The 104,950-nt window shown below is 35.7% G+C and overlaps 1 protein-coding gene across 4 annotated transcripts; it reads right to left on the bottom strand.

Moving 5' to 3' along the window:
• Nucleotides 1-12,565: 12,565 nt before the first annotated feature.
• On the bottom strand, nucleotides 12,566-104,070 carry LOC128855302 (uncharacterized). 4 transcript variants are annotated; one of them, XM_054090087.1, is made up of 15 exons: nucleotides 103,717-104,070; nucleotides 74,390-75,963; nucleotides 66,071-66,218; nucleotides 59,197-59,447; nucleotides 26,070-26,183; nucleotides 24,573-24,710; nucleotides 24,331-24,468; nucleotides 22,105-22,193; nucleotides 21,918-22,045; nucleotides 21,508-21,627; nucleotides 21,284-21,429; nucleotides 19,854-20,058; nucleotides 19,348-19,778; nucleotides 14,385-14,582; nucleotides 12,566-14,297 (listed from the first exon to the last, which is right to left on the bottom strand). In XM_054090087.1, exons 2-15 carry the CDS (start codon nucleotides 75,885-75,887, stop codon nucleotides 14,167-14,169), a joined length of 3,735 nt encoding a protein of 1,244 aa, XP_053946062.1. In that variant the 5' UTR covers nucleotides 75,888-75,963; nucleotides 103,717-104,070; the 3' UTR covers nucleotides 12,566-14,166. The 4 variants fall into 4 exon arrangements, with proteins under 4 accessions (XP_053946062.1, XP_053946060.1, XP_053946061.1 ...); XM_054090085.1 differs by having other exon boundaries at nucleotides 26,070-26,193; nucleotides 59,198-59,447; XM_054090086.1 differs by lacking the exon at nucleotides 103,717-104,070 and adding an exon at nucleotides 85,040-85,209 and having other exon boundaries at nucleotides 26,070-26,193; nucleotides 59,198-59,447.
• Between the last annotated feature and the right edge of the window lie 880 nt (nucleotides 104,071-104,950).

Genomic DNA, 104,950 nt, shown 5'->3' with positions numbered 1-104,950 from the left:
AAGTAAAAAGATGTGTGTACATGCGCATATTTAGGACATATATATATTTATGTATAAGTAATATAATATACTTGTTTCACATGATCAAAATTGAGGAATGGGCACCTGCAATGAAAGGGCGATGCACCTTAGATCAACCATTTCCAAAACGAAAGCTTTATGTAACTTCCAAAAATAAAAACTCATGGCATCGAAATGAGCTTATTGATGACGATCGAATGTACATCACCTGTAAACAACTCCACGGAATTGGCGAAGTGAAAGCATTTGTCAGGGCTCTCCATTACCCGACAGATGCAGACTCTAACGGCATGAAGTCTCATAATTTTATCGCATCCTGCATCGAATGGAACTTGCGATAAAAAATTGGTTATTTAGATAGGATCATGCGAACACATGGGCATCTAGGAAAGTCTTAGAGAAAGAATCAAAGTCATCTAGTTACTGTGCAGAATCTATTGTAAGAAACCCCTATTGGATTACAGCCCTTCACTGAACCAGGTAGGATTAAGGAATCTGACCGAAGTTTAGAGAGAAGAAGAGAAGCAGGGACATGATTGTGAGATTTTTTCTTTTCTGTACTGTAGGACACGCTTTTGTGGTGACTTTTTAGGACAGGTCGTCCAACATAATTGATAGACAGATTTTATTTTTAACATAAAATCAAATACCTCATTTTGTGATCTGAGACCATCACTTGCCCCTACCATTCAAATTAATTTTTAAAGACAAAAAATTGTTTTTGAAGTGATACTTCTTAGGCCTCGATGGACGAGCGAGAATGGAGAGTAAAATTTCAAGGCCATGCAATGTTTTGGACCTTTTTGTTCCGCGAGAGAGAAAAAAAATATAACGTAGAGGAAAAGGGGAGAGAGAGCTATACCTCATATATATCTTAGATACACTTTAGGCTATTTTTCCTGAGTTTTTCGTTGTGGTTGCTAATTTCTAGTGAGAAATAACACTGCCTACTTTAGTCGCGTTTTTGTTAGTGCAAAGTTGTAGGAAATATATTTTTGGTGCTTACTTTTTGGCGTTATATTTCCTTGGTGCCTAGTGTTTGGGGCGTTTTTTTTTTTTGTGTGTTTTTTTGGTGCCTACTTTTTGGCGCTTATTCCCTTTTCCTATAAAGTGCTATCCATTCCGGCGTCGGATTTATTGGTATTACCTTGCGGTAATTTGTGCCGTTACAAAAGGTGGTCATATCGAGCAAAAGTAAATTTATTCTTAATTTTATATTATTTTCACCTCTTTTTTTACTTTAAATTGAATGAAAATAATTTTCCAAACTAAATTTATGGCCTTATACCTGTAAAATTTCGAAAAAAAAAATTTTTTTTCATAAAACGTTAATATAATCCTTGAAGAATATGTTAAAAAAAGTTTTAGAAAGTATATTTAAGTATTTCTTATAAGACGACTCTATTCTTTGCGATCGAGCGCTGGGAGAGGTATAGTTACGTTGTATTCAAACTTTAGACGCCTTTTTCTCAAAACTATATTTTTCGAATTGGCGTACACGATAGATAACTCGAAAAGTTATTGATCGATCTCCCTAAAATCTTTTTTATGATATGATTTTCTATGTAAATACAAGTTTTCGAAATATTTTCGAAAAAATTATTTTTTCGAAGCAAAAATAGTAGATCACTGACGCCGATACTACAATGCCCGCCGATTGAGTGTACATCCGCCATTTGAAATGATTAAAATTCAAAAAGAAATGTATATTATTTTAATTTACAAATAAACTGTATGCCAATATAACAAATATATTGACTTCTTCATTTTAAATAATTTTATTGAAAATCAGGGAAAATATGGCCATTTACAGGTATCTGTCACCTTAAGGCCACCCGGTGGTCTAGAATTTTCAAAAAATCAATTTTTCAAAAACTATTCAACCGAATCACTTGAAAGTTGGATATGTTGTTCACAATATATATCGCTATCGTCGGAACTAGAATCATCATTTTATTTAAATAATTTCCTATTTTTAAACTAGTGAAAAAACCCCGATTTTACGAACTTTTTTTTCAAAAGTGCGCCATTTTGTCAATTTTTCATTTTTTCGATTTGTTCTAGTTTCGACCATAACTGCACTCTTTCTGATTAAGAATCTTCTTGAATTTTGTGTTTCAGATGAGTAGAAGTCTCGAAATCATCTACGCCGTCCGAGTTAGATTTTTCGAGAGGGTCATCTTCAGCGGCATTTTTATAATAATAAATATTGTTTCAAAAGTAAACAAAGAAATTTTTTGTATGCTCAATAAACGTACTAATAAGGCCGAAAAGTTGAAACATCGTTTTTAAATTTTTAATGGCAAAAAAAAAAAACGTGAAAATAGGTGAAATTTTCGTGCCCTAGACCACCGGGTACCCTTAATTGGTTGCACTTCGAGTGCCGGACCCTGTACTTTATAAATTGTATCTTAAATATATTTACTTACAAACATTTACTTACAAACACCATTTGAATCACAATTTTTATTTAAATTTAGAACTTTGACTCAATTCGCAAATTTGAATCTGTATTTATTTTTACTTTGCGATCGGTTGTTTTTCCTTCTTGTAAATTCTTGCAAGTAAACATTTATCGAGTAAAATCTTGCAGCTTCCCCTCAAAATGATATATAATTTTGCTCTCTCACTTTCCCCTACTTTGCAAGTTTTTTGTATACATGAACAGCAAAACTTGATAATTTGTAACAATTTTTGTATGGCCGGTATGAAAAATTGCATGCTCAAACAAATTTGTACCTTTGGCATCATTAGTAAATAACGATAATATTGTAAATTTGCGTGATTTTCCGTTTCTACTACTAAAACGTCACCAAAGGAAATATCTAAAGTTGAACTTCATTAATAAAACTAAATAAAAAATAAAAGCTGCGAAAGAGCAAAAGTATGAAATCGAAACTAACACAACGAAAATTGAAGTCTATCCTCCGGGGCGATTACAATCGTTAGATTTTATTTGCTTCATGAACAGTGCTAATGTAAAACGAAAGACTTTTTGCATTTTTTTAAGTGATTTCAGTTTTCTTTATTTTCTTCATCGATGTTTAATATGTACACACGTATGTACATACGTACGAGAATGTGTGTGTCAAATCATGTTTTCTAAAAAAACAGAAAAAAAAAGAAAAAACTATGTGCATACATACCAACCTTTGTTTTTTAAATGTGCTTACAAGCGTACATACATATATGTTATACTAAACCCTATTTTTAAGCGATATTTTCTTTAATTATACATAATCTCTAGTCCTATATCACCGCACAATTGTCTTAAACTTGTAAATTGTATCATATAACTATGCTTATACACTTGTGCATACACAATATGCATACATATGTATGTGTACGTATAGGTATGTATGTTAGTGCTTACATGTATGCAAGTATGCGTTCTGATATTCCTCTCATCATACAATGCTTGGCATGTTCTCCCACCCGCTCAAAACCTCGTTTTTTGCAAATTCCATGCCATACACACATACATGCATACATATGTTCATAGTTAATAGTTGAAATAAAAGATGTCACTCACCATTCAAAACCACATTAGTTGATTTTGTGCACAACTTTTCTTTTTTGAGTTTTTCTTTATCGTTTTTTTTTTTTTTTTTTTTTTCTTTTGCATTTCACATTTCACACTTTGCAAGTTCTATTTTAACTTCACTTTACATTCTTGTAAAAGTATTTTTTTATTATGTAATATTCTAAAGTTAATTATTTGTAACTTAATTTCCATCTATGGGCTACATCTTTATATAGTATGCGTAAGTGTGTATGTTGTATGTACAGTTGTGTACATGTGTGTGTGTGTAATAGCATGTATTAACCACACTACGATTAATATTCTTTTATAACTATACATATACAATATTCTTATGAAACCAATGGAATTTTGTGTTACTTTTTATTTCACTTTCAACTTATGCGCTTACGTCTGCCGTTTATGCGATTTTCTTCTTTCTTTTTCTTGCTTTTATTTTTTTACTTGTATTATTTATGAAAAAGTGAAATTAGGCGCACAATTGTAAGTTTTTTCTTTAAAATTTGCATCTGTACATAAAAATAAACATAAAACCTGTTTTTCTTGCACAGTAAATCAATACATTTTATGCACGTTCTTATATTCCAGTAATAATATTTACAATTCGCATACATTTTCACAGGTTGATGTGCTTCTTTATGCCAAACCATGCAAAATACTTACATTTGTATGTATGCCCGTTTTTATATTTTGGCCGGTGTGAAAAAATGTCATACTCAAAGTAAATATGTCCTTTTGACATTAGTCAGTAACGATAATGAATCTAAGTGTTTTTCGGTTTCTACCACAGAAAACCTCTCAAAACGAGATATCAAAAGTTACATGGAGATTGAATTTCATGAATAAAAGTAAATAAAAATGGAAATAAAAGAATAAGCAAAAATGTAAAGCCGAATTTGGCACAGCAAAAAATTTAAGTCTATTCTCAGGGGCGATAACTTAATTTACAAAGTTCACTAATATTTTTTCTGAGTGCATGAATACACGTATAACTCTTTTAATTTTTATAAATTTTCCTTTATAACTAGTTTATGTATATACATATATATATATATATATATAATTGGCGCTTACACCCTTCTTGGGTATTTAACCAAACTCCTCCACTTATTTGTGGCGTGCGTCTAGCAGCATTAAGCCGACTACGAACTGCATATGTTATTTATAAGGAGCTTTTTCTTGGCAGAGTTTATAGTTTGAATATCGTTAATTTCGAAGTTTCATTTTCAAAAAATTATATTTAAATTAAGTAATTACCCGAGGTTGACAAAAAAACAAAAGCAGGAAGTCAAACCAAACTAACCACTTCAGTTGCAGTGGTGTCGCTTTTTTTAATTGAGAGAGATTGTTAGTGAAATATCTGGTAACGAATCCTTACGATAGACAGAATCTAATTAAATACAAAAATTTAAAAATGTCTCCAAACAAACAAAAAAAAACTTTAAGCGAAAATGCAAGAACAAAAAAAAAATTACTACCTCTACTAAATTCAGCACTGCACTTTAATTAATTAAGAGCCCATTCACAACCACATTCCAAACTTCTAGTTTAAAAAAAATGAACTGCCACTGAGCTACTGGCTTTAGCTGAGTTAGATGCTATCATTGATTTGGTTTTTCTATATTTGGAAATAACTTCCTTAATAGTTTGCTTATGTTCAAAGTTTTTTTTTGGTCATTCCCATAGCAGCCAGATCTACGTTTCACCCGACCAAGGGCTGCCGTTCCAGTCTAGTCTGGTGCATCGTACCTTACCCTTCGGAGCAGCTCTGTGCAGTACAGGTCTACTAGTTCAAAAAATTCTTCTCGGGACTGGCATTGAGCCCAACTATAATTCTTGTGGGCTTGCCAAAAACCGCTCTACCCTAATTTAACATCGTTTAGATGCAACCAGTGGGAGGACGAATGGTGTCATCTTAAGGCGCACATTAAGTGGTCCATGCGGTATGTGGCCACGTGTTGCTGCCTTCATTTGGCGCATTCAGCCTCTACGGCTAAAAAAAAAATGTTATTACATAAATTGTTATTTATGTTGCTACAACAGCAACAGCAATGCTAATTTGCTCGAAGTTAAACAACTATAAATTTCGGTAATTATAAAACCTTTCAATGAAGTCCTGCTTAATGAAAACTGATGATACGAGCACTGGAATCATATCATAACACATCATACAAGGCGGGTTCCATGAAAGAAATTTTAGAAAAAGAGAAGAATATGAAGCAAAAGCCAAAGCTCTCTTTGAGTACGTGAACCTTGCCCATTCCCACTTCAAAACAAAATTGAAGCCTATCCGCAGGAGCTACAAGTGAATTTGCAGACTTTGACAGCTTGGGGCTTTTGGTGTGAAATAGTGAAATAATTTCCAATATTTCCCACTAATAATTTAATTCAAAGATGCCATCTTTTTTAGTACTGTTCATAAATACCATTCCTATGACTTTGTAAGTTTCAGTCACCCATAATTTGCTCACTTTTTGGGATTATATTCCAAGTATTTATACAATACAGTTCACTTAAATCTTATGACTGAAAATGATGCTGAATTTTAACATTCAATGTTAGAAGATTTTATCGAAAACGTATTTAAACTTAAGAACAAGAATGAGAGGTACACTCCTCTCTTCAGCAAAATAGCGATTCTCATTTCAGCAAAAAATTAAAACCTGCCGCAAAACGTTGCCTCCGCTCTTAACAAATTCCTATATTTCGCTTAAATTTTTAATATAATATATTAAGGCTTTCACATATTTTCAGTTCATATCAAATAGTGAATCAACGTGGAAAGATTTGCATACGCATTCCATGCATGAATTTAATGAACAATAAATTCAATGAATTTTAAAAAAATTCCAAAACATAAAAAACCAAAATTTTAATTAAAGAGTTATTTACATAATTTTATTGTAATTTTTGTGTCATAGTTTATTGAGGAATAATTTGACTTTGGCGATGATGAGCATCGCTCTATAATTTACGGATTTTCTCTCTGAACTAAGTTTGGCTTAGAGTTTTCAATGAAATATTCTCCCAGTATTAGTCATTTTGATATACACATGTACCCACATACATATATAAGTATGTGTAGTATAGGGAAAATACAAATTGGTATGTCTTTCACTAGAAGTAAAGGCAAATCTCTGAGAGTATTTCTGCCATGAAAAAGCTACTCGTAAAAAACCATCTGCCGTTCGGAGGCGGAGAGACATTAAACTGTAACTCTCTATTTGTGGAAATATATCAAAACGCACATCGCAAATAGGAAGGGGAGTCCGACCAGACACCCAATAAAGGGTACCTGCGCCAATTATGGATATGTAAGTATATACATATGTATAGCGGGTATAGTCGGCAGCATTTTGGCTTCTTCTCCTTTACACAATGGAATAGTAATAATTCGTAAATCTTAATAACACAGTGCTATAAAAAAGATTGAAGTAAAATACCTGTGAAGTGATGTTATTTTTCTTGTAAGTGTTGCCAATTAATACAAGAATCGAAATCTAAAATTAACGTGACTTACAGTTGAAAAATGAGTTTCCGTACTTTTCATGAGAACAATACTTAAAAATTTCAAAATTTCAAAAACTCAATTTGTGACTATTCAACTCAAAAATGCTTACTTGACCGTTGTCATGAAGGCTAAATCATAGCTGGTAGCCCAGATGTAGGAGTGGACATGTATGTATGGCCATGCGGAAAAATATGCAGGATGCCAGCTACAAGCTCAAATGATTTTTAATACAGTAGTATTAAAAAAATCATTTTTTACTTAATAAATAATGAGTATGGTTCACCTGGTGATACGAGCCATATTAATGAATTCATATTTGGGATCTTTTGATGAAACTAAATATTTAAATAATTTAGCAGGGCTTACACAAAAGTTATTAATTAAAGAAATAATAATATTTTTTATTATTACTTATTATTTAACTATATCAAAAACAACTATAACAAAAGCACTTATACCTGAATTAAAAAAAGGAGTAGCAACTGTCAAGGCTACACATATGGGACCGCTAAATATATTTATTCAAACTCGCTTAAAATTGATACCTCAACTAAAACTACGAACAATAAATTTATAAGTTTTAAAATGGATTTAAAACTCAGCAAATTAGTGCTTAAATGATGGAAATTACAAAGCCAATTTGGTTTATAATAAATCCACAGATATATAAAACACATCAGCGAATTGATTCAAACGACCGGGAGACATGCGATTTTTGTTGCATAAAAAAAATATATTTAGACATACACTTTTGTTAGGTGTTTGGCCGAGCTCCTCCTCCTATTTGTGTCATGCTTCTTGGTATTGTTCCACAAATGGAGGGATCTACAGTTTTAAGCCGACTCTGAACGGCAGATATATTTTTCTTTATGACGAGCTTTTTGATGTCAGAAATACACTCGGAGGGTTGCCATTGCCTGCCGAGAGGCGACCGAGAAAAAACTGTTTCTCCATTTCGGTGTTTCACGGAGACTCGAACCTACGTTCTCTCTCTAAAATTCGTATGGTAGTCACGCACTAATCCATTCGACTACGCATAAGCTCTTGCCAAAAGTGAACTAACGCTTCCCTTCCTAAATTCCCTTCTACATATTTATTTAAATGTTTCCCCACTTTGTGCGTTTCCAGAATTCCATAGTAAAATTTCAGAATTCATAGTCATCGTCGGGCACAAAAGGCCTTGAGGTCGAAGTGCAAACCTCGAAATAATCTATCTAGCCATAGTCAGGTTATAGTACAATAGTTGGTGAGAAAATGCATTTCCAGTGATACCAAAGAAGTCCAAATCGGTTAAGGTTTAGCTGATTTATTGTTATCCCTAAACTTATCGTCCAAAAAGCAGTAAAAAATATCATTATTTTGATTATATTGATAAAGTTTTTAAACGTTTTTATGCTGGTCTTTTAAGCTTAAACTCTAATATTAACCTGGTTATTTTTTGAAAATTTTTTTTTTTCGATTTTTGGAAGTATTTTCAAAACAGCCCAATTAAATCTCAAAATGTTTCCAAAATCTTAAAGTATAATAGATTTTATAATTCTGGAGAAAAAACAGCAACTTTTTTTGGTAAGACACCCTAATGCTTATGCGTCCAGTGAAGTAAGTGGGCAATATTCCCGAAAATCCCTTCAAAGCAGCAACATCTCCGGGGGCGTATTGCACACTTTCACCAACATAACTTAGATAAAGGCAAAAAATTTACATACTATATGCCTCGTGTAGTGTGAAGAGAAAAGAATTACGTCATTTATTTCGAGTACTTCAAAAATAGAAATTCCACATAATTCCGAAAGAAACCCCTTCCTTATGACCTTAAATGTTCACAGCCATAATAATTGAAAAACATTCAAATCTCTCAATATTAAGGTGAGAAAGAATCAGTTGTCGCTAATGCACACGGAAGAGCAGATTTAAGCGGGGCTCACACTCACCAACGTAAAAAGTGAGCACCATAAACTGAGTGCCGATAGATGTGCGGAAATTACAGAGAAAACTCGTTTATTTTGAATGCCGAGAGTTATTCTACACTAAGTGCAAGCACAAATGCTAGTAAATGATATATTTTACACAAACAACATATCCACATTCTCTCCTGATATCAAATACTCGTATATATAAATATAAGGAAAAGTTTGGGCAAAAGATTATGTTTCATGTTGCTGCTTCTGATTTAGGAATTTCGGCCGTTCTCACGACAGTCGGTTCTCTGTTACCGGACCGACCCCCACTTTTATCCGGCTGAAGACATCAGCAGCTTTCCCCGTACATCTATGGGTGATGAGATGCTGATAAAGGGCCATTTCTTGAATTTCATTGAGCTTTAATCAGTTATAAGGTAATTTAACGAAAAAATATACATATAAAAAATAAAACAACAACATAATATGTATTGAAATTTTCAATTTGTGCAGCTTTTTGTTATAAACTAAAAAAAATTAGTTCGCCCCATAAATGCACCTTTATTTTTAACAATCTAAAATTTTAATTTATGTAGAATGAATGAGATTATTGCAAGTAAAACGGACAAACTACATTGTAGATGTGCTTCAAGCAAGTGGAATGTGCAGAGAAAATTAAACAAAAAAGTATTTTATTATATTTCAATTTCCAATTCAGCATGATATTTCTCTTTATACGTACAAAAACAAATATGTATAAGTTTTAAGGTTAAATTAGAGATGACATAATTATAAGCACATAAATCTGCTGATCGAACCAATCTATGGGCAACACTGTAATCGATTAGAGGTGACATATCATTATAGGTCTGTTCGTGAAGCAAATAATTTGTAACAAGTTTTCGAGTTCATGTATACAAGAACCTTGCCAAGTAGGGGAAAGTTGGAGAGTGAGAGAGTAAAATGGTATTTAATTTTGAGGGGAAGTTACAAGTTTTATTGGATAAACTTTTACTTACACAAATTTGCAAGTGAGAAAAACAGCTGATCGCAAAGTAAAAATAAACACAGAACACTAAATTTAAATAAAAATTGTGATTAAAATGGGGAATGCAAGTAAATATATTTTACATAAAATTTATATAGTGTATTTGGAGTCATATATTAAATAGGAATCCGCCAGTGATATAGAGGTATGTACTTCTGAACCACAGTCTCCAATCACCGTTGCCGCAGCTTCCTAAATATAAATCGAAAGCATATATCTTGTGCTTTATCCTTGTACTGCTTGGTTAGTAACTATTTTGGTAATATATAATATACCCTGCGATCAAAAAGTACCGGGAAGGCCCAAATTGTACTGGATTATTCGACCAAACACCAAGTAAATACCATGATGCAAGCACCGTATTCATGATATGTCCCCGTGCGACTTTTTTTGTTTCCCAAGTTGAAGTTACCACTTCGTGGAAGGAGATTTCAGTCGATAGAGGAGATCAAAGAAAATGCGACGAAGGAGCTGAAAGCCATCGCTTCGTCGGACTACAAAGGGTGCATGGAGGACTAGATTAAACGTTGGTACATGTGTGTTGCTTTAGACGGGTCATATTTTGAAGGAGATAAAATAAATTTGCCTGAAATTTAACTCTGATTTGGTTAATTTAAACATTCCCGGCACTTTCTGATCATAGGGTACACCTACAGGCATAGACGGAAACAAGGAGAATATGAAAAAAGCTGTGATTGCCACAACAATGCAATCGCTAATGGAATGTTCTTCATCAATTATTGTGAACAAAATAAAATCATGTGATGCTTCGCTCTTTATTTTGCATTTAATTGGTTTTTTTTTTAATTTAACACTAGGTAGCTCAACTGGACAAATTTTTACTTTTTGTAATTTTTCCGGCACCAAAATTAAACAGCTGTTCGCGAAACTTGCAAATTGTTACTGGTTTTTTGATATTTTTCTCTTTGCGAGCGAATTCTCGGAAATTAAGTTACTGTCAAGTCAAGGCGAGTATCTCAGGTGGTGCGATTAAAACCCAGTTACTTAATTTTTCGGGATTTTGACAATTCTGGCGTCAGCTCAGTTCGCAATATAAAACAAACGAACAAAAGTAGAAGAAATTCAGTTTGTTTGCGTTTTTATGCGGAAGACGCTGTGGCAAGAAAGTATGTGTATGTGTATAATTTCTTGTGTTTGATTGTTTCCATTGCTTTCGCGTACTCTTTTTCGTCACAAACAAATAATACCCTTTCCTTTTGCTTGTTTATTCATCCGCTCTTACGACTTGGCGCATTGGCAAGGCGCAATTGTGTATTCTATCATTCTTGCTGGCAAGTTACTGTATAATTTTACATGAACAGATCTAATGTGAGGGTGCAAAATAACAGATCATTGCTTAACAGGTATTGGCAATGTGACTTGAAATATTTCATAACATAAATCGCCAAATTCATTCTATTTGCTGTCTCGATTGGCCATTTCATTGAAATTGACCATTGAAAGCAATCACAAATTTAGTGTCCAGATACCTACTAAAGAATAAATTACTAATTTCCACGTCACTGCGGGGTAGTTATCTTTTTTTTCAGTTGCTGCACTTTCGAAATGAACAAATAAATGGCAATTTATGTAAATATCAGGGTATATGTAGAGTATAGACGTTCCAACTGTGGTATAAACATGGGCATGTTGGATAAACGGTTGTATGTATGGTTGTACAACCGATTTCGATGTTGGTCCAATGGTTGCATGAAAATTGAAATGTTTCAATTTTTGGTGGCCCGAGTTAGCACAACCAACTTTGTTAACATTTTTCTTTTTAGTTACTATATTTACACAGAGAATAAATTTAAGAAAAATAAAAGAAATATTAACGAGACTTAATTGCTGTTAAACATCGCTGCTAAATATAAAAATTCTGTTGAAATTGTTTCAGACAGTCAACATCACTTGACTAACATAAAATTTTATGTTAACAGTGATAGTCTCCTATTATGTTAGCAGTTAGAAACAGGCATGCAAATATTTTTCAGAATGCTCTCAGGCGCAACCAGAGCAATAAATATAAAGACAACAAGGGATCGCTAATTATGAAATATTTTTTTAATAAAAAAAATAATAAAAAAATATTTTTTTATTAAAAAAATTAAAAACAATAATAAAAAAGATTTTAAAAAATTTAAAACAATATAAAAAAATTTAAAATTAAATTGGAGTGAGTATACTCGATATTATGCTTCATACCACGGTTAAGTTTATGACGTTATGGTATGGTACCTCTAATTTAACCTTTATATCGACTATTTTGCCTTGAGTATCAACTTGTTTAGGCCTAAACAATAGTTTTCAGTGCATTTTTGAGTAAAAAAATGTTTGAGATAAAACCACTCTGACGGCATTGAAATTAAAACTTTAAATTAATTTTATTTTTAAATTAAAAAAATTAGAACGTTTTCACATTTATTGTTACATTTAGTTGCCATGGCGTCAGCGTGGTCTTACCCCTTAAGCCATTTTCCACCTTTTCACACCATTTGAGATGTATTAAATCAATTTTCTTACTTTGTTTTTATAGAAATACCAAAACTTATGGTTTAATTTTATTTTCGTGTCTTTAGCAAATTTCGTACAAATCAGAGATAAATAAAAATTATTTATGTGCATTTATCAATACATATACAATTAAAAAGAAAAAAGGTTTCATACATTACACAAATAATATTTGTTAGAAGTGTTGCACATATATATGTATATATGTATATATACATACATACAAGCGTATGTATGTAAGTAGTTAAAAATTGCATACAAAATTTCTTTTATTTATTATTATTATTATTTTTAATACACAAGCTTTAAGCTTACATTCGTATATATGTGCTTATCAATCAACTTTTTTATTATTTAAGAAACAATTAATTATAATTACAATAAATACAAATTAATAGTACATTGTTAAATACATACAAATATTTTTACGCATTTACAAGTTTCTACATTTATATAAAATTAAATTTTTTTAATTGTTTGTATGTATGCATGTAATTATTATTACGCTCTATAACAAGTCGCCATCAAACATACTCAATTTTATATATACATACGCATACACAAGTAGTAAATTTAATGGGCAACCAACCAAGCACGCAGCCATCTAAAAGCTGCATACACTGCAATCACATTATCAGGGCATAACATTCGTACCTAGCACATACACATTATACATGGGTGTGTGCGTGTGTATGTATTTGTTTATCATTTATGCTGCTTTAACGTTGTACACATTTACTTTTTATTTACTCTCTTCCTTTACTTTCTCTCTTTATTTCCACATCTTCCCCATCTTCCACTGCCAATTTGTAGCACAGACGCACACCCGGAACTAAGGCTCTATTGCAAACCATTTATGTATTTATCTAAATCTACGCATAGTTCTGTTGACTTAAATTTACGATTCCTTACAATAGTTACACTTGAAAGTAATGTCGTTACATATTTACAAATTCGATTTTATTTTCTTATATATTAACTGAGACATACATACGCATACTATTCGCCATATATGTATATGTATATGAATACTTATCCATATACTAGTGTATACTTATATATATATACATGTATGTATATACCGTCTGTGTGCGAGTTTTAACGCTTACGCATAAGCGTTTCAATCGTTTTTTATGTTTTAATTCTTTTGTAATAAGTGTAGGCGTCACTACAAATGCTAAGTCTTATTCAAAGGTATACATTATTCCAACACCCAATACCCGATAGATTTTGTAGGCTGTCTCTTATCACGTTTTCAATTGCAAGCAATTGAGTCTTTTCTCTGTACTTCGGCTCATGCTTAACAATATTTTATGTCTTCTTATGCTTACACAGATCGGCAGACGTTTGCTTCGTTCGCATTTCGTACAATATTTCTAATATTTCTGCATATCTGCAAATGTACGTGCATACATACATACATGTGTATGTAAAAATGTAATCACCTTCCCTCCTATTGACATATTGTATTTATCTACTTGTATGTATGTATGTATATCTAGAGATTTCGGTAATATTTGTCACTTAAATTGAAGTGCTTGATTCAGCCTAAACGGAAGAGCCGCCGCCACCACCACTAGATCTATCCAAGCTTTTAATTGTCTTTCGTTGATCTGGGATTGTAGGCATGAATTCATCATCTTTGATTTTTCACATAATTAACTAATTTCATCGTTAGCAACACCACATAGATAGCCACGCCCCATTGCAATAACTCAGCACTTGGGCGCATTTGCATTGCCGCAGAACCAGTTTCTCCACATTTTCCTGCAGTAAATGAAAAATAAATATAAGTTAACGCGTTCTCATGCTCTTCATTGCATTTACGTATGTATGTGTGTTAGGTATATTTACCAAAAACAGTTAGATTAGCCACCAAATGATGATCGGGTGGCTTTTGTATGCCACGATAGCACGCATCTCCGATTACCAATTTAGCTGCTGTATTCTCGGTCGGCCGATAGCTAAGACACACACCGTGTTTGGTGCCTTTGTGTCGAGCTATAATATATACGGTGCCATTTTCCGACCATGAGCCATGACAGGAGAACTCTATAAGGAAATTGGATAAATAAATTATTAGAAACGAGAGCACATTTTTAGTGGTATGCCATAATTATTCATACAGCAAGGCTAGTTTTTAAATTTGTCGTGACAGCTGGAGAAATAATCTACAAGATGGCGCAAAATTAATCGTAATTATTTTGAGTGCTGAAAATCTTTATTTTGACCTGCACGCGCTCCATTGTTTTTATGTTTCTATACTGCAGCTGCTTAGTTCATAAGTGTCAAATGTGATTGATATGCAACGCCATATGCAAAAGTTATAAATCTTCCGATAATTTTGCGACATCTTGTACAAAAGCATCTTTCTTATAACTATAGACCTATAAACGCATTGCATTTGTATGAAACGAGTAGCTAAGCAACGAAATATAAGGATGGCTTCAAAATGCAAGGGTGTCTATAGAGCCAATCTGATTCTCAAAAAAAAAAATTGACTATACAGTTGAGATAAGAGCTGGACATGACGAGAGAGACTCTACAAGGTTCACATCATGCGCGTCCTAAGGTATGGCGCAGAAGCGTGGACGATGACAACATCCGATGAAGCGGCGTTTGAAGTGTTTGAGAGAAAGATTATGCGCAAGATTTTTGGACCTTTGCACGTTGGAATCGGTGAAGAGGCGATGGAACAATGAGCTGTATGAGCTTTACGACGTCATAGGCATAGCGCAGCGAGTTAAGATCTAGCGGCTACGCTGGCTGGGGCATGTCGTCCGAATAGATGCAAACGTTCCGGCTCTGAAAGTATTGGATGCGGTACCAGCTGGTGGTATCAGAGGAAGAGGAAGGTCTCCTCTGCGTTGGAAAGATCAGGTGGAAAAGGACTTGGCTTTACTTGGTGTGTCCAACTGGCGCCCGTTAGCACGATAAAGAAACGACTGGCGCGCTTTGTTAAATTCGACCAAAATCGCGTAAGCGGTTATCGCGCCAATTAAGAAGAAGAAGAAGTACAGTTGAGATGGAGGACATAATATAAGTATAAGTTAACTTTATAAGAAATGTTATTTTAAAATTCAATAAAGTTTATTTAGAGTTTGTGTGGAAAAATCTACGACCAGTGGAACCAAATTCATAATCGTCATCGGTTGCTGTTTCTAACACTGTAGCATAGGACCTCAGTAAAACACCTCCATCTGATTCTATTTTTTGCAAGCCGCTTGATTTCGTTCCAAGTTTTTCCTGACTTTTCAACTTCCTTCCGGACAGTTAATTTTGGACGAAGAACCTTGCAAGCGCCTGGTGGATTCCAATCCAGTGCTTGACAACACACTTCATTTGCGTCCTTGGGAAGCGTATGCCCAATCCGCCTCCATTTTCGTAGTTTTATCATGTTAGCTACCGCTTGGATTTTGCAACTCTCGTACAGATCGTCGTTACTTATGGTGTTGGGGCACCAGATCTTCAATATCCTGCGCAAACATCTGTTCACACAGCTTTGAATTTGGTTTTCGATCCAATTATTTGTGAGCCCGGTCCATACAAGAGTGCTGATAGTATATTGGTTTTAAATATCCGTAATTTTGTATATACGCTGAGGATGCACGAAAACCAGATAGCTCGGTACCCCGTTCACTTTATTTATTCTGGCGATAACATCTAGTTTCACATTGTCTTTAGCGGCAATGATACTACCCATTTAGGTAAAGGAGTCAGTGTTCTCAATTTGATCACCATTTAAGAGGAACGGGCGGCTCCTTGTGGATCGAATTTTCATGGCTTTCGTTTTCTCGTGATTTATTTTTAGCCCTGCATTCAATGAGGTTGAGAACAGATCGTCAATTTTGTTCTGCATATCGGTGTGTTTGACGGAGAGAAGGCATATATCATCAGAGTAGGCAAGGTAGAAATTCCAATAAATACCTCTTCTTTTCCCCTCAATACAGCTTTTTCGTATATCATCAATAACAATTGCAAAATAATAAAGGAGGCAGCAAGCAGCCTTGCCGGACGCCAGCACTGTGATCAACCAAATAGTGATCAGGTTTTGATTGGGATTTCCTAGATGACCAAATTTAAATCAGTGTTACTCTGTTACCAATCATTCGTCTCACAGACTAGAAATTAAAAACAAGTCTATTTTTATATTTCCTTTTTGTTTTTTGTCGGGACAGACTAGCAAGTGCAACACTCAGACACAATTAAGTCCATTGTACTACACTCGGCTTCCCTTTTTAATATTCTTTAAATCTACTCGACCTCCGAAGAAATCTGAGTAGATCTTGTGGTGCCAAGGAGTCAAGGTGGTCGCTTCGTAACACATCAGTGCCAAACAAAGACCTCAAGCCCGATTCGAGCGAAGGCGGTGCAGATGCACTGAAAGTGGTCCGTCGTATCATCCTCCTCTCCACATGCTGGGCAAAGTGCACTGTCTGAGATACCCACCTGGTCCATGTGCTTTGCCCATAGAAAGTGTCAGTCCAACCAGCCTCCTACAGTCCCCTCTGATTAGTGGCAGGCGGAACATGACAAGTAACATCAGTTTTATTTTAGCCGCGTCTCTCAGCCTGCCAAGCTCACTTGTGGGTTAGAGTAACCCGTTTGCTAAACGTGGCTTTCATGGCTGCAGAAGGGAGTGGCAGAACAGGCTCCGACCTAAAAAAGTTGACCTCAGAGCCCAGTCTGGCTAAAAAGTCACGCGATACCCACGTGTTAGCATCAGACTACTACGTCTACCGACATAGTTCAGCCTGGATTTACAGGTCTCCACCACCCTTGAAGTGGTTGGACACATATAGATCTGCCTCTCCATCTGTTTTCCACAACAAAGGCTGTCAGTGCATTGGATGTCTTTGTTTCAATGTGTGATTTCCAGAGGAGCTTACTATCGACGATTACTTCAAGATATTTAATTTCCTTGGATAGCTGGATTGTGACTGCTTTTAGCTTGGGCAGAACGAGTCCATCAAGTTTCCTCCTTCTGGTGAAGAGGAAAATACCAGTCTTGGTGGGATTTGCCGATAGCAAATTCGCACAGCACCAAGTGTCAATCATATCCAGAGTTTTCTGCACTTTCCTGCTGATGTACATAAGCGAAGGGCCTGTTACCAAACAGGCAACATCGTCCGCATATGCTTGAGCGTAGACTCCCGAGTTGTTTAAGATGGTGAGCAGAGAATCGATCACCATACGCCAGAGCAATGGAGACAGCGCACCGCCTTGGGGGCAACCTCTACTAACCCCGGATGACACCAGCAGATCTTTCTCTGCTCGTACCGAGACGATTCTTTGGGCCAGCATCGAACGAATCCAATTCATTAGCACCCTGTCTACGCCGTGCCTACTAGCAGAGCTACGAGTACACATACTGTCAAAAATGGCATTATCAAATCTAAAAAGATGCCCATAGCGTAGTACCTCCTGTTGATGCCCAGCTCTACCCTAGCAACAAGGTTTTGCAGTGCCGACTCGCAGGATTTTCCACTTTGATAGGCGTGCTGAAATGGCAACAGAATTGCTCAGGACCCGTCACAGTGAGATGGGATGATACTATAAGACCTATCCATCCTAGATCTACCCGAACTCCTGTCATAGAATAACGTGGCGCCTTTCAACGTACTTAAGCCACAGAGGTGGCCCCTAAAGATGTGGGGTAATGTATGCAGCTGGATAAGCCTTCTACTTAGTAGTGCGGTAGCGGCTTTGGAATGCTGCAAGTTATATTTCCTTACAAATGAGTGTAAAATAAGAGAAGTATTATATTTTTTCTGGTGGCCGCCGTAGCCGAATGGGTTGGTGGGTGTTACCATTCGGAATTCACAGAGAGATCGTTGGTTCGAATCTCGGTGAAAGCAAAATTAATAAAAACATTTTTCTAATAGCGGTCGCCCCTCGGCAGGCAATGGCAAACCTCCGAGTGTATTTCTGCCATGAAAAAGCTCCTCATAAAAATATCTGCCGTTCGGAGTCGGCTTAAAACTGTAGGTCCCTCCATTTGTGAAACAACATCAACAACACCACAAATAGGAGGAGGAGCTCGGCCAAGCACCTTACAGAAGTGTACGCGCCAATTATTTATTTTTTTTTTTATTATATTTTTTCTACTTAATTATTTATGAAAGTTCTGTAAGTGAGGTGGTGTGACGGGAATATGTCGAATTCGAACTAAGCGAATTTTTAGTGATCCAGAATCAAAGATAATTTTGAATTGAAGACGAAATCGGTTATTTGGGGCAAAATTTTGGATAAAAATACTATAATTCTACAGATCACGAACTAGAAACTTTACTGAAAATTTTTACAAAAAAAATTACCATACGTTATTTTATAAATTCTCGTCTTTTCTGTTAAGTTTTCCATTTTATCGTAACTGTCTATAAATTGCAAATTTTAATTGGTTAAGTTAAGTTAAGTTAACTATTACAAATTTTGTATTATGGAACACAACTATTATCTATCACGAACACATATGATCTGTAAGGAAGTGATTGAATTTTTTGTAAAAAAAAAAGATCTTATTTTTTGTGGTATACTGTCTTTTGTGCACTTCTGCTTGCTGTTGGGCTTGCTCCGGCGCGCAATTTTCAGATTTTAGTTGGAAAGCTAAATATTCACAAATTCGGCTTTTGGCAGGTAAAAAATCTTCATTACATATTTATGTATGTAGATGTATACGGATTAGCTGGATATTACGGATATTTTTCTTATTTTCAATTGCCTCGTACTCGTAACATGTTCTTAACATGATTTTATGACCTTTCCCCATTAGAAAAAAGGGAATTATCGCACTGAAATTTCACATATTTTCACCCACCTTCATCACCATCATCGTTGCACAGCGGTCTCACATCGATTACATCTGGTTCAGTGCAGCCCACCCATAGCCGTCGCTGCGCTTTGTAATTTGTTATACAACCTGGTGCATCTCTCCGATTACGTTGACGCTGCCAATCATTATCCATTGCAGTTGAAGGATGAAGGAAGTCAACCGTTTTCAGTGGCACCGTTTCCCGTCCATGCAACTCGTATTCGTCACGTTTTGCTGAATTATTTTGTTGCTGTAGTTTGCTCTCCAGTATATTCAAGTGCTCCAAAGTCGCGGCGCTACCACTACTAACATTGGCGGAACTATTGTTAACAGTTGAGGAGGTAGCACGTCTGCTTCGTCCAGGCAAACCACGAGTACTCCCATGCCAAGAACTTTTTTCAGTTTTCTCAGTATTTCGGAAGCTAAGTGTTGCATGTCTAAACCAAAAAGTAGCATGTACGTTTGATGAAAAAATTAGAACTCGAACAGATTTAGACGTTTTCAGTACGTACCTTTTATACTCATGACCATTGCTCTCACCACCGCTACCAGGTGCCGCATTACCTAACTCGCTCTGTATGTGATGATGTCCGTGGGAAGAATGTATTTTGTTGTTGTGATTACGCTTATGACGCGTGGTCAAATAAGGTGGTCCAATAGCGCCGCGCAAATTGTATAAGCCCTCCATCGGACAAATTTGTGGATCTGGGTTGCTAGCTGTAAATGATCGAGAAAATATAAATACTCGTAAGAGGAACATCAAATTTTGAAAATGTCAACGTAATTGCGACGGGGTTAGATAAATACATAGATAAATTACAGGGTCTGGCACTGGAAGTGTGCTGTCTGTTAGTTGATTAAATAACAGTCCAGAGTATTGTTTAAAAGCGCGCGGAAGCATTTTTCCGAGAGTAAACGCGAAAAAAGAAAATCAGTAATGGATTTTAAGCGTAACAGTGTGATGGCATTATATTTGGCTGGAAAATCGCAACCAGCGACTGCTCGTGAGCTCGAGCATCTTAAAGTAAATAAAGTTTTTACTTATCGCACCATTATTCGTTACAATGATACTGATACCATCGCGAAATGCCATGGAGGTGGTTATCAAAAGACTGCAACGTCACATGAAATGCTTCAAAAAGTGAAGAAGCGACTTGAGCGAAATCCCGACGAAGTGCCAATCAAATGGCGAAAGAATTGAAAATATCTGACCGTAGTATCCGCCGCATACTGAAAAATGATCTCAAAGTCAAGCCTTACACGATCCAAAAGGCACATGATCTCACACCAAAGCAGCAACAAGTCAGACTTGAGAGAGTGAAGGAGTTGATTCGCTTGGCCGAAAATTGTCAATTTCGGAACTTTGTGTTTTCTGACGAGACAATTTTTTTTAAATTGAGCAATTCGTAAGCACCCAAAACGATAGGGTTTATTTGACTGGCCGTTCATACGAGAATTTGAGTTATCGATTGGCTACCAGGAGACAACACCCGCCACAGGTAATGGTTTGGGCCGCTATAACCACAGATGGGCGCACTCCGATTATTGTGCCGGACCCTGTAGACCATAAAACAGTTAACCCTCCGTGGGACACCATGTGCGGGTTAAACCATTTGCGTAGATAAAAAATTAATTTAGTGGATTTATTTTTCTCTAAACTAATATTTGTACAGCATTTGCGCATCATAGGAGAGATTTATTAAAATATTTAAGTAGAAGAAAACATCGCTTCTGCATCTCTTCCCCCGAAAACACATAGCTGATGCAAAATTAAAGCCAGAAACTGTGCAAACAGAAGTATTCCAGGTGCAGAAGCAATGCAAGTAATTTAGGTATATCAATATTAATATTAATAGAAAATATAATAATAATATTTAATTATATTTTTTGAAATATGTATTTAGAAAAACATACTCATACAACACCTGGCTCTTCCACTTACCAAGCAACGTGATATATGGCATGCGATTTACATCGAAATGATCTGGGGCGCATGCATCCTCGAGCCGCGAGGCCTGCTTGCCAGTTTGTATTTCAATGACATGCGTATCGCGACGATAGAACATCATGCACATAAAGCCCGATTGACTGCAATGAAAAACACGAAATACTCATTTAAAATCCTCTCTATTTCATGAGCTACAATTTTCTTCAATTATTGCTTACCATCCAGTTGTATAGTGCACCACAGCCATCATTTCAGTGGAAGTTTGCTTGTTAATCTGCTCGCAGAGTGCTCGAGTCTCCATGAAACCGTTGGGCTTAATAATATGTACGGAGCCATCACTGATTGGAGAACGAGACATAAATTATTGAAAAATTAAACGAGAATAAAGTGTAATTAAATGCAGGTAAGAACAACAAAACGGCAAACTACACTAACACTGAATTTGTTGAGGTGAGAATAGTGGTTAATTTTGAAATCAACATTTATTTCTAAACCAGTAAAAGAGATAATAGCGACAAAGAAATATTAATTTTTGACCAAGTCCAACAAATTGGATGCTTACATCTAATTTGGTTTACAAATAAGCCAAAGCTTTAATTGATGGGTTCTAGAGTTCACCCATACTTACTTTGGATGATAATTATAGACAGCGTTGCCCATTAAAACATGCCAATGTCGCGGCCCTTTGAACCACGCCGGAAAGTCGCAACGTTCAGTCACCGGTGGCTTTCTCAGCGACATTATACGGGAACCAACCTAAAATCATAAGAAAACGTGTGCCATCAATAAGAACGTATTTGCAATCTCTTAATTACCTCTGCGCTATCTAAGCCATTGCAAGTAGCATCGCCCGATTGTGCCAATTTGTATTCAGCGTCCTTTGAGCTTACGATGCTAGGACCACCTAAAAGAAAAAGAGATTTTAAAAGGAGGACTAGGAAATCTTGTAGGAATTAAAAATGTAAGTAAACGTAAAATATAACCGATTTCGCGTGTAGGTCGGATGCAAAAGAATATAGCAACTAAAGTGTGTTTTAACTTATTTATAACCGACTTTATCTTGACCAGACAAGGGGCTGCTTCAAACCCGAAGTGATAAGTTTTTGAAAAATGATTATTCAGATGTCGAGTTAAACAAATTTATAAAAATGTTGTTCCAATTTATACATGAATTCCATGAAATCCTAACTCCATTGGAAGCTACACATTGAAAATCGGGTAAAGAAGCTTTCTACTCCTGCAAATTTATGTTCGGTAAAAAATGGGACTTAAACCACAGGTCGTCCTTTGGATGTACAACGTAGTTGTTCTGCCAATTTTAATGGTTTAATGGAAAGCTCTTTGGACGGGCTATAATAAAGGGTATTTTTTTAGCTATTATCTTTTTAAACAGTTGGTTTAAACTGCTGACGCACGTTTCGTGTTCTGTTTCACTGTCAAACATCTTCAGTTTGGTCTATAATTTAACCATAAATTGTCTTACAAACGAACAACGCAATTGAATTTCATTATTAAAATGCGTGTTCCGTTAAGAAAGTTTATCGCGCACTTCTTCCATTTTGTGGTCAGTTTAATGGACCCACTGAAGCGGCTATTCGAGCTATTGTAACTAAATTTAGAACTAAATTCACATTATTGGACATCAAACCACCAACACGCTTACGTAGAGTGCGAACTGAAGAAAATATCGCAGCTGATCGGCCAGTGTTAATGATGACCATCAATTATCGGTTCGTCGCCGTTCGCAGCAATTGGGCCTCTGTTACTCAAGAACGTGGAAAATTTTGCGAAAGGATTTAGGTGTGACCGCAACGCAGAATTTTGGTGAGTGGGCTATTGCAAATTTGACCGAAGATCCACTTTTTTATCAAAAAATTGTGTTCAACGACGAAGCTCATTTTTGGATCAATGGGTACGTAAATAAACAGAATTGTCGATTTTGGAGTGAAGATCAGCCAGAAGAATTGCAAGAGCTACCAATGTATCCAGAAAAGGTCACAGTTTGGTGCGGTGTATGGGCTGGAGGAATCATTGGACCGTACTTCTTCAAAGATGCTGCGAATCGTAACGTAACTGTGAATGGTGAGCGCTACCGTGAAATGATATCCAACTTTTTTTTGCCCAAAATGCAAGAGCTTGCAAAATGCTATCCGCAAACTGGATTTTGAGAGTTTTGAGGCTGGGTAATAATTCCAAGTACGCGGAGGGGAAAATCTGTACCGATGCTGGTACCTCTATCTTCCTTAAAACTGTCGAATGATGCTCGTGTTTTGCACACAACAATTTTTAACAATTTGTTTCCTATAGTCAAGCTGTAATCAAGGCTCGGACGTTGCCATGGTGCAGATCCAAATTGGTCAATTGCTGTAAGGAGGAGGTCAAATCTCTTGGGTGTGCAGGTAACATTTCTCCGATCTGGGTTCCAGGACATACGGACAAGAGGGAAATCAACTTGCTGATGAGCTTGCCAGGAATGGTTGACTGAATTAGTTTCTCCCACCCGGCCTTCAGCATCCCACTAACTGTTTTTTAAAGGGGAATCACTCAGCTTATTTCTTAGTAAGGCACAGATCAGATGGAGCCCATTTCTTTGTATGCTATTTCCAAAACCCTTTGGCCGCGGTACAACAAACGCAGGACGCAGACAGGGACTCCACGCCATTTAATTTCCGAACTTATAGCTGTGCTTACCGATCATTGAACGATCGATACACACGCGAAAAAGCTAGATTGACCATTTATCCCCGTTGCAAAAGCAGCGGAGACCTTTCACGGAGGGAGCACTTTCTCTGAAAATGTCCGGCTTTGGCAGATATATGAATGAAGTCACTGGGGGCTCCCTTCGTCGATAGCCTGGATCCAACCTAAATTCCATCAATCTTCTCCATTACATCAACAGCTCTGGTTGAATGTAGATATCTGCCCATTGAAGGTCTCATAATGGCATCAAAACGGCGCTTTAGTGCTACTTGGGGAGGTTATACCTTATGGTTAGAAGTCTATACCCATATGCCCATTCTAAATTTGCATATTAAACTTACCCATTAGCGGAGAAATTTTCTCATAGACGAAGCAACGATAACGCTCCTCATTTGATATTGCATGATGGTGTGAAACCAACCCAACGAGATATCTTGAGTTTCCGTCTTTCCAAGTGGCCAAACAAGTTAGTTCTTCAACTATAGAAAGAAACAAAATTTATTGCAAATTTATAAAATATAGACTCAGGTCAAGTTGATCCTTGATTTTTTTTTTTTAATATTTAGTTAGTTAGTTTTTGTACCTGTGCTCTCGGTGCCTTGCACATCAGGACAAGCTTGAAAACTAAGCAATAAACGACTGTCCTCGGTACAGCTTTCAATATTTGAAACAGGGCTCTTACATTCACCATGCCCACGATTATATGTGAAAATGAAAGGTCCTGAAAATGTTGAATGTAAACAAAAAATTTAATAAAGGCGCATACGTACATGCATCTAAATACAAGGTGAAGTCCAAAACAAACGAGACTGAGCTAAACTAGAAACGACAGGAGCTTTGTTCTGATAATTTCGAGTTTATTCAAAATAGTCCTTCCTGGCCTCAATACACTGTTTCGCGCGATCTAAAAGCTTTTCGAAAGAGTGTTTCAGGTCATTGAGCGGAATGTCCCTCAGGACGCAAAACGTTTTCCTTTCTTGGCCAAAAGCAATTCTCCGAATAGGTAGAAGTCACAAGGAGCCATACCAGGCAAATATAGTGAGTGATTGATGGTTAAAATACGATTTCTAGTGGAAAAATCAGTCACAATAGTGGATCGATGAGATGGTGCATTAGCGGTATTCAGGACGAATTCGACGATTGCGATGAAACAAACCTTTCAAAACGCCAAGATAGAAAATTGCATTGACGGTTTGGTCCGTTGGTACGAACTCTCTTGGAATCGTAAAAGAAATGAGCATCGACTTGATTTTTGACTTCTCCAAACGCGATTTTTTCGGTAATGGCTCGTCTGAGGCCTCGTCTTCGGCACTTTGTTGCTTAGTTTCATTTTCATGTTGGAAACACCGCGTCTCATCACCACTTACAATGTTGTAAAGGAACTTTTCGTCTTTTCTCACCTCTTTAATAAGGTCTTTCGAATTTTGATTTCTGAGTTATTTTTGGTCCTCAGTTTACTTGTGCGGAATGAAACGTGCACAGACCTTTCGTAAGCCCAAATGATCAGTTAAAATGCGATAAATCGATGTCTTGGAAATATTCAACTCCGATTCCATGAATTTCAACGATGATTTTTAATTTTTGACAAATTTACGAATAATTTCGATGGAGTTTTCGGTGATTACAAATTTTGGGTGGCCCGTATATTCATTCTCATTTATGTCCTCACAACCATATTTGAAATGTTCACTCATGAACTCTGGCACGAGATAGACAATCATCGCCATAAACTTTTTTCATCAATATAAAAGTTTCGGTAAACGTTTTACCGATTATGAAACAAAATTTGATATTAGCTCTCTGTTCGAAACTCATTTTTGTATCGATGACACAAACATACTGACACTTTAGACGCAATAACTTTGCTTCCACTGAACCGAATGTCCTCAAGCTTGGAAGTCAGCTAGGGATGAAACTTCCAACGCACTAACTCATTAAAAAGATGGAGCCATCAAAAACATTTTTGTGACGCCAGTCTTGTTTATTTTGGACTTCACCTTGTAGATTAAAAAATGTCTATAAAATCTATAATATGATAATCTATGATAACCGGGAAATGTACACTGAAATTGCAACTTACCCTTCAACGGACACTTCACCGGCTCGGCACTCTCGCGAAATAGCGAATATAACAAAGCATCACCTGGTATTTGATCGCAGAGATTTTGTAACGTTTCACGGCCCTTGCAAAAATCTGGGGGACATAATTTTTGGAAAACCACAACAAAGTGGAGCGATTAATGCACATTTTTTCACGCAATTACACAACAAGACAAGTATTTTCAAATGCAAAAGGAGTTAGTAAGAAGCACACACACTATGTAAGTACGAAACTCATTAGGTAGTTATGAAACAAATGAACTACGTTTGAAAACTTATAAAAAATAGAAATAATATACTCGTACAATATTACTTGTATGTAGGTATGTATGGAAGACTTTCGGGTTCGAGCAAACGGCAGGCAATGAATTTTTATAAAGTTCAACATTTAAGCGTAGATAAAAATATTTGTGATTAATTAAATATTTGATATTAACGGAAAATATGGGTGAAACAAAAATTAAAAATTTGTGCCAAAAATAAGAAAAATAAATTGTTGCATTTGCTCGAATCCCCAATGAAACAACAATGCCTAGTTTTTTTCTAATTTATAATTACGATGCTAGTGCAAATGAAAATACGATAAATAATAAATATGATATGTAATAATGATACTAATAATAATAAATAAAAACTAATTCACACCGCTTTTACGCATAGAAATAAAGATCGGAGCTCCCTAAAGTGTTAGACTTGAAGGTTAGGACTGCTGAAAGCGAGGGCCTTCGGGCAAGAGTAAACAGATCGGGCTGTTGACAAGTCAACCTCTATCTACACTGGTGAATCTAAGACGGAATGTGATGTTGGGCATTGTCCAAGCTGTAGTGCCAAACCTGCAGAGGAAAACAACTGACAACGCTAATATATTCTGCCAGTCTGGGGTGCTACTAACGTTAAGCATCGTGCTTTACCAGAACTAAACTAGTCAAAGAGCGCAATTTAGAATTTAATTCAATATCTCAGTCAACGGTAGTATCTTTTGTGTAGCCTCTCCCGCTTAGCGACATCCGCGGAATCGATGACGGACGAATTGACTAAAACACTGGGATGACATTCGAACTAATGGGTGATCAGATTGAAAGTACTTTTTCCAATAGAGTTCTTTTGACAGATCGCGCCTGACTACTGTTAAATTAAATACAAATTTTTGTTCAGTGTTCAATGGCATTTCATCATGGAAAGACGCCTCAACAGACTTTACAAATCGTACCATTGTATTACGAAAATCAACGCCTCTCTCAAAAGTGTTCATGGCGAGCTCAGGCCAACTTATGGTATACAGTGATAAGGCCCATAAGCAAAATTGCCATATTTGGGCTGAAGAGCAACCCAAAGCCATTAAAGAGTAGCCATTATATCCATTGAATACAACCGTTTGGTGCTGCCTATGAGCTGGAGTAATCATCGCAGTCGTAACAGTGAATGGTGAACGCTATCGCGCCAAGATAAATAACTTTTTAATACCGGAAATTGAAGCCCGTAACCTCAACAACATTTGGTTTCAACAAGACTGCACTACTTGCATTCAGTTCGTGAAACAATGGATTTACTGCGTCGTCGTTTCGGTAAGCAATTTATTTCTCATCGCGGGCCAGGTGATTGGCTACGAAGATCTCGTGATATCACACCATGGACTTTTATTTGTAGGGGTATGGAAAGTCTAAAGTTACAACATTACTAAAGTTACCACGAGATACCGACAGAAGTCCTCCAGCGAGACATTAAATATTGGTGTTTACGGATGGCCGAATAACGGCGCAGTTACGGCCAACATTTGAAAGGTTTTATCTTAAACCCTGTGAAAAAAACTATCAGAAAAAGATACGTGCAGAATGACAAAAGAGCTCTGGCTAAATTGCTTTAAAAAGAAAGTAGTGGATCTGCTAAATTCAGGAAGAACTCACGTATTTAAAATATGATTAATCAGACTACCTTATAAGAGAAGCTGTTGAACCCCCATACATGTGCTACTGGAGTGAGAGTCCTTGGCCGGATATAAATCCAAGTTGTTCTGATAGCATAGAACCGCCTGTCACAGCTGTGGCCTCGAGATTACGAGGATAGAGGAAATTGTAATACATTTCCTGCGCGAACGACCAACTCTAGCATCCGTTACATATAAGATGCTTGGGAAGTAGGTAATGTGATGGCTAAGGAACTAATCGCGAGCCACAATAGATAATACCAATAAATTTATGAAATCACCATCATGGAATAATCAATTAGGTTTCAGTATCATGATCAACGAGAAGTTCCACAAAATAGCGCCTTCTGCACTAATTGATTCCTAGGTAGTAGGTAGAGAAGCTCTACACCCAACCAACCACCAAGAGCAGTTGTGCAAGCTCTAAAAAGCTCTGATTTTAGTTATTTCCCGATTTACCACACAGTCCTCATCTGTATTTATAAAATATTTGGAAAAGTACTGTTGCAATGTTGAACTAGGAAATAATTCTTCCAATAGCAACGTTATTAAAGTGAAGTACAGTGAAACAAATGGCAATATTCCCCGGTGAATTTAATTATTATCTTTGAAAGCTGATATATTCTTATTTTATTTGTGAATTTTTTTTGATTAAAATAAAAATATTGATCCTTTTCTTCGCTTTGTTCGGGTATCGAAGCTAGGTTTCACACGACATGCAGCTTTTCTCCAATCTTTACTGCAAAACAAATATTACACATAATTAAACTATATTTAATTCAAATGTTCATATTTTTATGTTAAATTACAATAAATATATTATATAATAAATAAAGCTTTGAAAATAAATAATTAAGAAAATGATCATAATTCCATGACCTCAATACACACAGTAAAATTAAGAAGATGAGGAACTGGCCTATTTCGAGGCACAAATATCGACGATACCTAAGTTATCTATACTTGTGAAACGAACGGGCAGAATTCTGTTGCCGACTTGACAGCCGAAGTTACTCTCACAATTTTGCTTCGGATGGCGCAACCTTGTAATCTATCACCCTTGGGGGGACGTATCATCAAAATGAAGCGCATGTAGCTGGATTTCAAATGGACTTTAATTATTTTCTAAAACTATAAGTAAATAATAGCGAGGTTTTCGTTAGAGCCATAAGGCATTTAAAACAGGCACACGATTAAGTTATTTTTTGCCTTCCAAAACAAGGTAATTGGAAATCTCTCAGCCTACATTGTGGCAATTAAGATCAAATTAGTTATGACAAGACGTAAAGCCTCTTGACCATTTGAAGCGGCGTTTAAACGTTGCAAACCGTAAACGCAAAAAACACGAGGAATGTTCTGACACTGTTCGATCGACAGCATTTCCTTCAAAAAGTACAAGCGTTCATGGGGGACGACCCTCCCTTACGAGGGAGCTTAATGTTTTTGAAGGTCTTATCCTTCAAGTTATTCATTATTATAGATCGAAAAAAAATCCTACGTTATGCGTAAACGACAGTTTATGTCGGAAAAAACACGAAAATGGCGAGTTATTCGATCAAAACGCCTTCTAAACAAAATTAAAATCTTAAAGCGCCTGAGATGTTGTGGATTTTCGTTTACAAAAAACATTTTGACCAACCGCAGAAATGGCAGATGGCTATATGTTCCAATCCTTAATCCTGCATTACTAAGTATGGACGTGAAACCAATAAGCATCCTCATAACACTATTTCTTTTCTGAATGCTGCAATTAATGCCGATTTGGTCAATATGAATAAGGAGCATTTAAATTGGGCATGTAATCGTTTCAGGACCAAGTCCGAGGAGGTTATTGCATCTAATGGAAATTTTATGGAATGATTTTATAAATATATAATAAAGTAATGTTGCGGGGAAAATTCGTAAAGTGTTATTAAATTGTGTTCATAATAAAAGCTCATTAATTTTTCTCTCAAATTGCCCTCAGATGCATGTACATATGTAGCTCAAATGTTGAGCATAAGTAAGAGAAAAATTCTGAATATGGAGCAACATATTGCCGAAGTATGTAGATCACCGATGCCAATCGAAAGGCTACCATTTTAAAATCGCTTGCATAAATGATTATATGGTTGGGACAAGCTTTGATATGTTTATCATATCTGCGGTGCTTTGAATCCACATTAGAAGAGGATGGCTATGCTGGACCGCAAGATGCAACGCTTACAGAACAATTGGTGTGTACCAAATATATCAAATGAAATAAAATATGTTGCCTGATTGAGGAAAATGGAACGCTTTCTTAACAAGCAACGAATATGTTGAAGTAGAAATTACTACCTCCGATTTTATTTTTACTGTGTGCAAGAGTGGCATATACTCGTACACGTATAGATTCAATAACTTAACTCTCAGGTGCAGTGGTGAAATAAAAAATATATACATACATAAAATCTTAAAGAAACTTAATTTAATTAAATGGGTTAATTTTTTTTTTCATTTGTTTCTTAATGAAGGGTCCTCCTCTCTGTATTTCTTTACTAACTTACTTTATTCAGCATCTCATTTTAAATAATAGAAAGTACACAAATTCTGTGAACACTTTTGTTATGATAAATTAATAGAACGAAAAAGTAGCTAAATTAGCTAATAATTGCATTCACTTATAATATGTAGATATGTGTTTATTACGCATGTATTCCGTGTGTGTATGTATGCATGTGTAGAAAAAGCACATCACCAAACTATTTAACTATCATACAAATACTTATGCATGTAAAAAAAAAGTTTAAAAAAATGAAGAGAATACTAAAATTAAGAAAGGTAGTTTCAAATACAGGGTCTTTTGTTACCGACTGCAACGATTTTATGGTCGCATTCTGAGGTTCATTTCATTATCAAGGAGACCAAAATGCAAGAGTCCAACCCTCGAACGCCGTAGGTTTGTAGGCATTTTCATTTTTATCTTGCCTCACTACGAAGGAGTGCCTTAAAAAGATTATATCTTTTGATGTTTTTATTATATCTTACCTTTAGGAAGATAAATTCATTCGAGAGCCAATAAAATGATCGAGTAGATAACATTCAAACCGTTTTTGTTTTCATATTAGACATTTAAAACGAACGGGAAAAGTAAAAAATTAGAATAAAAATTAAAATTAAAAAATGTTGTTTCATTAGACTCTTTATTGAAAAAAAGTGACAACCTACAAAGTTTTGACCTTTAGCAATAGTAGGTTATCTAATCTAGAGAACGACTTCAAATTGTAGATTTTATATTTACTATTTTAGCAGCTACTGTTGTTTAAACTTGAACTTGCTTTACAAAGTTGATTAAGGCTTGTGGTTTTTATCAGCGAGCCAATCAAATTAGCCTTCGAAATAAATTTTTTATAATTTAAAACATCAACAATCAAGACGCACGCCACATATAAGAGGAGGCGCTCGGCCAAAGACCCAAAAAGGGTGTAAGCGCCAATTATAACAGGTCATATTCAAGCCACCATACTTGCAGATATGAAGTGTGTTCAAAAAGTATCGGGAATTTTGAATTTTCGCAGGTTACGTATATTCAAATTTCGATTTTTTTGTGGCGATATGTTGGCACTCATGTCTCTCACTCATGCCGACGAGTTCGGCTCGTCTTCGATTTTTCCTATTCAAAAAGATGGATCAAGGAACCTGTACCAAATTTTGTGTGAAAAACGAAATTAAATGCACGGATGCATTCCGAAGGTGGACTGTGTCATACGGAGAAGCTACTTTGGACCAAAGCAACGTTTATCGGTGGTACAAAATGTTCTCAGAAGGTCGAGAAGATGAGAACGACGAAAAGCGTGCCGGACGCCTGAGCATTTCACCAACAGACGAAAAAATTGATGAAGTGAAAAAAATGGTATTGGCCAAACGTCGAATCACCGTTAGAGAAGTTGCTGAGGTGCTAGACATATCGATTGGCTCGTGCCATTCGATTTTTTCAAAAATTCATACCAAATCGTTCGTACCAAAACTGCTCAAAACGACCCAAATTTGCTCCAGAGGGTCATAACTGGTGACGAATCGTGGGTTTATGGTTATGACGTGGAAACCAAAGCTCAATCATCTCAATGGAAGCTACCGCACGTACCAAGACCGAAAAAAGCGCGCCAAGTTCGGTCGAATGTAAAAGTTTTGCTTACCGTTTTCTTCGATAGTAGTGCATCATGAGTTTTTGCCAAAGGGCAAAACGGCCAATAAGGAATATTACCTGCAAGTTATGCGCAGTTTGGAAGCACAAAAATTGGCTCTTACATCACAATAACGCCCCTGCTCACACATTGTTGCTTGTGCGCAACTTTTTGGCCAAAAACAACAAACTAATGATGCCACAGCCACCGTATTCCCAAGATCTGCCCCCTGTGGGTTTTTCTTGTTCCCGAAACTGAAGAGGCCCATGAAAGGATGACGCGATAAAGACGGCATCGAGTAAGGAGCAGAACAAGATAAAAAAATGATTTTTTGAAGTGCTTCGAAGATTGGAAAAAGCGTTGGCCCAAGTGCATAATATCTCATGGAGATTACTTTGAAGGGGACAAAATAGATATTAAAAAATAAATAAATAATTTTTGAAAAAACACAAAATTCGCTATACTTTTTGAACACACCTCGCATATCGCGCTCCGGTGCATTTTGCTAGAACTCTAAGGGAACATTTAAATAGTCGATAGGCACCATGGATAAGAAGCGGTGGTACAATAGCCCAGCCACCACGTTCACCAGATCTTACCACGTTGGACTACAACTTGTGAAGAACGTTAAAGCAAAAGTTGCACGATGTGTTTAGAACAAATTAAGGTCATAGCAGAAGAGGTCAAGCAAGACCAAGGATAGATTCAAAGAGCCACAAAACAGATGGCAATGATTGGTTGACTCGTTAAAGTGGCGATTTACCGGAATCCAACTAGCGCTTCCACACCATTTTGTTGTCACATCCTCGTTACCAACTTGTTTAACAGTTATTTACAGAGTAACTATATCTAGTCGGTATAGTTTAAGCACCTCGAAGTCAGACAGTTGTTCGAGGCTCTCGAACAGTGGTTTGCGCCCAGGGATGAAATTCTCTCTTTCCATAGGGCAGAGCATTCACAGAGGAAGTGGAAAATCGTTTCCTTTTTCTCTGGTTGCATACTTCACCCTTGCAGGGTGTGTTGATAGGGAAGCCCATTTTGGCTGCTTGTCCTCTGATAGGCCAGAAGTCAGTTATCACCGCCGTGAACTTGCATGCATCCTTTTGTTTCATTTTTGTCAGTATTGAGGTTGGTTTGTGGTTGTAGGAGGGCCATAACTTCTGATTACTTTGCATGTTGTTGTTCCCCTCAGGGTGGTAAGGCTTTTTCTGCTTTGTGCCGGCAGGTTAAAGGTTGTTGTATCTGAATGCAGTGCTTGAATTGCAGCTTGGCTATCTTAAAAGATAAGTCTCCGAATAAGTCTAGAAGACATTGCAAGTATTGGGAGGACGCACAGATTTTTCAATTCATGGCAATCAATTACAAACAAATGGTGGGCATTTTGGACAAATATTGTAACAAAAACTGTACTCGGTTTATTAATGAAACGAATTTACACCTTCAACTTCACATCAGGCACATCTTCACTTTTTCAGGCTTTGCGGTTTAATTGTCGGATTAAATTTATCTCCATTCATAAATTTTACATATTCTGGACCAGGTTCAAATAATTATAACTCCTCCTACATAAAATTTAAAAATTAAATTTTTTCTTTAGTTTAGATAAGCTACTGTTGCTAAATGTTAAAAAAGTTGCAGACTAACACTTTAGTTTTTTCAATAAACAGCCTAATAGAGACATTTTTTTTTTTCTTTTTAGTTTGCTCGTTCGTTTCAAATGTCTAATACAAAAACAAGAACGCTTTAAATGTTATCTGTCATGTTTCATTAATAAAAGGTTTGCTTAGTAAGCTGCTTTTGCGTTCCCTCTTGACAAATCGGCTCCCTTAACAAGGCATTGGGTTGCTAGCTCTAGCTAGAAATTTGGCTTAAAAGTGGAGGAAAAGCAAAACTTGTAGAAAAAACATTTCATTTTCGAAATAGACTGCTTGCGAGCAAAAATTTACTCAAGACTTTGTTTCGCTATGCCCAGAACTAGTATGACATGGAATACATCCTGACATACCGCTTAAGCCAGGACATGTTAGGGTAATTGAGGCAATCCGAGATCGTTGCATTAATGGAGAATTTAAAAAGCTTTATTTCTTATGATGTGGTGATTTTGAAAGAATTCCTGTTTTGCAAAGGGTTATCATTTCCTAAAGAGTTGCAACAGGGAGAATAATGGGATAGTCCCGACGCGATCGATAACTTTGCACGCTTCATTATAAGAAAGTTGGGATAGAGGAAATTTGTGTCCAATGAGCCAACTTCACATGGCTGGATGAAGCGCCCAGAAGAGTCTTAGCAAAGCACAGTACCAGTTTTCTGATGCTGTTGCACAAATGGAGAGACATGCACTTTTAAGCCGATTTCGAACGACAGATGATTCTTTATGAGGAGATTTTTCGAGGCACAAATATACTCGGAGGATTGCCATTGATAACGAGAGGCGATCGCTATTAGGAAAAACCTTTTCTATCATTTGTGAGATCTATTTCTGTAAGAAAGGCTTACCGAAAGAGCGAAGTCTTGCTCTAGCTAGACATGGACTTTCACAGCTAGACAGCTTCTGCAGATGGGATTGAAAAGAAGGTTAAGCCTGACTGCATGATCTCCTACCTTCCAGTGACCTGTAAGGGTGCAGTGATACGTGAGATGCTTAGGCGAGAGCATCGTAACAGGTAATTCGTCCTCTGGATGTTGTACGACGGCCATGTTTTTCTTGTTGTAGTGCATGTAGTTAATTGCTTCCACTTTATTTCGGCTAAAGCATCGTAGTGCGAAGCATAAAAGCAGAGTAATTCGAAGCCAATGACCAAGCACTTCTAGTTTCTCGCTACACTGTAAAACTAGTTTGAATAAATTGTAATTGGGATTTAAGCCTTGATAGCTGATTAGCTGTCTCTTGCACCAATTTCTTTGTAGGAATTTAGTAATTCGCATGTTTCTCTGACAGGGTATAAATGAAATTTGAATTGGTCGACCCAAGGAGCACCAAGAGGTTTGGTGGCTCCTAAAACACTCAGGCCAAAAAGCCCATTGTATTTAGAGCTCTGGAAAGAGGATAGATAGTCAAGGAGGAAAGGAGGAAAGTATCAGAGAAAGAGTTGGCTGATTGGCTTGCTTCCCACGCTGGCATCGCCAAGAAGTCGAATAGATTGAGATAATTTGAGCGGTTCCGAATAGAGACTAGCTCTCACAACACAGTTCATCTAAGAGCCCTTTCTCTGGCATAATAACTGCGATTACCGCCGTAGCCAAGTGCGGTCGCGTGTAACAACCAATAAGTATCGTATAAGATCAATGCCCATTATGAACTTCAAACAAAAAAACGCCTACAAGTAGTCACAAATCCGCATGCAAGGACCAACTTTCGAGTTTTTAGTGTCTTGAAAAATCTTCGCATTAAAATATTCTTAGCCGAAATATTACCTATAGTTTCAGAATCAAATATTTTTCCAAAAAATGCCACTCCCACACGTAAGCGCTGTAGGTTTGTAAGCGATATGGCTGGTAATCCAAAGGTAGGACTACCATATAACGCAGGGCATTGCATTGAAATTTATCAAGCCAAATTTATACAATAATTTAAATACTAATTAATATCACCGAAATTTATATACCTCGAAAGCATAGTTTGCGGCTCTACAGAGGTAGTCTTTCAAAATATTTGTTCATCGCAATAAAATTGTTAAATTTCGAATTGAGAAATATAAAAAATAAATTCCAAAGAAAAAGAAAAGTACTTTTTTGGCAATGTGTGATTTGAGTTTGCCTCTAAAACTGGACATAACTAACGAATTTGTTTGCGCAATAAAATAAAAACCATTTCGATGTAAGACAATGCAACAACAAAAAAACAAAACACTGTCACACAGAATCTAATTGTAAGTTTAATAATTTAAAACTTGTCTGTTGACTGAGCTGTGGCAGATTTTAATGCGCACTAAAATTAAAATATATAGATTTATATAATATATATATATGTATAGGTATATATGTATTTAAATTGAATGTACGTATATCTATATTTACATATATGTATGCGCATTTATATTTTTACTGCTAACACAAAAAGGCTTTTATGGTAATCTAATATTTGTAGTAAACAATGCAATGGGTTTATGCATTGTTCGTATGCATTTGTTTGTGTGTGTCTGTGTGTGTGTGCGTGTGGTTGTGTGAGTGTTGTTGAGTGTAGACACATTTTTTGTGATACAATTTCTATATGAACAGTTAATTTCACAACAACAAGAACATTGAATTACGACTAAATCACAACAAAAACACCAATAACAACAATAAATGCTTATTTTGTTTATAAAAAGATTAAAACTTTTATGCAAGCACATTTTTATGTATGTATGTATGTATGTATGTAAATTCATGGAATTCATATAACATACGAACTTAATTAATTGGAAAAAAACGAAATATATACAAGCAAATGAAACATATGTACACACACACATGTACGCTAGAAATAAGTAAATAAAACAAAGAAGTTGAGATTTTTTGTAAATTTTTCAATCAAAACTTTTTACTATACACAAACAACTACAACTATGGCTTCTAATTATGTATTTATGTACGTACTACGAATACAATGGTATTAGTTGGCAGTCTATACACTACAATTCCTTTGTTGTTATGTATGTGAGAGTGTACAACAGCAACAACAAAATTATAATATATCACTAAATATTTGTTACAAATGTCGTATATATGTATGTATGTATGTAAATATATATGTATGTATGTACAAATAAGGATAGAAACAAAAAAATCTTACGAGATATTTACGTAAATAGCAACAACATACACAACAAACAACACTTACGAAAACATTGAAAAATTATCGCATTATGAATGAATTCATGTAAGTAAGTATAAGTATAAAAAAGTACGTAATACGAATACAAAAAATACTAGCGGTCACCGGGCAGCCCATCCCAACATTGCATTTTAGGTTTAAAATCGTCATTTTTGTCTTACTTGTGTGAGATATGCATGTAATTATTTATTTTGGGCAAGACACACACAACAAACGTTTATTTTTCGAATTCTGTTGAACTTTTTTGTTTTTGTTTTTTTTTTCTTTTCTTTTTACTTCTCAATTTTTATGTTTGACTTAAGCCATTGATAGATAACAGTATTACTTTGTACCTTAAATTGTGTACCTTCGTCGAATTCAATGATTTGATGAATGTTTAGTGAAATTACAAGATTTCATTGCTAAATTAGGTTTAAATTCAAATTAATATACATTGTATATATGTATATGTATACTATATATGAATATGTAAAGTATTGCAGTACAGTGAACTCTAAGGGGTAACAATCGATTACGCATACGCACCGCCACACCGCACCGCACCGCAACGCACACATGCGCCACACACACACTTTCTTGTGCATGGATGCGTATATGCATATATGTATGTATGTATGTATATAGGCAGATGGCAGTAACAACAGTAAGTCGATCAATGCCTGATCGCCGTCTCATCAAACGCACGCACACACACAAACGCGCGCACTTTTCAGTGAGTGTGAATTAGAAGCATTTAGGCGCTCTGGATACGAAGGCCCGCTTTTTTTTCTTTTCAAATGCAAACAAAAATTTCCAAATTACTGGAATCAAACTTATTCATCATCGATTTTGTTGACGGCCATTTATTCACGAAGCAATTACAGTTACTGAGATACTTTAGTAGAAGTAGTGATGGTGGTGATTGTGGTGCTTGTGATTATGGCGGTAGCAGAAGAATATGTAAGTATGTATGTATGTATGTATGTATGTATGTATGTAGGTAGCTAGGTGGATAGGTAGATAGTTGGGGTGGGGTGGGGTGGAGTGGAGTGTGATGAGATGAGGTGACTTCAGGTGAGTTGAGGTGAGGTGAGGTAAACGGATGATGTAATTATGATCAATAAACAAGGAAATCCGAAGCGAATCGAGCCAAATCGAATCAAATTGCATCGAATTCGAGCACACAAAACAAATAAAATTTGGTGTGGAATAAACGGAACAAATCTAAAGCAGAAACAACTTGACAGATAATAAGAAATACAAAAATATTAGTTACATATTTTCTTTTTACATAAGAAACGCGCAAATGCGACAAATCAGAAATAAAAATTAGTAGGTTATCCATATTTATCTGTACACTTATACATCGGTGATTTGTTATTAATAAATCTTAATTTTTTTTTTTGCTTTGTTTTCTTTACTATTTTACAAGATAATCTGGGTATAAAAAAATATGTATATATGTAGTATATGGTAGCATCAAAGATTGAAGATTTGAAAAAAATCAAACATATTTACAGCATTTTTGTTTTAGTTGCTTAGTAATCATGTATGTATGTACGTATATAACATGGAATTTGTTTTTATGTACAAAATGTACAGTTGTAATTTACAAGGAAATCAAATGAAACGATCAAAAAATTTAAATTAAAAATAAATTACGAGTTTTTTGTTATTGTAATTGTTTCTGTGACAGCTAACTTTTGAAAATTATATTAACTTAAAAAAATGTATTCTCATTTATCAGAGCAAAGCTTCAATCAGTGGTGCCGTACGGTAGCCATAATCGTAACCATAGCTGACACAATTCAGCTGTTCTGATCAAACAAATGGGCTTCACTGTAAACGATTATAGGTACCGCACCATAACCCCGTAACCATAACCGTAGTCGTATGAATTGTATCTGTAACTGTCTTGTAACTGTATCTATTGAATTTTGGGGTTTCCCCGTAACCGTAAGCAGCTGTGGAATAATTTACATTTCTTTTGATATTTGCGATAAAAAATTAAATTTCACAAAAGAATGACGAACAATTAATTGACTTAGTGGAAGATTATCCTAATTTTTATAATAAAATGCAAATGTTGTCATTAATTCTACTTCAATATCAGCTGTTTATGGTTACGGCATGACTAATCGATGAACGCTGCAATGTTGCGACGATGGTTACGGCAACTGCGCCACTAATTGCAGCTCTAATCAAGACACATCGCAAAGGTAGTAGCAGTAGGTAAAAAAAAACAACAAGAGCAGTGTATTTTGTTTTTGTACAATGCCAAAATCTGTAAACAAACATTGGCAGTTTAGAGTAATTTAAACCAAATTAGATACCAAATAAATATTGTATAAAAATAGATAATCAGCTGTTACTGCTACTACCTTTTCAAAGTGCCACGGAGTGCTTAATAAATTAATCAGTGAAACAAAACAGCAAGAAGAAACTTTATATAAAATAAGAACTCATTAAAGCAAATAGAAACCAAAAAAATTAAAATAAACCGTTTTGAAATTTCAACACACCCAAATCAAGAAGAAAAAGCGATTCACTTCAAGAATTATTTGGCATCTAAACATAAATAAATATCAACAAAAACAATTAAATTAACCCAAAAATGTCATAATACGAAATCAACGCAAACACGCAAACTTGTTCAATATTTATTTATATGTATTATTGTATGTATGTCTGTATGTGCGCGTGTGCACTCCTTGCGCTTTTGTCTCGAGGACTACACCAGAAAAAATGCTAGCATTCCTCCCACCTAACTGCATATGTATGTATCTGTGTATGTATATGTCGATTACCCAGTCTGGCAAATAATTTGATTGAAAATTGTATCCTTATAAGTACGCGTGTGTGTATGTATATGTATATGTGCACATCCGTGTATCGCTACTTGTGTTTGTGCAAATATTTTTTTTATTTGTGGTTTTCATGTAAATGAGCACTTAATAGTTGTATGCACCTGTGCACACATACATATATGTATATTATGTATGTGTATGAATGTCGGCAGTGGATGTGAAACACAGCATTGGTTGTTGGTGTACAAACAAGAAAAATTGTTCATGTAAAAAAAAATCGCATAAAAAGCAAAATAGTGTTTATGTAATCTACGTACTATCTCGCATGTACATACATATATTTGAATGTAAATATGTATATTGTATTGGAAAAATATTGTAGCATTTTTATATGTAAGCTTAAACATAATTTAGAATAAGTACTCTAGTGAGCTCGCAAATAAACTAGGATTCACTATACATACATACATTTGGTATGTGAGTAGGAAAGTACAAAGTACATGGAGCCATTAACTAAAAAGCTCTTCATGTTTAATGAAAAAAACAGCAACTCCCTACTTATTATTATAAAGTGGCAACCCACTCTTCAGAAAAGCATCGCTGATTGTTGTTTCGTACGGGTACAGTGAACCAAAACCAAACAAAAAATTGTACCCCAAAGGGGTTAGCTTTGACATGAATTATTTCTAAAACAATTTAAACTTTTCAAACATTAAACTTGCAACCAAAAGTAACTAAGCAGCTATTTTACTTTCTTTCAAAACGTAGAAACAATTTATTTTGAAAAATCAAGTCGAATCTATTAAATATGTTGACACTAGACCAACAACAATGTTCTGTATATTTGATTGTCAAAGCAAAGTATTGGGAAACTAGAAAACAAATAATGAATTCGCCTTGTTTCATTCTGAGCTGACAGCCCCATGGACACGACGAAAGAAAAAAAAACAGCTGAATTACCAACACCAACTTTAATAGATTCGTCTTGGAAAAATTCAATTTATTATCCAAAACTTCAAAAAACAACGAAAAATCGCTCCTTGTGTTTAACTTACGCTCGCAACACTTTAAATGCATTTATTTAGTAAGCACCGTTGTTTTTATGTGCTATTATTGGCGTGTTGTGATTGTGCGAGTTTTTACAACGAGTGTGATTTAAAAAAAAAAAGTGCGTGTAGCGTAGTACACATAACAGAAGTGAAAATTTCAAGGTAGTCAAAGAAAGAGGGAGAAACCCGAGAGAGAATGAGAGAGAGAAAGAATATATATCTAAATAAATTCACAACATTTGCAGAGAATACAAATAGGCAAAATTTCCAAAAAACGGAGAAGGGTCGACCGGTATAGGTAAACGCCGGACACAAACCATGGCAACAACGCGCAATACTCCGAGCGTTTATCAGCCGCACAAACGCAGCGATTCCAGGACCACAGCAACGTCACAAATTACCGCAAGGCAATACCAATAAATCCGACGCCGGAATGGATAGCACTTTATAGTAAGCCTTATAAAAAGCCTTAATTGGCGTGATAACCGCTTACGCGATTTTGACCAAAAAGTAGGCACCAAAGAAAACGCCAAATAAAGTGGGACCAAAAAACGCCCCAAGCAGTAGGCACCAAGAAAATATAACGCCAAACAGTAGGCACCAAAAACATATTTCCTACAAGTTTGCACCAACAAACAAGCGCCAAAAAGTAGGCAGTGTTATTTCTCACTACAAACTAGCAACCACAAGGAAAAACTCAGGAAAAATAGCCTAAAGTGTATCTAAGATATATACTATATAAGGTATAGCTCTCTCTCTCCTTTTCCTCTACGTTACATCTTTTTTCTCTCTCGCGGAACGAAAATGCCCAAAACGTTGCATGGCCTTGAAATTTCACTCACCATTCTCGCTCGTAAATCGACGCCTAAGAAGTTTCACTTCAAAAAAGCTTGGAAAAATATTCCAAAAAAATGGCAAATAAACAAACTTAAAAGGATATGCAAGAGTTGATTATTAAATATTTGCAAGGAGACAAAAGCACTTTCGAACGGGGCAGTAAATTATTATCAAGTACAAGAAAAACCGTGAAGTGGGAAGACCAGTTTGTAGCGAAAGGTCAAACAAATTTCCACAGCTCTGGCACAAGCAAAAATTATTTGTTATATTAAGGAAAGCCCCAAAACTTCTAGGGCTGTCTTTATCAAAGAAATCGATTATTTTATCAGTAGATGGGTGTAGTGATCGATATCTCGTCAAGTATCTGTCAAACAGTTTAAAGTTTATGCTCGTTGTCCAGATAACATTTCATACTAAAAAATACTTTGGCAGTATGCAAGGCGCATTCACTAAAGATGGTGGCACTAGACCAACAGCAATGTTTTGTACGTTTGATTGTCACAATAAAGTATTGGCAAAGTAGAAAACAAAGAATGAATTCACTTTGTTTCATTCTGTTCTGACAGCTACATGGACATGGCGAAAGAAAAAACACAAATCAGCTGATTTACTGGTACCATTTAGAGGCAATAGATTCGCCTTGGCTGTTGGTTTGCTTTTATTTGATTCAGTTGGGAGTTACAGAGTCTTTACAATGGAAGTCAACAAAGTGACAACTCGGTTCATGTTACAGTTTTTCTTTGATAAAGGCGAAAATTCAAGCTAGGCCATTGAAATTGTGAAGGGTAACAGCTACATAATTACGTGCAATTTTGGTTTCATCGATTACGTTCAGGCATTTTTGATGTTAAAGAAAACGTGGATAATGTCAAAAATGTCTACAAAATTACAGGAATAATCAAAGTTGAAAAATCGCGCAGAAGCAAAAGATCAATCACAAAATAGTTTTAAACCATATTCCCCTATAAATATCGCCAAAGGGTTAAAAAAACCTGCCATTACTGAATTCGATCCCCAAACTGTGCGAAATTACTTGCATTCCATTGATTTTAGGGCATACTAAACGCTGTCCATATTTACCTATGAAATTTTTACAAACTGCCAGAGAAAATATCCTTCACTTGACTTTTGGGATACTGTATTTTTTTGAGATGAGTCCAAGTTTAGTGCATTTTAGTCTGATGGGCGCCGTTTTGTGTGGCGCAAGAAGGATCAACGAATATTTGAATAAGGCGGCAAAGCACGGAAGAAGGCACGTCATGGTGTGGCTTGTAACGGTCTCACAAGGCGTAAGAAATCTGTTCAATGTTTGGCCTCTGAAAAGAAGCAGTTTTGTTTTTTGTTTTTTTAAGTAATCAAATGAATTCTTCCAGGAAATTGCAACTACATATTAAAATAAAATAAAATGGTCTTTTAGCTTTTAGTTACTTTTGGTTGCAACTTTAAAGTTTGAAAAGTTTTAATGGTTTTAAAGATAATGCATGTCAAAGACAAGACTTTTTGGCGTACATTTTTTTTAATTTTTTTTATTTGTTCACTGTATAAGCAGTAGTAAAAGCTCTCCTTGCAGACAACTCCCATATTCTTTGCTTCGATCTAAATTAGTTGAAATTCGATTATGTTTAAAACGAAGATAACTATTGGGTTATTTGCAAGTACTATATTTTTGAAATTCAGTTATACGTTTGCTTAGCGAAAAATTCTTTCGATCTCAAACCATTAAAATAATGAACATTAAAAAAATAGGAAAACTGGTCAAAATGTTGTTGTGCTATTGTATTAGTAGTTTATTTAGTAATTCGCAAATTTGATTGCAGGTTATAGGAGGATCAAGAATCTTTCAGACCCATTTCTCATTTTTTTTTTTTTTGGGATATTTTTGGCGCTGTGTTCTGAGCAGACAGCCTGCTGAAGTTAAACCAATACAAATACAGAAGAAGCCAACTTTTTTTTTCTTCGATTCAATGAATTTTTTTCCTTTTATAAATTTCAAATATGTGAATTTAACTATAAACTTGCTACTGCTAATTGGGTTAATGCAATGACAAAACTGTTGCTAAATACACGTGCCGAAAAAAATATTGTCATTTATTAATTTAATACACTTCGAAAAGAAGACCTATTTTCACCTATTTTTTTTTCTTTGTCGTCAATTAAAATTCATTATATTATTATATTTTGCACAACCAACTCGAAAATACTTTATAGCCAACCCAATACGTAAGTACTAGTACAGGGTCCGGCACTCGAAGTGTAACCAACTTCATAGTACTTGCGCAGCTGAGGTCTTTAGCTGTCTCTTAGTTGGCTAAAAGACAGTCTAGACTATTGCTTACAAACGCGCGGAAGCATTTTGCCGAAAGTAAACGTGAAAAAAGAAAATCAGTAATGGATTTCAAACGTAACAGGGTGATTGCATTATATTTGGCTGGAAAATCACAACCAGCGACTGCTCGAGACCTCGAGCACCTTAAAGTAATTAAAGTTTTTGTTTATCGCACTCATTACAATGATACTGGTAGCATCGGGAAACATCATGGAGTTGGTCATCAAAAGACTGCAACGTCACATGAAATGGTTCAAAAAGTGAAGAAGCGACTTGAGCGAAATACCCGACGAAGTGCCAATCAAATGGCGAAAGAATTGAAAATAGCTGACCTTAGCATCCGCCGCATAATGAAAAATGATCTCAAGGTCAAGCCTTACAAGACCCAAAAGGCGCATGATCTCACACCAAAGCAGCAACAAGTCAGACTTTAGAGAGCGAAGGAGTTGCTTCACTTGGCCGAAAGCGATAAATTTCCGAACATTGTGTTTTCAGACGAGAACATTTTTCCAATTGAGCAATTCGTGAACTCCCAAAACAATAGGGTTTATTTGACCGGCCGTTCATAAGAGAATTTGAGTTATCGATTGGCCACCAGGAGGTAGACCCCGCCACAGGTAAAGGTTTGGGCCCCTGTAACCGCAGATGAGCGCTCTTCAATCGTTTTCATCGAGTCTGGCGTCAGGGTAAATTCGAAGTATTATGGAGGTTGCTTTGAAGCCGTGGGCAGACAAACATTTCGGTTGCAGACCATGGGAGTTCAACAGGACTCGGCACCGTCTCACAAAGCTCGAGTGAACCAGGAATGACTAAAAAACAACGTTCCCAACTTCATAACGACCACACAATGGCTCTCAAAGTCACCAGACGCGAATCCGATAGATTATTCTATTTAGGCCATTTTGGAGAACAAAATCCGAACTAAAAGATTCCCCAGTTTTAATGCGCTAAAAAAAGACATTGTCCGCGAGGGTCCAAAATACCTGCAAGTCACATTCGGGCAGCTTGCGATTCGTTTCTGGACCTTCTCAAGGCCACAATCAAGGCAAAAGGTGCTCATATTGAGCAAAAGTAAATTGATTCTTAATTTTGTATTACTTTCACCTCTTTTTTACTTCGAATTGAATAAAAGTAATTTTCCAAACCAAATTTATGGCCTTTTTAATTGGTTACACCTCGAGTGCCGACCCTGTTATACACATTTTCTAGCTTGAACTAAACTCGCTCAATGAAAAAATCGATTATGCAGAAATATCCGGCAGGTGACGGCTTCGCATAAAAAATAACTATTGTTCTTCTTCTTTTGTCAATAAACATGTATATTACTATATAATCGATTATTTTCTTGCAGTTTCAGTATCCCTTGAGTAATCCAGCTATTTGCTAAATTTTTCCACAGCTGAAATCACTTGACTTCAAACCCAGAGCACCGCAATTGAAATGCAGTACTAAAAAAAAACTTCAAATACAACCCGTTGGAAAAACCCTAATAAATAAATGCAATGAATTTTTGAAATTAGATAAATAACATAAATATTAGAATTAATATTTAAATTAAACTATGATACCTATTTAGTTTTCGAAAATTTTGAAATAGGAAAAAATGCGATATAGGAGAAACAGAGTATTTAAAATCGGTTGATTCTATGTAAATGTGGCCATATTTGTAAATACTCGCACAATTGACTCTTGGAAACCTGTAAAATAATATTGAGGCAACTAGTGAGCACATTTTTTCAAAACATAAAAATTTTTGTTTGGCTATATCTCGAAAATTGTTAGTCAAATGCAACAGGTCAAAATTATTGTTAATTGCTGTTATTACGCATTTCAATTCCAAAACTTCAATTCTAATAGAAACCTTTTTTTTAACTTTGGGAAAACGTTTTACATTTTTAGCATTTTTCTTGCCTCATAAAAACTATTGGGTGGGCAACTAAGTAATTCCGGATTTCACTCATAAATGGCTTCAATTGAATTTTTAGGTTTGCAGTACAAATGTAAACACACATTTTGTTATTTGATAGTTGGCAATTCAGCTGTGAATCAGTAAAAAAGTTTTTTGATCGGTTGCGTAGTAAGTAAGTAAGTAGCATTTTCGTCGTATTTTGCTTTTTTATTTCCGCAAAGAGAAAACCGCATTGCAAGCCCATAAAAAGTTATGTGCTGTTAATGGTGACTGTTAATAATGCCGGCAGTGTCAAAATTGGTTTGCCAAGTTTCGTTCTGGTGATTTTTCATTCAAAGATGAAAAACGCTCTGGTCGTCCAGTTGAAGTTGATGACGCCCTAATCAAAGCAATAATCAATTCGAATCGCCACAGTACAATACTTGAGATTGCAGAGAAGCTTCATGTGTCACATACATGCATTCAAAATCACTTAAAACCACTTGGCTATGTTCAAAAACTCAATACATGGGTTCCTCACGAACTGAAAGAAACGCATTTAACGTAATGCATTTACAGCTGCGATATGCTAAATAAACGAAATGAAAATGATCCATTTTTAAAACGACTGATAACTGGCGATGAAAAATGGGTTGTTTACAACAATATCAAGCGGAAAAGATCGTGGAGCAGGTCAGGTGAACCAACTCAAACAACATCAAAAGCTGATATTCATCAAAGGAAGGTTTTGCTATTCGTTTGGTGCGATTATAAAGGAATTGTCTACCTTGAACGCTTACCACCCAGCCGAACGATCAATTCTGATGCTACATTGAACAACTAGCAAAATTATACAGTGCAGTTGAACAACAGCGGCCCAATTGACAAATCGAAAAAGTATTGTATTCCATCACAACAATGCAAGGCCACACACATCTTCGGCCACTCGGTCAAAAATTATTCGAGCTTGGTTGGGCTATATAGTCCTGACCTTTCACCATCTGATTATTTTTTGTTTCGATCTTTACAAAACTCCTTGAATGGTAAAAATTTCAATAATGATGATGATGTCAAATCGTACTAGACTCAGTTTTTGCTAATAAAAGCCAGAAGTTTTATGAACGTGGGATTATGATGCTGCCTGAAAGATGGCAAAAGGTCATTGATCAAGATGGGCAATACATTACAGAATAAACTTATTTAGTTCTATGAAAAAATTGTCTTTGATTTCTTAAAAAAAAATCCGCAATTCCTTAGTTGCCAAAAATTTCGTACAAAACACAAATACGCAGTCATCCTACAATTGAGAAGAACTAAATTATATCCCCAAAATTTAATGCGGCATTTGTGGTAGAATGCTATGAAAATGCTATGTGCTTATTCCCATATATATATTATATAATATATTGTATGTACTGAAATATTCTATACAACGCGTCGTGTGCTAAAGAGCATTCTTATTTTTATTTGTATATACTTATGTAGTCATATTTAAACACGAATTTGATTAAATGATAACAAAATTTAATTGCTCGTCCCGTAAGCACAGCCTGAGGCAAATATATACAAACATAAGTATAGTATATAAAGCATGAATGAAGGAAAAAAGTATATGATGGGCACTTCTTAAATCAGAGCGATGCTGAACGCAAGTCCCAAGAACCAAAAGACCTAATTTTAATATAAAATCGGTCGCTGAGACCGAAAATCCACGTGATTTGCCAACTAATGGTTTTGGATTAGGGAAGAAAAGGTAGATCACAAAAATTTCTAATATCTGGGGAATCTCTTAACCCATCAAAACAAACTAAATTTGAAAGGAAATGAAAAACCATGCATACTTATTGCTCGCTCACTCTATCAAAACAAACACCACATGACAATTTTCAAGGGCTGTTGTTTGTTCGCCTTTCATTGGGTTTATATTTCTTACAATATTCATGAGCTCATCATATTTGCTAGGAAACATAGACTTCCAAAAATAACTCCTCCGACTCTAGGTGGTACGGCACTGTCGTTTGTGATGAGGCTCGCTACTTAGGTCTAATACTAGACACAAAACTAAGATAGAAGTCAAGTGTCAAAGATAAAGTAAAAAGAGCGACAATAGCACTCTGCTCTTGTAAACAGCTCATAGGACTAAGTTGGGGTCTTTCCCCATCTACCGTATATTGGCTTTACACAGCGATTGTAAGACCAATCCTAACATATGGTATACTAGTATGGGAGCCGGCTTTAGATAAGATATATATTAAAAAACCTTGGATGACTAGTCTTTGCATCTGCGGGGCCCTTAGGACTACACTCACAGAGTCACTAAATATTTTGCTTAACCTATTAAAAGTATTACCAATAGAGGAATTCGGCAAGCAAACAGCTGCCAAGGCAGCTCTCAGATTAAGAGAAATCTGTCTACTCAGAACGAACCAAGGAGGACACTCTTCAAATTTAGAAAAATTCCTCTTCATTCCTGGTACAAAGGATTTCTGTAAGACCAGGGATATCAACTTAAATAAATCCTTCATTACAGTAATTCCTTCCAAAGAGGAATGGGATAACGGGCTGATTGTTAAAGAAAATGGTATAAACATCTATACAGATGAGTCAAAACTAGTCAACAAAGTAGGGGGAGGAGTTTACTCCGATAAACTCGGAGTTAGCCAATCCTTTCGCCTACCTGAGTCTTCATGTACTCGGACCGTCACGCAGCAATAAAAGCGCTAGAATCTGAAACACACTCATCAAAAACAGTCATAGAATGTTTTAAACTTATTAATGACGTATCTAAGTACTAAAAAGAACACCTTATTTGGGTGCCAGGCCACAAGAATATAGCAGGGAACTGCAAGGCAGATAAACTTGCTCGAATCGGTGCAACACTTGATCTCCAAATGGATGAGACGCTGATACCTATGCCTTTAGCCACTTATAAACTACTTATAGGCATAGGGAAACCATCAACAAGGTAAATACAAGTTGGCAAACCCTCACAGCTTGAGAACAAAGCAGACAGACATGGCCGATGTGGAACAGCGGTCGATCAAAAAGCTTGTTAAGATTTAACAGAGAAGCTATAAGAATCATGATAGGGGTCTTGGTTCATGGTTGAATAGACAGCCACGCTAGAACGTTAGGACTCCCGTACTTCGATTTCTGTAGATGCTGTCTTAAGATGAGGAAACAGCCAGACACCTTTTATTTGAGTGTGAAAGCGTTACTATAAAGAGGCTCCGCACTCTTGGTATGGCATTTTTAACTGATGTAGTGGACACAGCGCATCTAAAACTAACGAAGCTTTGCTCCTTTATTAAAGCTACCGGAAGGTTTGAAAAGGAATCCATAGGGTAAGGATAAGTTCCAGTGGTATCACAATGGACCTACAAAAGGTATAAGTACGTCTTATAAAAAAAACCTTTACTCAATAAATATTTTGAAAACGTTTAATTTTAATGAACGAAAAATACAATAGTAAAATTAATAGAATCATTTTTTCTCATATACAATACATCAAGTATTACTTCTTTTGAGTGTTTTACAGATTCTCCAGATATAAGACATTTTTTTGAACTACCTTTTTTCTATAATCCAAAACACTCATTTGACTATATCTCTAAAACTACAAGAGAGAAGATGAAGCTAAACTGACGAACGGGTGATCAAAATGGGGTACTTTTTCCAATAGGCTTTTTTGGCAGATCACGCGTGACTACTGCCAAACTAAATACATAATAAAATTTTTTTCAGTATTCATTGACATTTCATCACGGAAAGAGGTGTAAGACCTCAACAACGTTTACAAATCGTACAATTTCATTATGAAAATCGATGTTCTGTGAAAAGTGTTAATAACGCGCTCAGGACAACTTATGGTGTACATAAACGTCCCACCGATGAGGTCTATTTTTGGCTTAATGGCTACATCAATAAGCAAAATTGCCGTATCCGTATTTGGGCTGAAGAGAAACCCGAAGCCATTCAATAACAGCCATTACATCCATTGAAAACAACCGTTTGGTCAGGCCTATGGATTGGAGGAATCATCGGCTCATATTTCCTCGAAAGACAAGGCTAGCACCAATGTAACAGCGAATGGCGAACGCTTTCGCGCCATGATAAACGACTTTTTGATGCCGGAAATTGATGCCTGTGATCTTCCAACAAGACGGCGCTACTTGCCATACAGCCCTTGAAACAATGGATTTACTGCGTCGTCGTTTCGATGCGCACTATTTCTCGTTTCAGACCACACCTTTGGACTTTTATTTGTGGGGTTACATAAAGCATAAATGCTTTATGGATAAACCAGCTTCGATTGAGGCTTGTGGAAGCCAACATTGCTAAAATTATTCACAAGATACCGACCGAAGTCCTCCAACGAGTCATTCGAAATTGGTGTTTACGGATAGCCGAACTACGGGGTATTAAGGCACGAGATGTTTAGAAAATACCTCCATAGATTTGGTCATTACAGTTCACCAAACTGACCAATCTGCAGGGAGAAGGAAGAAGATGTTGATCACGCCTTGTTCCAATTCCCACGCTATGCTCCCGAAACCTTTAAAATCTTAATTTTCCCCATTTTAATGTAGACTTTAGCTGAAGTTAGCTGATAATCGGAAAGGGATCTGTGTGCTCGTAACCCATATCATAATGATCTAAGACGCGCCAACAATAACTAGGAGCCTTTGAGCTAACCAACTACGTGAGGTAATACCGTTTTGGCAGTTCCGCACGGAGAATGGTAGATTTTGGAGAGGTGTTTAGTACGTAGGAGTAGCTGCACTACATGTAGTGCATACTACCATGCCGGTATAGAATAGAATTTCGTATTTTAATTTTACACAGCTTCTTCAATCACTTGAAAAGTGTTATGGGGACTCCACACCATCAGAAACATCAGTAAAACGGTGGTTTGCTGATTTCAAACGCGGTCGTAGAGACACCGATGATGCACAACGCAATAGGCTTCCAAATGAGGGGGTGACAATAGAAAACATCAAAAAATTCCACAAAACCGTTTTAAATGTTCGAAAAGTGAAGTTCCGTGAGTTAGTTAACATCGTAAAGTATCAAAAATATGCATTGGTTTTATATTGCATGAGCATTTAAATATGAGAACGCTCTGTTCAAAGTGGGTGGCGCGTATGGCTAATGAGACCTCTGACTCCTTAGCTACGATGGGCTCTGAGGCCAACTTCTTTGGCCCGGAGCCCGTTGTGTCACTCCCTTCTGCAGCCATCAAAGCCACGGTTAGCCAATTTATTACTGCAACCCACAAGCGAGCTTGGCAGGCTGAGAGAGGCTGCAGATGGACAAAACTGATGCTACCTGTCATGTCCGACGGATTGTCGTAAAGAAGGGACTGCAGACAGCTGGTTGAACTGATGGAACACATGGAAAAGGTAGGCATATCAGACATCTCAGACAGTGTTCTCTGCCCAGCTTGTGATGAAGTGGATGAAACGGCGAACCACTTCCTGCGCGTCTGCCCCGCCTTCGCACGAATCAGGCTTGAGGTATTTAACACTGATGTGTTAAAAAGCGAACACCTTGACTCCTTGGCACCACAAGATCTACTCAGATTTCTTCGGAGGTCGGGTAGAATCAAAGAAATTAAAAGGCAATCCGAGTGCAGTACAATAGACGTAAATGTGTCTGAGTGCTGTACTACTTGCTAGTTGTCCCGACAAAAAAAAACATGCCCACTGTTTTGGGAATGATTGCGTTGTTCTCGATGGAAGTTACGTTGATGAATAAAGCTAATTTTCAACACAAAATCACGTGTTTTCTTTGTTAGGCTCGGGATTTTTCAGCCCATGTGTTATTTGGTAAGGAAATTTGGTGACAAGAAAATATGCGGCAGTGTGCAGAATACACCTGTAAATTGTAGTATTCTGGTTAATAGCAGTCTAAATTTATCAAATTTCTAAATGTAATATAAATCTAAACTAAAAATGCGGATATTGCACCGAAACATTTTTTATCGCAATTTTTGCATATTTAAAGTTCCAAAAAACCTTTTCATAAATCGAAAAGAGAATACTGCAACGAACAGATTTTTTTGTCCTATAGATTTGCTACAAATTGAGTAATAAACACCCAGCAATTTGAATATTTCTTCACGAAAATTTATTGAATAGTTCTCAGTGCATTTTTCAAAGGAATTTACGAATTTTATGTGATTTCACTTCTTTATAAAGATATATGTATGTACATATATACATATACATAGTGTGTATGTATACGTGTTTAACAGCAGAAGTAGGTTGTATGATTGCAAACTTTCATGATGGGATAGACTGGGTAAGACAGCACACACAAGGACACACATATTTAGATATATAGTACAAATAATAATATAAACTAAAAGCGATTTCAACTAAAATGCAATACTTAAATAGGAAAGAAACGAAAATTAATAGGAAAATGTTGCCGTCAAGTGTTTTCTTTCAGTAGCTTCGTTTTGTTTCTTCACTAGTCTAGCCTAATTGGTTTTGAAAGTGCAATAAAAATTCGAAAATACAATTCGGCTTGAAGATTATAAAAGTACAATAACTTACTAAAGTTTTTATTGTAAATTTTCGCTTTGCTTGATTTTAATTAGCATTTGTCTGATTTGGTGGATTTATTGGCAACAAGGAGCATGAATGAGTAAATATCTAGTCTAGGATATGGTAAGTATGTGTGTACGTATATATGTGCGTAATATGTATGTATGGTAGTGTTGAGTACGTGTACTTTGTTGGATAACGAAAATCAACATATGCAACATTAAACGTTTGTACGACTGTTACAAATGGAAATGAAAATGAAAATCGAAAATTAAAATGATTTATTTACAAATGAAGGTTTTTCCTTAGGTCTTGTCCAAACCTAAAAACAGTACGTTTTATGTTCAAATGAGAATGTGCATATACTCGTACAGAGGTTTTGCAGATGGCAGACGACTGACAAACAATGCAACGACTTTCTTTAGCGCTGCAAGCAAAAGCTTTTGCATACTACAATAATTTACATGAGTATGGATGTACGTTTCTGAATGTGTACTCCTACAGTCCGGTTCACTTGATTAGAGGAAATATTTTTTATGGAATAAAATGGTTATTAAAGCAACCGCATTTGAACTAGTAATCCAAGGTTTTATGCCGGGTTTATGCCGACGACATAGACATTATCGGCGAAACCAATCGCGCTGTATGCTCAGCATACTGCAGTTTACCATAAAAAGAGAGGCGAGCAGTGTGGGTCTTGCGGTGAATGAGGGTAAAACAAAGCACCTGCTGTCAACACAAAGGGAGTCTTCGCGTCTTGGACAATATGTCAGTGTTGACAATCAACAATTCGACGATTGGAAGTACTTTGTCTACGCAGGGACCAGTATTAATAACAGAAATGACGGCAGCCTGGAGATCAAACGAAGAATAACTCTTGCCAACAGGTGTTACTTTGGGCTCAGTAGGTAACTGAGAAGTAGAGCTCTTTCTCTCTGGAAAGACTAAAGCACTCTACAAAACGCTTATCATTCCCGTCCTAATAATGGCGCAGAAGCATGGACGATGTCAACAGCGGGTGAAAAAGTTTTGGGAGCCTTCGAGAGAAAAATCCTACGGAAGATCTTTGGCCCCCTCCGCGTTAGTTAGGAGTACCGCGTACGTTGGAACAGCGAGTTGTATAAGCTATATAGGGACATGGACATAGTTAAGCGTGTAGAAATACAGCGGTTACGATAGCTTGGCCATGTCGTCCGTATGAAAGAAGACACTCCAGCAAGGCGAATTTACGACACAGTACCTCCAAAAGGGAAGACGTGGAAGAGGAAGGCCACATCTCCGTTGGCAAGGCCAAGTGCTGTAGAACCCATCTTCACTCGAGATTTCCAACTGGCACCAACGAGCGCCCGGCAGAAACAACTGGCGCGCCATTTTTGATTCGGCCAAAACCGACACTCGGTTGTAGCGCCACATATGTAAGTAAGTAAGTAATCCAAGGTTTTCTGATAATTCAAGTGAAGACTGTACTTTGCTCAAAAATAAACATCAAATCAAAAATATTATTCAATCTAACGGTATTTCGCAGCAATTGTATGCTGGATTTATTGGATCACTTGAATGTAGGCAAACTGAGCGCTACATTATTTGCGCATTAAAGCTGTGAAAAGGGATTGGATTTTTGTTTTTTTTTCATTCATTTGTGTTTGGTCGAAAATTTCTTCATTCTAATAAACTGGGAAAGCAGAAAGGTTTAACAGCTAGCGAAAAAACACAAATCGATATCTTGACCTCAGAGGAACTTTCGAATCGCCAATTTCCCAAAAATATTGGTCGAAGTAAAAATGTTGTGGATCTTTGCATGGAATAATGTGACTCCTCGCAAAATCCTCAGGGTTGCGTGAATTTCACAAAGAACGTCGCCTCGATTTCGCAAGGGACCGCATGGCTTGGTTGGTTAGTTGAAGTGGTGATTCATCCAATTAAAAAAAACTAGCACTTTCGCGCTTCCATTTTGTTATCACACGATCATTTCCAACTTATTTAACGGTTATTTACAGCATGACTATATCCAGTCTGAGCGGTTTAAGAACCTTTTTCTGTTGTTGACGTTTAAACCAGCAAGTTGTTCGAGACTCTCGAGTTGGCTTGGAATTCTGTTACAAATAACAATCCGGGTGAATGTAAAAAAATAGTATTTAGTGACGAAAAGAAGTTCAATCTGTTTGGGCCGGATGAATACAATTACGTTTTCCATGACTTTAGAAAGGATGAAAAGTACTTGAGACGACATCACAGCGAAAGTGATAGGAGAATCGTACTATGGCGCGATTGAATGGAAAATTGTAGACTAGGAAGTAGCAGTAAACAGCTATAAAACTCTGCTGGAAGTATCTTTTCCCGAGATTCGAGAAACATTTGGTCCTCTCAATTGGATCTTTCAACAGGATAATGCAACTGTACACCATTCAAGTTAGGTCAAAACTTGGGTTGTGTACCAAAACATGGAAACTTTAGCATGGCCACCGTATTTCCCATATCTCAATGGTATTGAAAATCTATGGAGATGGCTTGCTGGTAAGCTTTATGAGAATGGACAAGAATTGTTTTATTTTATTATTTTTATTATAAATTACAATCTGTTAATAAACTAAATAAGTAATTGGTAAATGATATTGACATCATCGGTCTTAACAACCGCACTGTTAAATCTGCCTTCTCCGAACTGGATAAAGGTGCAAAGCGAATGGGTCTGTTAGTTAACGAGGACAAAACGGAGTACCTCCTGTCATCAAACAAACAGTCGGCGCACCTACGTCACTGTTGACAGTTATGATTTCGAGGTTGTAAAAGACTTCGTTTATTTAGGAACCAGCATTAACACCGACAACAATGTCAGCCTGGAAGTCCAACGTAGAATCTATCTTGTCAACAAATGCTACTTTGGACTAGTAGGCATCTGAGCAGTAAAGTCCTCTCTCGATGAACAAAACTAACAATCTATTATAAGACTCTCATCATGCCCGTCCTAACGTATGGCGCAGAAGCGTGGACGTTGACAACTTAATTTCGTGCAAAGTACAGTCTTCAATTACTGCTCTAAATTTGGTAGGAAAACAAGTAACCGCCGCTTCAGCGCTCAGACTTTATAGTATGGCGCTATGGAAGACCCGGTGAGTCGGCTTCTATACTACATTGCTATCAATAGTTATAATCAAGGAATCAACTACTCTTTCCCCAAACCCACCCTCAACAGGCCCCTCAAGACTAACAGCCCGTCAAGAAGAGAGTAGCAAACTCAAAGACCATGGAGAAGAGAGGAAATAAAGTTTTACACGGTTGGATCCAAGCTCGAAAATAAAGTAGGCTATGGAGTTTTTTCAAGAGAATTAGGACTAGAATTATCTGTTCGACTTCCGAACTACTGTAGCCTTAGCCATATAGGAGGTAACTGTGTAACTTAACAGGCATGCCGTAAAAAAACTACGATAAATATCTTCTCGGGGAGCCAGGCGACCATCAAATCAATGAATGCGGCTATTCCGAATACTAAGGAATACCTGGCAGCGCTCTAAACTATATTAGCACCGTCTTCAAGGTCAGTCTTATATGGATTCAGGGACATAGAGATATTGAGGGATATTGCAATGGAAATTAGCTAGCCGGAAAGGGCTAGCTTGAAAACACAGGCAAAATTGGAATCCCTATGGCAACTTGCAAATTAAGGATAAAAATAATATTCTCCAGGAAGCCAATAGGTCATGAAGAGAACAAAATACGTGTTTTACAACCAGACTAATTTGGCCGCAAATAGTTAAGAAAAGATCACAAGAATAGCTCGACCTTTCATGAGAGAAGAGCTCGTAGGTCGTGGCTTTCATCACCGGTCATTGGCTGTTAGGAAGGCACTCATCCAGGGTAGGAGTATTTTCTCATGAATACTATAGAAGTTCCCGTGGTAAACAGTGGTACTACAACTTACCTACATGGTCTAAATGAGTTGGCTATTTTAAACCCACTGCCACAAAAACCTAACCTCGCTTAACAGTCTTCACTTGAATTATCAGGAAACCTTGGACTACTACATGAAATGTGGTTAGGTTAAATTGGAATGGTTACCAAGAAATTGGCACACTAAGACGAAGATAAACCGATTCATCCTTTGTGATACCATTTTGAAGGAGGTAAGATGAAAGAGAAAACCGATGGGATGAAACGAGGGAGCGGGGAGAGATAGTGGTGGGATGGCTAGAAGGTTGGGGTTAGAGTGTGTGGATTATGAACGATATGTTGCGTAGCAAAGAAGTAAGTGCCAAGATGCCTAGATCTTTGTCCCGCCATAGCAGGGCAACTTAGGAGAAGGTGGTCAAATGCGATTACTTTAATAACCATTTTACTACATAAAAATTATTGCCTCCAATCTAGTGAGCCGGCTGTATTTGAATGCACAAGTCACTAAGCAGGACTAGCAGATTTCGTATTGACTCCTGAGCATATTCAACTTAAATTAACACCACTCCATGTGGTTAAATATGCACCAACATTTTCAATAGTTTTTATTCAAATAAGTATTTTTTATTTTTATTATTATTTTTGGTTTTTGTGTTTTTGCAACTAGTTTTAATATTCAATTCAAACTAACAAGCCATTTTCTTCAAGTACATTGAGATATTTACAAAAATAAGTTGTACAGATGTTTTAAATTAACATCTGTAAAACTTTTTTCACTTTATTAGATGTAGTGGCTTTTTACGTTGCAGTCTCCTTTTCCATTAGATGCAAAAGTGTATCAATAAAATGCACTAAAACTGCATGACAAGTATCCATTTTATTTAATTTTTGGTTTTTTACCTTATTCTCAGTGAGTACAGATTTCTATGCATGTGTGTATGCAGGTACATTTGCTAGTATTCGTTATGTATGTACAGTTATACAAATGAGCGATACGCACGTTTACATGTCCATACTATACATACGAGTACGTGTATTTAAGTTCATATGTAAGTAGTGGTTGTAGTTGTAAAGCACACATAATGAGGAGAAAAACAATAACTTTTAGGTACAACCGGTCAATTAGTCAAATGAAGGTGTGTATGTGAATAGGAGAAAACCGAAATACAGAAATACAGAAATACATATCAGATATTATGGTTTCAGTTTGCAAGTAAGTATATATAATATGTATATAATTCATATATATATATAAGTATATATATTTATTTATATAATATTCAAGTATAAAAATATTAACAAACAAGTTTTATTTACAAAAGTCAATTATTTACAATTGTGTGTGTGAGGAACTCAAATTATCGTTCAAACGGAAAACATAAATAATGAAAATATCATGTATGTCTGTGTGCATGTACTATGTACGTATGTATGTCATTTTTCTTTGGTTATTTGTTTTACCTTAATGCAATTACTTTAGTTGATTTATATATGTACATTCAAAATTTACGATCAAAGCGTATTGACCTTCTCAATTAGCCGTTAATTTAATTAACCGTCCTTTGAACGATATCTATTGTGTTCAGTTTTTTTTTTTGTTTTGTTTTGAAAATTTTTCCACACGTGTATATGTATGTGTGTTTGTTTGTATATATATATATATATGTATTGCATTTATACATATGTATATTGTTTGAACTGTTTTCAATCAGTCATTTGCTGAGACTTTTTTATTGAAATATGATGGTTTTTTTTTATTAAATGTATCTTACAAAAGTTGGGACGGGTTAATCTGCTATTCCGCTAATACATACGCTTAAATAATAAAGTTGTTCTTGTTTTTGCTTTCAAAACTTTAACTTTTAAGATTATGTAGTAAAAAATTGTTTTTTTTTTGTTTGTTTTTTTTTTTTTTGTTAACTGTGATTATTTGCGAGAGAGAAAGAGAGAGAGGACCCTTGCTATGAACTAATGAAAGCAAAGATGACCAAAATGAAAAAAGATAACAAAACGCAAAATGGTCGGAATATTCGAATATTGAGTGGACTAAAATATTTATTTATTTATTTATATATATTTATATGCATGTTTCGATGTATGTGTGTAATTGTTTCTGTAGTAGCTATTTACAAGTATACAATTTGGTGTTTGTGTCTGGCTTTTCCCTGCACTTATTAGTGATTTATTAAATTAAAACAAAACAAAAATAAACGAATAACAAAAAAGAAAGTAACCCAAAGCTAAATGGATTAAAAATATGGTATATGAGTATGTATATGTAGTGGAAAATAAATTATGCGCTAGCTTGCGGTAGAAATTTGTACGATTTGTAAGAAAAGAAAACTTTAAATATACATAAATGTAAGTGAGAAAAAAATTATAAATAGTGAAAAAAAGAAAATAAAGGTTGAATCGATGAAAAAGTGGTTTACATATAAGTCCATATGTATGTATGTGATAATAAATTAAGATAATAATAAATTATTGTACTAATGAAATATCCTAACAGAAGCTAAAATCATTTGCTGTAAACCTAATATGAAACTTTGCCAAAACGGGTGCAATAAAAGGATAAACAAAAATTTAATATATAATGAAATATTTATATAACAATAAAATTAAATTCAACCAGATGTGAAGGAACTTAGAAATGTTTATAAAATGAATATACAAAAACAAAGACTATATAAGTTGATATGAATTACAATTTAATTTAAAAATATATATACAAAAAATATACAAATAATAAAGTAGTCACACGAAACTCAACGCATAAACTCAAATATTTGTTAAAATTGAATGTTTCGTTTTAAGAGAGATAGAGACAGACAGTTAGATAGATTGATAGAGATAGAGAGTGAGTTTGAATAGAGGAAAATCAAAAAATTAATGCTTACAATCATTCATATCATCATAGGATCTCATTATATACTGATCCGATGAGGATAGTCTTGAATGCCCGTTGTTGCTGTTCAAATTGGGATGAGCTCCCCCCCTATGTTCGCTTTGTTTTAAAACGCTACGCATCGCCAATGCAGATGGATTCGTTTGATGCATATACATACTATCACCTTCGCACTCACTTTCTTTATATTGAAGAACATTTTTATGTTTTTCATAGATAACCAGGCACCGATGACATCCTTTCCTACAAATATTTATGCATTTATGTAATATACTTTGCGATTTAGCACAAAAATTGTCAATTTATTATTTAAATTCAATTGTTTTTCATTTCAATATTGTATATAAACGGAAAATACTAAAATAAATATGTATTTCATAAATACGTATGTATATGTACTCGTTGGTATGTATTTAAGTAGGTAGGTAGTTAGGTATGTAAGTAGGTATGTTTTCAAACTGCTTGTGTGTGCAGTTATTGTATGAGCTTAAATATGCATAATCAACGTTTAAAGATTATATGTATGTAAAAATACGTTTATAAATAGGTATGTAAATGATGTTTTGCGAAAACGATTGCTTGTTTTTTGATTTTTTGGTTTTTTTTTTTTTTTTTTTTTTTTGGATTGATTATCAATCGTTAACAAAAATTAATACTTGAGGGCATTAAATGAGATTTTGATTTTCATTGCAATAAATAACAACTAAATAATAATACATATGTATGTATGTAGATGTACAAAAATCAAATCAAATATTAACATTTTATAAAAAATAACTTAGTTTGAAATATAAAAAATTTAAAAACAAAAAACAAAAAATGCAGTATTAAAAATGGAAAAAATTGCGCATTTATCAGCAAATCAGATTCACATACTCGTACGTATGTATGTATGTATCTCTGTGACGCAAAAAAACAATTTTGAGAAATTAAACAGACATAGAAATTAATATGGGAAAAAAATTAAGTCGACGCCATCAAGATTATTTGGGGTCGGATGAAAGCTTGCCTGTCGATTGGAATTTAAGTGTGCTCTGCCCAATCTATAAGAAGGGCAATCCCGCAATCTGTGCCAATTACCGCGGGATTAGTCTTCTAAATATCGCCTATAAGGTTCTAGCGAGCGTATTGTGTGAAAGGCTGAAGCCCACCGTCAACCAACTGATTGGACCTTATCAGTATGGCTTTATACCTGGAAAGTCTACCATCGACCAAATATTCACAATACGCCAAATCTTGGAGAGGACCCATGAAAGGAGAATCGACACACACCATCACACAAACGAGGTTTCAGACAGGGTGACTCGCTGTCGTGTGACTTCTTTAACCTGATGTTGGAGAGGATCGTACGAGCCGCAGAACTTAATCGCTCATGCACAGTTTTTTGGGTCTGGTGGTGAACGAGGACAAAACGAAGTAACTCCTGTCTTCAAACAAACAGTCGGCGCACTCGCGTATCGGCATCCACGTCACTGTTGACAGTTAAAATTTCGAGGTTGTAAAAGACTTCGTTTATTTAGGAACCAGCATTAACACCGATAACAATGTCAGCCTGGAAATCCAACATATAATTTCTCTTGCCAACAAGTGCTACTTTGGACTAAGTAAAGTCCTCGAACAAAACTAACACTCTACAAGACTCTCATCATGCCCGTCCTAACGTATGGTGCAATTCGATCGACATGAGGGAAAGTTGCTGCTGTTGTGCTGAACAAAATTCATTTAATTTTATTCCTTATATTTACGATGCACTCTCCGAGAAATATTACTTCCATAGCTGACATACATACATATGTATGTGGTTATGTATGCAACAACAAATTATTGTTGCAAATGCACAATTTTTCCCTTTCATTAATCAATAAAAATTAATGAAAATGCGAAATGGTCTTAAACTTATATAACCGAAATGTTAAAAATAAATTTAAAAAAAATAGAGTTCTAAAAAAATATTTTCAATAATTTCTAAAACAAATTAAATAAGCAATAAATATTTTTCAAAACAAATGTGCAAAATTTCAAAAATATATTTATTTTTCAAAAACACATCGTATAGCGATAGTTGAACAAAGAAAATTGTAATATGGAGAGGACATACGAAGACTAATACGAAATAAGCTAATTGCTTTTTTTTATCAAATGTAAAAATATTTCATGTTTGTATGTAGGTAAGTGGTAGTTTTAAAAAATTAATTTAAAAAAATATGCTCATAACACATTTAAAACTTTGGTTTGCTATCATGTATGTATTTTCGTACTAACTGAATTTAAAGCGTTACAAATTTGCAACATTTCTCAAACATAAAATCAATTTTCATTCAGCTACAAAATAACAATATCCTCAAACAATGGGAAGCATTACAAGAAAGGAAAGAAAGTCACACGAAAAAAAAATAACAAAAAAAAACTGATAACATAAATTCAAAAACATAGAGGAGATAATTTAAAGGGCATACAGGTACAAATGTACGTTTAATTTCACTTTAGAAAAATTAGTTTTTAAAAAATGAAAACAAAAAAGGATTTTTTTTTTTTGTGAAGGATACATTCATACAAAATTTTTAAGTAACTATGCATTTAAAAAGGTAAGCATTAAAAGACAAATGGGAAACGTAACATTGTGTACCAAATTTAGTACGTATGTATGTATGTGTGTGTATAGAGTAGAAAACATATCACATTTTTACATTAAAGGAGCAGGAGAAGAAGAGTATAAAAAAATAGTATAATAGTAAATTTAGGTAAGCACATTTAATACGCAAACCGTAGTATTCAGTTGCAACAAATTCGTTCCCATAAAAATGTATGTAGTAATTATTCAAAAATAGGCAAAAAAGGTACAGTAACATTAAAAATATAAGACTGCAGTGTTACATGAATACATATTTCACCTTATGACTCTGAGCTTATGAAGTATGTAAAAAAATGTATAACTAATTACGTGATTTTTTCAGACTAAAATATTAGATAGAATACACCAGTCAATTATTGTTTTTCTGTTGTATACTCAGTACGTAATACTCTTATCGTTTATATTTAAAAAAAATTACATCTACTTTATGGTATAAACAAAAATCCAAACGTCAAACGTTCGCCCTGCAATGTTGCGTATAGCCTAGACACGGCGCCGTTAAACGAAATTACCAGCGCAGTTAATTCTGATTAAAATTGTAATGTAACAGACGGTTGTTACGCGGATTAGTGAACAGCTGATTTTCTTATTGGATAGTTTTTTCAGTAAAAGATGAAGCGCAGACAACAAATAGGGGTATTAGCTGCGCTGAGACTAGGAAATAATTATTTATTTAAAAAAAATCTTAAGGGAAACCGGTGGCCTAGAAATTTCAAAAAATCGATTTTTTGGTTTTTCGATATTTCGCAAGTATAGTATTATAAGAATACACTGAGAAATTTTCATGCGGAAATTCCCAATATTATAGCTTCCAGAGCTCATTAACTAGGTAGAGAGTGGTCCGCGCGTTCCTGTATCTACCTCAAACTTTAAGCTCAACCGAATCGTCTGAAGTTTTAATATGTTGTTCGCAACATCCATGGTACTATTTAGCAGGAAACATAAAACACCTACTCTCAAGCACATATTTCTAGGGAAATCGCTTAGAGTATCAGAAAAGGCGAAATATATAGGTCTTGTACTGAATAGGAAGCTAAATTGGGGGCTCACAGTCGCAGATAGGGTAGGCAAATATATCATGGCGTTGTACTCCTGCGGAAGGCTAATTGGAAAGAAATGGGGTTTGGAACCCAGAATGATATACTAGCTATGCATTGTAGTGGTTATGCCTATTCTCTACTATGGTATTGTAATATGGGGGATTACCTTTGAGAAAGGTGCATCTGTTTTCATAACTGGCGCGATGTCAACCACACCATCGAAAGCATTATATGCGACATTAAACTTCCTGCCGGTAGATCTGCAGGCAAAATATATCGCGCGTAGTTCGGCAATAAGCCTGAACACTCAAATAAGAACTCCGATCACGGCAAAATCCTGGCTGGCACTTCGGAGGTTGCCGGATTGGTGGACTATGCACTCCCGCCAACACTTGCCATTACAACGTTCACGACCCTCCTCCCCTCAAGGGAAGAAGAGTGGGCACGGAACGATGTAAGACAGGGCTAGTCTATCCATGTATACACAGATGGCTCAAAGCTCGAGGGCAGGGTGGGCGGAGGTGTATACTCCGAGCATCTGGGAATCTTCTTCAGTTTTCGGCTCCCCGACTACTGTAGTGTCTTTCAGGCTGAACTGATGGCAATAATGAAAGCCGTGACACGGGAACAGTGTGATGCGATATCTGGAAATGTCATCTACATATTCACTGACAGCCAGGCGGCGATAAAATCCCTCACAAATCAGTCGGCAACCTCCAAGGTAGCCATTAAATGCCGCACATCTCTTAACGAGATGGCTGAGTCATTTCGCTTAAGAATAATATGATTTCCTGACCATCGCGACATTGAGAATAACTATAGAGCCAATAAACTAGCGAGACTCGGCACCAAATTGACCGATGGGTACATAGACAATGACATAGGAATACCCTTACAGACAAGTAAGGTACTCATCCTTGAAGAAATCGTAAGGAAAGCAAACGAAAGATGGCGTAATGAAGCCACCTGCAAAATCGCTCGTCGACTGTGGCCGACTCTCAATGCTAAGCGCCCAGAATCTTTGCTAAGCCAAAATAAACACAGTCTTAGCACACTGATTTCAGTCATAACGGGGCATTGCCTAATAGGTAGGCACGCCCAAAGGATGGGTGTGCAAGCACATGACTTCTGCAGAAATTGTCTTGATGATGAGAGACAGTCTTACACCTTCCCGACTAGAAATTTTGGTAAGGCGGTGATTAGGAGCAAATAAGGCAGACCGCATTCCAAATTTGCGCCTCATAAGGCAGCCAAAATAAGCCAAAATCCCGAAAGTAACGCCACACATCTGTCTCATTAGGCGCAGGTTCGAAAAACCGAGCTTCGGTAATACTCCGGATGCCCTTCTACAAATCAATTAGGGATTCCAATTTATGCCTAAGTGAGACACTGCCACAGATTTTCGTGACCACAACCAAATTTGGCATTGTTCTGGCATGCAAGTCTTTGCCTTGCCTAACGTGGGTCTGGTAAGGTAATAGTGATGCGTGCCTCAGTAAGGCCTGCCTAATTCGGGCCTAACTGATTCTTCGGCATGCCTCACTGTAATTCTAGTCGGGTTCTATGCCATTGTCCTGCTCTATTCGGGCAGAGATTTGTTATTCTAGGCAGACAATTTTTCAATTAATTGGAAGATCTCAGTTCGGCAGAAATAGGAGGTATTCTAAAGTTTTTGAAAAGCACACACTGGTTTTAGGAGAAATAGAGAAAGCTCCCCACGCGGCATCACAATCATTTTTTTTTTACTGTAAAAAAAATCCCTGAAAATACCCCTAAATTTTCGAGCTCTAGACCACAGGGATCTCTTAAATTGCAATTTCTCAAACTGCTCCGAAATATCAAAACAATTAATGTAACTTCGAACGTGTTAGTGCAAACTAGCATTTAATCCAGGCTTTCTTTTTATCCTCTTTAAAGTTTCATTATTTTTCATTCACAATAGATATTAACTGTCATTTTTCGGCAATGTTGCCATCGAAAATTCCCCTAATCCGCTTAAATTATGAGAATTACGACTAGTTGTCAATCCTCAATAGTTGCACTTTATTCCTGAGATAAATACGCATTAAGTTGGGAATCGCGATTAACGCCACCGTCTAGGCTATTACTGAAACATAATTAGATCGACGGCGAAAACGTGATAAACATTAAAATTAGAGTGGCCGTATTTCAAAAATCCAATCTATACAAAATAAAAGAAAAGTAATAGCAAATAGAAATGAAAAAATGTAGAAAAATCTTTAAAAGTTTCTCGATTTAGCATTATTAAAATTCATAACAAAATATGTACTTTTTTACTTCCAATTAGAAACATTGACAATAAAAACAAATTACGGTCACCCTGTTCTTTTTTACGCTATCGGCCGGCGGTAACGATAGGAATAAATCTACGGCAATGCGAAGCCATGTCAAGTGATTTTAGGCAATGTTGTCAATTATGCTAAAAATTGTTCTATTTAGAGGTTGAGTATAATAAGAAGTAATGTTTATAAATATTAGCAAGTCTATAACAGATTATCAACAAACGGGCGTTATGGTAACGTTAAAATTAACATTAATGTTAACAACATAGAATTTACAGAGGTTACAGAGTACAGTATAAGCTATAACTGAACAAACAAAAACAAAAAACTAAAATTTCACTCCAAAGCTATCTATACCACGATTTCCGTTATCGAATAAATCTCAAAATTATGAAAATTTAAAAAGTCCTTTCCAGTCTTTTTACTTCTTTTTATACTCAGACCCACAAACAAACCAAATTTTTAGTGTTATTGGCCGCAATATTTAAAAAATGTATGTGCTATCTATATTAGCCACTCCCCAGTAAACAACAAATTTCGCCTACCGTCATAGCTGTCAGTTCAATATCATATAATTTTGGATAATCTAACTTTTACAGATATTCAGAGCTAATCTTTGACTCCAATTGTGTTAAGGATATTATTTGCACTATTTCGTTTCAAAATGAAAATTTCGAAAAATTTACGAAATTTATATGTAAGCGAATATATTGCGAATTTAAAATTTAACTTAAATTTCTTAATTATATTTTTTAAAGCACTGCGTTTCTGCGCAAGAAAATGCATATTAATATCAAAAATAATAATATTCAATATATGTATGAATACCTATTTATCAAGAAATATATATAAAGGTCTTATGTATATATAGAAAAGAACATATGAACTTACTCGTCAACAATCAAATATTTGTTACCGTCCGAGGCCGCACATTTACCGCGATAACTGAATTGTGATCCCTTAATATGAATGGACTGTTGGTAGCCAGATAGGAACCACGAACCTTCCCAACGCGCGGGAAAAGTGCAATTTGTTGGAACTGTAAAAAGAAACACGAAACACAAAATACAAATAAGCATAAACTGTATTTACTAAATAACAATACTTAAATACAAATTTTAATAAAATTAAAAAAACAAATTTTAAAAAATTTAAATAAAACAATTTTTAATAAAACACATTTTAATAAATTTAAATAAAAAATGTTTTAATAAGTTTAAATAAAACAAATATTAATAAAACAAATTTTAATAAATTCATATAAAAATTTTTTAATAAATTTAAATAAAACAAATTTTAATAAATTTAAATAAAACGATTTCAATAAAATAAATTTTAATAAATTTTTATTTAAAAAAATTTAATAAATTTGAATAAAACAAATTTTGATAAATTTAAATAAAACCAATTTTAATGAATTTAAATAAAACAAATTTTAGTAAATTTAAATAAAACAAATTTTAGTGAAATAATTTTCAGTAAATTTAAATAAAACAAATTTTAATAAATTTAAACAAAACAAAGTTTAATAAATTTAAACAAAAAAAATGTAATGAATTTAAAAAAAACAAATTTTTATAAATTTAAATAAAACAAATTTTAATAAATTTAAATAAAACAAATTTTAATAAATTTTAAATCAAAAGAATTTAATAAATTTAAAAAAGCAATTTTTAATAAATTTAAATAAATTTTTTTTTAAATATATTTACATAAAAAGAACGCTTCATACCATTAAGCTATAGAAAATGAGGTGATAATAAGTAACTGTACATCAATTTCGTTATTTTATAGCCACATTATTATACCCAAGAACTGTAAGCGTAGATGGAAACCGATTCTATATGTTTGGAGAAAACAAAGTCATCTTTATCGGAGAGTATAATTAAGGTCGTTTAAGCCGAACTACAGTCTGTGTCAGAAAAAGCAACCCCGATTATTCATGAAGTATAAAAGATATATATTTAAAAAATTTTACATGAAAGTATGTACAAAACTACGAGTCGCAATTACTCAATAAGCCGAGTAGTCTTCATTGTTGTCGAGTATATCCTAGCATCTTCTTCATCCTTTGAACCAGCTTTTCTGCATAGCTCGTCCACAAACAGGACTAGATTTTTCGAATTTCATGGTCTAATCTTTCGGCAAGGTGCGTTTTCATAGTTCCCCACACATTTTCAATGGGGTTGGTGTCTAGGGACTGGGAAGGCCAGACCAATACTGTGACGTAATTTTCTTGTTCTGTTGTTTCTCAATGCCCTTTTCTGGGAACAGTGGTTTTGATGACGGTAGGATATGCTCGCCTCTTTCAGTGGACGTTCGATGGTGTTGATACTCACATCTATTCCCTTTTTAGCAAGAACTGATCGTCCTTGGTGTAGTCATAAAGAAGGGTCCCGTTTAAAAAGTTGGACGATCACTTTATCCTGCTTTTTTGGCGTCACTCGCTTCATGCCGCGCTCAGAAAAGTCATCAACATTTTTGTACACTTTATACCGCTGATTCCACATCACAACAAACTTTTTTGATTGTCTTCCAGCTTAAACAATGTTATTGATCTCTGTTAGAGACAATTCATATCGTTTAAGGAAGTTGTCCAACCAGTATGACGATGCTTTAAATTCTTCTGTGGATATATTAAATTCAATTGCTGTTTCAAGGACAAAATTTTGAATATCAGCCCTGCGTACAACCAAAGACATTGCTCTGCTGCCTGCAATCCATTCCCAGGTGCAATCTTCTAACTCAGAAAATAACGGCTGCCAACCTGATCCAACTCTGCGTTTTTTCTCATTTCCTTGGTCCTCCAGTTTACACAGGCAATCGTAGTTTGCATGCTATTTACGAACCATACATAGATCCAGCGTATTTTCTTTACAGAATAATACAAGATTTACATCTCTGGAGTCTTCCCCGATTCCCTTTTTGTACTCGACGGAATAGCTGCTTCGTTTTGTACTCATTTTTAACGAATTCTTTTTGTCACATTACTTTAACTAGGGCTTATTATCGGAGGATGTCTTATTTCCGGAAAAAGACGGTGGGATCAAAAGATCTTTTAAGTCGAAGTGTCGACCAATGGGCACACTACAGATACAAAATTATTAATTGGTCATATGGAGTAGAAATCTGTGGCTCAGCTTCAAAATCAAATCTTGACATCATACAGAGGTTCCAAGATTTTGGGCACGTGTGCCAACACGCCATGATTTGGAAAGATATAAGAAATTGACAACATCAACATAAGATATAACAACCGGCCTCCTCACCATGCAAATACTCGGACGTCCAATCTTTCACACCAAACCAACCACGCGGAATCAAAATTTGTATGCCTTCTGATCTGCCACAAAGATTTAAAATGCAAACTTTAAGTAATGGACCCTATTGGGAGTTCTTACATATGCCATCTTTTCAAAATTTTAATTAAATGTAATACTGGATGTTATGCATGGCAGATATTTAATAAATGGAGTTCCAAAAACAAAAACTTCTCATCTAATGAGATACTGTTAATGGATTTCACCATGAATTTTTTACACAACATAGAAAAAGAGCGTGGAACTGTTGAGCATTTTTGCGTACTTAACTAATTTTTTTTATATTATGACGTTTTTTCCAACAAAGGAAGAATACGGGCATACAAATGTTTATATGTATGTACATACATCCATATATTCAGAAAATTATACCCAACAACAATACATAATTAAGCCCTCATTTTGAACAGAAGATTTGTGGCTTTTTAATTTTGTAAATTGTCCGGATTAGTAACACACAATCACCCTCTATGTATGTGTGCATGGTAAGAATGTAAAGTGAAAGAAAGCGAAAGCCTAAGTACTGTCATCTATGGGACATGGAACAAACGGCGCAACAAAGCGCAAATGTTTATAAATTTATAAAAGTGTGGCATATCAATGTGTTGATACGCGCACCATAAAAAAAAACACAATTACCTACTGAAAGTATCCCTTCTTGTAGAATGTGAAATATGTCGGCGACACCACTTCATATTTAAATATGTGGCACACAGCGTAACTGAAATTCACATTCATACGAGTAGAGGTACAAATACGTATACGTGTATGTGTATGCTAGGGATGCACATTTTCGGGATTTTGTTGAACCCAGTTCTTGAATATGTTAAAATTGATCATTCAAAGCATATAACACATGACACCATCTACTTCAATGGTGTCATAATACAAAAAACAAAATTTAGACGAATATTGAACTCTTCGTCTATGTTGTGTGAAAATTTCATGGCGATATCTAATAACAATATCTCATTAAGCACTAAGTTCGCAGTTCACGTGAAATGGCTGTCAAAATGCATATAAATTGCATTGCCGTAAAATTTCGTACATATCGCACGGCAAAGTAGTACTCAGTTCACGCCGTGAAAACACCGCGCAACATGCAGCATGTTGCCAACAACATTTTTCACATCTATTTAAAAAGACCACGTCATTTAAAATTGAACGCAAACTGAGTTCGAATACTTTGAAAATATGGCATTTTTAAGCGGAACGTCTTACGTCTGTAAGTAAACCTTCTTTATATTTTTTTGTGTCAATATATATATATATATATTGTATATATATCATGTGCTAATTATATATATACATTCAGTCCAAAAAATTTCGGGAACTGTTAATTTAAAAAGCGCGCGTTACACAAATGTCTAAATTCTTCTTCCTGGAATGTTGGTACAACTGCCCTCTATAGGGTCGCAGAGTTTGAGCGTGATCTGTCAATTACAATAGTTTGTTTTTGGCATTTAATTATATCAGTCAACCGCGGGTTCGATTTTCAGTATGGATAAAGTATCGAACAAAGAATTTGTCTTAAATTTTGTGTTTAGAACGGGCTTTTGTGTGTCGTATCGTTGAGAATGTTGCAGAAAGCCTATGGCGAGTGTACTTCATCAAAAAGACGGGTCTACGAGTGGTATAAGGCTTTAGCAGAAGGCCGAGAAGTCGTGGAGGATTTGCCCCGATCTGGTCGCCCATCAACGTCTTCAACGGATAAAAACGTCGACAAAGTCAAGGAAATGGAGCTGGAAAACCACCATTTAAGTTTGACGGAGGTACCTCGTGACCTTAGCGTGTCTCACGAATCAATTCGCAACATTTTACACCGTCAATTGGGCATCAGACTCGTGGCTGCTCGACTCGTTCCAAGAGAGTTGAATTTCTTTTAAAAAATGTATCGGAAGAAAGTGGCTGAAGGTATGCTTGAGCAAGTGAATTCGGACCCAATATTTATCCAGCGCATCATAACAGGCGATGAGACGTGTGTATATGAGTATGACATGCAAACCAGTCAACAGGTGGCTGAATGGCGCTATCCACATGAGCCGAAACCCAAAAAACCACGTCAAAGTCGGTCAAAAGTGAAAGACAAGCTACTCCTTTTCTTTGATTATTTTGAGTTGTACACTCGGAATTCATTCAAAATGGTTCCACGGTAAATAAAGAATATTATTTGTAAGCTATGGGACTTTTGAGAGAGAAAGTGCGTAGTAAACGGCCCAATTTATGGAATGAAAACTCATGCACCGTGATAACACCGTCTCAAAAGGCTCATGTTGTAAACACTTTTTTGACCAGCAACTCCACAAATATCATCGAACAACCACCGTATTCACAGGATTTAGCCCCCCGTGACTTTTTCCTTTTCCCAAAACTTAAATTGCCACTCCGCGAAAGCCGTTTTGAGTCGATAGAGGCCATTAGGAGAATTCGCAGAGGGAGCTGAAGGAAATCTCTTTAAACGTATTTAAAAGGTACTTTGATGACTGCACCAATCTTTGGCATAAATCTATTGCTTCAAATGAGGCCTATTTTAAAGGGGAAAAAATAAATTTTGATGATTAAACAATTATTTTGCGTTTTATAACAATTCCCGGTACTTTTTTGACAGAATGTGAATGTCTTCTAATTTGTTTAAAAACACTTTTCTCTCCAAAATTTTCCAATTGCTTCTGGCTCAATTTGATGCTTCTTTCATTTGACAATCAGTGTTGCTAAAAAAGGTGGTTAGTATCGTGCGGAGTGCTACAGTATCCAGAACTTAATTGTATCAAAGTTATGCGAGCCTATCGAGGTAGCTGAAGCTCTTTATCTGCAATGAGTGGTGGTTGAACTCGGATTACGGCATTCAGAGGTCGAGAGTTTAGGAAGGTGGTAAGTGTCTCCCGATGAATGTAACTTAACGTATGTATGTCTAAATACTGTCCGGTGGTCCAGTTGTTGTCGGTTCTTTTTTTCCTGGATCTCGTCAGAACAGTTGAAGAGATGCCTCCTGACGTGCCTGGGAGGCGGCTCAGGTTCTAGCAGGTGTCTGCAGGGATGAAACCTTCGGTAGCACCCGATTAGAAACTGTTTGCTGAGCATTTTGTTGTGCTCCTTGACTCGAAGCATTAGTACCTCATTATGTAGGTGTGATAGGGGGGACATCAGGAGGCATCCCGTGGCTGTGATGCAGTGTTTTGACAGTCCGAAGCTTAGTCCACTGCGAATCACTAGTTCCAAGTGATCAGACAGGCGCAGCATAATTCAGAACTGGCCGGTCAATTGCTTTAAATGTCGCCAGTACCTGTTAGCGATTTGAGGACCTTGTGACGATTGTGGACTTAAGTAGAACTTGCAGTTTTCACCCCAGTTAACTAGCCCTGTCTACTAAACCGTACCTTACCTCTCCTTATGTTCGTCTTGGGCCTCGCTTTCAGCAACCTTATAGCAACCTTACAACTGAACTAATGCTGCAAACAAGGCTTTCCCTTTTTTTTCAAAAACGGGGAGTTTCATTGAACAGTATCAAGATGCACACCATAAATAGGAGGAGAAGATCCACCAAATACGGGGTGTAAGCGCCAATTATAAGTACATATACAAGTCTATATACTGATGTTAGAAAATTATACCCAACAATCCCGAGATTTGAATCGATTAGTTCCGGGTTTTCCCGATTTCAAAATAGACCGGGATCCCGAAATTGGCATTCATAATGAATGCACTTCAAGTCAACGAGTGCATACTCCGTCTAATACAAGCAGCCGCGAAGCAGAAAAGAAATGCATTCATATGTATACAAGTAAATTCCACGATACATTTTTTCTTCATATTCCTGTAAATGGCATATTCACTTACATATGTATATGTATGTACGTGTTTGCATAAACATAGGGGTGGCTTGACCACTGTATTCACATACCCTATATCATAGGAACAGTCGATATGACTGTAACTGTGAATATATGCCACATCCTGACATTCGCCGAGAGGCTCAAACGAGACGAAACGAGACTCTCTATTCAGGGAGAAGTGACAATAAAATAACTTAAAAGGCACGCTGTAATTAATTTATCGTTTTAGCAGCTTTTCAGGAAAATATGTATACAAATTGAAATGGACATTTAAAAATTGTAAATGCCATAGATTTGTTAAAGTAGGTTAGAATAGGCGATTATGCTTGCGTCTACCTTAAGGACTAGTTATACAAACTGCATAGACATGACATCCCCAACACATTCAGATAATTCGAAAGCGTTATAAAAGGCGTTTGAAAAGAAAAAAAAAAACGTAAAAACGGCGAAAGTCACTATGTTTGAAAAAAGTTTGCTCGCAATAGTGGCTAAGTTTTCCGAACAGGGTGAGGCATATTTAATACATAAAAATTAATATTTGTTAGTCTGCATTTTCACAATTTGGTCACGCATGGTGAATAAGTTTGCTTGGTTCCGCTAACTGACGCGGGAGTCGAGATATTTGTAAAAAATAGGTATGGAATTGTAATGAAAAGCTTGTGTAGTTTTCAAGCAGAGAATAATTCTTGCCAAGAGTTGTTGCTTTGGGCTCAGTAGGCTATTGAGAAGCAGAGCTTTCTCTACCTTTGGAAGTGTCTATCATTTCAATGGCATTCCTCTTCCCAAGTGTCATTCCTCTTTCACATCAGCCAACACGAGATGGATTGATAGTCTGGCATGTAACGCTACAAAAAATAATTTGGCCAAAATGGAACGTCAGGCGCTCAAAGGAGCTACTTAATCGGTCAAGGAAAGCTGCTTTGAACACAGGCCACTGTCTCCTACGTCGGCATGCTCAAAGATTGAACGTACCTCATTTCGACTATTGCAGAAGCTGCAAGAATGAGGAGGAAGAAGAGTCTGTCAGACTTGTTACTGTTGTAGCAGCTTAAAAAACCCTGGCAGTGCGGTGTAGTCACCGGTAGCCTTCGTCTAACTCATCTAACGGTATACTCATAAAACAAGCTGCCTCGACATGTTGGGTGCAGAAGAAGACTGATTTTAGGTGAGAAGGTTTGCTAGGATATATGAAAACGTTGTTAGTATCGTACGGTGTGCCTTCACATGCTGCACATATATTGGGTATCTCGGGGTCGATTCTGGATAAGTAGGAATTTAACCTACGACAATATCCAGAACGCAATTGGGACTCGCGAGGCTGAGAGAGCTGAAGCTCTTTGTGTACAATAAACGGTGGTTGGAATCCGATAACGGCATTCAAATGTCGGGAATTTAGGAAGGTGGTAAGGTGGTAAGAGTCTCCCGATGAATGTCGTGTAATGCTTGCCTGTATACTGTCCAGTCTAGTAGCCGTAATTGTGTTTCGTCCTGGATCTTCTCAGCGTAGTTGAAGAAATGCCACCAGAAGTGCGAGAAAGGAGGTTCGGGCTCAGTGGAGGTGTTACAAGGGGGATATTAGGAAGCATCCCGTAGCTGTCCTGATTGCAGTGTTCAAACATGTCTGGAGCTTATCAACTAGACAGGGCTACCCTTCGTCTACCAGACATCTCCTCTGTCACTGACCTGCGTGGAATGTCACTAGGTTTAGATACTTTGGCTCATCGTTCTTGAATGATACTGATGACCTTAGGGATATAGGCGACAATCAGATCAATGGGTTTGCACTTAAAACAAAATGGTTTAACGAGAAGTTGCAGATAAACTGTTACTGTGGAATGACAATGGATCGGCAACGGTCCAAGTGAGTTGGATAAAAAGACCCACTGCCACTTCTATATACCTTATATAAGGAATAAAAAGAATGAAGCTGTACTCAGTTCAACGAACCACGTACAAATTATTTATTTTTCAAGGATAAAAAATATTTTCCAAGATTGAAAAATAAACCTATACCAAATGAAAAAACAAAAGCGTATTATAAAACAGAAGATACTCACCATCTGGCCGTCCTGTCCAGCAGTTAGCCGGTGAAGCTATAGTCAACATAAGTAGCCATAAAACCATCAGTTTTGAAACCCAAGGCGGCACACCCGTTATACCGCCCAAAGAGCGCATGCTCTTTCGCAACAAAAATGGTAGCACAGCAAGAAAACTGAATCGTTGTTGTTGATATGGGTATTGTGAGCTTGCCAGTGGACTATCATTGTAGCACATGAAGTCGTACCCTTCCCCTTCACCACTCAAATCCCTAAAGTTGCCTTCTTCTTTGTTAATTCCAGCCTCCACCTTTCGGTCAGCAACCGTACAAATATCACTGTTTTCCTTAAAGCACCTGCAGTCTAATGTTGTCGTTGTTTGCGAATTTCCTGTTAAAGCAGCCCCAGCATATCTGAACGCGGCATTTATGTGGGCGACCCCAGACGCCAAAGCATTTTTTCTTGCATCAATTGCCGAGACGAGAAATGCAAACGCCTCTTCCATGCCCACTCTCAGTGGCGTAGAAGTGGGTCGCGACAATATTCTATGCCGCCATTGTGTTTGTGCTTGCGTTGGAGCCTTTTTCATTTCAGTGTTTGGGTGTTGGTTTGTGTGCATCGTCATCACTGCGCGTTCGGCTGGCGTCTCCTGGAACTGTGGTTGCGTTCCAATAACTACATTTCCTAATCTATTCTCCTCCTCAATTGGCATAACTAATTGTTTTTTGTTACTTAAACTAAAATTATCCTCTAGGCAAGGGGGTGGTGATGTCTTCAACGTGCTTGACGCCGTATAGGTGAGCGATGATGATGTAGACAATATCGAAGTCGCCGATAACGCTGTAGGTGATAGTCTTTCCTGTGAGCTTGATTTTGGGTCGATTGAATCACCAAATGTTAAGCTCTCAACTTTGATCGCCGTTTCTCGCATTTGAGCTTGCTCAAGCGTTGTCTTTATGGATCCTCTAATTTTAGATGCATTTGCTAATTGTGCCTTCGGTGATGTTGCAAAATCTTCACACATCCTCTTCATTCGTCTTGATGTCTTGACTTGCGCCCCTAAAATTAGCGTATAGTCGCGCGAATATTGCGCCTGGCGACGTTCGCGCTCGTTTGAAGCAGGCGCTGGCATCGGGTGGATGTCGTCCCTCTTACAACTTGACAGTTGGGACATCACATGTTTGCAATAATTTTTATATTCACGCTGACAGCAATTGCTTCTCAGATTCGCGCCCATGCTGTCGCCCCTGGCAACACGTGATTCACTGTGACTTTGGCTGTGGCTGTAGCAATAGCTGTGCCTCCACTGCTGACTTCTGCCACTGTCGGTTGCAATGAGATCTTCGTAATCATAGCTGCCGTTGTCGTCCTGATCGCTGTCTACAACATCTACGCATTCTACTTTAGTTTTTGCTGATTTTATCTTAGTTGTTGTTGTTGGTGTTGTTGTGCATTCTGCATGAGGAACATTTTGATACGAATTCAAGCTAGGCGGTGAATACTTTATTGTCGCCTTCATTGGAGTAGTTGTTGTGTTTCTGTCGCTGGTGCTCCTACTGGTACTTCTGCTGCGTCTTCTTCTTCTCCGTCTCGCACTGTAATAAAAACATGAAATAAGGCCAATGAGTAATCTTAGGGGGTAATATGATTTTTTATGTTCACACATTTGTTAGTGTATGTAGGTGTAATTAATTTACAATTGCGTGTATTCACTAAAAAAATTATATATGCGAGTATATGGAAACGCACACATTTTTACATAATTATATCCCCGATTTTTTTTTAACAACTGAGGAAGATTGGTATCCGGAAATGTAATTAAAGAGAATGTGACGCCCACAATTGCCCAGTATAGGCTCACCAATTTTATTCATTCTCATGCATCCCTATGCGCTACGCTTTTTTCATTATTGGGTCTGCTAAATATATCAGCATTTTACTTAGGCATATGAGGGTCAAAGTCAGAGAAATGCCACTATTGACGCGTTTAGTTAGTAGCATTTCTTGGAAGAACACACACCAAGTTTCAGCCAGGTCGGTCCATTTCTTTGTGTTTGGAATTCGTTTGAATCGGAGAAGTCGAATGTTTCTCTTTTTCCATCACGACAGCGCACCAGCCCACGCCTCAGCAGTTGTGGTCGTAAACTTAATGGAAATAGGGTTCCAACTCGTTTCACATCCCCGCTATTCTCCATACTTGGCTCCCTCGGATTTCTCGGACTACTATTTGTTACCCAAATTGAAGAAATGGCTGTCGAGGATAAAGATTTTCTTTAAACGAAAAGGTGATTGCAGAAAAAAATGGTTATTTTTCAGACTTGGGAAAATCGTTTTATTCGGAACGAATCAACAAACTAGAACAGTGTTGGGCGAAGTATAAAAGCCTAAAAGGAGACTATAGGACACAAAAGATCTTTTAGGTCACCCATTAGGCACACTAATGATACAAAAAGAAGACTATGTCGAAAAATAAAAAAATTAAACAATTAAATGGTTTTTATTTTTGCACGAATTTTTCAAACAAACCTCGTATATAAGTGAGCAGGGTGTATTTTGGGAAAGGATGGTGCTTCAGAGTATATATGCATGTTAATTATAGTAATTCCGAAGGCAATATGAAAATTGCAAAATATAAAATGTAAAATATTCAATATGCAGTTATATTTGAAGGGATTTTTTTCTGATTTCGAGGCCTTATTGAAAAAAAATTGGTATAGCAAATTTTATTAAACGAATTTTCTTTCAGAAGCTACAAATCTTTCCCTTCTTTGAGGAAGCGCTTGAATTTCATCTCCATAGAACCGCTCATCTTTTCGAGCCAAGAACGTATTGCTTGAATTTTTGATACTTTCAACTAAAGCGAATGGGGTTTCGAAAAAAAATATTCCGCATTGTTCGAAATAATAGAGAATTCCGTCCGCTATACGATGGGTTGGTTAAGTCTTTATCCATCCATTATTTTTCGAGTAGACTTTAACGGGTTGTCAAACTTGTGGTCTTTCTTGTTGTGATGGAAAATCAACCACTTGTACCTGGTCCCACATTCCGTATGTGTTTATTGTTGTTGTTGCTGTCCTGCCAGTGCGGTGTAGTGAGCGATCGTAGGTGTCTAACTCATCTAACGGTAGAACGGCAGACAATTAACTTGCTGAATTAAGTAATTTGAGCTTGATCGCCAAAATGAGATTCACAGTCTCTGTGAAATCAACTGACTTCACTCATTCTCAACTAAGGCATTTGAGTCTAGAGATATTTTCGGAACTTCGACCGGGTGCATTGTATCAGCTCCACAGCAGCGTTCGGATTGGAATATTTTAGCTTGAACTTATCCACTATAGCTCACCCGGTCTGTCTGGCAGGATGATTATAACGACCGATTTCCGGTAGTAACTTTCTATATTTCCAAGCATTGCTCGTCCATGAACTGCACCGCTATCAAATGTAAACCTTGAATGACGCTTTAATATTATCTATTCAAAAAAGATTTAAGGTTACGTTTGTAGCCCCTATACAAATAGAGGCCGCCTTATCCGAATGTGTTTATGCAATACTACCAATTGCTCGAGCCCCGGGTATCAAAATGATACAAAAGATGTTTTCTAAAGCGGTCGCCCCTCGGCACGCAATGGCAAACCTCCGAGTGTATTTCTGCCATAAAAAAGCTCTTCATGAAAAACTATTTGTCATTCGCTGTTCGTCCATCTATTTCTTTAAAAATATCGATGCACACCACGAATTGGAGGCGAATCTTAGCCAAAGATCTAGCGAATGATGAGCGCGCCAATTATATATACATTTATGCGGGGTGGCACAAAATTAATCACCCCATAGGAAGATCTATAATTTTTGCAAAAGGCGTAGTGTGTGAATCATATTTGACACTTATGAACTAGACAATTGTTTTAGACAAGCAGATAAGGAATGGAACGCATCAAATTCAAAATCAAAATTTCCATCACCCAAAATCATTTTTTTTTATTTAGTAGAAAAGTTATTCGAAATCAAAAGTGGATGATTAATTTTGCACCAACTTGTAAATATATAGATACAATGAATGCAACGTCACGTAAAATGGTTCCAAAAGTGAACAAGCGACTTGGTGAAATCCCCACCAAAGTAGCAACAAGTCAGACTTGAGAAAGCGAAGGAGTTGCTTCATACGAGAATTTAAGTCATCGATTGGCCACCAGGAGGCACCACCCGCCACAGGCAATGGTTTGGGCTGCTGTAACCGCAAATGCGCGCTCTCCAAACGTTTGCATCGAGTCTGGCGTCAAGGTAAATTCGAAGTATTATCGAGAAAGTATTATGGAGATTGCTTTGCAGCCGTGGGCAGACAAACATTTCGGTTGCAGACCATAGACGTTTCAACAGGACTCGGTACCATCTCACAAAGCTCGAGTGAACCAAGAATGACTAAAAAACAACGTTACCGACTTCATAACGACCACCAGACGCGAATCCGATGCTTTATTCTCTTTAGGCCATTTTGAAGAGCAAAGTCCGAACTAAAAGATTCACCAGTCTCGAGGCGCTGAAAAAGCCAGTGTCCGTGACTGGGCCAAAATACGTGTAACTCACGTTCAGGCAGCTTGCGATGCGTTTCTGGACCATCTCACGGCCATAGTCAATGCAAAAGGTGGTCATATCGAGAAAAAGTAAATTGATTCTTCTTCGTATTATTTTCACACATTTTTACTTTAAATTGAATAAAAGTATTTTTCCAAACTAAATTTATGGACTTTTTAATTGGTTACACTTCGAGTGCCGGACCCTGTATAAGAGTTTACCTCTTCGCACTCATATAGCCCCGAATCGGTGGCACGAATCATTTTTAAGAATTTAATTGCCGTCGTAAGTGTGGCCAAGCAATATTCTGTTGATAAGTTTTATCGAACTTACAATCTTTGAACCAAGTCTTTGCTTTTAACTTTGTGCAAAAAGGTTACAGAAATCCATCGTACCATTCGGAGAAAATTTTACGGCGAATCATTCTCAAAGCTTCGTCGATAGTGTACCATATTCAACTTCGATAACAGTGCCATTATCTGCTACTTCTTTTGCAATTTGATCTGAATTTTCATAAAAGCTTTTAGCTATCAATCAACATTTTCTATTATTTTTATTCATATTGTTCACCCTACAACATGTACATATGTATAGGGTGGGCCATGTAAAATTTGCTTTTTGAATCGGCTATAAAAAAACTAATCAATATTTTTTCAAACTTTTTTTTTTATTTTGAAGATTGAACATTGTCATTTATGAATGAAAAATAATATCGTTCAAATGACTGCCACGACTGGCTTCACAGTAGGCCATTCGATCAACCCAATTTGTAAGCACATTTTCGATTGTTTGGGCTCCAATTTCATGAATGGCAACTTCGATTTCGTGTTTTAAAGCATCAATCGTCTCTGGATGGTTCGCATATCATTTGTCCTTAACGGCCCCCCACAAAAAATAGTCCAACGGGCTTAAATCACAGCTCCGAGGCGGCCAATTGATATCGGAATTTCGGCTGATTATTCGGTTTTCAAAAACGGTAGCCAAAAGATCGAGTGTAACTTTGGCAGTGTGACAAGTTGCACCGTCCTGTTGAAACCAAATGTCGTCCATGTCATCCTCTTCAATTTTTGAAAACAACTCGTTGAGCATGTCACGGTAACGCTCGCCATTTACTGTAACCGCGGAAGAAGAAGAAGACTCACAACTTTGGAAATAGGTTTTCAATATTTCCCAATTTGTTCAAGCGTATAGCGTCCCACTTCGTAAATGTCAAACCTTTAAGTAGTTATGAACACATTTGACATGTCACTTGTGTTACCATTCTCAAAAAAATAGGTGTTTCAAAAAGCAAACGCTATATGGCCCACCCTGTACATATACTAATATTCTCCGTATTGACATTTAGTACTTTTTTAATTTTTAATTCAAAAAAAGGCCTTATGGTTTTCTTATACAACATAGTAAATTTATTAAATACAAACATAAATTTAGTGTTAACAAGAATGCATTGAATGCACAAAATGATAAGTAAAAAGGAGATAGTTTTGTTTTTGAATATTTTTTTATTAAATACATTTTTTATTTTATTTATTAAATAGTTTTGAGTAACGGAAACTTTTATTCTGGTCTCTACGCCCTCCATTACTTGTCTGTTTATGTACAGCAGCTGCCTAGTTCAAAGGTGTCAAATATGATTGACGTCCGACACTATTTGCGAAAATAATAAATCAGCCGCAATACCAGGAAATGATTGCCATAAGCTTAGGCATTTTGTATTGCCTTTTCTTTTTCATTATTTTGCTCTTTATGAAAATTGTTAAATTTCTTGCTGCCTTCACACTATACTCACTGGTTGTCTAAAAAAAGGGGCTCTATGACCTAGGAAGAAGTAAAATTAGCTTTAACGACTAAAAACCGACTATCTTTTTCTTCTCTCCTTTGATTGAAATTTGAAGACTTTATTGAATTTGTTCATTGATTTTATATAATTCATCATCCTTACCCAAAATGGTGCAAAAATCCTCCGGTCTTCAGAGAGAAACATCATCATTTGGTTCGGCAAACAAACTAATCCACTAGGTTTCAACATTTTTTCCGGCTAACAATTCTCCGAAAAAAAGTTGAAAGTCATAATGTATGAAAAAATTTATGATACACCACCACCCAAACAGTTATCTACTTGTTCTATATTCCTACAAATGCGATAAATCAGAGCATAATTTTGTGATGTCGATCGTTAAGTTCTTTTTTTTTCATTTCAGTATTTTTAAATTTTTGAAAACTTCCGGACTTCGGAAGAAGTAGAAAATAAGCCTAAAAACATAAAAATGCATTTTAAAACGCTCATCTCATAAAAAATTCAATACAAAGCCCTTATGACATACCCCGCCAGTTTGTAAGTATTTGCCTGTAAGTTTATTGGTTCGAATTATGTCTTTATCACATCATTTGTGCACATAATTCAGGTATTAAGAAACGAAGGCATAAATCAAACGATAATATGAAACTTTCTAAATTTGCTCCCATTTCTAATCTTTGATGAATAAACTATGAATGTTTAAATGAAATTCTGCCTCGGCTGGTTGTGCATAGAAGTGCACGTAGGAGTATTTGTGCAGGTTTTTTGTTGTTAATTGCTGATCTCTGCGCCTATTATAATTATTTTTTATGTGTTCTAATGTCGCAAAGCGTATGAAGGATCGACATAATTTATATGTACATATGTCTATTTTAATACCTTACAAATTTTGAATGAGAAAAATTATACAACCATATTTTATAAAATTTGGCGTTTATGTATTGTAACAGTATTAATTTTGATACGTTTTCTTAAGGGGAGACGATACCTGTAAAATTTCGAAATTTTTTTTTTTGTTTTCATAAAATATTAATATAATCCTTTAAGAATATGTCAAAAAAAATTTAGAGCGTAAATTTAAGTATTTCTTATATTATAGATCGTCAATCGTGAGGACTCTATTCTTTGCGTTCGAGCGCTGGGAGAGGTATAGTAACGTTGTATTCAAACTTTAGACGCGTTTTTCTCAAAACTATATTTTTCGAATTGGCGTACACGATAACTCAAAACACAAAGAGGAAAGTTATTGACCGATCTCCCTGAAATGTTGCACACATCTTTTTTATGATATTACTTTCTATGTGAATTTACAATTTTTCGAAAAAATAATTTTTGGGTAAGACTCCGTCAGAAAATATGAGATTTGCAAGTGGTCTTTCGATTTCTTTGAAACTTTGGGAAATATTAGTTCTAGGTAAGATACTTTCGAGCCTAAAAGGATTTTGAAAAATTTTCAAAATTGAGTCATCTACGCCATGTTGAAAATCGGGACCGTGTTTTTTTCAAAAATCAATATTTCTTGAACCGTTGGATGGATTTCAATGCAATTTACAGACAATATAGAAACAAATAAGTAGTTTAAATTAGTATTATGTTAAAAAAAAATTTCGAAATTTTGACCAAAAAAAAGTCAAAAAATTTTTTTGAATCAATTTTTAGTTGATTTGGCCAGTTTTTTAGATTTTCTGTTATACACGTAACGATTCCTTATGATTTAACCTTTATTTTGAAAAAAAAAATTTTATGGTGTCTATAATAGTTCTCGAGATATTGCGATTTTAGTTTAAGCGCGCACGCACGGTTTAGGTAACAGATGTGCAATGCGCGCTGCGTTATGTGTTCCTGTATGAAGTGACTGGAGCAGACTGCTGCAGGTCTGTGCGCGTTTTTCTACTCCCGCGCTGCGTAACCGCGAACTTCACGGTGCGCGCTTCCACTAAAATCGCAATATCTCGAGAACTATTATAGACACCATAAAATTTTTTTTTTCAAAATAAAGGTTAAATCATAAGGAATCGTTACGTGTATAACAGAAAATCTAAAAAACTGGCCAAATCAACTAAAAATTGATTCAAAAAATTTTTTTGACTTTTTTTTGGTCAAAATTTCGAAATTTTTTTTTAACATAATACTAATTTAAACTACTTATTTGTTTCTATATTGTCTGTAAATTGCATTGAAATCCATCCAACGGCTCAAGAAATATTGATTTTTGAAAAAAACACGGTCCCGATTTTCAACATGGCGTAGATGACTCAATTTTGAAAATTTTTCAAAATCCTTTTAGGCTCGAATGTATCTTACTTAGAACTAATATGTCCCAAAGTTTCAAAGAAATCGAAAGACCACTTGCAAATCTCATGTTTTCTGACGGAGTCTTACCCTTTTTCCAAGCAAAAATACTAGGAAAATTCGCCCCAAAATTCTTTTTTTTTTAAGCATTTTATTCCGCGATTTTTCTTTTCATTTTTGTTTAATTCATATAGAAATTATGACATTAATGAACAAAAAAATGTTGGGTTTTTTGTATTCAGGTCACTGACGCCGATGCGACAATGCCCGCCGATTGAGAAGCCCCGCTGCGACCTTCCTGGAAGATTGAGAGTAAATAAATTGGTTGCCAATTTAAAAAAAAATATATTGACTTCTTCATTTTAAATAATTTTAATGAAAATCAGGGAAAATATGGCCGTTTACAGGTATCTGCCCCCTTAAAACAATGTAAAGTACCTGTATAGTAATACTGGGTAGAAATAGTAATTTTCTTAATTTTTGCTGGTCTTATCGGAGATCTTTGAACTCAAGTATTTGCGCCCATCAAAGAGTGCGTGACGTCGCATTAGCCGAGTTATGTAGTGTTGCCAACCATTTGCTCTTCGCAATAAATGTAGTGCTATTTTATACCGAAAATACGAACATTTTTAAGTTTGGTGTTTGTTTCTTTTTTTTTACTTTAAAGCTACCGAAACTGTAAGTTAAAAAAAACTGTATTATTACACAAATGAATGTTAAAAAAGGTCTCTCTCTGAAAAAATTTTAGTGTTAATGAAAATTTGTTGGTTCTTATAAAATATGATATTTTGAAAGTGAAAATTTAATTTTATGCTCCTTTTAAGATTATGTTATATGTTATGAATATTAAGTCTTCTTCTCTCAACTCTTTTTAGCATTGACAGCCTTTTTACACATTTTAAAAAGCGTTTGAATTTACTGAATGTGAATTAAAACCATAGAGGTGTAATCGTTTGTTCCGATCCTCAATCCTTAGCAGGACGTAGGGCATCAAGAGGTTTATTCATAGTAAAAATAGGCAAAACAATACCAGAAAATACTGATGAAACCATAACGGGATTTTTAAAAAAAGAGTACCTTATCTTGTTGCATAACCTTAAATGTAGCAAAACAGTCGTACCCTTAACAAAAGAGTTTCACTTAACAAAAAAATCTTAAATTCAATTGTACATAACCATAGCACATTTATTTAAAAAAAACTCGCCTTTTAAAGACAATTTGTCACGCATACAAAGTGCTTTAAGTAACTCAATAAAAATTTGGTATTTTATTGTCTTTAAATGGGCATTTTGGTGCGGTTTTATACTCAAAGCCAGGCAACACTACAGTAGCGCGAGAGAGATTTGACTGCTGAAAGGAGAAGAGGACCAACAATAACCGCAATCGCAGGTAATACCACCAGATGTAAAAAAAAGTAAAGCTAAATAAAACTGAGTGAATTGTTGAACTGATTTTTTAAAAATGTATACTTAACAAAATTATAAGCATTACATTTTAATTAGAACAGGCTAGAAAAGTGTCATGACGAAAGAGGTAAAAATCCGAGACTAAATAACAAAAAAAATACTAAATCAAGTTATGAAAATGGTAATCTGGCCATACTGGTGCTAATACGACGTCACTCATTTTCAAATTTGCTGAGAGCAAAGTAACGGTACCACTATAGACGCTAAAAATGCCCCTCATTATATGTCGAAATTACGAAAATAGCGCCATATGCCGTGTGAAGTGATGTTGCATATATATAAATTAATAATATAATGAAGCAAATAAAGCAACACGATTTACATCCTTTTTTACAGCAGTACAGCAGTTTGAGAAAAAACCCGCAACCCTACGAATGCTGAGATAAGAACACGAAAATTGTACACACCATTTTTACACTTCCATTTTCGATTCATAAATGAATAAAGGTTTAGGATTTTCTTTTTAAATGATTCCATTTCTCCTTCGTTTATATTTTATTACTTTCATGCAGCTTTATTTTATTTTTTACTACGCAATAAAAATACCTTCATTTTTAAAGTTAATCCATTCTGAAAATACACATTACGTATTTTGATCATTTGCAAATTTTCACAAATGGATCAAAATAAAGCAACGATCCACAGAACACCAACACGGTTGTCGAATTTATACAAGAAAATCACAAAGTCACAATCAATTAATTAAGCAAATGCTAGATTTTATAATTTTTGCCTTTATAATTACATTCCAATTTTAGAAAAAATATTTTTCGCAACCGTCAATAATTTGGTTTGACCTTCGCAACAATTGCACTTTATGTACTAAACAGAATTGCAACGAACGGCAGGTAACGGGCTGCCGAGCTGCCGGATACCCGCTGTCAAAATTAGAACCCATTGAATAGCATGAAATTGCACAGAATTGTAATTGCCGGCGGGGACGGACTTCTTGAAGTCGTTTACTTTTACGATGAGAAAATATTTTAACTCATTTCTATTTTCTCTGCCGGGTTGAAGACTCAGGGTTGCTTTTCTGATCACCTGATGACAATTTATTTCTTTACAAGCAACAGCACTTAAATAACAAGCAAATAATGTTCGATTTGCACAAGAAACCCCGCAAAATAACAATAATTTAAAAAAATATTTTTATTTTTTTTGTAACTGAGAGCTTCAACGAGTTGCTGATAGAGGAGTAGAAGGTGTGAAAATACAAGTGCATTTACGTTTTCCTTCTGAAGAAATACCGAAACGTGCAGAAGAAGAACCCAATTTATGAGGGAGACTGGAAAAGTGGTAAATGAAAACTGTAAGTATTATTAAGTGCATGAACACATTTTGCATTGTGTACATAATTTTGATTTTTCGAAACAGTCTTTCAATATTGCTCACTTTGGCATGCGCTCACAAATACAGCAAACGAAAAAATTTCACTAAAAAATCCTTTTTATCGTAATCACAAAATGTCAGCTGTAAACCGTCCGGTCACAATTGTGTTTAATCGACCGAATTTTCCGACGGGAGTACATTAGCTGTTCACCACCCGTCAACCAGCAGTCCGCTGCAATTCTGTTTACGGCATTAACTTATTATTCCTCACACAAAAGACGGAAAACAGATATGATTGAAATTGCCAACTTTTAACGTACGATAAATAAATAGGGTTGCTACCGCACTTGATTATACGCCGAAACAAAAGTTGGTTTTATGCGCCAAAAATACTAATCCTTTAGCCTATAATGCGATGGCTCAAAATTACAGTCACACAAGAACTCACTTTATATTGAACCAAATTTTATGAAATTTTAACATAACATCCGTGATCTTATGCCCAGTTCTAAGAAATTACACCAATTTTGCTGAGATATGAAGGCAGTCCATGAACTTTTGCGGCAGATTTTGTAGCTACTCCATTGAAACTCTAGAAGTATCGACGCTAGAAGTGACGATCGCTTACTCACTTAAATTTTATAAGCAAAAAATTATAATTTACAAATAAGAAGTTTAACAAACATTTCATTCCGAAATAAGCGAATGACCGTATAAAGTTCACCAGTTAACTACCACCAGTCACAATTCCAAGCAGATAGAATAAGCACACACAAACATACGTACACCTAATACACATAAAACATATTTGGATATGTTCATAAAGTATTTAAACTAAATATTTCTCAAGTCTTGAAGGCACTACCTTCTGCATGGCACTGCAGGGTGCTAGAACCTCGCCTAAGAAACCATTGTGCTGCTCTTTGTTATTTATTGTTTTTATATTCAAAAATGACACATGCAGATGCAGAGGCATTCGTAGATACATATGCGCATACATATGCATAATAAGGTATAGGGTAATCGGCAAAGTGTTTCGAAGCCGGTTTTTCTGTATTTGTTTTTCTCGAATTTCGTTTTCCGCCGTTAAATCGCTATGAGATACAAAAAATGTATTTGTGTTGTGTATGCTTCAAATAATAAAAATAATAAAAAAATATATGTTTTTAAAAAATTATAATTATAGTTTTTTCATAAGTCCAAACTTGTCATGTCGTGTTTGTTTCAGCACAAATTAATTTATATAGCTGAAATTTAATTTTCGTAAATAAAGTCTTAAATTTTTATTTAACGATACTAAAACGGGTGTGTTTTTAATCGTATATTATAAACTGCGGCAGCCCTAGCCTAATGCGTGGGTGCGTGACTACCATTCAGTGCATAGTGTACGAGTTCGAAGCCTCCTGTGGGCACGAAACACCAAATGATAGAAAACTTATTTTCTAATACTGAAAAAACCATCGCCAAAGTAGAAGCCAATATAACCGCTTGACAACTGGGTTCCTGCCTGCAACCTGCAACACTACTTCCAAGCTTGCAAGCACTGCACACGAAACTGATGCAGAAGTTGAAGCTAATGGAGTATCGTTGGTCGAAGTTGTATCGCATTTTTATAATCTTTAATAATAAGACACACTACTAGCTTGCTAGGAGAATGATTCAGAACTGTTTGGTTAATCCATTATGTATCGGTTGTGGATTATAGCAAAGAACCTGTTAAACAAATTCAGCGAGATGAGAGAACCATACAAATATTTTATACATTTACTAAAACGTGAAAATTTAGGCAACAGAAAGTAAATTTATGCTTATATAAGCAAAATTCTCTCGACACATGAAAAAAAAGCCTTTGTAAGTATGTATTATTATTATTATTATTATTATTTATTAAAATATAATTAAAATTATAGATTAATCTAAGATAAAAGCTCTAGCTACCAGGGCTATCGGCTAAGTATCGGTAAGTATGTAAAAATCATGCAAATCGGTTGCCAAACACCAAAACTGTCAAATCTCCTCCGAAAAGTTGCTGTAGCTCCCTCAGTTTTGCTCTGATTGGCCTGAAACTTTGACATATGATAGTTGATCGCTGCCTAAAATAAAGTATTAAATAACTGAATTAATAAATTCCAGATAAAACTTGGCTTAACCTTCGGTGGGCACACTGGGATGTGAGGCGCCCACGCCACACTGCCATTATTGCTCCAAAAGAAAAATACTCCTTATAAAAATGGAATTAAAAAAAAAAATCCACCACTGACAAAACTAAACTAAATATATTATATGTACGTACATACTGTCAACGTCAAAGGAAAGTGCACACCACATTTTGCTAAATTTTGACCATTTATTTTTTAATTTTCAATTAATTTTACACAAAAATAGAAAGCAAAACCTATTGCTGAAAAAACATTTCTGTATGTGAGTAAAATCCAAGCATGTTCGTATATTGGGTAGTCGAAAAAGTATTTTCGTATTTCTAATCAAACTTCAACTCATTTTTTTTATATTTATAATGAACTTTATTAAACCAAATATGTACCATTTTGGTCGACCACCTTTTTCCATTTTTCTTCTAGAGACATTATTCCATCAGTGTAAAACTTTTGTGGTCTCTCGGCGAAAAACTGCGACAAGTAATTTTCACAGGCTTCTCTTGAAGCCAACTTTACTCCATTAAGGGAGTTCTGCATTGACCGAAACGAATGGTAGTCCGATGGTGCAAGGTCAGGGCTATATGGTGGATGCATCAAAACTTCCCAGCCAAGCTCTCCCAGTTTTTGCCGAGTCATCAAAGATGTGTGTGGCCTAGCGTTGTCCTGATGGATGACGACGCCCTTTCTGCTGATTAGTTCTGGCCCTTTTTTTCGATTGCTTGCTTCAATCTCATCAGTTGTTGACAGTAAAGTGTATAATCAATCGTTCGAGCAGGCTGGAGCAGCTCATAGTGGATAATTCCTTTCCAATCCCACCAAACACACAGCATAACCTTTCGAGGCGCCAATCCTGGCTTTGCGGCCACTTGTTGAGCTTCACCACCCTTGCACCATGATCTTTTTCGCACATTATTGTCGTATTTGATCCACTTTTCGTCTCCTGTTACCATTCGCTTCAGAAATGGTTCGATTTCATTTCGTTTCAGCAAAGAATCGCAGATGTTAATTCGGTCCATTAAATTTTTCACAGACAATTCATGTGGTACCCAAACATCAAACTTCTTTTTGTAACCAGCCTTTTTTAAATGGTTCAAAATCGTTTGATGATGAATGTTTTGTGCCTGGCGATGTCATGGCAGCTTATGTGACGGTCCTGGTCAATCTTTTCCATAATTTCATCGACTATTTCAACGATATGTCGACCGGAGCGAGGTGCATCTTTCACATCGAAATTTCCAGAACGGAAGGGAGCGAACCATTGTTGTGCTACACGAACTGATACAGCATCGTCTCCGTAAACTTTACAAATTTCATTGGTGGCTTGCGTGGCATTCTTCCCTTTTTTATACAAAAATTTCAAAATATAGAGAATTTCTTCATTATTTTCACTAATTTTTTAACAGCTATAACTTTTTTTCAACTTCTCCGAATTTAATTTTTTTTTGGTTAAATAAAGCTTAAAATGTCACCTTTCTAACACCATATGATATGACACAATGTGATTGGTAGCACTGGAGATAGATGACTCCAACGACATCTATTGACAAAATACGAAAAGACTTTTTCGACTACCCAATATTATCTGATATCGTCGAATAAACTACAATAAATTAAACAATTCATTCTAAATTTGTTTTTTCTAAATAAATACAAAAAAGTATAAATAAAATCTCTATTGATTATTGTTATTATTAAGGCGAAATTTTCGTAAATTTATTACAAAATATTTTTTTTCTAAGCCCTTCAATTAAGTTTCATAATTCTAGTTTCATAAAATCGATCACCCTAATTCGCCTGTATGAGCTGTAATCGTGCATACAGCTGGGTGCCTGCTGAGAGGAACAAGCACAAGTTAAGTAGTCAGAAGTAATATACTCTGTAGGTATGTAAATTTTTACTTAAGCACATATGTATGTATATAAAAATTTTAGTATAAATATTCTTACATACTTTCAATATAATTTTATACCGAAGTAAAGATCTATGTATGTAAATCGGACTATCGTGTCATAAGCAACACCGAATCTGGAGGTATAGTATGCATAAATTTATATTAAAAAATAAATTACAAAATTATACGAGTAATTTAAGTTACATTTTCGGAGGGGCAGCATAAGTTCACGCATATGTACATGCCTCAACAGAGTAAGACGCCTTAGGGCGCTTCAGCACACCTGACAAGAGCCCATTTGCATATGTGCATATGTATGTATGTATGTATAGGATGCATCTATATATATATACCCATTTATATGTATATAGGTACAGTAGAAACTCGATGCTGGCACGTCGTGTAAACCGGCTTCAGTGCAAATTTCGAGGTTTTCGCAAGTACTGAGGTTTTTTCCCCATTCAAGTTAAAGTTGTTTCTCTACTGATAGCAATCCAAGTTTATTTTTTTTAATATGATATATCAATTAAATACACTTTAAAGCGATAAGTTTCATTTGAAATTAAATTTGAATTCAATTTATTGTACGATTTTGGTTTATTTTGTACACGCTCGCCTTTTCAATACCGCACAGCTTCTAAGTCTCTGCAGCGTCATAACGTCGTTTAAGCAAGTATTTTTTGCTTTGCCCAATCCAAGCATATCTTGAATGCTGATATTATTGTTTTTTTTTGTCATGACAGACTGGCAAGCACAGCACTCAGACACAATTAAATCCATTGTACTGCACTCGGGTTCCCTTTTTAATATTCTTTAAATCTACTCGACCTCCGAAGAAATCTGAGTAGATCTTGTGGTGCCAAGGTGTAATTTTATTCGTAACTAGCATCTAAACGTCGTCTTCATTACAGTATTCATCATTTAAAGCTGTGGGTTCTGAATGATTTCTCGATTTCAGATTGGAAGACTTGCGGTAATGGTACTTCTTCCTTAAGCAAAGTTGGAATGAATTGAATATGCATTATCAGCCATCTGTAAACGTAATTCCGAAAGAGGAATGATATCGGCACAATCCCAGTCAGACGCTCAATTCAAAAAGGTTTTGAAATGTTGAATGAATTGAAGTTGCATTAAGAGCATCCTATGCATTTGCTAAAAAGCATATTGCATTTTTCAGGTCGATGTTAAGCAGTGATCCCTCGATAGATTCTTCTCGAGCAAAAATGTGACTTGAAAAGATTTTTTTTAGTTCAATTTAGTAAGCCTTATAATGTTTCGATCCATGGGAGCCATACAGTTTCTAGGAAAGCACATCACCGATGTTTGGCCGTAGTAGCTTTTTAACTCGCCTTATTTGGGATGTCTATGCCATCTATGTCATTATCAATATTTTTCCGGAAGATTAAGCAATTTTTGATTAAAACAGGGTTCTGTGTTTTGACAAAAAATGAACATACATCTGGAACAAGTGTTTTGTTAAAAAAGGTAAAGTATTCCAAGCTCTTTTATTTCCTTTCTAAACAACAGGCATTTCGCCGAGTTCCCAATAACCATTACTTTTACTGTATGTTCTCCAGCAGCATTTGTACAAACAAGGAACGTTATTCTGGCAGACGCAGCGGCATTGTATATCTGCTCTTTTGTCAAACTTAAATCCATAATTGTTTGGTTAAATTTTGGGCAAAAATGGGTTGATGGAGTCAATCTTTTTTTTTCCTTGTTCACTCCCATGTGATGTCGGCATCTGCTAATTCGCGCAGCATCGACCATCTCTAAGTGTTTTTTGGTCGACCGCGACCTCTGCTCTCTTGCGGGTTCCAGACCAGTGCCATTCTCGTAACCTATCCATCGCCAATTTCTGCGTCTGATTTGCCTGATATACACTACCCAAGTGACAATAGCATGATTGCAACCTTTGCTGATGACACCGTTTTAATGACCTCTAACAAAAACATAAATGTTGCCACAAACAAACTACAACAGCTACTTAACACAACGCTGGACTGGTTCAATACATGGCGAATCGAAATTAATACAGATAAAACTATACAAGTAATATTATACAATATACACAAACAGAAAGTGTGATCCATATTGACCATAAATAATAAAGTCATTAAAATGATACAAAAGCTAAATATTTAGTCATAATAATTGATGCAAAACTGACCTGGAAGCAACATATACTTCAAAAAAGAAACGAAGTTAAAAACAGATTCAGACAACTCTACTGGCTACTACGAAACGGCTCGCGACTTTCACTTGGAAATAAATTGTTAATCTACAAAACTCTTATAACTCCGATCTGGAAATATGGCATTGAACTATGGGGAACAGCAAACAAATCAAACATTAAAATAATGCAACGACTACAATCAAAACCCCTAAGGACTATCACAAACGCAGCCTGGTACATAACCAATGACGATATACACAGGGACCTCAAAATTAATTTTATGGAAGACGTCATTCGAGAATGCAGCACAAATCACATTCACAGACTACTAACCCATACAAACGAAGATAGCTGAAAATTCCACATTCAGAACTGCAAAAATGAAGACTGAAAGGAATAACTCCGACAGCCCTGGCAGATACTTTATCACTAAAATAAATATCAACCTGTTCTACGTTTTATGTCATATAATTCAGATGTGTATTTATCCGTCCTATATCATATAATTCTTATATGCATTATCCCTCTTATGCTGTAAAACAAATGTACTTTAAATAATGATTTAATGTTACGCTTATATTTCCATAATTGTTATAAAAATTACTAAATGTCGAAAGCTGACAGATGTAATAAATTGAAAAAAAAAGATTTGCCTAAGGATGAGTTCCTCGTTCATTAATCTCCACAGTGCGTCGTTACTGATAGCGTTTGACCAGAATATTTTGTTGATGAAAGATTGTAGCCTCTTGGTGATGCAATTTTTCTCCGCAAATTCATCGTATTTCGTGCCTCTTTTTGAAGTTTGCAACCCAGCCATTGCTAGTGTGGAAGCCCTCAGGCTTTCCTGAATTTGGGCATGTAATAACTTGGCTTTCTATTTTAGCATATCAATTGTAATTGATAAGTTTTTGGCCCTTTGAACCGCAAGTTAAACAACGTTTTTTTCATTTTTGGGAATTCCGAAATCTCAAGAGAACTCCGAATTCAGATCGTGTAACAAACTTCTTTATGGACTGTTAATTGTTTTTTGTTTTTTTTACGAGTTATTGTTGCTCTATGCACGTGAAAGGTTTTAGCTAACGCATTAATGAGAACCCTCTCATTTAATTTGTTCAGAATGTCAGTTTTTTATTGTAAGCAGCGTAAATTTTCTCTTTGCCTTTATAAGGTCACATCATGCAAAAGTTCATGCACAACTGTAATTTCGTCAGCAAATGAATTAGATTTCATTCAGCTGCTTCAATTCAAAAAATGTCATTACCAGAATGACATCGACGGTACTTCTCCAAGCTTTACTCTCAGCAATACATCGTAAAATAGCAAAAGGGAAAGACAAACCAAAAAATGGTGCAAGTACTGAGTACATCGAGTTTCTACTGTATTTCTTTTGAATATGCACATAAAATTGTCTCTATTTAAAGGTGCACTCACACCGCAATACACAAATACATATATAATGTATACATAAATTCCTATGTGAATATATACACATACATGCATACATATATTCCATTGATATTAGGCGGGCGCAGAGGGTAGATAAATTTTGAAATTTATGCAGTCAAGTTGCAGTGCACCAAATACTCAGTTTCCTGATGCAGAACTCCTACTTCCACTAAACCATTTCATTTTTCAGGCATTCTGCTGTCAAATACTTGATAATATGCTATAAATAATAGCGGGCAAAACGTAGACAAGAAAGACGCTTTCATTTCATGCACGAATAGTGGATTTTTAAGCGGTAGAAGTAGACAACAAATACCACAACGGTATTTGAGTATAGTATTTTATTAAGTAAGAAATTTATTTGATTTACGTGGGGACTTAAATGAATTTAATCAATGCCCTAAATTTGAAAATCGTCTGCATGCTTTGAAGGTACTACAAAGTTTGAAGCAACATACATATATACGTATATGTGAACATATATGTATGTGTGCATATACACGTTGCACAGTGCGACTGTGTTTGTAGATGTATAATAGAGACTAATGGAGATAAAATATTAAAAATTTGTCGAATTTATTCCAAAATATTCAACGGTAAAAACCAGCTATGTATGTATGTATTTAATCTTTATTTGAATGCAACAACACAATACTATATTTCATTTAAAGTCGTTAAAAGGCATTTTTTCTTCTTTCTTTTTTTGTAATTCATGGTATTTAGTTTCAAACTAAAGTCAATCTATTTGATTAATGATGGATCACAAAATCCGCCAAATACATAGACAGTTATCTCATCTTCTCTTAAAGATGCTGTTGAGGCGTTAGGCAACTGTTGAAATTAAAAAAAATATAATAATAATTTGTTTTGCCTGAAAGGTGTCCTCATACCTTGAAAATTAAATACGTGGAGTATTAAGGTGGGTAAAATATCTGAATACTTCTATTTTGAACTTCTCTCAGTGCGACGTATGCCATGTCGGCGCATACCTTGGAAGTCGTTTTTCTCAAAACTGCATTTTCTAAGTGAGCTGCGCACATAAGGGATGAGGGGTAATCAGAATTTTCAAAAAATTGGATTTTCTTGTTTTGAATTTTCTTAAAGACATTCCAAATAAAAATGATAACCTATTGTATAATCAAAAGAAAAATAAGTTTTAAACTCCTAGATAAATACAAATGTATGTAAGGATAATGCTAAATAATCTAATTTTATCATAACTTTGTAAACTCCTATGTTAAAATGATTTTGGGCAATAAATGAAATGAAATGAATGAAATTTTCTTAAAGTGTAATATCTTAAAAATATTGTGTGAAAATTTGAAGCGAATCCGACAAATACTTTTCGAATTATTCAATAATAAAAAAAGGGGCACTCGGGCACTCCGGAGCGTTCGACAGCAAGTAGCTAGCTGAAAAAATGAATGCTGCACGTATGAAAGTAGCAGATAAGTGCGCTAACGATAACACTTGAGAAGGTAGAACGCTACGTAGGCAACAGCAAATCGATATTTTGGAAGCTGCTATGTCGGCTGAAGAACTATTGGGTTGTTCGGAAAGAAGTAGTTTCGTTTTTTCCCGATAGAAGATTTAATTGTATTTGTTCGCAGCTAACTTCACACTTAAGTCGCATTGTCATTATATGTTTTGACAGCTGATATTCAATTGATTTTACACAATAGTTTTTGGTCGGTGCCCTTTTAAGTATGGAGAGCAATAAGCAATATTTTCGTCATATTTTACTTTTTTTTACTATAGAAGAGGTAAAAATGCTGTTGCAAAATTTCGATCCGCCAATTTTGATGTCGAAGATGTAACACGTTCTGGAAGGCCGGTTGAAGCTGATAAAGACGGGATAAAGGCATCAGTTGACGCAAACCGGCGAATAACAACACACAACAAGTGAGATCGGGAGAGGTTAAATTTATCCAATTCAACTGTTTATGACCACCTGAAAGGCCGAAACGAAATTACTTTTCGACCAATCCAATATTATACGGTCCAGGAGTAGATCACAGTGTAAGTAATTAAATAATTCCTATAACTCTACATAAATCGATAACAAAACTTTAAATGCGTTTTTCTCAAAACTATGTTTTTTGAACTGGTGATCACTGTAACTTAAAAACCGCTTGGTAGATTTTAATAAAATTTATACTTTTGAAAAACATAAGAAACTCTTGCCTTATTTAAGGATTTTTTTTTCAAAAATTTCGATTTTTCTTAAACAATTAATTGTCGGTTTCTTTCTCGAAAATCTGAAAAATATTTCCTGAAGGTGTCATATTGTTAATTTTGAAAAAAAAACTTCAATCGGGCACAAGATTATCTATTAATAAAACTAGTTTCTCTTGTCCGATTGATTTTAGATGAATCTCCGAGGACTTGAAATGATCACCACAAGGGTCTTCTGGAGAAACGGCATCCACACAAACAGCGATAACTTTTACCATTATTAATTTTTTTTTTCGAAATTTTGCTAAAGTGAAGTTGAAACATGATGTGTTAATGCTTTGTTTTTAGTTTCGTAAAATAAAGCAATTGACTAGCGTAAAAAAAAATATTGAAAATAATCATTTTTTCGGGCCTCTGACTACCCCTAACCCCATAACTCGCATAAATCTTGGACGGTTAACTTGAAAATTGAACTGTGCTTATGTACTATATGTATATTCACAATTACATTCTGATAAAGGTATAGATGATTAATTACTTAGCTTTTGACATAGTTTTCGGATGACTTTATTTTATTTTTGAAATCGTTTTTGCAAAAATCGATATCGTGTATCAAAAATTTCTTGTCATTTACAGCTATTCACTTATGCGCCGCAAGTTAAAAATTATCCGGTCGCGCTTTCTACAAAAAAAGGCTTCGATAAAGAAATGTAGTGCAGTTGGCGCTTTCACTCATACAAAATTACGTAAAATCTACCATCCTACGCCATTTGCTAAAATTATAAATTTTCCGACAGCGTGATTAATTTTGTGCAAACTTGTATGTCTTAAAAAAAATATATATTTTGTACAATAAAAGACCTTTTACAGAATTTTCATTTATTTTATTGTAATGCAGGCGATTAACTTTGCGCCACCTTGTATCACTTTGATAACAAAAAATGTATGCTGTTCAAAAAAGGGACTTTTTCAAAATTTTCATTTATTTTATTGTACTACTGATTTCCAAAATATGCTTAAAGTACGTTGACATATGCAGTGATTCGCAATAAATCAGCAGAAATTAATCTACCCGTTCACATATGGCAGATTATCTGCAAAATTGACAATCAGCTGTCAAGACTGTTTGAAAGGTTTCTCTTCATAAAAATTGATTTGGTGGAATATTTTTGTGCTTTTGGTTTGCTTAATTATTATTAACGATGTGAAGAAAAGGCAAAGAGACGCAGTAATTACTTAAATGCGCGATTTGCTGCTAGTATTAGACAGCTGGAGGAAATCCGTAACCACGTTTACTGAAGTTGTAAAAAATTATGGCAGCAATACGCAGGTGAAATTCGATATTACATTTCTTAATTAACAATAACAGGCCGAGGCGTCTGTGGATACAAGATTTTATTGCTACAACAACAAGCTTTTTCTGTAATATCAATGCATAATTAAAAAGATCTAACAAAAATTTTATTAGACTTATGTCTGCAAACTCTTTTCTTTGCCGTCGTCCAAGAAGAAACCCTAGCCCGTAATAATAATTATCGATAACACAGAAAACTGAGGATTATCTGAAAAAAAGTATCTTCATAATCTAATATTATTTTATAATCTCGGATTTCGGCAGAGAAATTATGTATGGGTAATTTTGCGGACGTTCCACAAATGAACGAATAGTTTTTATGTGGAGTCTTCTCATTATAGAAATGCACTTGAAGGTTTGCCATTGCCTGCCGAGGGGCGACCACAATTAGAAACAAAATTGGGGCCTTACCGAAGGGTAGTCACGCAACAACGGTGAAATATTTCTCGGATTTTTAAAGTACATTTCGAACTTTCAGTCAAAATAATTTAAACCAATGCATTCACACCGATTTCGTTGATTCGTTATTTGCCAGTTGTGTGTTATTTTGTTTTTGTAAATGCAATGAAACCGCCTAAGCTCAAAGTGCTGCGGTGGCAAGCTTGGCAATTGATCGGCAGCTGTTTGACAACAGGTTAGACGCGAAATTTAAGTTTAAAATATGAAAACGTGAAGAAAAAAAGTAAGTATCGTAAAAAAATTGATATTTCATAAATATTTTCTTTCAGGGAATGAAGCGAAGATTATTCGCAAGTTATTCAGTTGATGCGAAAGAGCATTATGTCAAACAGAAATATGTCAAAAAGGTTATCCACAGCAAAACAAATTTGCCGCACTGCGAACTAACAAACCGCCAAAACTGGTTAATGGTCCCTATTTCTCAGTTTTTGCTTTTAGAAATACAGAATTGCTATCCAAACCAACTACTCTTCCAAAAACAAGGACTTATCAGATATGATAAAAGGTGCGTTTCATATTCATAAGACACCTTTGGTATACAATTTTTGAACTACCGTAAGCTCGCTTTTACTTTCCGAAGTAGCTTTTATTTGGCGTCATTTTAACAGTTATAGACTTAAGACTTCCATCAATTGTTTCTGGTGCGAAAGCTCACTATATTTTGTAGAAGCATTATCTTTTTCCAAGAAGCTACACTTTTGCTAGTCTTTTCGGCGTTTCATGATAAGACACTAGTCGACCAACTGTTGTTCAAAATAGGGATTCAAAACCAACAGTTTGGCGCACATTACAGAGGTGCAATCATTTAAAGTTATCGAAAATAAAAAACGGATCCCATCTTTTGCCACGCCACAAGCAGAAAAACACCTAGACACCAACTGGTGTAAAAAAGGAAGGTTTGAAAGTCATTCAAAAGCAGGGATTTGCTTCGTTCTCAGTGTAGTAAAAGTTGGGTAATTTTTTTACCAAGAAAAAACAATATAAAATTATAACATGTTTTTCAATATAAATGTAATGGAAATTTCAGTAAATTACTAAATGGAATAGTTTACAGGTCAACAACGTTCACAAATTGTTAAAATTTAATAAGCCAATTAAAAGTCAGTTCGACCAAAAAAAAAAAATATATATATATATTAATAATATATAATTGGCGCGTACACCCTTTTTTGGTGTTTAGCCGAGCTCCTCCTCCTATTTCTGGTGTGCGTCTTGACGTTGTTCCACAAATGGAGGGACATACAGATTTAAGCCGACTCCGAACGGCAGATATTTTTATGAAGAGCTTTTTCATGGCAGAAATACACTCGGAGGTTTGCCATTGCCTGCCGAGAGGCGACCGCTATTAGAAAAATGTTTTTCTTAATTTTGGTGTTTCACCGAGATTCGAACCGACGTTCTCTCTGAGAATTGCGAATGGTAGTCACGTACCAACCCATTCGGCTACGGCGGCCGCCAAATTACAGAGCAGTAAATTTTAATTATTTTGATGTTGTTGAGCTATTTGCTGTGCGAATAGATAAAAAATATTACGTTCGTCACACGAAGAAATTCGAAGGAAGAAAAAGGAAGGAAGTATAAATTTACACTCAGTCTTACATTCTGTTGCCCTTAGTATGAAGGGTATTCCATAAAACGCGTCTAGATGTTGTTTTAAAATAAAACATGTAAAAATTTACATTCCTTCAGACTTCACCCCTTTAATCAAAAAAAAAAAATAATCTTAACAATTATAATTGAAAAATTGCATCATTTAAATATCCTCCATTAACACATCCAAAGGTAAAATCCGCCTAACAGTCGAACACTTTGCGCTACAGCAGCAATATTCTCAACAGAACGTTCAGAACTTCCACTACCTCTTCTATCCTCGACAGAACCAGTTTCTTGACATTTTTTCACCAACCATTCCAGGAATTATTCACTTCTGATATCTAGGCGTCACTTTTGAAAAACCCTTTATATTATGCTCAAATACCCGTGAGCAGTTTTCCCATAAATAGTCGTATATTCGTTTTTGATAGCCTCAGTAAGTTTTATGTTTTTCATACATCGGGTATTGCCCAAAGTGAAGGCTTTACCCTGTAGGTGTCCAGATAAGTTCGCAAGCTGTTAGTTGGTGGTCTAACCTTCACCTAAGCTTGGGGAAACAGATAACCCAAGAGGTCTCGAGTACTTACACTCGATTCCCCTAAGTTCTGTGTAAAATCCTATAACCCCCCTATGAGGAGGAAATGTGGAAATTCTATCAGTAGAGTTTTAATAAAAGTTCGCTCAGTTAATTTATAAAGCTTTTCACAATGGGTCATTGTGTCCGTTGCGGCAACTCATTTGACTGAGGTGACGTGTAAAACGTACCATGGTACCACAATGAAAGAATTGCCGCATAAAGAAAAAACCAAACAGATGTTCTTGTATTTACTAAGTTGTGTAAATTGTTGTATTATATTTACTAAGTTGTGTATAAAAAGGTTTTTGTTGGTTGTGAAATATATTATTGAATTGAAGCGAAAGAGGGTTTTAATACAATTTATGATGGATGCGCCGTAACTTCGGGGTCGGGACGCACATTCATTTTTCAGGACAACTTGGTTAAGCCTAGCCTTTTCTCTACTCTTTCAAGCTTTTATCGAAAAGATAATTGACTCAATTAATTTAAATTACATTTATTTTGTGCATTTAATTTATATCGATAAAAATTTGCGCGATACAAAACTGTTCTTCTTTAAACAGTAGCCATTTTGGCCGCACTGCCGCACTGCAAAAGTATGATAGAAAGTTGACAGTTTTTATGGGGCCTTCGACTCAAATACACAAAAGCTATTTTGCTGTCAGACAAATTCGATGCCGCAATGGACGGAACGGTTCTATTGTGACGGGCCTCTTACAATGTAACTGAAAGTAAGTGAATTATCAAGCAATATAAGTAGATTAATAATAGATCTTCTTAAAAATGGTAAATCTTTAAGGGAAATTACCAGAACTTTACAGAAAATTTAGTAAAAACTCCAAAGAAAATGGACGAATTGATAAAAAAACGACGAAATGTGAGCAGAACAAAGCCAGACGAGCGGTATACGGCCTCTTTAAAACGCCTTATCAGGAAAACTTCCATCAGCAAAGGAATTAGAGAAATCTATTTCCAATAAAATTGCATTACAAAAAGTGCGTATTTATGTAAAAAAAAATTATTTAGAAGCAGAACTGCAATAAGAAATCTTATTTGAACTCAGTAAATAGAAGAAAGCGCGTTAGGGCAGAAAATATAAAAAAAAAAGTTATTTTGGAAAAAGCTAATATTTTCTGACCAATATAAATTTAATACAAAAATTTCGTATGGCTGGATACAATTCTGGAGAGAAGATATCACAGGATTTTGTAAGTGCAAAGACACTGCAGTCTTTTTTCAAACACGGTAGAGGTTCCTTCATGGTGTAGGATTGTTTCGGAGCCGGTGGAGTGAGAAAATTACATTTTTTTGATAGGCTTGTGAGCGCTACGCAACATATATATTAATATTTTAAAGGAGAGTCTCCATAAAATTGCCAAAAAACTGAGTTGCAAGAAAAAATCCATTTTTCAAAAAAAATAACGGCACAAAACACACACCGGTGGATACGAGTTTATAGATACTTTATAATTGCCACAAATATTTACATTTTTTTCAAATCTCACCAAAAAACTGGTGGGGTCTATGCCGAAAAGACCACACTGCTGTTATAAGACAGCGAGGATGATCGTTTTATTGAAGAAGACTTTTTAAATACATATGTACATACGTATGTATGTACTAATAAGAATTTTGCCTACAGTGAAAAGCGTTAGTTTATTTCTTTCTTACTTTTTTACTATTCAATACAATTTTTTTAGCATTAGAATCTTAATTAGTATTAAATTATCTTTGATTGATTTAATAAATTTGTTTAAAAAATATTGTAAAGTATTAACGATGCTTTTATTTATAAGGGGAGGCGCAATTCTGCAAACCGTAACTATAATTGGCGCTTACGCCCTTTATTGTTGATTTGGGCGAACTCCTCTTCCTATTTGTGGTGAGCATTTTTTTACTTTTCCATAAAATGGAGGGCCTACAATTTTATACCGATGATTTTTTATGAGTAGCTTTTTCATGGCAGAAATACTCTCGGAGGTTTGCCACTGCCAGCCGAGGTGCGCCCACTATTAGAATAAACTGTTTCGATAATATGGTGTTTCGTGCCCGGGATTCGAGCACATGTGCTTCCGAATAGTAGAGACGCACCAAGGCATTCGGCTACGGCGGCCGCTGCCACATACATATGTATATACACTTATTAAAATGTCGAAGAGAATATAATCAAAATCAGGCTTTTTAAAAAAATTTAATAAAATTGTTGTTTATGGATCACATATTTTGGAGAATTTTTGCTGTTTCTGCATAAATTTATTGTCTTATACATATACATGCACATAGTTCCCTCTGATATATTCAACATTTTTGTGTTCAATAAGTCAAGGTAATGATACATTTGACTTTGTCTACTGATACTGCAGTCATTTATTATATTTATATATGTACATATGTATATACATATTTACATACGTTCCCAAGTACATATAACCGTTTCTTCAAGAACAATTGGTGCGTATCGCGGCGAATTGGGTGCACCCGTACTAAGTTCTACATATCTATAAAAGTGTTCAGCACCATAATCACAATAACGTTACCGTCATCAGCATAATCTCATTGTAGTTATGATTATTATCGTTTTGAAACAAAAAACTGCATAGTGAATGGAAGGTGTGTTTTGCCATAGCTACACGGCGAATAGACACTCTCACACGTTTCAACCAGGAGGACCTGCTGTGAAAGCTCACCATTACGACAAGGCCAAAGTGCCAAAAAGCGTTGCAGAGCTACGAGTACATAGAATGGCAGCTGTGGCCTTCAACCAGATTCAACGTTTTATGAAGGCTGAACCAGTTCCAATTCGACTTGTTCTTTTCCTACGCCATTCGATTTTGCTATTATTTAATTTTTTTGCGTTATCCTGTCGTTTATACTCGTGATATGATTCTTTCGGCATTCCTTGAACTCTGAGTGGCCGAAGTGCTCTCTCAGTTGCTCACTCTGGATAAACTAAAGCCATGGAACCGTGGAAATGCTGAGTCTACGCTACGGCGATGTGTTTGCTTAGCTCTTGATTTTTTATGCCTTTGTTTCTGTGAGAAATTGAGTAATTGGGTTTAGATATAATTTTAAGATATGATTATTTGGAAATGTATGTCGCTGTGCTCCATTTCCACCGACTCCTTTTAATGAATGCTTTAAATATCTAATGCATACATATATGAGTAGGTGCATATATGTACATATGTGTGTAGATGTATATTTGCGCAAACATTTATTTTATGTACATTTATCCGTTTGTTGGAATATTAATTTTCTCATGATAAACTTAAAGTTTTCGACAATTTTTCCCATCTGTCTACATACGACACGTTCCATTGCCTACTGTTCCTTTTCGCTTCTTTCTGGTTCCGCTCGATTCCTTTTGGGCTGGTCCGAATTGATTCTTGCTGTAATGATTGCTGTAGTGCAGTCGTCTGGCGGAGCGCCAGACACTCCAACAGTCGCGATAAACGAAACGTGAGCAGTAGTTACTTATACATTTACAAACACACACTCAAGCGCCCATCATCCAGTGAAATACATAATGTCGCTCGATCCAATGAGGTGCTTCCGAGTTGAAGTTGAAAAATGTATTCGCGTGCATGCCAGAGCAATGCGAAGTTTTACACGCACACTTTAGGGAGCGGTGTCGTGAGAGCGCTACTGAGCGGTAGAAGGGGCGGCACATCGTTTAGTACGGGTTTCAGTTCACGTCACTCACGCAGGGGGGTTTTCTTTCGAGGGTATACAAAATTTTACACAATTTTCGGTGGAAAAATCGAATTTTCGTTTTTTAATAAAAAAACACACAATTATTTCTCATTTATGTAAATTATCAATGCACCAGAGGTTGTTTTTTATAATATTAAACGAATATATACATAAGTACGCGTATACCTAATAAATTTCCATATACATACATATATATTATAAGGTATATGTATATATAGAGAACACACTTCACTTTTTGAGTTTTTGCTTATATTTAGCAAATTTTTGATACACTTTTAGCAACAATAACATTGGTATAATTTTTTGTTATTAGTTTTAATTTGTTTTTGTATTATTTCACTACTGATATTCACCTTTTTCCACTATTTAAACTCTTACACACATTCAGACTTTTTTGTGTAGCTGCAGCTGCGACCACTTCTTCACTTCTTTGTTTTAATTGAATGCTAATGCCTTGGCTTGGCTAGTGTGTGGTAGTACTAGCTACTACCGCTGCCCGTTGTATTGTATATGCGCCCAAGCTGTGACTGTGGCTGCGGCTACGGCTGCGACTCTGACTGTGCTTTTTCAGTTTGACTAATTTCAATTTCTTCTTGCAAATACACAAAACATTTTGGCAGCCGCTCCAAATATTAAACACCTTGTTGTACTAAAGTTCAATGTCTACTAGAAGCGAGTACGACTCTCGTATGGCAAATAGCGCAACGTTTAATGCTCGCATACTCTTTTCCGCAGTTTACAATTCGTGCACTATATTCCAAAAAGTATCGATGAGAACGCATAGATGAGAGTCAAGTCAAGTCAAGTCAAGTCTATGCTCCTTTGCCGCAGCTGTCAAACAGCAATGGTCGACTCTACACTCGTTAGCATAACGAATACGCTGTCGAGTGCGCCCACAGTGGAATTGTGAATAGAGCAGCAGTGAGCGGCTGCTTGGTAACCGACACATTATCACCACTGATGTAACCTAAGCCAGAGCAGGATAGATGATAATGCAGAGACATTTTTCCACCACCATGCAGCGCTCAATTGCTTCCAAAACCGGACCAGCATTGGCGGTCAACTTTACGGCGAATTTCCATATTGAGTTCTCAAAGATTGAATACAGCTGGTCAGAGAGATTTCGTTGTCGTAATCTCTCCAGCCTACCTCTCCCTATCTATCTCTCTCGCATTCGCTGCCTTTTTATCTTTCTGTAGTTAAATTCATCTTAGTAGCTCACTAGTGCAGGGAAGCGGCATTTTATTGATTTTTCGTTTCGTTTCAATTTTATCAGATTTGACATTAGATAATGCCGTCCATAACTTGAAATGTGCACTCCAGCTGCAAGTTCTTATAAATTTTCTTAATGTTGCTTTATTACATAAAAAATATTCTAGTTAGTAGACGATTAGTAGATACTCTAGTTTGGTCACTTCGAAGATACTTTAAAGCATCCAATACAACAATATTTTTATATGCACTCATACGTATAAGGAGATAAGTTTTACCTACATACATATGTATGTATGTATGTATGTATGCATGTATAGCCAAATACAATTGAATAGTCTTGAATCTTATCACGAGCAGTTTTACTTTTTGTCT

Source organism: Anastrepha ludens, chromosome 2 (assembly GCF_028408465.1).
Source record: "Anastrepha ludens isolate Willacy chromosome 2, idAnaLude1.1, whole genome shotgun sequence".
Taxonomy (NCBI): Eukaryota; Metazoa; Arthropoda; class Insecta; order Diptera; family Tephritidae; genus Anastrepha; species Anastrepha ludens.
This window is presented reverse-complemented; position numbering and strand designations above follow the sequence as displayed.

Excerpts from the sequence above, each read along its gene's own strand:
- LOC128855302 (XM_054090085.1), bottom strand. The coding sequence starts at position 75,887 with ATGAAGGCGACAATAAAGTATTCACCGCCTAGCTTGAATTCGTATCAA. Across the intron at positions 21,628-21,917 it reads GTCTATAATTATCATCCAAA|TGATGGCTCCGTACATATTA; the intron begins GTAAGTATGGGT and ends TTCTCCAATCAG. Across the intron at positions 21,430-21,507 it reads GTGCACTATACAACTGGATG|TCAATCGGGCTTTATGTGCA; the intron begins GTAAGCAATAAT and ends TTTTCATTGCAG.